A 123,445-nucleotide genomic window follows, 5' to 3' on the forward strand; every position below is an offset into this window, starting at 1 on the left:
CAAAGGGAAGCAAGGCAAGGCGAAATAAACATATTTAAATCCTATATAAGCCTCTACTGGGGGTGGGGGCAGGAAAGGGATTTATCTGAGTGTGAAACTGGGAGGTTAGATGCAAATTCCTTGTCCCCTGGCTGGTGAGAGTTTAAGGAAAGAACTTCAGGCTTTTAACTATCCAACAGGCCTGATGACATTTTTCTAAACTCAGATGATTCGAAAGACCAAGGTTCCTGTACTACCTGCAATATGTTGTCTACTCTACCTCATTTTAAGCAATGATGAAAGATACTGTTGCTACATGTCCATAATATGTGGACAGAGGATGGGATCTTCCTTAGTATCTGTCATGAATCTCCAAGGCCAGATGCTCTCAGCACTTTTGTCAGAGTGCAAATAGCAGCCATGCCCAACATAACCCACCTTATTAACCTGCCAATGCATTTTATTTTTTCTTAAAAGACCATTAAGATATAAACACTTCATCTGTGGATTGAAAAAGATTAAAGCAAAAACTCGAGGGACACAAGAGCTTCCTAGATAAACAAATAAAAACTGAATACAAGACTTTAAATTTTTAATAATACTTTGTGCAATTACACCTTTTTTACAAACTGAGAATGGTTTGCACTGAAACATTAATGTTAGTGCAGGCAGACTCTCCAGATGTGCTGAGCCTGCAATACCAAAAATTCTGATACATATAGGCCCAAAATTTTGGGGATTGCTGATCTAACAGCTCTAAGGAGCTTCAGTTTTGGAGACAACTGAATTGTTGTCTCTGATATTGGTGCATACTTCTCTTTCAAGACCAGAACTTGATGGAATCCATGGAAGAGCTACAAGAACAACCCTTTATAATTTTTATACAAGGAGAATGACATTTCTGCAACCTTCTCATTATCTGGATTCCTGCTTTTCTTCTTCACTGATGCTTTCAGCTTCTTCCAACTTTTCTCCCAGTGCTTCTTTAGGGAGAAATTGTTCAACTTTTACATCTAAGGCTTCACTAGTTGAACTTCGAATGCTCATACTTGTCACAAAAGGACCTTTAAACAAACAAACAAACAAACAAACAGAAAAGATAAGGGATAAGGGAGCAAGAAGGAAGAATTCAACTTATTTTGGTGCTGCTAGTGATTGCCTATTGACAGAGTGTGGATGATCCAACCCTGACAACATGGTGCAAAATTATTAAAAGAACTGTTGAAAATGGCAAGTCCATGTGAGAGTAAGCAGCTTTAAGCCTCTCATATGTCAATGGAAGAAATTTAAGCAGGTATTCAGTTCTCCCATTAAAATCGGTACGATTTAGAAGGCTGAGTTGAACCACGGACCACATTTGGCATAGTATGTACAATATATTACTGCTTTTGATGAAAGAAAAGAGCTACGGTCCGTGTTAAGCACCTCAATTGTGGGCAACCTTCTTCAGATCAAGAGAAGGGTTGGCCCTTGGAGCCCAAGATTAAAAAGGGAGGTGAAGACAGGGAAAACACTTTTAAAATTTAATTTAAACATGGCTGCATGACCAGGATAAGCCATGAGATTTCAAATATTGGCCATTTTTTGTTTTGCTGTTCGGTTTTGTTTTGTTTTCGTAAACCGCCTCGCGTCCACCAAAGTGGGCAGTCTATAAAACTGTTTCGTAAGCAAATAAATAAATAATAAGAGAAAAGCAGCTGGTTTATTTTTTACCAACAGGGGAGAAGTCAGTCTAAATTCCTTTTATAGTTTTACCCCCTGTCTCTAACGTTCCCACTATCTACTAATGAAGGCAATTCTTCCCTAATTTTGGGGCGTTTTCTATTGCATTCGGTAAATAGGTCTGGCATCCTGTAACATTGCTTCTGTTTGCAGCAGTAACCACAGCTTGGGTCAGGAACTTGGTGGCTAGACCTCAAACAGAGATTCCACCCAGCAGTGGTGCTTCTCATCTATCCACTGCAGTTGATCAAAAAGCAGTCAGCAGAATTCCTTGGCCCTATTGCAAATGTCAACACTACCTGTGAAACGGGTGATTTGTTATGCATCTCACACTCGTGCTATCTACCCTTCCTATCTCTTTTTGCACGAAGGGAGAGGGTTAAAAAGCTTCGGTCCATGGTTTGTAAGAATCCACAGTTAATGATTCATCCAAATTCAGCAAGTGGGGTGGACGGGTGGGTGTTCAAGCTATAGTTTATCAGTAAGTCCGGGCAGAAAACCGTAACTACTTTATAAACTATGTTATAAACAAATGGGCATTTGCTGATTTGGGAAAGTTGCAGTTTCTTTTAAACAGGAAGGGCTGCTTTAAAAGTCTTCCTCTTTATGAGAAGAGGAAGCAACATGTGAACCTGAGGCTGCCTATTGGTTAAGCCAGTGTTTCTCAACCTTGGTGGCTTTAAGGTGGGTGGACTTCAACTCCCAGAATTCCCCAGTAAGCCATGCTGGCTGGGGAATTCTGGGAGTTGAAGTCCAGCCATCTTAAAGCCGCCAAGGTTGAGAAACACTGGGTTAGGTGTAGGTTTACGTTTAGACTTAGCCTGCTGGAATCTCAGGAAAGAGAATTGGTGAAAGGGGGAGTAAGCAGCCAGTTTGAGCTCCCTCTTCACTATCAAAAATCAACACAGTGTGGTTTGCTGCCAGAGTTCATCAGCACACAGCTTGGAAACAGTTTCTATCATGTTCATCGCTGAACATCTGAATATCTGAAAGGAACAAATCAAAAATACCCAGCACTCTTGGCATTTAAACGTTACAAAAAGCATAACCATTAAATCTTAATACTTTTTCCAGGTTGGCCATGCTTGGAAAAATTCCAGAGCAGATGATCAAACTATTGATTCTGTATACACTTTGAAAACAATACAGTGATCATTTATTTGTTGATCATATTTTTTATAGCCGCCCATCTCATAAAAAAGTGACTCTGGGTGGCGGGCAACACTCAATTAAAAAGAAAACCATATAAAATAGTCATTATTAAAACTATAATACTGGTTAGCAAAAATCAGCATGGATTTCTCAAGAACAGGACCTAACAAATCTTATTTCATTTTTTGATATGGTAACTTCATTAAAAATCGTGGGAATGTTGCAGATATACTATCGCTTGGTATTGGCAAAGCATTTGACAAAGCACCCCTTGATATTCAGATCAGCAGACAGAGGGAGGAGAGATAATGAATTTGTGGGTAACTGCTGTGAAGAAGTTCAGAAGTCACTTCTTTATATATTTTTCCTTTTTCTACCTGCACTGTCTTTTCTCCTTCTCCTTTTATCTTTTATCTCTTTCTTTCTTAATTTTACTCTATATAATTTCATGTTTATCCTTTACTTATGTGAAAATCTTTAATAAAAATTATTTTAAAAAAAGATATTCAGATGAGCAGATGGATTAAGTATGGGCTGAAGGGCATGTCTGTCCATAGTTGTTTGAAAAAACTTACTCAAAAAGTACTCAACAAAGTTCCTTAATAAACTAGAGTGAGATGTCAATTCAATTCACAGAATTACAGCATCTTAGAGTTGGAAGTATCTTCAGAAGTCACCTTGTCACATTCTGCTCAGGGTAGGATCTGCTAAAGCATTTCAGACAGATTCTGTTTGAACACTTCCAATGAAGGGGAACAGGCTACTTCATGAGGCAATCTATAACAACTCAATAGAAGAAAAAACCCTGCCTAATCCCCAGGAAGATACACACCTATTCTGACACCAAAACAAGCAGCCACTCGTTAACCCAACCCCACACCCCCACACACACCCCCTAACCCCCCCACCACACACCCCGAATCCCCCCCTCAGATCTCTATACCCACAAAAGGGTCCCCTCATCCTGGGCACAGAGAGAACTGCTCCTGTCTGTGCTCCTGCACTCTGAAGATGCCGGTCACAGGTGCTGGCGAAACGTTAGGAAACAAAACTTCCAGAACACGGCCACACAGCCCGGAAGACCCACACCAGCAATCTATTCCACTGTTTGACAGTTCTTACCATCAAGAAATTCTTCCTAATATTTAAGATGAAACTATTTCCCTACAATTTCAACCTTTTTGGTCAGCCCTTGGGCTTCTATTTTTCAACAATTTCATTAATGAACTGGGTGAATAAGTGAAGGGACTGCTTATCAGATTGGCAGAGGGTACAAAACAAGACAGGACAGCTAATGCCATAGAAGACAGAAGCAGGATTCAAAATTATCCTGATAAATTGTGGGGTTGAAAATAATGGAATTAAATAGAATAGAGACCGATATAAATGTCCTCCTTTCAGAAAAAGAAATAAAATTTGGATGGAGAACACCTGGATTGGTAATAGTTTGTGTGAAAAGAACAATGGAATTGTAACTGATCACTGGAACATCTGGAAGGTCAACAAAGCAGGAAGGCACAAATCTCAGAAAACAAGGGAAATGCATTTATAGACTATTGGACTTTATTTGTTTTTTAAGATTATAAATCATCCCCTTGGCCATTTTCTCTGTAAGCTGTATGGCAAGAACCACAGGACTTCCATGGCATTTATTTAACAAACTCGGGGAACAGTTTTTGCAAATTTTATTTACTGATTTATTTATCATTGAAATAAACTGATTTATTTGTTAGATGACATAGGGTCTGGTTACTTGAGATTGGTTATTGCCAGTCTCCCACAGTTTTTGCCCAACCAATTCGATCTGGCAGGGTTGGCATGGCCAAAGTTCCTTTGATTAAACAATGCCATCTATCAGGACCCCCGAAGCGCATGTTCTCTGTAGCAGCCCCTGCCCTCTGGAATGAGGTTCACCCTGCGATCTGGATGGCCACCCCCCGAGTGGTGTTTTGAAAGGCCAGAAGACCTGGAGAGGGTGATTGTAGGACCCTTTTGGTAGTATGGATTACTTTTTCCTCCTGTCCGGTTTGCCATCTTTTCTTTCTTGTTCTGGTTTATTATTATATTGTTTTATTCCTTTTAATATTGCTTACATGTGAACTGCCCAGAGTCATTGAGAATCGGGCAAACTTTATATACAAATTGTAATAATAACTTTATAATATTTAATGATTATTATTTTATCAATATTAATATTAAATTATTACTAATATTAATATCCTGTCATTCCTTCAACAGCTCAAGGTGGTATACACAGCACTCCTTCCTCCCATTTTTCTCTCCAATAACCCTGTGAGGTAGGCTTTGGCTCCTTGCCATGCACAAACCCAACGAAGCAATTGTGTTGCTCTGGCATATGGCTGACATTTTATTGACTACAAAAATGAAAAGCGGGGAGGGGAGGTGTCTAGTGCTTACAGTGGGGCAAAAAAGTATTTAGTCAGCCACCAATTGTGCAAGTTCTCCCACTTAAAAAGATGAGAGAGGCCTGTAATTTTCATCATAGGTATACCTCAACTACGAGAGACAAAATGGGGGAAAAAATCCAGAAAATCACATTGTCTGATTTTTAAAGAATTTATTTGCAAATCATGGAAAATAAGTATTTGGTCAATATCAAAAGTTCATCTCAATACTTTGTTATATATCCTTTGTTGGCAATGACAGAGGTCAAACGTTTTCTGTAAGTCTTCACAAGGTTTTCACACACTGTTGCTGGTATTTTGGCCCATTCCTCCATGCAGATCTCCTCTAGAGCAGGGATGTTTTGGGGCTGTTGCTGGGCAACACAGACTTTCAACTCCCTCCAAAGGTTTTCCATGGGGTTGAGATCTGGAGACTGGCTAGGCCACTCCAGGACCTTGAAATGCTTCTTACGAAGCCACTCCTTCGTTGCCCAGGCGGTGTGCTTGGGATCATTGTCATGCTGAAAGACCCAGCCACGTTTCATCTTCAATGCCCTTGCTGATGGAAGGAGGTGTGCACTCAAAATCTCACGATACATGGCCCCATTCATTCTTTCCTTTACACAGATCAGTCGTCCTGGTCCCTTTGCAGAAAAACAGCCCCAAAGCATGATGTTTCCACCCCCATGCTTCACAGTAGGTATGGTGTTCTTTGGATGCAACTCAGCATTCTCTCTCCTCCAAACACAACGAGTTGAGTTTAGACCAAAACGTTCTACTTTGGTTTCATCTGACCATATGACATTCTCCCAATCCTCTTCTGGATCATCCAAATGCTCTCTAGCAAACTTCAGACAGGCCCGGACATGTACTGGCTTAAGCAGGGGGACACGTCTGGCACTGCAGGATTTGAGTCCCTGGCGGGGTAGTGTGTTACTGATGGTAGCCTTTGTTACTTTGGTCCCAGCTCTCTGCAGGTCATTCACTAGGTCCCCCCGTGTGGTTCTGGGATTTTTGCTCACTGTTCTTGTGATCATTTTGACCCCACAGGGTGAGATCTTGCGTGGAGCCCCAGGTCGAGGGAGATTATCAGTGGTCTTGTATGTCTTCCATTTTCTAATTATTGCTCCCACAGTTGATTTCTTCACACCAAGCTGCTTGCCTATTGCAGATTCAGTCTTCCCAGCCTGGTGCAGGTCTACAATTTTGTTTCTGGTGTCCTTCGACAGCTCTTTGGTCTTGCCCATAGTGGAGTTTGGAGTGTGACTGTTTGAGGTTGTGGACAGGTGTCTTTTATACTGATAACAAGGTCAAACAGGTGCCATTACTACAGGTAACGAGTGGAGGACAGAGGAGCCTCTTAAAGAAGTAGTTACAGTCTGTGAGAGCCAGACATCTTGCTTGTTTGTAGGTGACCAAATACTTATTTTCCACCATGATTTGCAAATAAATTCTTTAAAAATCAGACAATGTGATTTTCTGGATTTTTTGTCCCATTTTGTCTCTCATAGTTGAGGTATACCTATGATGAAAATTACAGGCCTCTCTCATCTTTTTAAGTGGGAGAACTTGCACAATTGGTGGCTGACTAAATACTTTTTTGCCCCACTGTAACTGCATGAATAACATTACCCTAACTGCAGCAAAAAAACCACCCAAAAACCCACTACTACTTTTTTTTCCAGATTCTGCAAACAAAAACTCAACAAACCATTCCAAACCCTGTATAGTACTATCAGTAGCCTCTGCAGGCAAAACAGCTTAAAACAGCTTAACTGAAATACTCAAAAGAGCTGCAACACTCAAAGCAATGTCCTTGAAAAAGGTCAGATTTTGTTCTGAGGCCAGAACAAAATGGCGCATTCTGCACTGACCTTAAAACAAAACTCTCAGAACCCAAACATTTTATTTTGAGCTCAGAACATTCAACATGGTTGCTCAAGGTCAAAACATTTCAAGATAGAAACATCCTGCACTAAAATTTCCCATCCTAGGCTGTTGCAGGTAGAAATTATTTTTTTAATGAGTAATTATTCTGTAGGAGGGAAAAAATGGGGACTTTTCAGTATAATAATTTTGCCACTTTAAAGGAGAATGCTATTCTCAAAACTCCCAAACAACTTCTCAAAGAATGAAAAGGTTTTTAGAAGTTTCCCTCGTGTGAAGCAAAATAAGTAGCAATGGCATTATTAAGCAATTTTTGCCTGACATTCTGCCTGTTACCGTTTTCTATTGGCAGTGTATATCGCTTTTTTTACAGTTTTCTCCTTGACATCAGCAAGATGCTTCCCCCATCTTACAGTATATTCATCCGAGTAATATCAGCATCAACTAAGACATTTTTAAAAAGAGTGGCTCACCATATTTCAAAGGTTTGCGTTTACAAATGTCCTTAATAATTGTGTCCAGATTGGCAAGTATCTGATCATTAGGCATATCCAGCTGAAAAGAGTTAATGCAAAATTAACGAAGCAGAAAACATTAAATGCTGTCAGGTTAATAACAGTTGTAGTGGCTGGGGTAAATATTTAATCAATGCACTGGGCTTTCGTGTAATAAAAGGAAAAACGTTTTCCCATCTATTAAAGGCTCCAAGTGCTATTAATATTATTACTATCATTACTCCAGCAATACCCTGTTGTGAAAAAAGCAAAGGTATCTTCTATTTTTATTCAAACTCAACCACTGTAAATGAATACTGTAGAACCATTATGTAGGTCATCTTTTCTGGGTTGGGGATAAAATATCTGTCCCTCTGTTTTCTGTAAGATTTAATCAACCACAAACAACTAGCAAGCTTAGGGGAAATATACTGTCCTTGAAAAGCAGAATGGAGGAGAGGAAGACAATATGGGGAGATGAAAGCTATGATCTGAAGTAGAAGGTATGTCCATCGATCTCCCTCTGCAGCGGAGAGGAATCTACAGGTTGTCCTAATAGACGAGAATATCTGTAGCTCCGGGTTGAACTGTGAAGTTCTTGATGCTCTCTGAGCTTGGTGGTTTGCTTGCAGATGTTTCATTATCCAACCAGGCAACATCATGATGTTACTTAGTTGGTTAATGAAACGTCTGCAGGCAAACAGCCAAGCTCAGAGAGCACCAAGAACTTCTACAGGTTGTGCCTGGAGATGACTTTAGTTGGACGTTTCTCAGATAATAACCAGTTTCTATGACTCAGTTGAACAAATTGAGGCCGCACACAGAACCCAACTCCTTGTTTACACTTCTCTGGAACCCCCTGCACCCATAATTCCTGCAAATCAGTTTCTGGACATTGGAGGATAAAAAACACATACAAAAATTTGTAGCACAAACCCTAAAATAGACTTAGCATAGTATGAAAAGCAAATTAAAAAACGGGGGGCGGGGGGGAACCCTGGTCTTGTTTTCAGATTTGACTACCAATAGTTATAGGTACTTAGGTGCAATCCCAAAACATCTGGAGCACCACTTGAACACCATTGGCATTGACAAAATCACCATTAGTCAATTGCAAAAGGCAGCTTTACTTGGAACAGCTTATATCCTGCAACAATACCTTTAACCCCATCAAACAACATCTGCCTATCCCAGGTCCTTGGGAAGGACTCGATAGGAGGATAAAAATGCCAAATCCAGTCTAAACATCTGGATGACTGTGTAGCCAACAACAATAATAATGATAATTGAAATGGCTGAAATCTCACTAACTTTGCCTTTCTTGTCTGAAATTTTAGCCAAATTTCATGAGAGAACACTAACAGGATGCAAGATTTCAGCCACTTTACAATGTTTTAAGTTAAAATTGTGGTGTTCCAGAGGTGCCATCTAATTCAAACCTGTGATTTAGAAGATTTTAAAACCAACTTGCAGGATACATTATCCTGCCAACATGGTGATTATTATTTAAGCATTGAAATAAAAACCTAGGATGTATATTATGTGTAGTTCCTTATGAAAGTATTATATACATCTACCTTTCATGGATATTTCAGAAAGAAAACTTCTATTAGCAAAAAAGTAATGCCTTGCTAAACTTTCCATAACAGATTAGACTAACTCTATCCTGCTGAAGGACCCATTTCAAAGTGTTCCTAAAAAGCAAAAACGCAAACTGAAGAAGCAAAGTAGTGCATCTGTGCTTATTTTCAGTCAATCATTAATTTTTAGTAAAGGATTAAACTCTTCCAAACTGAACTCACAGCCAAATCACTGGCCAAAATGCCTTGTAAAACGTACCATTGCAAACGGGGTTTGAATAAGGTTGTCGTCGGTCACTGAATACTCATGGCAGATTTTGAAGAAATTAAGCGTCTCAGCTATATTGTAAGTAATGGTACCTGATTTGAAGAAAAAGCAAATTAGGGTTAAATCCTCTTATATATGCGCCACCCAGCATGGGAGCAGACCAGCTGTTCTCCCATTTCTCTTCCCAATTGGGAAGAATTCCTGGGACTGCCCAGGAACTAAAAGAATGTGAAGAATTCCATGTACACAACAAAGCCTCATGGTCACTGCTTATGAGTTTAATATGTTCCTAACATTGATAACAAAAAACAGGGAAATGACATTAATGCTTATAGTTGGTAAAGTCATCCAGAACTCTGTGAAGCAATCCTTAGAGCAGCCTTTCCTCCTCCCAGTTGTAAAGTTCTCATCCTTATAAAGAAGGCCAGGTTAGAACTTCTTAGAGTTTGCTCAGGCTTTCTCAGTACTATAGCCAGCCCCTGGAATCCTACAAGCATCTCAGTATCTTACCTCGAGACGTCATTATGCAAACTCACTGAAACTCTTGGTTCAATCTGATAATTATCTGCAGTCTCATTCTCTTATTCCCATGTTTATGATAGAAGTCTAGTGTTTTTGAAGAACCTGGGCACTTTACAAGAACCAGTGTGGTGCAGTGGTTAAGGTGCTGGTCTAGGACCTGGGAGATCCATGTTCAAGGTCATCTTCAGCCATGGAAGCTCACTGGGTGACTCATGGCCAATCATTCTCTCACCCAACTTTGGCTAAAGGGCTGCTTTTGTGGGAAAAACTGGAGAAGGGTGCACTATGTACAAGACCTTAAGCTTCTCAGAAATATGGCTGCATAAAAATCCAAAAAATATATCCTAAACCTAAACACCAGCATGCAACCTGGATCACAGAACTCCAGAAATTGCTCTGGGCAGTGAAAGAAGATTTGCACTTCCAAGAGATGTGCGGAGAGAAGCTGTTGAGCTTCCCAGCTTCTCAGACCTGCTCTGCTCTGGGGCCTACCTATCTTCCTTCTTCTTTTGCCAGTTCAAGGTTATAAATGGGTGGATTGGGGAGAAGGAGAAAAAGTTTAGATCTGTAATGGAAACGCAGGCATTTGCTGCAATGTAAATGGAATTTCACAGGTTATATGCATTGTTGAAGTCACTTCTGTAATGAAGGTACAATGTAGAAAATGCCCATTGCAGCTCAATCCTATATATTTTGTCTAATGATTAAGTCCTACCAAATTATAGTGAAGTCATGTTTTTATAGACTTTAGATCCTTAAGAAACATCCTCTTCTTACCATTTCTTGTGGCAGGGTACTTTTGTTTCAGAAAATTCCTTAAAGGATTAATTTTGGTTGACATCTCAGGCACAGTGATATAAAAATCTGCCTCGATTTCCTCATTTAAAATCTGAAAGTCCATTAAAAAAAAAAGGAAGGAGAGAGATCATGATTTACCATTTTGGCTGTTATAATATATATGCAACACAAACCCTTATAAAAAAAAAATCTGATTTTTCCCCCCATGTTTCCTTTGCTACTAAATATAAGAACAATGGGCAGACATAAAACTGAAAGTATGTTAGATGCATTTTCCTTAAATACGACACAATCTCTTTGCAACTCTTTAAATTAAAATAACATAGAGTCAGAATTATCTGAAGTGAAATTAAGCATAATAATCTTTCAGCTCTTTTCTAGATGGACATTTCTTTTTTTGGTATCTCACTAGATCATTGTTTATCCATAGGGAAGGATCCCTGTGGAGATCCATATACTTGTTCTATGAAAAACATAATTTAACAATCAATATTTATGACCAGGGCCATAAATCGTAGACATTTCAAGAATGGTCTAGTTAATGAGATACAAAGAGGGTTTCCAGAAGATGATTACATTGTGGTCTGCAACAATACTGTGAAGTACCTAAACGGCTTTTTCCATTTGTTACTTTCCTGTGGTTTTTTTCACTGATTCTTCCTTTCCTTTCTCTTGTCAGAAGAAATCCACTTAGGGAATACTTAAATAGCCGATATACATTTTTTTGCCAGTCCTTCTAGGAATCCTTCATTCAGAAGTGTCCTAGGCAAATTCCTACAGGCACGGCTGCATTTTATTTTATTTATTTATTTATTTATTTATTAAACTTATCCCCGCCCATCTCCCCCCAATGGGGGACTCTGGGTGGCTTTTTGACTTTTGTTGGCCCTCGGCATTTTTGCCTTCACGGATGCCCCTCCCTCCATAAAAATAATAGGATTAAAATTATATTTCATATTATTTTCAATATTGAACTACTGCAATGCACTGTACATGGGGCTGCTCTTGAAAACCATCTGGAAACTTCAGTGGGTCCAGAATGCAGCAGCATGGTTATCACCTTTAAAGTCATCCATGGCATAGGACTGGGTTACCTGAGGGACCACCTTCTCCCAAGAACATCTGCCCACCCCATATGCTCCACAAGGCATGCTCCAGGTTCCTTCTTTTAAACCTTGTCATCTTATGGGACCTAGGTAGTGTGCCTTTTCTGTGGTTGCCCCGTCCTCCAGAGGGGGACTCTTCCCCCCCCAATATATGACAGGCCCCAACTCTTCTCACCTTTAAGAAAGCCATTAAGATCTGGGTTTTCTGCCAGGCATTAGGGGCCAGCTGAGTGAGAGTCCCCTTTTCATCGTTTGTTCATTGTTTTGTTATGTACTGGTTGCCATTTTATATTTTATACAGTCGATTCTTGTTATTTGTGGTAGTTCTGTTCTATAAAGTTGCTGCAAACACTGAATTAGCAAATACTGACCCATTGCTCCTAGTTAAATACAGGACACTTGCTTACAGTATGAGAGCTGAAACAAGAAGGGAGAGTGTTGCTCTTCCCCTCTTAACCTTCCAAAAAGCCATGAAGACCTGGCTTTTCCCACAAACATTGGAACAGTGTGAGTCTGGAGTCCAGAAAAGTTGTCTGCTGAATATGAGGCGCCTGTCGTTTTTGGGGGGCACCAATTCTTATGTCAGTTTTATTGTCTTATTATTGTTTGTAAGCCGCCCAGGGTTATGATACATAAGATGGGCAGCTATATAAATCTTTTAAATAAATAAATAAAATAAGAAGGAAGAGGTACTCAGAATAGGGTTCAAATTTCTGTTTTGAAAAATTGCAAGTTCAAAGGAAAAATCTTTGTGCTGTCACACTGCTGGGAGTATAAAAGATGTTCAAACACAGTTTGAATTCTCCAGAGGTATAAAACACAACAATTTATCTGCCCTCATAGGGTCTCCAGAATTTCCACAACTGTGAGACAAATAGGGACACCATGAAATACGAAAAAAATTAGAAAATATACTGGAAGTAGATCCCCCCCAAAATGGGCCATTTCCCAGCTTAACCAAGGGATGTTGTATTAAATATTCTTCCTGAGTTAATACAAGGAGGACATGCATTAGCAACAGAGAGTGCTAAAGAGAGAAAAAATGCATTAAGTTTTTGCTGTAACAGCTTCATACAATTCACGCTGTGATTTGATTCAAGGTTGGAAGAGAGTCACACTTCTGCTGCAAAGCTTAAAGCAGAGCTGTCTGTTCAGCGTAAGACCTTCAGAAATCATAGAATTATGTTTTGGACACAGAATTTAATTCTTAAGATTCTCAGCAGCTGCTGCTGTTCCCCCCCCCCCCTGCTCCAAGAATAACTTATCCTTGTGGCTATAGTGATCTATTGTAAAATGTATGCAGAATGTCAGGGGAATTCCTAAGCCAAAGAAAAGTCCAAATAAGATTTCCAGAAGTCAAAACAAAGGATTTTCAGTGACTTGCGTAAGTCTTACTTCCCATTATAACTAGATGATACAAAATAAATCTTGGCTGCAGATAGAAATCCTGTTAATCACTAAAACTGCCTAGTGACCATCAGCTGCAAACCTCAGCTTTTGTTTCAACAGAATGTATATTACTCTGATGCCAAGACCTGACATATCTTTTCTGAACAGAGCACATCCAACGTCCTGCCTATCGCAGAAGGGCTGACCCAGTACAGGTAGTCCTTGAGTTACAATGGCAGTTAGGACCAGGATTGCCATCACTAAGTGAATGCAGTTGTAAAGCACAAAGTCACATGACCGGATCACTTAGTGACGGCAATCCAGGCAGTCCCAGTTGTCATCGTAACTCAAGATGCGCAGGTCACTAAGTGGGAAGCCGAGGGAATCCCAGATAAGGATCGTGGGGGTGTCGCAGGAGGGTGAGGGAGGTCCTGGGAGGATCAGCACAGGCCACGTGCAAGTTGGAGGAGGGGGTGCTCAGTGCAGCACGAGCTCAGAAGGGCTGGGGAATGAGGACATGGGGTGCATGCGATCGCAGGGAGGCCATGAAAAGAGGGTGTTGGGGTGCATGCATGCGTGTGTGTAATTGCAGGGAGGCCGTGGAAAGAGGGTGCATGCATATTTGTGTGTAAGCACAGGGGGGCTGGGGAAAGAGGGTGCAGAATGTGTGTGAGCGAAGGGGGGAAGGAGAACACGGTGTATGCAAGCAAAGGAAGGCCGGGAGGGGGGAAAACTTACCCCAGTGACTTGCAACCTTCCTTGCTGGCTTTCCATTAACTTTGCTTGGGGGAAGCCAGCAGTGAATGGTGCAAATGGCGATCACATGACCGCAGGACGCTGCAACTGGTCATAAGTGCAAGTTGGTTGCCAGGCACCTGAATTTTGTTCACGTGACTGTGGGGGCACTGCAATGGCTGGAACTTCAAGGACTGGTAGTAAGTCTCCACCGTTGTAACTTCGAATGGTCGCTGAATGAATGGTCACAACTTGAGGACTACCTGTACCAAGCTCTGACCCCAGAAAAAATTATAAAGGAGCTAATTTCAACTTAGATTCAAAGTTTACACATATTTTAAATACCGGCTTAATTAACTCGACTCCTCCTACTATCGCAGCTCCATTTTCTGTTGCTAGTATTGCCTCTTCTGGATCCTGAAAGGAAAAAAATCATTTAGTCAGAAGACACTGGGAATACTGAATATTTCTTTGCATTACCACACCCACTCAAAAAAAGAACATAAAAATCTTTCTGGGCAGATGTAAGGGCATCCAGATTGAGGCTTCCAAATATATTGGGCTTCACCACTCACATAATTCCTAGCAAGCATGACCTACAACCAGGCTAGCTGGATAAGATTGGGGATGGTCCAGCATTTGTAAAAGCTAACAAACTGGGGAAACTGGATGTGAAAATCTATTGCCAGAAGTGGATATATGAAACAAGCTGAACACTCTTGTTATGATGTCATCCATTTGAAGCTCTAAAAAGTGATCCTGGAGCTAAATTCCACCTCCAATGGAATATCAGTTAACAGGGACCCTGTAAATTCTTGGGCACATTCTGTATCAAGCATAGAATAAGATACATATTTGGCGAGGGGTGGGTGCACACACACGTGTAGGAAACTATATGCTAACATCAGTCCCCAAATGCATAATAATAAAGTATCTAGCATCAATTCAGCATCAATTTAATTATGCAATGCTAATGTTTAGAAAAAAGGATGAAGAAAAAAATAGTATGATGATTCTATAGGCATAGCTAGTTTTTCATAATTGTGAAAAAGGACCAAGATATCTTCAGCTGCTAATGGATAAACATCTGCAAAACCTATTGCATTTGTTCTTCCTTGCTGCCTTCTCTATCAAACCCACCTACCCATTAGTTATATAGTATTGTTTATTTTTTATTAAATCTCTGTCAAGTCTATGATTTAGCCGTCATCCACAACCACAACTGAAATGAAGGCTAAAGTGTGCATCCTTCTACCTGGCCACATGAATCTACAGGTAGTCCTTGTTTACCGATCTCTTGTTCAACCACCATTCGAATATGCGATGGCACTGAATGAGTGGTACTTACAACTGGTCCTCGAAGTTCCGGCCATCGCAGCGCTCCCATAGTCACTTGATCGCAATTCGTGTGCTTGGCAACCGGCTTGCATTTACGACGGTTGCAGCATCCTGCGGTCACATGATCACCATTTGCAACCTTCCCTGCCAGCTTCCCACAAGCAAAGTCAATGGGGAAGCCAGCAGGGAAGGCTGCAAGTTGCTCTGGTAAATCCCCCTGGTCTTCCTGCACTTGCACCACACCATCCACCCCCCTCTGGTGTTCCTGTGCTCATGCATGGCCTGCACCAGGCCTCCCAACCCCTCCGTGCAGCCCTCACGCACTCCTTACCTGGGATTCCCACTGCTTCTTGCTTAATGATCTGCGTGTCTTGGAGTTACAATGGCAACCGGGACTGCCAGGATTGTCGTCACTAAGCGATGCGGCCACGTGACATCACGCTTTACAACCACATTACTTTGCAACAGCAATTCTGGTCCCAATTGCCATTGTAACCTGAGGACTACCTGTATCCTTAATCATATCCTCTCTAAGGATTTAATTTGCTCTAAGGATTTCTATCACCTGTGTCTAAATATACATTAAGGGACGCCCAGGATCCCTTTTCTGTTTTCACTAAAGTTGTGATGGAATGGTTTGATGAAGGCTGCACTCGGGGAGATAAGCATTTCCTTAGCCCCCAACAGGAGCATGGGAAGGCTAAGAAGATGAGACTGGCACCACGGTGTTTTGGCTGGCTGGCTTGGGAAGTATAGATTCAGTCTGGAGAGATTTCTGTCTGAGAGGCTGAAGCTAATAAATGCAACAGAACTGTATCTGTACTGTCTCGTGGAGTTCTTTGGGCTGAACCTGATAAAAGTGCTCTTCCTGCTGATTACACAATAAAAACAAATAAATTGAGTCTCTGCGCATAAAATTCCTGATACCTTAAGCAAACCTCATTCCGCATGCCTCATGGGAACAGAGTTATGCTGTATGCCAATGTAATATGGAGGTGACTGAAGCATCTTTGACTCCATGCTCAATAACTCACCTCAGTAAATACTAAAATCTTGGGGATGACATCTGTGTAACGGTAAGGCAACAAAAAAGTACTAATAAATGGCCCCAGAGTTTTCTGAAAGGTATAAAAGCAAAAGGAAAAAAAACACATTATCTGATTCAACAACACAAATACTTATTTGATATATGAGAAATTTCAATATATATAAAAATGTAAATATATATTTGTAAAATATATATATATATATATATATTACATTTTTTAAACTGTCTCAAGAATAATTCTTAGACTTACAGAGCTCCATTCAAAATATTAATTTTGGGTCATTTTAAAAGCAGTGCCTGAAGTCACTTTTTACTGATATATTTGCTGTGCTTTGATCAAAGTTGGACAACTTTTAGATGTGTGAATTTCAATTCCCGGAATACTCAGCCATGGCCTGACTAGGGAATTGAAGTCCATACATCTGGAAGTTGCCATGGTTTGGAAGTACAATTTTAAGTTGTTTTACTGCTATGACTTGGCCTTGGTTTTATGCTGTTTATATTTCAATGCACTGTGGGGCGGGAGGGGGGAGACATATTGTTTTAAAGTTTTATTAACAACATAATGCTATCTTGTATTTAATTGTTATAGTTGATTGATCTCTTGGGTAGACATGGTCTGGAAAGGGAAGTTAAATGTATATAAAAAAAGAAAAGGTCAGGATTCTTTGCCTTCTTCTTTTCTCAGTTTGTAATCTAGTATTCTCACTGGCTTCAGTTCAGGTAACAGCTATAATAAGATTTTAAAAGTTATTTTTTTAAAAATTAAAAACATATAAAATACATTACAGAATCCAAATAACTAATCAACTAGGACCATAAGCACAAGAAAACTCAATTTATTACATCACTTCATATTTTGCCATTTCAACTATAAAGTGCTCAAGGCAACTAACAATGTAAAACGTAAATTAAATATGGTTAAAAGCACTGAAATTATTAGGACAACTCAAAAGGCCTGAGTAAAAAAGACAATGGAATTTAGAAAAATTCCTCAGTCATTCTTACTCTAATTCCTCCCTAGATATCTTGATTATTTACTTCTAGGACTTCAACACTTTTTAGTTATATGACTCTAAGCAGTATGTAGAGACATATTAACTGTTCAAAGCACCAACCACACAACACAAACGGAACCCCAATTTTTCCCCACCTAATTTTATTCAATCCATCCAATACTTATAACTGCCGAAACATTTTACAGTTTGTCAAAAACATTCTGAATAACTACCTGCTAGACAGCCTAGTCCCTGGTAATAATCTGTTCTGTTAATCCTTACGCTGAGAATTGTTCACAGACTACACAATTTCATTGTTTGACTTGGTTTCAAAAAAACCTCCCTTCTTACAAAATCTCAAAAACGATTCCAGCTACAAAATAAGGCTGTAAAAAAAGGAAACGCTACATACGAGCCAATACCTTCTTGTCCAATGCCATGTCCAAGGTGATGTCAGCATACAATTCTTGGGTGGGGGATGTAAAATCCAGTGGCTGAAATTTCTTCAAGAGCTCTAAAGCCACTTCTGTGTCATAAACTGGTCTTTGATAACACCAGGTCAAATAAACATCATCCTTCGGCTCACGCGGTAAAGGCAATTTATAACGGTCATCTTTGTTCTTAGCCTCTGATGCCTGGGTTTTTTCTTGGGAGACTCTTTTATATTTCTTTTTTGATCTTTAAGGGAACAGAAGCAGTTTTGTTTTACATAGTTCTGCTGAATACAATTTTTTCAAAAATGGCTACACACCATCTTAGAGATAAGAATTGCCTTAATCCACAACAAAACTAGGAGGAAAACACACAACGTATACTATACTAGAAATTTGATTTATTTGAGAAAACTAGGTGCTACACTTCTATCCAAAGCCACACCAGTGACCCAGTTATCACTAGGGACAAAGGGATTAGGATTTTCGATTAAAGGGACATGCAGAAGAAAAAGAGAGAAGCAAAGACAGGAAATTATACCTAAATTAAAAGCATGTTCCCATTTGCAGGTTGGGTCCAAAACTAGAAAATATTAAATAAAGTTCCAGAGAAATAGCTGTTTTCTCTTACATTTCAACAAGTTCAGCTCTGGGGAGTCCTTGGTGCTCTCTGAGCTTGGTTGTTTGCTTGCAGACATTTCATTACCCAACTAGGTAACATCATCAATATATAATGACATATATTCTCTTCTATTGGAAAGTTCAACTCTATTTCATGACAAACTTTTAGGAACTAGAAAGATCCGTCTATGTTTTAGCTATTTCCTGACAAATATAGATATGCGATTAATATGGGTGGAAAATATTTAAAATTATTAATTTTTAAGCTCTCGTCATTTGTCTCAGTGGATGGATGATGAAATTAGAGGGGAAAAATCTGACTCCCTTAGAGTTTTAACCTATGACTAATACTGCATGGAACCAGCTTTTGAATATAATTACAAACACAGCTACAATGTTTTCAAGGTACAATCGAAGTGCTATATTTATAAATGCCTCCATAAGAAGCAAATGCATTTCATAATTGCCTGCACAGTGCACCAGAAACAATATGTCATAATCATAGAATTTAACAAAATCTTAGATATGTAGTATATTTTATGTAATAGTGTATTTCATGTAAGAACAGATTGCATATCTGAACTCAGATACTAGTGATATGCTTGTCTGGCCCTGTTCAATATTTCTATTTATGCTACTATGTATGTATGTGTATATGCATGTGTGTGAATGTTTGTATACATGAATGTTTGTACTAACGATTCAAATGAATCCCCCTTATTTACTTACTTTGCAGCATAGTTTCTACTGGGAACCAGTAAGTTAGTAAAACAAGGAAGCACTGCAGAATGCTGAAGAGTTCTAGAGAAAATATGGCTAGGACTCTGAGCAAAAACTGTAGAAAGACAAAAACAGAGAATACATTCTTCTAATAATAGTCCAGAATGAACTATATTGCTAGTCATGTTTTAATTGCATAAGTTGGAAAGGCCTTTCTAAGCCCTTAATAACAGAAAAAGGTCTATAGATGATGCAGTTCTGATATTTGCAAGTACCATAGCATGTTTTGGCAGAACCAGAGAGTGAGGTTTCCCACTCTCAAACCTAGAAATGTATTTTGGATAAAAGTCACTCTTTGTGAGATGGGCGGTATCTAAATTCGAAATATAAACAAACAAACAAACAAATACAGGAGGATTTTTTTTAAAAAGTAAAATAAAGAGCTGTTTACCTTCATTTCACCTGCAGCCAAATGAGGCACAGGAGAAGTCAGCTTTCAACTTAGAATTGCTCTGAGAACTGGCTGACTTGAATATTCTCCTGTTTAGCTTAACTGAAAGCTTCTGGATTCTGACATCCATTTTCTCCACACCGTGCACCTTTTTAGGGCCCCATCACAACCCAGCTCTCTTTTCCTTGTTTTTTGGTTAAACAAGCACGTCCCAATTTGCTCCAATCACTTGATTTTTTTGCAAAACCTTTTTGTACTTCTTTAGAGTGGGACAAGATTAATCTAGGCAAGAATTACCTAAGCAATTAATCCTTTACAAAATGGAGAACAAATAAAGCTTGATTATTCACACACACACACATACACAAATAATTTACTTGCAACCCTTGCAGATTTATATTTAGGAAAGGGGCATTTGTCTCGTTCTTACCCTTCTCCAGGTTCCTTTTCTAAGAAGACAGATACAATCCTTTCATTCTCACTGTACAGAACTTAAGAGTCCTCTTTAATCTCCTAGTCAAATTCTAGGACTTGGTCCAATAAAATGGAGTGGGGGGAACCAGGGTAGGGACGGGAGTCCTAGTAGCTTGGCCAAACTGGCATTTTATGCATAAATCCAAGATAGTTTCTTCAGCACATACATGGGCAGGCATATTTTCTACATTGATGCACAAAGCCACCCCTATTTAATTTTTACAGCTCAAATTCTCCTCCAGGCACAGCCAGCTGGTCAAGAGAAGGAAGGCGCATAAACAGCCCTTGCTCCTCTAAGAGCAGCGTTTATTAAACTTTTTGCTCTCAGGACCACTTTCCCCTTTAAAAAATTATGCAAATACATTCAGCTTTTACTGACCTGTGTTATATGTATTAATATTTACCGTCTTAAAAATTTAAATTGAACGTAGAATGTTTAAATATTTGTTTATATGTTTCATAGAATGTTTATTTATTGAATCATGTAAACACAACCATATTAATCCCCTTAGATATCAACATAAATATTTTTCATGAAAAAACCCTATCTTTTAACAAATTTTTAAAAATGAGAAAAATGACATTGTTTTAAACTTTTGCAAGTATCTTTAATATCTGGCAAATAATTAAGAAACGCTACTCTAGAGCAACAGCCCAATTCTGTACCCACCGTCCCACTGGGAGTCGGGGGGCATATACATTTAATAAATTGTTATTAATGTAAGATCCCAAGCCGAGCCATTCTGAGGAGAACTTAAGCGGGGAAGGGGAGGGGGAAAAAAAAGGCTAGTACGGATTTGGTCACCCAGCCTGCTCGCCAGATCTGGGCTCTCACCTCTCTGAAAACAGCATCTCACTGCGGGCGCCGCCATCTTGGCCAGGAAGGAGAGCCCGCAGGCGCTCTGCCAAAGCGGTCCGGCCGGCCACGCGGAGTCGGCAAGAAAGGTTCCGCCTCAGGGGGAGGAGGGAATGGAACAGCGACGTGGACAGCAAGTTGTTTCATTAACCGGGTTGCGCAAGCAAAGGGCCTCCGGCGCTTATTTGCTTGGGAATAAAGTTTTAACTAAAGCATGGCTTATTAGGAACACACCATGCAGTCCCGCCAGAAGGATCGGGTTTCAACTCCCTGTAGTTTATAAACCATGGTTTGTAGCCAACAGCAGTTTACTTATTAAACCATGGTTAGTTGAATCAGCTTAGCCTGATGTGTGAACCCCACCAACTTTTGCAGTGGGTATGGTTTTATAACGGATTCATTCATTAATGTTAAAATGCTTTTCCAACTATAAATTATTGTAAAGAACATTACAACATGAAAATATTGATTACTGTACAGGAATTATGTTTCACATTGTTTTAAAATTACAGGTAGTCCTCGCTTGTCAATGGTAATGGGACCAGGAACTCTGTCACTAAGTGACGCGGTCATAAGGCGTGATGTCAGATGACTGCGCCGATGTACAATGGCAGTTCCAGCCATCTCCGTTGCTGTCATTAAGTGAATCCTGCCATTTGCGACCTCTTGTCAGCTTCCCCATTGACTTTGCTTGTCGGAAGCTGGCAGTGAAGGTCACAAATGGTGATCACGTGACCACGAGACACTGCAATGTCGTAATTGCGAGCTGGTTGCCAAGTGCCTGAATTGTGATCAGGTGACTGCGGGGACGCTGCAATGGCTGCAACTATAAGGACCTGTCATAAGTCCCTCTTGTTCAGTGCCATTGTAACTTCAAATGGTCACTAAACAAGTGGGTGTTAAATGAGGGCTACCTGCATTTATTATTTAGGTTTCTATCCAATCTTTTCATCAGCCAGCTCAAGTGGGCTTACTTGTGGGCACCATCTGGACCTTTTTGACCACACCCTGCAGACACCCCTGGAACAGCATGTGGTTGAAGTGTTGTTCTACACCACTGTTCTTACACTTTTTGCTCTCAGAACCCCTTCCCACTTTTAAAAATTATGGAGCACCCGAAAAGAGCTTTTGTTTGTATCAGTTATATTTACTAATATTCACCATATTAAAAATTAAAATTGACACATTCATAGAGCATTTATTTACTGAATCATATAAAAGTAACAATCAATAGAAGAGAATATATGTAGCTCAGGGCTGAATTGTGGAGTCCTTGGGGTTCTCTGGGCTTGGTTGTTTGCTTACAGACATTTCATTATCCAGCTAGGTAACATATTCAGTGCAAGTGGGTCTAGGGTTTACTGCCTGTGGTTTCCTCCTTGGTAGTTTATTGATTGTTGTTTTCTGCTGATTGTGTGAGTGTTGGGCTGCTGGAGGGGATGCATTCTAGTCTTTTGGCAAAACACCGAGGAAACCACACCCCCACCAAAATGGCAGGGCAAGCTACTATATATAAACAGGCAGCAAACGCCAGACTCGCTGGCACTGATGATGTTACCTAGTTGGGTAATGAAACATCTGCAAGCAAACCACCAAGCACAGAGAACATCAAGAACTCCACAGTTCAACCCTGAGCTACAGATATTCTCTTCTATTGGAACAGATCTTTATGCTTGGATTAAATAAAGGTTACTACTTCACCAATTGTCCAGTATCCTAAGAGCTTTCATCTTTAGTTTGTGGAGGATGGAAGGGGTGGTGAGTCACAGCACCTGAGCTACTAAAGGGGGAATGCCTCGTGGTGTGATGAAACACCTTGGCTACCTACGGAAGCTATCAAACTGGTGTTGAACTCTTTCCACTGCAGATCATTAACCAGTTCAGCTTCCCAGACTCCTTGATGCTGGGGTGGGGGGGGGGCGGACGGGGGGGTCACCAATGTGAGATCTGCACAGGCCGCATAAGTAGAAGAGACCTATCATTTTACCAGGGTAGGTTAATGGAATTCTTTCAATCTATCCCTTTTGTCTAAAAGGAACACATTGCCCAGCAACAAAAGACAATCTTAAAGTAGCAAGTGCAGAAATAAATCATGATCATTTCTTCTGCTAGAGTCATTTATTTGCTCTTTTTTTCTCAGATGGACTGGGCAAAGAGATAATATAGCAAGATATTATGTTATCAGATGTAACATAATGGATTGAAATATAGCAAAAGCACACAATATCCCCAAGGAGGTAGCCAGTTGATTATGATTCTGCTTGCAGTAGAAAACCCATGATTTATTAAGAGTTAGGAGTCATTCTGTCTGGAAGTGGCCTTGTCATGTATCCCGAGATGAAGAAATGAATCATTAAGCTCCTGATTTTGTGAAGGATCCGGACCTCTGCTTTATTCCTTAAATGCCTCATTGACTGGTTTAATCCAGAGGACTTTATCCCAAGTTTGTGATTGTAGGTTCTGTCTCATTTGTTACAGGAATAGAACGTGATGCCTTTTATTAAGTAAAATAAAAAGTTTTAAATAAAAATTTATAGTCCACCTATTGTGCAGTATACTAACAGCTTGCTTTCATTGTTAGTTTCTTTTTTTAAAATTAAGCTGTCCCTGATTTCAGATCACGTTATCTTACACAAGGCTTTATATATTCTAGATTTAACCATTTGTGTTTCTTTTTTGTTAATTGGAATGACTGTATAGGATAAAATGGTACCAAATCATACTTACACTAGCCATCTATGAAGATAGGATGTTGGGTAGCAAAAAGTTGATCCAGCCCCTCTCCCCTGCTCCAACATATGATCTCTGTGCGTTCAGGATCGTGGTATATATAGTTGTTTATGCTTGCATATGCAAGATCTTTACTCTTCTTATTTCAGTTGTTCAGAGCATGGGGCAGGAGATTCAGGCAAAAGTCTTACCAAAATAAATTTGTTCCAATGTTGTGCTTGAGAGCTTTTTAGAAAGGTTTCTATGTTGGGCTGGCCTTCAAAATATTAGCTGTGGGTGAAAGACGTTGGCCTCCATTCCAAGACACCCCTTCCAGGTGATCCTCCAAAGGCTATTCTGAGTAGAGGTTCTTCTCTCTTTGTTATTCAACAGGGAATAGCAATCAGGAATACTGGCATTTCAAGGAACAGAAGGATTGAAATAAAATTAGTAGACAGTTTGGGAAGAAGGGAGCGTATTTCTGTATATTTGAAGATATAGGTTCATTCTTGGAATTAGTATGCTTAAATAACTGACTTGAATTTTTTTTCATTTTTAAATAATTTGTCTGCAATATATATAAACGTTTTTACTGTAACGCAACAGACTCTGTTCATTTAGACACAAGATATATTGTGATATTCAAGGCCTAAGTGTACTATTAAAATTGGATGCAACTGGTATCAGCCTCCTAAGAAATATTAAAAAGCAGAAGTTCTGCACTTCAATATTCTGGACAGTTAATTAACGGCACAATCATTTTACTGCGAGTACCCTATTCAATAAGTTAGGCAGAAATAAATAATGTCACATTATCTCTTCATTGGAAAAAATTCTTGGAGGGTCAATATTGAAAGTTTAGTTTCCCCTTTTAAAGAATTACAAAATCCAATGAAGTTGGGATATATTTGTAATTACGGGGGGGGGGGTGTTACATGTTTACTTGTGTAATTTTTTTTCTTTTATTTTTGCATGTGGTGAACTGTTTATTTTATGAATGTCTGTTTTAAAACGAATAAAAACTATTTTAAAAAAAGAAATAAACAATGGTTTAAAAACAGTTCACTTCTTCAACCAATCAACATAACCACATTAAGGAGACAGAACATGAATTCAAAAAGGATATTAGCACAGTATCTCCTTATACAGATGGTCCTCACTTAATGACCATTCAGCAACCATTCAAACTTACAAGGGAACTGAATGAGGGGGACTTCAAGCCTGTCCTCGTAGTTGCAGCCGTTGCAGCATTCCTGCGGTCACGTGATCACCATTTGTGACCTTCACTGCTGGCTTTCTACAAGCAAAGTCAATGGGGAAGCCGGCAGGAAGACACAAATGGTGACCTCATCACGTCACACTCAATGATATCATGGATTCGCTTAGCAATGGCAACCAGAAGTGCCAGAATTTCTGTTGCTAAGTGGTGCAGTCATGCGACATCGCATTTTACGACGTCGCTTAGCAACAGAAATTCTGTTCTCAATTACCATTAAGTGAGGACTACCTCTACTGAAATATGGAACTATGGAACAGGGCAATTGCACAATTAGAATTCATGACAACTGTTTGACAAGTAATACAATAACCACAATATTAGGACTTATTTTTTATTTACAATGGCTGCTATGCCACTCTGGTGCATGGGACAAAACACAGTATTTTCTGGCATGGATGGAACAGAAGAACTTGGTGACCCAACAGAATTTCTCAACGCATTAGCAAACCAACTTCCCTTCTTTGACATATAATCCCACAGGAGATTTCAGATCTGATGCAACTTACTGCCACAGGCTTCACTTGTTGCCTACGATACCACTGTGCGCTGTAGAAGTTGTGTACAAAACAGTCAGTCTATAAAAACAAGCCAAGACCAAAACATTAATGTAACAAAAGGTCTAAATTCATTTTGGAAGGGGAAAAGGATGACCTAGGCCATATATTACTTGTAGGGGAGAAATTAAAGTGTAGATCCAATCCAGTTTCATGCAAGCAAGACTCCCCTGAAATCTGCCTGCACAACACTGGAGGCCAAAAAGCACAGCCCAGTGTGAGTCATTTCCCGCTTTAATAATTCTCCCAGATCATCTTAATAACCATTCATACTTCACAGGTTATAATTATTTAGGAGAGTTCCAATGATACCAAAGGGCAATTGTCAAACTGTACTTGGTTTTGAATAAATTATTTGTTTCTGCTCCAGATCAGGTTCAAGATGACTTTGGAAGGGGTTTTTCTAGTTTTAAGATGTGTTGACAGCACTTTATTACTATTTGTTACAATTTATGAATATTATTCATATAAAGCTATCAGTGTAGCATGAACTATATTTTATACAGCCAATTAAAAAAAAGGCAAAGCTGTGCCTTAAAGTGCTGAGCGTCTACATTTCAACAGTAGGAGTAAAGCAATGAACTCATGCAGATGCAGTTAAAAAAATTTTTTTTAATCCGTTGAATTGTGTCCAATTCTTGGACAATGCCTGGACAGTCCCTGCGGTTTTCTTGGCAAGGCTTTTCAGAAGTGGTTTGCCACTGCCTCCTTCCCAGGAAAGTGACTGGTCCAAGGTCACCCAGATGGCTTCGTGCCTCAGTGGGACTAGAACTCAGAGTCTCCCAGTTTCTAGCCTGATGCCTTAGTACTCAGCTTCATTTCTACCAGGACTGAAGACCAAGGGACAAAATTAAGAAGCTTACAATTATGGGCGTAAGAGAGAAGACGGGATTGCCAATGCTTTTGCAACTGTTAAATTCCAGAAGCAGCAGCAATTAGGGAAAAATGAGTGGAAATAAAGAGATTATAGGACATTGGCTGAAATACTAAACTTGAGATTTCTAAAACAGGATCAGGCGACCTATGGCGCTTGCTCAAATTCATTCAAGAGCCCAGTGTAACAAATAAGGTCTCTGTTAAGAGCTGGCTACCTGCCCCTTTCCTGCACCGCATTACTTGGAGAGAGAAAAGGGGGGGGGGATCAGAAAACGGGCTTCCCCAGTTATTTCTGGCTCTTGCCGCAGCCACCAGGCACCACTCAACAGCTTATCTCTGGGAACGTGGTTCTCAACATCAATGATTCTCCACTTCTGATCTCATGGAGGGGGACAGAGCTGGACAGGAAACGTGGAAAGCCATAGAAACTGAGGCCTTGATAAAATACTTGTGGATGAAGGAAGAGTAGGGAAACACCTAATAAGGGAAGGGAAAAACATATGTTGAATGAAGCTTGGGTGGGGATCTTCTAGCCCTGCAGTCTACTTCTACTTAGCTGTTTTTCATAGAACGGTTGAGAATAGGACAGAGAGGTAAGCTTCAGAATCAAGGCACAGCTATCATAATTTCTATTTAGTTACAGAATGCAGTGTTGCTAGGACTTCATCTGAATTGGTGCTTAATATGATTAAACTCAGAAACTGTTTCAAAAAGCTTGGAGAATTGGCATTTCATCTGAGAACTGAAGTTTCATGTCATTTGCTGCTGGGTTATCATCCTAGCTTCCCTTGGTTAAGTTCACATATCATGGTAAGCTGGGGTTCGTTGAATAAGCTCCAGTGGCCTGATTTACAAACCACAATTCACACAGCACCCTAAGCCAAAAACAAATAAACCCCATTATGGCCAAGGATGATGTAAGAAAATTATGATTGATGATTAACCCAGAGATAGCTTTTCTCCATGATGATCTGAACCTGACCTGGTTTTTCAGGTTTTCCAATGATGCACCATTACCACTGTAACCAAGTCCACCCATCTTGCTGCTGGTCATCCTCTTCTTCAATTTCCTTCCACCTTTCCCAGAATTAGAGCCTTGTCCAGAGGACTGGGTCTTCACATAATGTGTCTGAAGTAGGATAATTTGAAATAAGTGTTCTTCCTCTAATGGAAAGCAGTCTTTAACACGCTAAGAGAATATATTGTTAGAACCATGGCAGGTAGAGAGCAGATAAATGAGAATACCCCTAAATGTTTTGAAGATTAGCAAATTTTTTAGGTCCCATTACATTAGTAGTCAGGAGAACTGTATTGCCTTTTTCCCCACACCAAATTCAATCCCTGAAATTAAGAACGGGCAAAAGAGATTTGGGGATGGAAGGCTGTTTGAGAGCTCCAGTTCTAGGTCTGAAAAAAAAAAACTTACAGGCATCTTTTCTCCTTGGTTCCAGGTCCAGCAAGCAACAGTTGGTGAAACCTTAAATTCTAGAGAAAATCAAAGTAAGCCTGACAAAAGGAAAGGTGTCCACCGTGGTCTAGATGGTGTTCACTATTAAACCAGGACCTCCGGCTTTTCAGGTCCAGCCTTGATTATGATTATGCCTATCACCGAAGCCAGCTGGATGACCTTGGGCCAGTCACTCTCCCTCAGCCCTAGGAAGCGGGCAATGGCAAACCACTTCTGAAATCTTGCCAAGGAAACTGCAGGGACTAGTCCAGGCAGTCGCCAGAAGTCAAAAACTGACTCGAAAGCACACATGCACACTCATGCCATCAAGCTGTTGTCAACTCCATGATGACCTGTCCCTAACCTGTCCTTCAGCTCTTCCAACGGTTGTCCAGCCCTTTTCGTATGTGTGCGCCTCAAGGTCTCCTGGTTTCTAGCCTGGTATCTTAACCACTACACCAAATGGGCTCTCCTGTCCAGTCTTAGCCCATCTCAAACCCCTGGCATGCCTGCACGGGTCACTGCTCCAAGGCTACTCAATGAGATGCCAATGATGGGGAAGCCACACAAGGTTGGCGGTGCGCTGCGGCCCCTGCCCCGCACTGAAGCGTCGCCTAGAGGGAGGAATTGCCTCCTAACGCTTTGCTCCAACCCCTCCTCCACACCATCCCTGCGCTGCCCTTATTCACTGCCCCAATGCCCCCGACCCCTTCCCACCGCCCCTACGCAAGCCCCCCTTCCTCCTCTGATCAGGCTGCGGGGGGGGCAACCATACCCCAGGGGCCACTCTGGCGTTGCTCTGGCACGCCCCGCCCGAGGAGGCCGCGGGGGCGCACGAGGGGCCCGCCACACGGCCCGGGCGGGGAGCGCGCGCGCGCGCGCATGCCGAAAGGCGCGCCCCCTCCCCCTTCCCCGCGCGCCCGCGCCTCCCTCCTGGCAGGACCCTCCCCGCGGGGGCGGCCGGGCGGCGCGAGGCGCGAGGCGCGGGGCGGGATGCCTGCGCGCGAGGGGGCCTGCGCGAGGCGCGGGAGGCGGGCGGCGGCGGAGCGGGAAGGAGAGGCGCCGCCGCAGGAGGAGGAGGAGACGGCGGCGGCTGGAGCCCTCCTTCACGCCGCGGCGTCGAGGCAGGCCAGGCCCCTCCTCCAGCGCTAATCCCCGCTCTGCCGCCGCCGCTGCTGCTGCTGGCGAGGCCCGAGGAGAGGAGGAGGAGGGAAAGTCGGCCCGGGAGGGTGACCGCCTGCCCGCTTCGCCCCCGCCGCGTCAGGCCCGTGGCTTCCTCGAGCCCGTCCTGCCTCGGCCCGGCCCGGCCGCTGCCTCCTGCATGTCTTTCTTGCCCTCAGCCCCGCCGCCTGAGCAGCCGCCTCAGCCCCGTCGACAGACGCCCCGGGGGCTGGATGCAGGTGAGCGCGAGAAGGGCGCCCGGGCCTGGTCGGCGGCGCGGCGAGGCGCTCGGTGGCGGCGACGGCGGCGGCGGCGGGAGGGCGGCCTGCCCGCTTGCTCGCTCGCTCGGGGCGGCCCGTCTCCGGCCTCGTCGGCGGCGCCGGCCGGGGCGGGCTCAGTCCCGGGAACGGCCGGTGGAAGGGTCCAGGGAGGGCGGCGGGGGAGGAGGGCGCGGGTTTCGCGCGCCGCCGAGGCTTGGGAGGTTGCGTGGGAATGCGTTGGCCAAACACGCGGAGGCTTGCGTGTCAGCGGAGGGCTTGCGCAGGCGGGTGTGTGTGTGTGTGTGTCTGCTGGCGTGCATCTTTGCAACTTCCTGCGTCGTGCCTTTCGTGACTACGTTTGGGGTTGTTCCATAACTTTGCCGTTTCGGTGCTTAACACGCGCGTTGGACGTCTGTGAACAGGCGTGCTTCGTTCGGGAGAGAAAACGAGACACTTTCTTTTTTTTTCACTATTACTCGCCCTTAAAAGTTACTCGGTGCTCGGTGTGCACATGCGCCCCAGAACTTGCCTGAAAAGCTTCCGATCTAAATGAATTTCACTTTCCTCTACAGTATAATGCATTGGAAAAACAAGACGTAACTTATTTTAAATAGATGTGTGCGTGAAACTGTTTGCGCTCCTGGGCAAATGGTCCGGGTTGTGAGCGTTGCGGGAATGTTAAAGGATGTTTCCTTACAAGGGATCTAGGTTGTAGACGTTTGGTTCACATTACATAGCATTTGTCACAGGTGATGTATTTTTAACAAAAGCTGTAGCAGCTTCAGAAAGGAAATAATGCACACCTATAACATTTTGTATAAGCATGGCATGTAATATAGCCGTCACAGTGTGATATTCTGGGTTTTTATTTATACAGTTTATATCCTGCCTTGCAGAATGCTTCTTTAAAATTAAGATTAGTGGCTAATGTTTGGAGTGTTTGTGTTCAAGGGAAAAAACAGCTGTGAATAGTGGGAAATATCCTGTTACCCCAGAGGAAGAATTCTGTGTGGGCACCTGTATTTTTCTGGGAGTGCCTCTGAACTGTAACAGGTTGTATAAAGGGTGATTCTTTGTGCGCACATGTTTATGTTAAGATGTTAATCCAGATGTACAAATCTTGGGTTATGGGGCAGCTGTTTTGTGTATATATGTAAACTATTGCAAATCTGTGAAGTTTCTGTCCAGGGAAAAACCAGTTCTGCATATTTTGAGTCAGTTTTGGCTGTCCTTGTCTTTGATTGACTAGATGTATGTAATGTGTATACGTGTTATCTCCTTGCCTTTATAAGAGCAGCATTTCAACTAGTCTTTTTTAAATTTTATGGATAGTCTCACTCCCATAATTTGTGAATAAACTAACAAACGAATCTTTAATGGAAGATAGGATACTGAATAAGCATTTGATTCCTTGATGGGTTTGTCAAAACCAGGGGCTTTTGTCTTCTTAATTGTATATTGTTACACATGTTTAATGTCAACATGTAAAATGTGTTGTAACCTTTCGTATGTGTTTGCACAAAATTGTTTTCTTTCTATTGTTTATAAGTAGTAATGCTGTCCAATCAAAATTACCAAACAAATCTAAGGTACATTCTGTGATCTTTTCAGAGTCATTCCATTGTGAAGTTAGTGTTCTTCGGGCCTTGTTGGTGAATGGCAATTCAGCTATTTGCATTCCAAGTTTAATGCTGTAGCCTTAAATCAGAGATGGGGTAGAGAATAACCTGCACTGATCCTGCCCTTTCTCAGTCTATCACCTGGACTTTAGTGCTCAGCAGAGGATTTTATAGTTACAATTTCCATATTGACTAAAAGTATCTTATCAAATATATCCGGTGCTGATGTACTATTTTTCAGGGATCTGTTTCCTGTTTTTAGTGTCCTTTAAATAAAAAGAACATTCCATGTTTTATTTATGTTTGTTTCAGATAAAAATTGTACAGTAGTACTTGGTGCCACCGACCAACATATTTGTTCTTGTTAAATGTTGTTCTAAATTCTTAGTGGGGGAAAATCAATTTATTCCTGTTTTTACCAAAGAAATATATAAACTTTATATCATAATTTTGTATTAATATTCCACTTTGTAAAATTATCTAGCAATAAGACACACTTTTCGAAATTGTGTGAAAAGGGTTTTTTAGATAGGCTTTTAATTTTAGTAAGCATTGTATTTGCCTAACAAATATTTGTCTAAAAGGGGCTGTTAAGTCTGTAGTAGACTTAAGATGTCATTTGTGTAGATGCTCTGAATTCCCTCTTTTTATCTGATTTTTCCATTGAGTTATTTGAAACAGCACTGAGTTAGTTTATCTTTCAAGAGAGGAAAAACTGTAAAGTTTGAGCTTAAAGTTGGTTTTGAGTTATTAGTCTATTATTCAACTGTAGATCTGTTGTTTTTAAATTTTCCATAACCCCAGTGAAATTCCCTGTGTAAACAAGTAAGAACTAATAATATAGCAGACACAACTAAATGTACATGTGGCTCAGAAAAAGAAGTAGTCTGTGTTTTCCTTAAATAGCTTTCAGAGGCCAGTCATTTCAATCAGCATTGTGCCTAGCTCTTGACAAATACAAGTGAAACTGATCTGATTTCAACACTTGTTCCAGTTCACCTCCATCTAATCAGCCAGAGGCAAACAAATAAAACTTACTGTAGTGTGCTTGTGTCAATCATATTTACTTTATAAACCATTGCTGTTTGGAGTGGATGCAGGAAAGGTTTTATTGAAAACATCATTTAGAGAAAAGTAACTGGTCCTTTTGTTGTCCAATAGAAACCTAACTGTCAAATAAATGAAGAGCAATTACTTTATGAAGTCATTAACTATTAACTTGTAAAAGCCCTCTCTGGGGGAACCTTCCCCTACGAGATTGACAATGAAATATTATGTGATTTTTTTCAAAAAAGTAGAGCAACGTAATTGCTGAAAGAAGGCTTTAACTATATGGCCAAAATACATAACAATTTACTTTAATATTTCTATATGGGCTGTTTAATTGTGAGAGACTGTTTTGGTTGATTAGTTTCATTAACTGCAAAAACACTAAAATGATCTCTGACAATGATAGTGGGGCCTTTGTACATACAGGATTTGCTGCTCTCTCAAGTGAACCCTTTTTTGACATACTAAGAATATTCATGTCCAACAGATGCTTTTGAACAATTGGTATTTTTTCATAGCTACAGACATTCAGGCTGTACACTAACTGCATCTCTTACGTTAACTTAATTTTTTTCAGTTCTTTGATTTGATTTTGAAATAAGCATAAGCATTTACTAAATAACCATGACTTATTTGCACAAGTTAAGTTTCAAAATTACTTCTAATGTTCAATATACTCTATTTTCATTTATTTATATTTCAAATTTGTCACTGCCCATCTCACTGTGGGGTGACTCTGTTTTAAAGTTAATGGCACATTGTCACAGTACTGACTCACACTGAGGTGTGGATAGGCTCTTTTATATTCTGGAAGTCAGAGAAAAGTCAGAGATAAGGAATCCTGTTTCTTTGCAGTATGTATATGATAGACCTGTTCGGTTGAGAAATAGAGCTGTTCTTTATATACATTGCCATGACGAGAAAAGGTTCATTGGCCCAGAGTTCATTTTAGGTCTGTATTGGCATCTTATTTATAATTTCTAATGGCTTTTATATGTGAATTATATGTCTAAATTTGCATACCTGGGTGATCTTTTATATTAGATGTGACTAGCAGATTTGCTGTGCTTACCTTGTAGCATAAGTACTGATCATTATCTTTCTATAAAAATTAAATAATGACTTTGAATGGTATCCTTGGTTACTGGAGCAAGAAAAGTGGACACTTTGCAGTCAGTTACTCAACAAAAATGGTATGGAATAGATAGTAATAAGTGTGGCATAAAATGGTTGTCCTTAATCTATGAAATTATTTGAGAGGTTTTAGTCTGTCATTACTTGATTCCTTTTCTAACACATCCTTTTCCAAGTCTGTTTATTATAAAAAATACTCCCCAGAGTCACTTTGTTTGTTGCACCAGTGTTGTATAATGTTCAGTTTTTAAAGTGCAACTAAGTGCTTCTTTGCCAAAATTAGTACTTGTATTTTATAGCAATTCTATAATATTCATTATAACGATTAGAGCAGTTCTTTTTTAATTATGTGCAGAATATTAGTTTCTTTAATGGTTTCTTCATTCAATCTATAGATGACAGTATAAAGACCCAATAGCAGCTAATAAATTATTAGAAAAAATTAGGTAGTAAATCTTCCACAACATCCAATTTGATGAAAAGAAGCCTGATCTGGCACAGGCCCCTTAGATAACTTAGTTTAAACTTTATATAACATCCTTTGTCATATTTAAATCTCTTAAAATACTTCTCTAAATTACTTTAAAAGGGACCCAAGAAGTTGTAGTTAGTCAGCTTAATGTCTGTTTTGTGCAAATTGGTAGCAGTGGTAATAAAAATAAGCACATAGAGGAGCAAGCCTTGATGAAGGACAGTCAGCATGGATTCTGCAGTCTTGTTCCACCAACCTTGTAGAGTTTTTTTTAAGGGTGTCAGGCACATGGATGAAGGTGACTATCAGTTTTGGATGTTTGGATTTTCAAAAAAGTCTTTGACAAAATTTCTCATCAGACTTTTGAGTAAACCACCTCCATTCTTCATAGTTTATATGAAGTCATTACCATGGAATGCAATGTTTGATTTTAGTCACTTAAAGATATCCAATTGGTCTGGAAAATTCAATACTTAATTCATCTTTCTTTTTTCAAGAAGCCTGGAAAATCATCCAGGTGCTTTTTGGCAAACATGAGACAATTACCAATGTTCTGGGTGAGCATGGCTTCTATCTTGCTGCTCTCTCATGAATCCCATTTTTACTCAGTGCTTTTCTGATGATGGGGCAATGAACACTGACTTTAGTTAAGGTAAGAGAGGCCTGCAGAGCTCTGGTTGTTCAGGGATTCTTTGTGGCTTACTGAACAATTTTATGCTTCATTCTTAAAGTGATTTTGACAGGGCAGCCACTCATGTTTCAGTGTTGTCACAGATCTTCTCCATTTCAAGACTGTGTCTCGGAATCAGTGAAGACTCAGAGCTTTACAAATGATCTTATAACCTTTTCTAGGCTCACAGGCATGAATTAGTTTCTAACAGAGGTCTTCAAAATTTTCCTTTGGGTAAGGCATGAAGTTCCTCTAAAACAGTGTTTCCCAACCTTGGCAATTTCTGTGTGTATGCTCTAGAATCAAAGAAATTTACTGGAGGAGAGCAGAAGTTTGTGAAATTTAAGGAGTTTGATCGTTAGGCATAACAATGAACATAATTAACTTAAGTGACTGACTTCATACTTCATTAAATTAAGTTCTTCCTTTAATAAAATTGATTGAACTAGAGGGACAGTAACTTTTTCACATTGGCGTGTCTTATAGTTTGTGTTTGTTTATGTTTGAGTTTGGTACTTGTTGCATATATTACATAAACAGAGATTATCTAGCCCAGTCCTCTGCTCAGCTCAAGAGATCACTAGTGGAGTCCTTGGGGTTTGCTGAGCTTGGTTATTTTCTTGCAAACATTTCATTACCTGGCTAGGTAGCATCTTCAGTGCTAGAATGGAGTGAGGTTTGCTCTCTGTTTATATACAGTGGTATGCCCTGCCAGTGTTGGTGGGGGTGTGGGCTACACATATTCTCTTCTATTGAGCTATACATGTTCTCTTCTATTGAGATCACTAGTACTATACAGCACTGTCAACAGATTCAGCCTGTGTTTAAACACCTTCATTGATGGAAACACTACCTCCTAAGGCAAGCTGTTTCATTGTTAAATAGCTTTTATCGTTAGGAAATCTTTCTTCATGTCTAACCAACATAATTTAAAGTCTGTATTTCTTATCCTGTCTTCTGGAACAGTCCTGAGGAGTTTTGCCCCAACTCCATGTGGCAACCTTTCAGATACTTGAAGACAATTATGTCTTCCTGCAGGCTAAGCATACCTAATGCATTGACTTATTCTTCACATTTTTTTTCCTTTGCCCCCTTATTATCTTGGTTGTTTTTCTTTGGACACAGTCCACTTTGTTAATGTTATTGTAAAATATGTTACCTGGAACTTTGTTTACTCAGACTCCCTTTATGTATTTAGTAGGGCCCACAAGTAGCATTGATAAAATTCAGTGGCAAAGATAAACAAAAATTTAGAAAAAGTAAAAGGAGGCAAATACTTTACACAGAACTATATGAATTGCTAACTGTTTACTAGAAAGCAAAGCATAGGAATAAGTGAGCAGTTTTCTCAGAGAGGGAAGAAAACTGGAATTTCTCAAGATTTAGGAACCAGGGATTTTCAACTTCTTCATAAATTATCTTGACTTAGGGTAAGCAGTACACTGGCTTAGTTTGTGAATGAAAACCAAAAGTGAAGATAAAGAAGTCTAGAAAATTTTCTTTCAACTGGATGAATAATTAACCAAACAGCAAATGCAGTTCAGTTTAAGTAAATATAATATCATGGATGGGGGCAGGGAAGAACCCTTAACTTCACATATAACAATTAAGAAGCTACGCTGGCATTGGAGAAGTTCAGGTTCAACCTGCCTTCAGCCATGGAAACTCACTGGGTGACTTTGGGCCAATCATTCTCTGTCAGCCCAATCTATCTCATAGGGTTGCTGTTGGGGGAAAAATAGGAGGAGGGATGCTGTATACACCACCTTGAGCTCCTGAACAAAAGGCATTACATAAATATAATAAATAATTAGATATACACTGATTGGGGTCTCAGATTCCTCTAACCATGAAAAAAATATTTTGGTCATAGAGGATAGCTCATGAAGATGTTGGATCTGAAAAGGGCAAGTTCCATGTTATGGATCATTAGGAAAAGGACTGAAAATAAAACTACCAACAGTGATGCCTTTATACAAATCAATGCCATGTCTGCGTCTGGAATATTGTTTATATAGTTGTGGTAGCAGTATTTGAAAAAGGATAGAATTGCACTGGAAAAGTACAAAAAGTTCAATTAAAATGATCATGGGGCCCAAATACTTCCCTTATGAGAAAAGGCTAGAATATTTAGGAGTGTTTACGTTGAAAAAAAGGAGAAGGAATTATTGAGATTTATAAAATCATGCATGGCACAGAGAAGGTGGACAGGCAGCAGTTTTTCTTACTGTGAAAACACTAGAATCAGAGGTAATCTAATGAAACTGATTGAAAGAGGATTTAGAATAGGCAAAAGAAGGCATCTCTTCACAGAGTATGTAATTAACCTGTAGAATTTGTTATCTCAAGACGTGGTAATGGCAACTACTATGGATGGTTTTAAAAGGAGATTACATAAATTAATGGAGAACATGTCAAGGAATTTAAGTCTAAAGATTCAGTGTTATCGCTGGGTTGTGGAGACTGCTAGCAAATATCCCATACAGGAAACTAGTCAGCAGAGAGGGACATACATCTGTCTACTGCTTGTGGCTCGCCACTGTAAGATACAAATGCTGAACTGGGATGGCCCTTGGCTGGATCTAGCAGAGCTATTCTTATTGTCTTAGCAAGAAATATCTTTAATGGAACAGTCTTACTATAAATATAGATATTGCACCACTTCCTACATCAGATATAGCATAATTGCATTGCAACATCAGGATTATGACAAAGGAAGCACCTGCTTCTACTACAATACTAAAAGTACAAGAGTGGGAGCTAATTAGAAGTACTTCTTGTGATATGTAGGAAATGTTAAATGCGTAAGGTTTTTATTTCTGTGTAACCGTTTGCAAGTCTGTTTTTTAAAGGCTGCAAATTAACATGGGTGCTATTTGGGATTAACATTAAAAAATAAGTAGTTTTGTGATAAATGAATTTGTGATTCTCCCCCATGAGTAAAATTAATAATTTATTTAATTGGGGAAAAATAAATAATGGTTTAATAAACTGTATAGCAAATAACACAATGATAGAAGCTTGCAACTTTATAAAATAAAAACTTTAACTGGAAAAACAGTAAAATCATATTTAAAATTATATTTCTGATGGACAGAATAAACTTATTTGGTTTTACATAATTTCTGAAGTCTGGGTTTTATTTTTAAGAAGAGCGCTCTCATTTGTCATTCCTCATTGACTTTAGATCAGTATTTGCTCTTTATAGAAGCAGGTGTAGAAAATCCAGACTTTGCTGGTTTGTTCAGACAGAGTGGGAGCAGGTTCTGACAGGGATCCAGTTTTGCATGAAGATGGCATACAAAGCTGGGGCTCCCTCACCACCTTATCCAGGCACAATGGGAACAGGTTGGTACAGAGATTGTGCTTTGTGTATGCAAGTCCCACCACCACCAATTTTGCAAGTCAAATTTGCTCATGAACACCACAACCATTTTGAGCACATGTGAGTTAGTGTCAGGCCCAGCCCAAGAACATCAGTGAAACAGTCCAGTTGAGTATAGTTCCTTTATTTGCTTATACCTTATAAACAGAATCTTGCCAAACTAAATGTATCTCCTCCTCGTAGATACAGTGGGGCAAAAAAGTATTTAGTCAGCCACCAATTGTGCAAGTTCTCCCACTTAAAAAGATGAGAGAGGCCTGTAATTTTCATCATAGGTATACCTCAACTATGAGAGACAAAGTGGGACAAAAAATCCCGAAAATCACATTGTCTGATTTTTAAAGAATTTATTTGCAAATCATGGTGGAAAATAAGTATTTGGTCACCTACAAACAAGCAAGATGTCTGGCTCTCACAGACTGTAACTACTTCTTTAAGAGGCTTCTCTGTCCTCCACTTGTTACCTGTAGTAATGGCACCTGTTTAACCTTGTTATCAGTATAAAAGACACCTGTCCACAACCTCAAACAGTCACACTCCAAACTCCACTATGGCCAAGATCAAAGAGCTGTCGAAGGACACCAGAAACAAAATTGTAGACCTGTACCAGGCTGGGAAGACTGAATCTGCAATAGGCAAGCAGCTTGGTGTGAAGAAATCAACTGTGGGAGCAATAATTAAAAAATGGAAGACATACAAGACCACTGATAATCTCCCTCGATCTGGGGCTCCACGCAAGATCTCACCCTGTGGGGTCAAAATGATCACAAGAACGGTGAGCAAAAATCCCAGAACCACACAGGGGGACCTAGTGAATGACCTGCAGAGAGCTGGGACCAAAGTAACAAAGGCTACCATCAGTAACACACTACGCTGCCAGGGACTCAAATCCTGCAGTGCCAGATGTGTCCCCCTGCTTAAGCCAGTACATGTCCGGGCCCGTCTGAAGTTTGCTAGAGAGCATTTGGATGATCCAGAAGAGGATTGGGAGAATGTCATATGATCAGATGAAACCAAAGTAGAATGTTTTGGTCTAAACTCAACTCGTTGTGTTTGGAGGAGAGAGAATGCTGAGTTGCATCCAAAGAACACCATACCTACTGTGAAGCATGAGGGTGGAAACATCATGGTTTGGGGCTGTTTTTCTGCAAAGGGACCAGGATGACTGATCTGTATAAAGGAAAGAATGAATGGGGCCATGTATCGTGAGATTTTGAGTGAACACCTCCTTCCATCAGCAAGGGCACTGAAGATGAAACATGGCTGGGTCTTTCAGCATGACAACGATCCCAAGTACACCGCCCAGGCAACGAAGGAGTGGCTTCGTAAGAAGCATTTCAAGCTTCTGGAGTGGCCTAGCCAGTCTCCAGATCTCAACCCCATGGAAAACCTTTGGAGGGAGTTGAAAGTCCGTGTTGCCCAGCGACAGCCCCAAAACATCACTGCTCTAGAGGAGATCTGCATGGAGGAATGGGCCAAAATACCAGCAACAGTGTGTGAAAACCTTGTGAAGACTTACAGAAAACGTTTGACCTCTGTCATTGCCAACAAAGGATATATAACAAAGTACTGAGATGAACTTTTGATATTGACCAAATACTTATTTTCCACCATGATTTGCAAATAAATTCTTTAAAAATCAGACAATGTGATTTTCGGGATTTTTTTGTCCCACTTTGTCTCTCATAGTTGAGGTATACCTATGATGAAAATTACAGGCCTCTCTCATCTTTTTAAGTGGGAAAACTTGCACAATTGGTGGCTGACTAAATACTTTTTTGCCCCACTATACATTCCATCACAGTTAGATTGTTTTGAGATAATTGCTTTAAGCTAGGTCTAATATGGAATAAATAAATAAAAATCCTCCACAAATTATTTTTCCCTTAGGTAATATTAAATAACTTGATAAAAGTTGACCAGGTTTAAGTTCTATTGATTTATAAATGAGAAACATATATTTAATACTCTCCTTTGAAAACAATACAGCTCACATTTTTCCTATTAATCCCTAATAAATATTATGTCAGCTGTGTTTTTCATATGGCTTGGCTTTAGAAATTCTGAAAAAATAATTTCCACAAGAATTAGTAAATGGCTCATGAACACTAATTAATACTATTTACAAAACTACATTTTGTTCATGTTCTTTAAAAAGGTATTTTTCATCCACTCCTCATAAATAATGACAATAATTTTGTTATTTAAACTGTAGAACTATCTGTGACATATGCTGAAAAACCAATGTACTGGAAGAATAATGGGTTGTTTCCATTAACCAGAGTTGAAACTGACAAGAAAGTAGGTCATGAGATTTCTTCCTGTCCCAGGACACGAAAAAAAGACTTCTTTTCAGCTTTATAGAATTATAGAATGGTATAAGAAACATTCCATTGAGTCCATCTTAGGAGCCAAGAATAAAAAAAGGGAAGAAAAAGAGTGATAAAGACCACTGCTTCCTCTACTGCATGAAAACTTCTCTGGCAGCTGAATGCCAGCCAGATGGCATGCCACAGGAGGCTACAGCTGAGAAGGCCACATTACCAAGTTTGGAGAGCAGCTTGGAAATGGGGGAGAGTCCAGGTGGATCTTCAAAAGGATTGGAGGAGGCAAGTGACAGCCCTGGCCTCAAGTCCATTCCCAACAAGGTAAAGGTGAAGGCCTTCAGAAACTCCCCCTCCTGACACACCCTTCTGTTTATTGGGCACCAGGCTGATCCTCCAGCAGTCCAAAAGAACATTTCCCATCCCACGTTGCAGAGAGGAAATCTAGGAGAGAAAGGCCAATTATGGGGCAATTGCTGCTAGAGTGGGCAGGCAGACTGACTCCACCCCAGAAGATGCACCTGACTCAAACTAGATGTTTGTAGGGCTCTGGGGATCTACTCTATTAGAGGGGCAAAGGGGCAGTTGTTTGTGTCCTACAAACAGAAAAAACAGGGCAGGATAGATTCTCACTTCATAACAGATGGATAGAGGAAAATATATTCATAATGAGCAAAGCTTTGGCTGTATTGAATCATATTGAGTGCTATAAACTGTTGTGGTGACCTGCCATGGCAGTACTGCTTTAGTATATCCCTTTCTTCTTGACTTCCTCTGTTGTGACTGAGAAGGATAGCTGGATTTATTATGAAGAATCTTGGTGGTCACCAGAAGATGGACCCAACAATTCCACCTAATTTAGATTAAAGAAAACATCCAAGCTGTCCAAAGTTTGAGATGGAAAAAACTTCATAGCAGCATGCCAGCTCTTAGACACTGGTCTTCCAATCCCATGTGCAAGTTTGGTAGTTATGCTACAATGCAGAATAAAGAGGAATTGAAACACACTGGGCTAAGGTCAGTGCAGGGAGAAGTTTCCTTTCACAGGACAAGAAGAAGCTTTTAAGTCCTGCCTTCTAAGCTAGAAAAAGTGGAATTAATGTTTTCCTGTTGGATCCATCTTCCAGTGATCAGAAGCTTTTCAACGGGGTTGGTATGGCACAGTTTAGGTAATTAACCTTTACTGTGTAGGAGCTTCAAGACAGTGACAAATATAGGCAAAAACAGTATGGATATTTGAGGTTTTCGTATGCTATTCCATCAGCTTTACAAAATATTAATTCATGATTAGAGCTTTATAAGAGGGCATACTAGATTCATTTTAGGAGTCAGAATTTATTATGCCTCTGGTATGAGCGCTTTAGTTTAGACACACACTTCAGAATGTTTGAAATCTTTAAAAAGATCCTTAGCTTTTCTTTGTCATGTACACTTTTTGAGTTTTCAGCTGATCAAATGAATTTCTCAGTATCTTTTATTTCTTAAGCTACAGGTTATTTATTCTATAATGCAGTAGAAATTATTCCAACTGAAATTGGATGTCAAATGGAGTTTTTCCATCAAAATTATACATTTGTGTCTGATAATTGCTGTCACGTACAATTCTGAAACTGATGTATACAAAATTTGGGATAGAGGGCATTTTCTCAGAGATAACATTATTCACAGGTCACAAAATATCTTCTAGTAGCCTGATTAGAAAAGGTAATAGCTGTTAATGGCAGTACTTTCAAAAAATTGTATTTTTGATTAAACAAAACAGGGTGTGTTATAATGTGAGCTTTCTGTTTTTGTGGCTGTAGATATACAATACAGAGCTCTTTCCTTGTTCAGAAATAGCTTTAAAAGCTTGCTTGAATGTACTACACAGTGCTTTTCTCAACATAGCTGAGATGTTTGGCAGTCTGAGATGATGTTGGAGAAAGAGTTTGCAAAGCAAGTCAAAACCTGTTTATATGAAGGCTACTTGGATCTGATCCAAATTCTCATGTGGATTTATGACAGTGTAGTATGAATTATTATTACGCACTTGTGTGAAAATATCTAACTGCTATCATATGATCCTGCCTCAAGTTTCTTTGCCATCTGCTTTAGAGTATAATAAATTTAAATTTCTTGAATTTTTTTGTCCTATAATCTTTTGAAAGAAGAAGGAAAATCAAAATGGTGTATTTTGCAGATTTTCACTATTACAAATAAACTGAATGAAGACTTGTTTGTCTGCACATCATTTTGTTTCTTGGAATAAGCTGCTCAGATTTCAAAGCACTGCTGGTTCCAAGAAATCTGAGTAAATGAAAAACAAATGGAAGAGCTGCTCAGTTTCACTGCTGTGTAGATTCAGTAGCTTATCCTTGGTTTAAGTAAAAAAAGGCTACAAAATCATAAACTGAAGGCATCTGATGAACAATGTGTTGAGCAATTGTATGTAAGACTGTATTAAAGGCACCAATACTTGGAGCAACCTAAACCTATCCTTATTTAATAAAGCAATCATGATGGGTATGTTGTTGAAACTCTCTGTTCTATAGTATATTAAAAGAGTAATCCAAACTCTGCTTTTGAGGAATAGTTTTTAGCTGAGAAGCTTGTTTGTGACTCATGGAAAGCCTTGCATAACTTGGTGACCTGACATTGAATTTACAGAAGTATTTAATGTCTTTGAAACTGAAGACATCTAGTGATGCAATCTTTTGTTGACACAGCACCTTGGTTTAAAGACCAGCCAACTGCCAACTGTATGACCCCTATTGCTTTACTGCTGTCGATCAGACCTGTGGACTTCCAAATGACTCTGTGATCTTTTTGAGATCCAGTCTGAATTTTAAGTTGTAAAAATCAGCTTGTTGAAGCTCATGCCTTGAGTGAAGTTGCAGCAGTCCTTTCAAAGCACTGAGAATAAAAAAAAAAAGTGGGGGAAATTTGATGTCTGGGAAAAATCCCCGGGATTTATACATTTCATTTCTTCCCACAAGCCAAAATAAATGGGATAGAACTAAGTGGCCACAATTCAGAACTCTGTGTGTACGATTAATGCATACTAGATTAATAATTGGAATAGCTCAATATGGAAGTAGATGACACAGAAAGTCTTTTTGGCAGTTCATTTATTTAGATTTGTTGGGTTCACTTGTGGTCTTTCAAGTGTTGTTGAACTATATTTTCCGCTATCCTTTACCATTGACCATGCTGTTTGGGGTTGCTTGGAGTTCTAGCTCCATAGCAACTAGAAAGGCACAGATTCCCCTTCCTGCACAATAATATATATTACCTTATATAATTATACATATTTCCCATTTCTGCAAAAATATATATGTAACTATGGCAGTTGCTACACTGCATTCCTTATAGGTTCAATGGTTATTTGGACAATTATTTTGAGAGAGAGAGAGAGAGACAGGTATGTTTAATGCGATGGAATGTTGAGTGGGTTTTTCTTGGGTCTTATATGTGTATGTGGATGAATGTTTGGCTAAGTTTGAAGATATAAGAACCAACACTAAATACATTTTTCTAGAATTTTCCCTTTGAGTATGCCTTTCTTTGGTTGATTGCTTTTTGTTATTTTATTTTGGAAATTTCTAGCAAAACCTAGGAAGGATAGGGCAAGACAAAAAAAAAACTAGAATGAAGATAGAGCTGAGTCAGATTGGATGTGTTTTAAGCTTCTAGTGCATGGAGGCAACCTGAGCTGCACATGTGCAACCGCCATGCATATTCTGTCACACTGATGTACATTGTAGTATAAGCATTAACAACTCTGCTGTAGATTACAAACAGTGCTATCACGAATTTCAGAAGCTGGTCTTTTCAGTGAACGCAAACACATGTTGATATTGTGGTTTGCTGGAGATTCCATAAAACATAGACAGGATGCCTGGATTGTAGGCTGAACTTCATATTTTCTCTGTCTTACTGACCCAACAGGTGTGCTAAAGACGTCTCAAGGCCAGCATTCTTAATACACAGCATACATCCTTTAAGATAATTAATGCCAAGCTGTAAAATCAAGTTGGTCTCCAAACTGTGACAAAACTAAGGTTAGCTCCTAATACATTTTGGTGATACAGTTTTCAGGTTGCTCTTTGTTGAAATTTATTCTTTACTGAGAAGTAACCATAATATATTTCATCCCTCCCATTGAGTCTGGTCTAGTGGTTAAGATGTTATGTACCAGAATAGCTCATATCGACAGAAGTTTGTGGCTGTTTACTGGAAGGTAACTTGTAACTCTGACCCAACTGGCTACAAGGGCATGAGCTTTCCCAAGAACTATTTCTGTATTGTTTATTGTATTTGCTATAAATTGTTCAAGGTGGGCTTTCCACAAACATCCAGTGGGAACAGTATCAAAGAAGGGGGAAGAAAGAATAATGGTTTTAACCACTGCAGCATGTATAGCTATGTATGGTGTGGGAACAGAGTGGCTGCCCAGCCGTTCCCACATGTTTTATTAATGCTTTAATTACAAGGCTTTGCACCACCCTCACATCCTAATGTAAAATGAAGTAGGCAAAGCCTACTTGCATTAGAAGTTCAATCCTTTACACAAATATCAAATGCATGACTGCTAGGTATAGTCTAGGACATCTTCATTCGTACATACAGTTTGAAATCTACAAATAAAAGCTACTGCAAGACAGTTTTATTTGGAAGAGATGTCACTGTCCCATAACAATTTTGAAAAGTGCACATAAAGAGCAGAAAATAAAAATTAATACATGCTCTAGCATAAAATCACTCAAAAAAAGAGTGATTTGAAAATTGCAAGAGGGAACCTTAAGAAGAACTTTAAGCTCCTTAAGAAACGAATTCAATAATTACTTTTCTGCAGCTTTTTTGATAGCTGCCCCTACCTTGTGGAACAACCTCCCCCCCAGTGATTCGGCAGGCCCCCACAGTTTTAACCTTCCAGAAGGCGATCAGGATGATTCTGGGGTAGAGTGATGGGAGTCCATGGATAGTTGTTGGGGCATCCCAAGAAATGATTGAGCTGCCAGGTTTTTTTCTGGTTTTTGATTTTTGGTTTTATAGTTTGTAGTTCTATTATTGTTGTGAGTTGCCCAAAGTTGCTCTGAGATGGGCAGCCTGCTCTAAGATGGGCAGCCATACAAATCTAATAAACAAACAAGCATTGGAGTTACCCTTTAAACAGGTCCTATCCATAGTATCCAGGTTTTCCTAATAGGGCATTCAAAAAACCCTGGAAATATTCCATTTTGAGCTTTCAAATTTAAATCAAGACATTAAATACAACTTGGAAACAAGCTGGTAGCCTGAGTGGCCAATATAAAACTAATATAATATGTATTTATTGTCTGACTTATATCTTTGAAGTCTTAGGTCTTCGTGTTGATTTAGGCTACAGCTCCCCTCATCCCCAGGCAGCCAGTTATTAGGGGTGAGGAAAGTTTAGTCTAATAACCAGGACTGTGGAGTCAGCACATAAAACCTTTGGCTCCGACCCCTTTATTCATGGTGACTCCGACTCCGATTCTTTTAGTTATATATTGATACAGGAAATAAATTATAAATATTCTAATTATATATTTCCTATATCGACTGCAAGCATGCAACATACGAGGCATTTCATCACTGCCAACGTGAACCAGCAGGCAACTTTTTAGAACCCTAACCTGTTAAAGCTTGAGTCTAAAGGCTATAGCTTAAGACATTCTGGGTTTTTAAAATTTTATTTATTAAGAAAATTGCAAACATTCAATAACCTTATAGTTTAAACAAGGATAAAAGTTAAAAAATAAAAACAATGAGGTTATACTTTTATCAAAATATATATATTTTGACATTTGCAGAGAACTTGAAATTAAAATATATCCTGAAAAAAATAGGTTAATCAAATTATCTATGGAATAGGAAATTTTAACATATTATTTATATTATAAACAATTTAAGTTTATTAGGAGCCAGAGTTGGTACATTTTTACCGACTCTGACTCCAATAACCTAAGAATTGCTTCCGACTCTGACTCCACACCCCTGCTAATAACATCTGAGGACCTAAGGCTCCAGTGGTTGCACCCTGTACCAGCTGGAAATTTCCAAGCTGTCTTTAAAGGCAAGCTGTCTTTGTAAAAGTGCATTGTAATAACTGGTAGAGAGCAAGGTCTAGAAATAGATTGATTCATGAGGTGGAGCTCTTAAGATGGTAAAACTCAGTCCCAAACGTTTCTGCATCTGAACTTAATAGAAGTTTAATTTCACAGACAACAGTTTCCAGGCTGTGCCAGGTGGAAAGCTTTCCTAGTCTTTCCACCCAAGATCCTTTAACTTGAGAAACATAGATTGACTCCAAAATTTTCTCGTGCAGAGTATATGCTTTTCACATTGAGATGGTGTCTGTTTTCTTTAAACCATCAAATATCTAACTAGAGTAGTAGTAGGAAATCAGTAAATGAGAGGGTAGTGCTGGGGAACTCAATTCCCAGACTTCATATCTGGCTCTGAGTTCTGCGGCTGTGAACTTTAAGCTGTGAACTGCTGGGCTGTTCTTGTTAGCTCCATTGTCATGCATGAATGAGCTGCCTTCAAAACTGATGGTGGCTGTTCTGTACCAGTACATAACTCCAGAAAAGTCTGAACCCTTTGTGAAACTAGTGGTTCTTAAACATTGGCTATTAGAGCAAAGTAAGAAGTTCAATCCAACATTCATGTTTTTCTCCTAAAATAAAAAGTTACTAGCTCATGAATTAAAGCATGCAGTGATATTCGTCCCTGGTGCTAAGGCTGGATAGCACTAGATAATTATGCTATGTTTGTACAGTATATCAGTTGCGGAAATGGTTTTATGTATTCATTTTTAAAACTTTGTGAAGTTCACATTTGGGTGGAGTTGATGTTCCTCTGAAGTTGTATAGAAAAGAGGATTTGAGCAGAAGACTGTAATGATTATGGTTAAATCCAGAATGGTGGCTATTTTAAGAAAACAATCCTTCCGCTCCTTTTGTCCTTGATGCAATTTGTTTCATACTGGAATGCAACTCTTTTGGCAGCTTGTGTTTTCAAGGATGCCCTTGTAAATCTATAGCCTGGAGCGTAACTTTGTCTTCACTGTGTACAAATGCCAGTTGCTAAGGTACTTATTTTGTGCTCATGTATTTTTGTGTGTCAGCCAGATAGGGCCACTGTGCATAAAATGCTTTGAAACCTTTGTGTTAGAATGTAGTTACAAGCATATATTGTGATCTAGGGCAAAGAGCATTAATTCTTAGAAAGATTAAAAAAAAAAAAAAGCATATCAGCAGCATATCCTAATTCTGAATCTAGCCTCATGATATACAACTGTTTGGAGCAGAAGAATTAAAGCAACATTAGTTCAGAGACCCAGCTATTCAGTAGCTATTATTTCTCCTATTTCATTTGCTTAGGAAGATCTATGTCTGCAGTCTAGTTGCATGTGCTTATATCTGGATCTCAACCAAGTATTAGGACTGAGTGTTGAGGAAGTTGGCTGCCCATTTGTTATGTTAGCCGAGGCTGCTACAAGTTGGAGTCTAACAATGCCTGGAGGACTATGGTTTCATTTCCTTGCCACGGACCAGTGTAAAATCAATAAAAAGATTCCTGATTTTGAAATCCCAAATTAATTACACTACAGTGACTAGTTCATAATGTCTTCTATCCTGCAGACACCATAGGTGTAGTTTATTTCTTTTCCAACTTAAATGCAGAAAGAAACATTAGAAGTTTTCACTTGTAAGCTCACATCAGTGTTCTAAACATAAATATTCCATACCAGCTTTTATCATTGTTATGCCAAGGAACAGTGTAATTAATTATGTGCTGTATTCCACAGTTGAAAGCCTTAATTTACCCTAATTTACCCTAAGCATTAATTTAGACCACTTCTGTGTGGCAAAAAAATAAATAGGGGAAAATGGTTAGTATTTCTAGGAAATTAAAGTTTCTATTTAGAGAAAAAAATGTAATGACTCTAATTAAATTGCCACAGAATAGCATTTATATAGAGATGGTAAAATATAAAAGTTGCTGGCTAAGATTTATCACTTTTAGTTCATATTACTTTGAGGTATGAGATAATACTATAGAGCTTTTTAATTTGTTTGTAGCTGGATGGTTAGATATACAGTATACATACTTAGAGAAAGGTTTTGAACAAACTTTTTTGTTTGTTCTGTTTTTACTTCTGAAGTATTTGCTTAGATATGATAATAGTATTTCCATATGAAGAGAAGATGGTCTTAAGAGCAAACCCAGTGGATAGGTAAAGCATGTAAAATTATATCCATGCATTATTTATTAAAATTGTTTCTGTATCTTTTTTCTGTGCACTCAAGCTTCAAAGTGATATACTGTTTTTAAAATGCAGTAACTCTGTAATATCCCATGGAAGAGTACGTATAGTTATATCATAATAAAATTAAGGGAAAATATTTTAAACGAGTCCAAACAAGATGAAAATCCAACAGAAGCTACCAGATAAACCATTCTTTGTGACTTATATCATCATTGTCTCTCTTCCAAAATACTGCTTTGAACTGATCACCAATGTCCCCCTTTTGCTGATAAAATAAACCCACCAACACCCTAAATTTTACTCTTTGCCATCAGGTTAGTTCTGGATATCTTCAGACCTGCCTGCTCCAAAATGAATCTGTCTATCCAGTGAAACATGGAGACTATAGCCTGTTGAGGGTCCTACAACCAAAGCAGTTTCATCTGCTGGTACCCCACAATAGGACTTTCTCAGTGGTGGCCCCTCCCTTTATGGAACAGCTTGCTTTTACATATTCAGACTGCTTCATCTGTGCTGGGTTTTCACAGAGCTATAAAAACCTGGCTAATCAATAAGGCCTTCTGGAAATGTTAGGTTGAGTTGGATGGTTCTTTTATTATAGCATAGTTTTTAATGCATTTTCTTCTTTGTAAGCTGTTCAGAGGTAGTCCAGAATGGAATGGTATAGAAATCTTAGTAATAAAATAAATAAAGTATTGTAAGCCTACAGATTGGGTCTCGTTATGTCTAGCTTAATTTTCACTCTAGCGTTTTGTAACAGACAGAGTCTTTTATTACATATTATATACCAATTATCTTTCATCCTTATGAGTCATTTAATGATGAGAAATTTGTTATTATACCTTACATGCTGTAGTAATGATACGGCTTTTCTTTTCAGACTAACAGGGATGCCAAAGGAAAAATATGATCCTCCAGATCCTCGCAGAATATATACCATCATGTCAGCAGAAGAGGTAGCCAATGGGAAAAAGTCCCATTGGGCAGAGTTGGAAATCTCGGGTAAGGAATCAGCTAATGACTTAACTATCAGGCGAAGCAGCTAATTATGTTAGGCTAAACCTAAATGGCTTAGTTAGGTGCTCGTTAGTCCCCAGAAAATTAATATTCAGAGAATCGTGGAATCAGAAGGAGACTTTCAGCCACTCAGACTAGCCCTCTCAGTAGAGGAGTCCTAATTCAAGCACCCCTGAAAGATAGCTGTCTGACCTCCACTTGAGTACTCCAGTGCAGGGGAGCCCACTACCTCTCTAGGTAAATAGCGTCAGTTTGTTTTTACTGTTTTTTCTCTATCAGCTAGAATCTGTTTTCCTGTAACTTAATCCTACTATTTATTCTCTTGTACTTTGGAATGGTAGAGAATAGAACCTGTTCTGAAGATTACTACCATATCTGCTTCTTCTCAAGTCTTCTGTTTTCTTCTCAAGAGTTAACAGTTCTTTTTGATACTTTTCATAGGACTTAATTTCTAGTCATTTGATCATTATCGATGCCTTTCTCTTCACGTGTTCCATTTTGTCTGTATTTTTCTTAAAATGCATTGCATGGAGTTGGAGCCATCATTCAAGGTGGGGCCTGACCAGTGTAGCATAAAACAGAAATTTCTACTCATCATAATTTAGAAATATAATTTTTGTTGCTGGAACTAAAATTACACTTACCTGTTTGTTTGTTTTTTTGCAGCCATGTCACAGTGCTGGCTCATAATCAGTTGCAATTGAATAGTGTTCCAATTTTTTTTCACAAGAACTATTATCAAGCCAGATATACCTCATTTTATGGATATCTAAGGGAAGAGATGTGTAGTTGGCTCAGCTTAATTTCATGTTATTACTTGCAGCCCATGCTGATTTCCAGGCATTAGTGCATTGTTTTTAAGGTGCTTACAGATTTGATACAGAATCTTCCTAGGTATTTATATCAGATTAACTGATCTTTAGTTTGCTGGATGATCTTTTCCCTCCTTTTTGAAGGTAAGAATAACATTTGCTCTCTAGTCATCTGGTGCTTCACCAGTTCTCCAGGATTTTTCCACAATAATATCTAAAAGTACCGCCAGCTGGTTCCTTCTGTATCATGGGGTGCAGCTGGTCCTGGAGATTTAAACTTATTCCAAGTAAAAAGCTATTCCCTGACCATATTTCTGTCAGCCTCAATCTTCCATCCTGCCTTTCATCTTGCTCTTCATGCTGTGCTGGCAGAAGGCATACTTTCTTGCTCAATACATTTGAACCAAAATAATAGTTCTGCCCTTTCTTTGTTACCTGTTAGCATTTTCCACTTTCAGTAAACAGTGTGTATATTGATTCTTTAATTTATGTTGAATGTATCTAAATAGATCTTGTTCTTAGCACTGTTTGTCAACCTCAATACATTCTTGAGTTTTAGCTTTCCTGTTACCCTCTCTACAATTCTGGAATACCTGAATAAATTTTTCCTTGATGACTTGCCTCTTCCACCACCTATATACTGTATATCCTTTCCAGATCTTCACTGAACTTTTGACATATTGTATTGGCCTCTTCTGTTGTCCTCATTTCTTTTCTCATTGGAATTATTTAGAGTTATGGTTTTAGTATCTTTTTTTTTTTTAAGGTACTCTGATCCACCTAGAGAAGCTTTTCCATTAGCTTCTCTTCTTGTGCAATCCTACATCTCACTGCTCTGAGTTTATTAAAATCTGTTTGTTATAATGTAATATACAGTGCATTCGGAAAGTATTCAGACCCCCTTCACTTTTTTCAATTTTGTTATGTTGCAGCCTGATACTACAATCGTTCAAATTCATTTTTTTTCTCATTAATCTACATTCAGTACCCCATAATGACAAAGTGAAAACAGAATTTTAGAAATGTCTGTAAATTTATTAAAAAGGAAAAACTGAAATATCACATTGGCATAAGTATTCAGACCCTTTACCCAGTACTTTGTTGAAGCGCCTTTGGCAGCAATTACAGCCTCAAGTCTTTTTCAGTATAATGCGACAAGCTTTGCACACCTGGATTGGGGGATTTTCTGCCATTCTTCTTTGAAAATCCTCCCAAGCTCAATCAGGTTGGATGGGGACCGTCGGTGGACAGCCATTCCCAGGTCTCTCCAGAGATGTTCCATAGGGTTCAAGTCAGGGCTCTGGCTGGGCCACTCTAGGACATTCACAGAGTTGTCCCTAAGCCATTCCTGTGTTATCTTGGCTGTGTGCTTAAGATCGTTGTCATGTTGGAAGGTGAACCTTCGGCCCAGTCTGAGGTCCTGAGCGCTGTAGAACAGGTTTTCATTGAGGATATCTCTGTCCTTTGCTCCATTCAGCTTTCCCTCAACCCTGACCAGTCTCCCAGTCCCTGCTGCTGAAAAACACCCCCACAGCATGACCACCATGCTTCACTGTTGGGATGGTATTGGGCAGGTGATGAGCGGTGCCTGGTTTCCTCCAGACATAACGTTTAGAATTAAGGCCAGACAGTTCAATCTTGGTTCCATCAGACCAGAGAATCTTGTTCCTCACAGTCTGAGAGTCCTTCAGGTGGTTTTTTGCAAACTCCAAGAGGGCTTTTGTGTGTTTTGCAATGAGGAGAGGCTTCCGTCTAGCCACTCTGCCATGAAGCCCAGATTGGTGGAGGGCTGCAGTGATGGTTGTCCTTCTGGAACTTTGTCCCATCCCCACACGGGATCTCTGGAGCTCAGTCAGAGTGACCATCGGGTTCTTGGTCACTTCTCTTACTATGGCTCTTCTCCCCCGATTGCTCAGTTTGGCCGGGTGACCAGCTCTTGGAAGAGTCCTGGTTGTGCCAGACTTCTTCCATTTAAGAATTATGGAGTCCATTGTGCTCTTGGGAACCTTCAGTGCAGCAGAATTTTTTTTGTAGCCTTCCCCAAATCTGTGCCTGTCCCTGAGCTCTGCAGGCAGTTCCTTTGACCTCATGGCTTTTGCTCTGATACAGTATGCATTATCAGCTGTGAGGCTTTCTATAGAGAGGTGTGTGCCTTTCCAAATCATGTCCAATCAATTTAATTTACCACAGGTGGACTCCAAGCAAGGTGTAGAAACAGCTCAGCAATGATCAAGAGGCACCTGAGCTAAATTTCTAGTGTTGTTGCGAAGGGTCTGAATACTTATGCCAATGTGATATTTCAGTTTTTCCTTTTTAATAAATTTGCAGACATTTCCAAAATTCTGTTTTCACTTTGTCATTATGGGGTACTGAGTGTAGATGAATGAGGAAAAAAATGAATTTGAACTATTGTAGTATTAGGCTGTAACATAACAAAATTGAAAAAAGTGAAGGGGGTCTGAATACTTTCTGAATGCACTGTATATGTAATATATATTATGTAATATAATTATTTTTCCTCCAAAGATTCCTGCTACTTCTACTTCCTTGACTAAGTCTTCCCTTTTGATTAGTATCAACTCAGGGATAATCAATCCGCTTGCACATCTCTCTATGTTTAGAATTTGTCAGCAAGGGAAGTCAGAAGTTTGTCTTCTAAGCTCCCCCCTCCCAAGTATACTTTTATGTCATACTTCTTTGAAAGATCTGCATTTTGTACATCTTTGATTGGGTTACCAGTGGCTGTTATTTGTTCCTCTATTTCATAGAATTATAGTGTTGGAAGGGATTTTAGAGATCAGTTAGTCCAATCCTTAGATCAGTGCACAGTCCACTAGAGAATCTCTGGCAGATAACTAATCTGTCTCAGTTTGAAGGCTTCCAGCAAAGGAAAAATTATTACTTCATATGGCAGCTTATTCCACTGGTTGACAACTCATATAGCCAGGAAAATCCTCCTGATGTCTAGCCTGAACCTGCTTCCTTATAATTTTAAACCACTAGATTTAGTACTCCTCTCTGGTGCAGTAGAAAATAAGTTTACTCCTTTTTTTGATGTGACAGCTCTTCAGATGTTTGAAAAGTACTGTCATATCTCCCCTTATTCATCACTTCTATAGGTTAAACATATCTCCCCTTATTCATCACTTCTATAGGTTAACTGTTTTCATGGGGTTTCGTTTCCAGACCCCTCACCATCTTGGTAGCTTTTCTCTGAACATCTCTCTGTCTTTAGAAGTTGTCAGCAAGGGAAGTCAGACGTTTGTCTTCTAAGCTCCCCTCCTCCCCAGTACACTTTTATGTCTTCCCCCAGTTTGTCATTGTCCTTTTTGAACTGTAATGCTAAGAACCGGGTCCAGTATTCTATGGCAAAGGAGAGTAGAACAATTAACTCCCTGTGACCTGGACTCTGTGCCCCTATTAATGCTCCCCAAGGAATCGTTTGCCTTTTTAGCAGATCTTTTTTATATTGCCAAGCTGGGTTTCCTTCATCCTATATTTGTGACTTTCATTTTTCCTACCCAGATACATAACTTTACATTTATCCTTGTAAAAGACTTATTTTAATCCAGATGCACAGAGAATAATTTTTTAAATGATGTGTTTTTGTAGAAGAGGCAATACTTAATTTTTTGGTCTTTTTCATCTCAAAGAAATGCAGAGTCTGCTGCTTTAGTTAACTGAAATTGAACTCTGTTTCAAGATAAATCTTAGTCTTTTGTTTAGCTAGTTTCACTCTCTCTTTCACACACACACATGTATAAAAGTCATAGCAAACAGAACTTGCAGGTTATGGTAGGATATTATTTTCACACTGAATAGGATAAGTTCTGTTGGCTTGAGATAATTGATTGATATACAGTGGGGCAAAAAAGTATTTAGTCAGCCACCAATTGTGCAAGTTCTCCCACTTAAAAAGATGAGTGAGGCCTGTAATTTTCATCATAGGTATACCTCAACTATGAGAGACAAAATGGGGGGAAAAATCCCGAAAATCACATTGTCTGATTTTTAAAGAATTTATTTGCAAATCATGGTGGAAAATAAGTATTTGGTCAATATCAAAAGTTCATCTCAGTACTTTGTTATATATCCTTTGTTGGCAATGACAGAGGTCAAACGTTTTCTGTAAGTCTTCACAAGGTTTTCACACACTGTTGCTGGTATTTTGGCCCATTCCTCCATGCAGATCTCCTCTAGAGCAGTGATGTTTTGGGGCTGTCGCTGGGCAACACGGACTTTCAACTCCCTCCAAAGGTTTTCCATGGGGTTGAGATCTGGAGACTGGCTAGGCCACTCCAGGACCTTGAAATGCTTCTTACGAAGCCACTCCTTCGTTGCCCAGGCGGTATGCTTGGGATCGTTGTCATGCTGAAAGACCCAGCCACGTTTCATCTTCAGTGCCCTCGCTGATGGAAGGAAGTGTGCACTCAAAATCTCACGATACATGGCCCCATTCATTCTTTCCTTTACACGGATCAGTCATCCTGGTCCCTTTGCAGAAAAACAGCCCCAAAGCATTCCACCCCCATGCTTCACAGTAGGTATGATGTTCTTTGGATGCAACTCAGCATTCTCTCTCCTCCAAACACAACGAGTTGAGTTTAGACCAAAACGTTCTACTTTGGTTTCATCTGACCATATGACATTCTCCCAATCCTCTTCTGGATCATCCAAATGCTCTCTAGCAAACTTCAGACAGGTCCGGACATGTACTGGCTTAAGCAGGGGGACACATCTGGCATTGCAGGATTTGAGTCCCTGGCGGCGCAGTGTGTTACTGATGGTAGCCTTTGTTACTTTGGTCCCAGCTCTCTGCAGGTCATTCACTAGGTCCCCCCGTGTGGTTCTGGGATTTTTGCTCACCGTTCTTGTGATCATTTTGACCCCACGGGGTGAGATCTTGCATGGAGCCCCAGATCGAGGGAGATTATCAGTGGTCTTATATGTCTTCCATTTTCTAATTATTGCTCCCACAGTTGATTTCTTCACACCAAGCTGCTTGCCTATTGCAGATTCAGTCTTCCCAGCCTGGTACAGGTCTACAATTTTGTTTCTGGTGTCCTTCGACAGCTCTTTGATCTTGCCCATAGTGGAGTTTGGAGTGTGACTGTTTGAGGTTGTGGACAGGTGTCTTTTATACTGATAACAAGGTCAAACAGGTGCCATTACTACAGGTAACGAGTGGAGGACAGAGGAGCCTCTTAAAGAAGTAGTTACAGGTCTGTGAGAGCCAGACATCTTGCTTGTTTGTAGGTGACCAAATACTTATTTTCCACCATGATTTGCAAATAAATTCTTTAAAAATCAGACAATGTGATTTTCTGGATTTTTTTTCTCATTTTGTCTCTCATAGTTGAGGTATACCTATGATGAAAATTACAGGCCTCTCTCATCTTTTTAAGTGAGAGAACTTGCACAATTGGTGGCTGACTAAATACTTTTTTGCCCCACTGTATGATTGGCACATTTTGTTGCATAATTATGTCAGTGTGCTTGTTGAGTTTGTAGAGAAAAGTCAACTCTTAACACTCCATACATGTTTCTGATTTTAGGTAGAGTGCGCAATTTAAGTACATCACTTTGGTCACTAACACACTTGACTGCTCTCCACCTCAATGACAACTATTTGACTCGCATTCCACCTGATATTGCCAAGCTTCATAATCTGGTTTACCTGGATCTCTCATCCAACAAACTCAGAAGTTTACCAGCAGAACTAGGAAACATGGTATCTCTCAGGTGAGGAGTCTTGTACCCTCTTCCCAAATAATCTCAAAAAAGAGTTTTTGCTGCCTTTTGGGGGGGGGGGCTATTGATGTCAAGAGTTTTTGAACTTGAAATTATTAAGTTTCTTTTTACATAATTTCTGGTGGGATAGTAATATTTTTAAACTTATGCTCCTTGGTACAAGCTGGTGAAGAGCATTGGGGAGGGAGGAAATAGAAGGAGTATGATGATCCAGGCTATGGATAAATGTCACTGCATGTGGTAGAGAACTCAACATGGGACTCTCATTTTTGGATAATAGTTTTTCTTCTAATGTGTCATTCTGGCATTTTTACATACTTTGGAATGAGACTATTATCTGCAAAAATACTTGTTCAAAAACAGTTCTTCTTCCAGGCTTCAAAGTCAAGATGATTACGATCTTGGAAAACAAGCTTTCTACTGTTCTAGAGCCAGAGTTATTTTTCAATTTTTTTTTTTTTTAAGTGGACAGGAATTCCTTTAATGTTTTCTCCTACTTTCTCTGATCCTTTATTTCAATATGAAATAACGGTTGGTCAGATGCCCACAGTCTTGACCAAGATTGTGGACATCCTTCAGCTTTTGATTGACCAATTGTGATAGCAAACCATAAATAGAATTTGTTATTTTGTTTGTACACATTAAGGTTCAGCACTTACTGTATACCTTTATCCTCAAAAATGGTTGTTGTGAAGGTGGGTGATTGTACTATACTAACACAGATGCTCTGATATTTTCTTCATCTTTTCCATCTCACCACTTAGAAAAGTATCAAAATGAATGTAAATGTGTAAACTCTTTTTAAACTGCCTTTATTAAATAATTTCTTCTGATTTTAGGGAATTGCTTTTAAACAACAATTTGTTACGAGTTTTGCCTTATGAACTTGGACGGCTCTTCCAGCTACAAACACTAGGTTTGAAAGGTAAGGAGCATGTTTTCATGTGCTTAGGTCACGCTGATTCCCTTTTTGTCTGACTTTTTTTCCCCCTGTGTTAACATCTTGCTGTGGCAGTAAGAGTCAACCTTGTGGACAAAATATATTCTTAGCCTAACTCTTTATTTCAGTCTTTCCCAATGTGATGTCTTCCAGATAGAGTTCTAATTTCCATCATCTCTCATCCTGCCTGGCCAAAGCCAGGGGGATTATGGCAGTTGAAGTCCAACACATCAAGTTGGAGAAGCTTGTTTTAGTCAATCAATTAATAAACTTTATATCAGTCTTGAGGTGTCTTCTTGTTGTTTGTGCCCTTTATCTTGATGTGGTTTACTTCTGAATCCCAGTTAGTTTTTAGGTCACACACTGATGCTGATTATTGCTTCCCTTTCAGTGATTTCACTTAGAGATATTTCCTAGAGAAAACTGTTTAAAAATATATCAGAAATATTCTCTTTATTTTGCTAACTAACATCTGTTGCCAGATTCCCATATGATCAGAGATTTGGGGTTCTGAATGACAGGCAATTATAAGAGTGTGGTTTTTTTAAATTTTAATTCTTAGCATTATCTTATACTATGGTTAATGAAATTTTCAAGCATAAGAATTGTTTTAATTTCATTGTCTTGCAGGATGACAGAAACTTGTAGGTGGCATTGAACTGAGCTATCATGACAATAATTTTTGGATACATATTTATTAATACAAATTTTATATAATGCCTCAAGGCAGTTTATAGTCCAATCAAATAGAATAGATGAAAACAGAACTATTCTGTTTCTGACAACTTCTATTGTGTCATATCATGTAGGGTCCCCAAGTGATTTTTACCAGGCAAGTAGGGCAAAGCTGATGATGTCATCCCCTCTCCCATCCTCAGTAGCTGCCAATGTGGAATATCTCACCAACCTGCTTCCCCATCCCCAGTCTTCCTGTCATCTTCCTTTCCCTCCGTCTGCTTAGCTGTTGATACATTGGCCTGTAGCCTGTTCCAAAGCGCTGGTTCAACAGTAAGGAACAAGTGCTTGTTGTGAACAATTCCACCAGTCCATCTGTCCTCCAATCTTTTCCCTCCTTCCTGAGTTGCAACCAATGTCCTTGCCCTTTTCCCATTTTTCCTCCTCTCTCTTCTGCCTGGAACAACTGCATTTGGCCTGCATCTAGAACAAAACAGCCCCATTTGTTCCATGTACAGAGGAAAACTTAAGAAAAGGATGTTTCCGTTTGAGAACAGATCACCTGAAAACAGCTGTTCTGTGCATAGAATTTTTGCACCAGCACTACAAACCCATATTGTTGTCAAGAACCCAGCACACCTATGTCCATATCAGGAATCAGGCTTAACTTGAGAAACATTTAGATTAGTCTCAGTTGTAAGGTATCAGAGCAGACAAGGAAGGTTAAAATTGTTCTCCTGTCACAAGCAAGATCAGCCAGTAGATTTTCCTTAAAAGAGTGAGTCCTGTTGACAAACTAAATGCCTCTTTGAAGTCCACAAGCAGGGCAAAAGCACAGTGTCATCTGCTTTTGTTTCTTAGTTACATATTTTATTGTACTAATAAACTGTCTGACCTGCTTTTTCAGTTTTAAAAAGAATCCAAAGCAAGAGGAATGTCTGTATGGACATAAGTGCCTTTGAGTAATACTTTGAAGACTCCAGTTGTAGATAAAGATAAGAGAGCATTGAAATCTGTAGTTTTCATTAATCTAGTAAAGATGATTTCTGCCCAAGTTGTTTTAGTTCCAGCCCAATGAATTCCAAAAAAAAAAAAAAAGGGTTCCAAATACTTTGACCAAGCATTAAAAAAATAAATCGTATGAAGGATAAAAAAGCAGAGAGGCTCTGTTTTGGAAGGCAAAGCCAGATAAATAGAGTATGAAATAAGCCTCTTCATTTGATGGGATGATGGCAAAATATTTTCCTACTCTGTCTTCTGATTGTGTACAAAATGGATTTCACAATAACTCCTACTTTCCTGTTGGTTCACTGGTGTTTTTATGGAGTGTTTTCCTTGGGAATGAAAATGTTATCAGCTCTTCTGGTTTGTTCTAGAACTGAAAGGCAGGTTACAAACAAGATAAATAAAGAATTAAGGATAAATATTTGTTACAATGAATGTTAATTCACTCAAATTAAAAGTATTGTGTAGGCCATTTCTTTTAAAAAGCTTGCTTTGATTCCAGGCAACCCTTTATCACAAGATATTCTCAGCCTGTACCAGGACCCAGATGGGACGCGTAAATTGTTGAACTACATGCTTGACAATCTAGCAGGTAGCAAATGTTTTCTTTTATGTTGATACTAGCAATCTGTCCTACTTATGATGTGTAGGCTTTGCTAGGGGGAGAATTTTATATTCCAAGTCCTCCTAAAAGGATGTATGTGTTCTCTGAACACAGTATACTGTATCCTGGATGCCCTTGCTAAGAAGAACTGACTACTTGGTGCCATGTTGGTACCATATTTATATAATGCATGATTATGGCACTAAATGCCAGTACTTCCAGGGACTAACCGTCATTAACATTCAATCTGTATTATTATTTCAGTTCATCCAGAGCAGCTGCCTCCAAGGCCATGGCTTACATTAAAAGAGCGAGACCAAATTCTGCCCTCAGGTAATAATTCAGCCATCTTTAACTGGCAAGGAGTATGTTCTGTGATCCAGCTAACTCAATGCATTGTTAGCTTGCAGCAGAGCTCTTACCATTTTTTAAAAAAATATCCTAGATTGTAGAAGGGACCTTGAACATCTGGAATAAGGATCAAAGAGTGGAAACAAGAACATTTTTAGGCCATGCTCTGTTTTAAGCTTTATATCAAAAGCTAAGCTCAGAAATAGGATCTAGAGGACAATAGCAGCAGTCTGGGAGAGCTCAAGATTGATGGGACTCCAAGAGACCCAAACAATACATCTTGAGTTTGTGCTGCAGCAGCACAAGAATCTAAAGAGAAGAAAAGAAGCTTCATCCATAGCAAGTACAGGTAGTTCTTGTTGAACAACCATTTGTTCAGCCACCATTTGAAGTTACAACGGAGCTGAAAAAATGGTACTTACGCCCGGTCCTTGAAGTTACAGCCTTTGCAGTGCCCCCAGAGTCACATGAACAAAATTTGGGGGCTTGGCAGTCCACCCGCATTTATGACTGCAGGGTGCACTTCAACTTCCCCCACTCGCCTGTCTCCCCCCCATCTCCGCCCTTTTGGTCACTCTGCTTTCTGCCGCCCTGCACCCTGCTGCCCCCAGCTGACCGTTGCCTTTTTCTTCCTCCCACTGCTGATGAAGCATGCCCAGCCTAGCCCTTTGCAAGGCAGCTGCTGGTCATGGGCTGGAGTGCAGGAAACAGAGCAGCAGAGCACAGGACAGCCAGTGCAGAGATGGTGGGGAGATAGACAGGTGGGGGGAGTTGAAGCGGAGGCAAGTGCAGCAGGGCAGGAGAAGCCTCTAATGACAGCGCGGTGTGGCCCTGACCTAACAATGGCAACTGGGACTACTGAAACTGACGTTGATAAGTGAGCACATCACTTAGCAATGGAAATTCCATTCCCAATTAGGGTCGTTAAGTGAGGACTGCCTGTATGGTATAACTTGGAAGGTTATATGCATCAGCTTCAATTTCTCTCTCTGGTTTTGCGTTGCACTGAGCCATAATGTAATTTGCTTGATTTTAGAGTGGTACATTGGGCGGTCCAGACACTTAGGGCTTATTCATTAAACCAAGGTTAACCCAGATGACCTGATGTGCAGCCAGACTGCTGGAAGAGTGCATGATCACTGCGGGTTAAGAAGTCAGAGATTGTCTGTTGGCCCCAGCCCATAATGCATTTAGCATGCAACCTGTGGTTCCTAGTACAGCATTTAATAAATTTCCTAGAAAGCACTGCAATCCAAAACAAAAAACCAAGATTCACTATTTTTAAACTTGTTTACAGGTCAACATAACTGGCTGTCTTTTATAATAGCTTCTGAAATTTATGTTCAGTAATCTTAGAAGTAGTTCTAGAAAATTTCTGAAATCAGGTTGGCAGATTTTTCCAGGCACATGCAGTGGGGGTATGTAAATTGTTTTTTACATATACAGATAGTTTAGCATATGGAAACAGTTAACCATCTAATAAAATAGAGGTGAACAAGCACATTGAGTATTGTTCATTGGCAGTAAGCTACCATTTAGGCATGTGAAATGTGTTTTATTTTAAAGAACTTTATACTCTTGCTTTCTTTGAAAATTGGCAGCTCTTAGTCACTGTGCTGATATCTGTGGTGCTGAATAGGGTGGTCCTTCTGTCAAAAAATGCTTGACACATCATTGTTCATCATTGTTCTCATCATTTGCTTTCTTTTCTCCAGCTTCATTTACTGTCATGTGCTACAATGTATTGTGTGATAAATACGCTACCCGACAGCTCTATGGCTACTGTCCTTCCTGGGCTTTAAACTGGGAATACAGAAAAAAGGGAATCATGGAAGAAATTGTGAACTGGGATGCAGATATCATTAGTCTTCAGGTAATTGTAATTAAATTAGGTCTCTTTTAATACAGCGTCTGACTCACAAACACCTTAAGAACTGTTTACAAATATAATTTTTTAAAATAATTTCTTGGGGAAAATGACTACATTTTTCTGTTTGGTGGAATTACTTCCTGCCTTTCCTCCAGGAGTTGAGATGGTGTACATTACACCCACTCCTTCAGTCTGTTCTCTTCAACGCCTTTGTGAGGTAGGTTGGACTGAGAGAGGAGGGAGGCATCATCACCCAGTGGACTACTGTGATTAAGGGTGGACTTCAACCAGGGTCTCCCCAGTTCTTGTCCAGCACCTTAAGCATTACAGTACATTGACTTGTGGTGATTTTAAGCCATTTACGTAGATGTTTTTTTCTTCTAAGCCCGTGTTTTTCAAACTTGGCAACTTTAAGATGCGTGCCTGGGGAATTCAGGAGTTGAAGTCCACACATTCTTAAAGTTACCAAGTTTGAAAAACACTGTTCTAAGCGGTTCTCTCCAGTTCTATGGATTTCTGCATTTCTGTGAATAAAATAAAAATATAGCAAATAAAAAATTGGGATATCAAAAGATTACCCTGTGGCCAAATACTGCTTCTTCACTCAGCCTCCCCACGTTCACAGAAGTATTTATTCCCTGTGAAAGTGGGAGGGACCATTTTTGATAACTTGGGCAGTGTTTGTTAGTATCTGTTAATGTTCAGAGGAGAAGGGACTTAACAATTAATACAAATCACAGCAGCTTTTTTCTTCGTCTTCTCTTTTAACTCTGATTACTCTGATACGAGACACAGTATGGCTGCAGTTCAAGCAACCTTTTTCCACGGAGATGGTTTGCCTGCATTTTGGGAGAGAGTTCATATTTTTCCCTCTCTTTCCCCTACCGTCCATGATGGATAATTTCCCTCCCTCTAATAATGCTAGAACTCAGACATTAGAAGCAGCCTTATCCTGAGACATTGCCCTACCAATCATACCATTTAGGCTGAATAACAGTATATCTCAGGCTTCAACCAAGCATCTTTCTCAGGGCTCCCTAAAATTAAAGGATTGTATCTGAAATCCTTTGCCTTTTAGGCATGTTACACTGGTCTTACATCAAATGCATTGGCTTCCAGTTTGTTTCCTAGCCCAGAATGGTATTACAATAAGGATTAAAACTAGGGAGACCAAGGTTGAAGTCCCCGCTAAGATATAGAAGCATGCTGGGTGAATTTGTGCCAGTCAGGATCTCTCAGCCAACCTACCTCACAGGATTGTTGTGAGACAGAATGAGAGGAGGGAGTGTTAAGTATACCTGAGTTCATGGAGGACAGGTGATATTTTTTTAAAACAACACCTACACACACATACACATTCTTCTCTTTCAAGCCCTAAACTAGTTTCACCAAACCTAGAATTCTTCAGGTGTCGTGTACTACAGTTCTTAGCATTTCTGAATAATAAGTACGCTGGCTAGGGCTAATTGGATTTTCAGTCCAAAATATCTCAAGGGTAACTAATTAGGAAGGCTGCCCTAAATGTTTTGCTATTGATTGATTGAATATGTGCCATCCTGCCTGAATTTCATAGCATATGTCCCTCCACCAAAGCAGATCGTGTTGTGGAAACTTCTTTATTGCAGCACCAGGCTGGTGAAAATTCCACCTAGGTGATGAAACTGCTTCCTTCTTTCACTTTGGGATAGGTGGCAATGGTTTTTTTGTTCTGTTCCGTTTTTAACAATGTTTATTATGCTGTTGTTTCTGCTCTTGGAAACTTAAATGGTGGTTTTGTTGTTTATTTGGTTTGTTTTGAATTGGTTGCAGTATTCTTTCTGTTTTAGTGTACTGTAGAGGGAACCTTGGTTGGGCCAATATTGGATTATAAATAAAAATGACTATGAATATAGCTGAATAGGATTGCCAGGTTTGGAGGTACCACCATAGTCAATGCTAGGGTTTTTTGTGTGTGTGTGGGGGGGTAAACGTGGGGCAGGGTGAGTGCTTGTGAGCATCTTTGAAGCATCATGCTGGCCCTTGGTTGGGATCCTCAGAACACCTCTTCATGTGTAGAGGACTTAGGGAATGGCCTTGAAGGACAGGAGGAAGAGCCACTACCAAGGCAGCGATCAGATAAGAAACTAGTTTAAGTAAATGTCTCAGACAAGCCCCCTCTAGTTCACAGGAAGATAAAGTGAGGGAATGGGGAAGCACGTTCAGACTTGCAAGATTCTGTTATTCTAGCTGTGGAGATAAAAGTAATCCTGATCTTTCTTAGTCTGGTCTATCTGGTTGGGCTGACATCATGTTCTTCAATGGTTCTTTCCTTTGCTGCTGTGAGTAACATGAGTCCTTCCTGTGGATCTTCTGCACACCAGTGAAGGGCTCTGAGAAACAAGTAGAAGCAAAAGATGCTGCTTTTTTTAGCACAGCTTTCTCTTTTGCACCAGTAACCATGCAATATTTATTTCTAGGAAGTAGAAACTGAGCAATACTTCACCCTTTTTCTGCCAGCATTAAAAGAGCGTGGATATGATGGATTTTTTTCTCCAAAGTCACGTGCCAAAATCATGTCTGAGCAGGAGCGAAAACATGTGGATGGTTGTGCAATATTCTTCAAAACAGAAAAGTAAGAGATTCCTCTGTATTGTGGCTGAAGTGTGCAAACAGCCATATTTGTTCCTAAATCAGCATCTGTTCTAGCCATATGTGCAGTAGTTCTGAAATTAGCATATGTATATAAAGAATAGATAGCATCACTGAAGCAATGAGCATGAAACTGAGCAAACTCAGGGAGGCAGTGAAGGACAGGAAGGCCTGGCGCAATATGGTTCATGGGGTCACGAAGAGTTGGACATGACTTAACGACTAAACAACAACAACAATAAAGAATAGAGAAGGGATGCTTCATAAAATTCCCGGTAGTCATTTTTACTTTCTCATTTCCCACAAATAACAATTCTTATAGATTTGTTTCTTTCTCTCTTTTTTAATTGAGGGTAATTTATGTATGGATGTTGATTTTGGTTTCAGGTTCACACTGGTGCAGAAGCACACAGTAGAGTTCAACCAAGTGGCAATGGCCAACTCAGAAGGGTCAGAAGCTATGCTGAATCGAGTTATGACAAAGGACAACATAGGAGTTGCAGTTGTGTTAGAGGTGCACAAGGAACTATTTGGGGCAGGTTGGTGTTTTGTGTTTTTATCCCCAAAAAGAGGACAGTTGCATGCTGGATTTTATTTGTTATTTTTATAGCTTAACTTTTCTCTAAGAGTTTGAGGTGGCTTCATGGAGGTCTCCATCCCCCCTCCACTGCCATAACAGCAACCCTGTGAAGTAGGTTGGGCTGAGAGAGAATGACTGGCTTAAAGTCACCATGGACTTCTATGTCTTGAGGGTGGACTAGAATCTGGAAATTACATGACAAGCTTTGTAATTTGGGGGGCGAGGGGGGCTGAGGCTTTGAATCAGTCTTGACTTCTGGTGACTGTCTGGATGAGCCCCTGCAGTTTTCTTAGCAAGATTTTCAGAAGTGGTTTGCCCTTGCCACCTTCTTCCTCAGACTGAGAGAGAGGGACTCGTCCATGTTCACCCAGGTGGCTTTGCACCTAAGGCAGAGCTGAAACTCATGGTCTTCTGGTTTCTAGCCTGGTGCCTTAAACACTACACCAAAATGGGTCTTTTTTTGTAATAACAGCACTACTTAGTTTAAGTGAAGCTGGCAAAGCATAAGATTGACTTTACACAGGGCTTTGCTAAAGCAGCTTCCAAGGGAGAAGGTCTGTTCATCGCAACCAGGAGGGAGAAATCATTATCCATGTCTTTTCAGAATTCTTTTGGTGAGTTGAATTAGGCCTGAGGAAGAAGAGGGATAATATCCCTTGTAACATTAATGCAATTAATGCACATTGACAGGAGAATTCAGATGGGGAAGCGCTTTGGGTTTCCTTTCTTGACAATCCAGGTGGGCCCCATGATGATTGTTGATTGGAGCTGTAGGGCAGGCACTGCCAGGGAGAAATTAGAGCAGGAGTGGCAATGATTAGAGCAGGAGTCGGCAACCTTCTGCACAGGGCCCAGAGGCTGTGCCACAGCCACCATTTTCTCCTCCTCCTCCTCCTCTGCCTCACAGCTCACTCTCATTCTCGCCAGCACTGCCCACATCAAGGCAGCTGGTGAAGCCATTGCCAAAATGGCCACCCAAGGAGCTGGTGAGTTCTCACAAGACAGGCCAAATTGATGGCCCCTCTCTCCTTCAGGCCAGGTGGATATATTTCTTTTTGGGACACAGGCCAGATGATTTTGGGTGGTGGACCATATTCAGCCCATGGGCTATAGGTTGCCAGCCCTTGCTTTAGAGGTTCCCTGCTCCTCTATCTCTATAAACATAAGTTTAGAGTTGTTTCCCAAGATAATAGCTAGTTATGCATTTAAAATGTCCTGTATAAAGCTTAATGCCAAACATTTAATTAAAAAAAAATAGAGTTGTGTTCTGAAGGACAGAGTAGGCATCTGGGCTAAATACCTCTACCCTGTTCCATCATATATAGAGTCAGAACAATAGTACATGCAGTGCAGTTAGGGTGTGTGTCTCAAAACGGGCAATATGGGAGAAACATGTTGTGTTACAAGCTCTACCCTATTTGTACATGGCTCATCCCATCCCTGCAGTGACACTGGTTGTGAAGATAACAGTAATTGCAAATCTCAATCCATAAAGATTATGATGCATAAATGGTTACAGGTAGTCCTCAACTTACAACCACAATTGGGACCAGAACGTCTGTCGCTAAGCAGTGCAGTCATTAAGTGAGTTGCACCCAATTTATGAGAGTCTGTGACTCTCCTACAGCAGTGTTTCCAAGCCATTCTAAGCTGAGCTTCTCCAACCACCTTCTACTCTTGATAATCGAGTCCAAGCCTGAGATTAAATTCTGTATTTAAAGTGTGAGAACTTCCATGGCTTTCTCTCCTGATGTTCCCTAATCTAAGACTGAAACTTGTCTTTTTGTCTGCTATATTTATATCCCTCCTTCCTTCAGAACTCACTTAGCAGGCTCCTGTCTAGAGATAATGTGTCCGTTTGATTTTGTCTCTTTCATAGCATTTTTAAATAGCACGCAGGTCTCTTTCTGTCTCTAGAAGTGAGCAGAGATGCCACTGAGCTTGCCCCTTGGCTGGGATCATGTATCACCTGAATTTGCACCTTTATGTGGACAATGCAAATATAGTCACCTCAATTCCAAAGAGAATTGTACCACTATTTGAAGCCACACTATGGGAATTAGGACTAATTGCAGCTGGAGGAAGGGGCTGCCGGTTCATTCAAATCAGCTGTCCCACAACCTGATCCCTTTCTCTCCAAATGCATTGGCTAAGAATTCTGGGATTTCCAGTTCCAACACCTGCAGAGCACCAAGTAGGGAAGGCAGGTCCAGTTGATATCTCTGTGTATCCTACGTGCCTGTAACCAAGTAGTGTTCATGGAGGGGTGTGTGTCTCAAAACAGGCAATATGGGAGAAACATGTTGTGTTACAAGCTCTACCCCATTTGTACATGGCTCATCCCATCCCTGCAGTGACACTGGTTATGAAGATAACAGTAATTGCAAATCTCAATCCATAAAGATTATGATGCATAAATGGTTACAGGTAGTCCTCAATTTACAACCACAATTGGGACCAGAACTTCTGTCGCTAAGCAGTGCAGTCATTAAGTGAGTCGCACCCAATTTACGACTTTTTTGCCATGGTCATTAAGCAAATCACATGGTCATTAAATGAATCTGGTTCCCCCATTGACTTTGCTTGTTGGAAGCTCCCTGGGAAAGTTACAGATGGTGATCATGTGACCCTGGGATGCTGCAACTGTGATAAATATATGCTGGTTGCCAAGCGCCTGAATTTTGATCACATGACCACGGGGACACTGCGACATTCGTAAGTGCGAGGACTGATCGCAAGTCACCTTTCAGCACTGTTGTAACTTTGGTCATTAAATGAATGGTCATAAGTCAAGGACTACCTGTATTCCGTTGATTCCATTTCTCAGGGTGAACCGGTTTAATTATGACTTAACTGTGCATTGATTTTAGGTATGAAACCACTTCATACAATGGACAGCCAGCTGCTTATAATAGCAAATGCCCATATGCATTGGGACCCTGAATATTCGGATGTAAAGCTTGTCCAGACGATGATGTTTGTCTCTGAACTTAAAAGTATCCTTGAGAAAGCCTCTGGTCGGCCTGGAAGCCCAACAGCAGACACAAATTCCATTCCTTTGGTGCTGTGTGCAGATCTCAATTCACTGCCTGATTCAGGTATTTGGAAGCAGTTGCCTTTACTTTGGAGTTGATCCATGTCTTCATTTTTTAAGAATAATTTTAATCATTGTGTAAAACTTAAAAATATTGTAGAAGAACCACTTTCAGTGTTTAAGACAGTATGTTTAATTATGATTGTTTTTTAATCGGGTGAGAGGGAGTTAGAGAATCATGTATTTTATATCTACTCTATTTTCCTCAGAGAGTGTCTTGGAGAAGAACCAAATAAATCAAGCAATAATGGCATTGTACCTTCCTCTGCTTATTTAGAGAGTTTTAAAAAAGGTGTCTCTACATGATTAAAGTTGATTAAATTTGGTGAAAAGGTTTTTTTTAAGTGAATGAGATTGTTTTGGGTAGGAAGAGTGCAGAAGAAATGAAACTTAAAACACTGGTTTTGAGAGTACAGTTAATATCCAGAGAATATGGTTAACAAATTAATAAAAGTTATTGTGATATTTTTATTACGGAAATGCTTAGAGGAGAGGAAGGTGAGTTTATTGAAGAGTGTCTGAATTTTCTTGGAGAGCTGAACATGCTAGAAAATGCATTTTTGCCAAAATAATTGCATAATGGTTGCATGATTGTTAGCCATTCTGAGTTTTTGCCGGAGTAGAAAAATAAGGTTTAAGTTGAATAAATAAAAAAGTAATTGGAAAAAGACAGCCTATAATTGAACCAGATCAGCTGTGGGAAAAGTGTTGAAATATACTGAGTTTTGAGATGCACATCCAAATTCTGTATTTATTTCTTTGGAAGTTTATTCTCCTATAAAATGAACATAGGATTGCAGCTTCACAATTCAATTCTGAACCTGCGTGCTTGAAACAGTGTGTCTTCGCTTCTCAAAGTTAAGCTTCGTCTGACATATTTCTCAGATTCTAGACTAGTATTTTAACATAATGAGAGTCTTTTGTTGGGTTGGAGTAGGCTGACCTGAGTGAACAAGTGCAGGTCCTTGGTTGAACTAGTAATTTCCCCTCTGGTACAACAGTTATTTCTAGCCATAAGCCACAATACATTCTAACCTTAAGCAAATTCTAATTCCAATGCAATAAACCTAGTTAGTGGGTCGTAAATAACAATGGTGGCTCTAACTGTTGAATAATAAATTTTTGTAAATATTCATAACTGTCTAGGAAAAAAATTCACACTCTTGCTGTTGCTCAAGTAGTGTTCTAGAGTTAACTAATGACAAATGGTGCAATTCAGTCTTTCATTTGTTGGGTATTCAAACCAGGTGTTGTGGAATACTTAAGCAATGGAATAGTGGCCGACAACCATAAAGACTTCAAGGAGTTGCGTTATAACGAGTGTCTCATGAACTTCAGTGGCAGTGGAAAGAATGGGGCTTCCGAAGGAAGAATCACCCATGGCTTCCAGCTCAAGAGCGCCTATGAAAACAACTTGATGCCTTATACTAATTACACTTTTGATTTCAAGGTAGGTATGGTTTAGTAAAAGTGGCCCCAAAAGGACTGTAAAACCTGCACCATCCAAGCTGGTTTGTGTTCTCCATTAACTCTGCTTGTTGCAAGCTAGTTGTGAAGAACACAAATGGTCATCCCTATGACTGCAGAATGCTACAACAGTTGTAAATGCAAGGATTGGTTGCAAAGCTTTTTTTTTTTACGCCATTGTAACTTCAAAATGGTTGCTAAACAAGGCAATTGGTAAGTGAGGTCTACCTGTACTAATACATGGTTTGCAAGTAAGGAATTGAACTAGTCTAGGATACGTTGTGGTTCATTTCTCATCTCCATTGTCCTTCCAATTGTTTTTTTCAATTACCTCCATTCCATATTCATCTAAGCATTAGAATCATTAGGTGTTTAATCTTAAATTAATCATGATTATGAGTTAACATGTTACTGAATTACATTGTTGAATGTGTATTAACTACATCATTTATGTGATCCTAGTAAAATATCAAATACACATTTAATCCTTTTTAGAGCTACAGATCAGGTTGTAGCTCAGCTGCAAATGTATCAGTACAGGTGATCCTTGGGTTACAATGGCAGTTGGGACCAGGATTGCTGTGTCAACAAATGGTCAGTAAGCAAGGACTACCAATATGTTTAAAGATATGAAATCAGAGCAGTGGAGAAAACTGGTACGATATGTCTACCCAAATCTGTGTGATAGCTGTAGGAGCATGCTGCTAAGTGCCATCACATCTAAAAGAAGATGTAGATTCTGTCTCAGAACCTTCATTCTGAGGTTTTGTATTTGGTGCTCCGCACTTGAATTCACCTGTTTTAACAGTTGAAATGTCTATTCCTTGTTGCAAGTTCTCATTTCACATTAAACTCGTAATGAGTAGAGCTGTGCTTCTAAATCAGCTGAGGCCCAGTGTTTCAGGGTCCTGATTGCCCTACAGTCCAGTTTAACTGAAGATGACCCATTGCATGTTTATAGGTACCAATGTGACCTTCCTATTTCACACAATTATCATTTTTACTGCTTGTAACAACAAGCCATCCTTCCTTTGGCTCTGGGACTTACAATCAAGCCAGAGGAGGCTTTATACCCATTCCTGATAAACTGATCAAAGTGCAGGCAGATTTTCAATCTGAAACCACCCATTTCACATGCCTGAATTTTTAAGAGCTAAATAAGACCCATTTCTTTTTTTCTTTCTTTAAAGGGGAACATAACCTAATCTATGAACAGGATTCTGTTTCTAGCCTGTATTTATACTTTTTTTTCCCCCTCTCTCTCTAGGGTGTAATTGACTATATTTTTTATTCCAACACTCACATGAATGTGCTTGGTGTCCTGGGGCCTTTGGATCCTCACTGGCTGGTTGAGAACAACATCACGGGGTGCCCCCACCCTCACATCCCTTCCGACCACTTCTCACTGTTGACTCAGCTTGAGCTCCACCCTCCGTTTCTGCCTCCGGTCAACGGCATCCATTTGCCGAACAGGAGGTAGTGGAGCCCTGCTCCCTTCGAGGGCTGGGACCTGTTCATTTGTTTATGGACTTGTACAGTTGTAAATCAAAGTCTGTAGGAGTGAAGTATGGCCAACCTTTTAAAAGCTGCTGCTTCATGCTCCTTTCATTATGTGTGTTGACAGTACAATTTTGCACATTTTTGGTGCATATTGGTACCATTTGGCACTAGGGCTGGAACCAAAGTTGTTGTTTGTTCCCTTTTTCAGGTTTTTTTGTTTTGTTTTGAAGGTACAGATGCAAAGTATATACAGACACACGTGAAGAAAACATGGCAGGCTTTACATGTTGCAACAGAAAGCTGCCTTAATCAATGGACAAATCAGAAGGGAGAGATTTGCTTATATGTATACATCCATAGCGAGAGGTTTTGTATTTTTTCAGTCCTAGCCAGATGAGTCCTTCCACCTGCCCCCAACTCCCTTGCATTTTTTAAAGTCCTCTGCACTAGACTAGACAACATGTATTGGCCCTGTTGGGAATTGTGTATCCTTGGAAATAGCACTTACTGTTTTCAGAGTTTATTCTCAGCACAGATTTGTTCACCTCCCATTTGAAATAACAGACAGAGATGCAAGACATTAATCTTCCTGCTGTTAAAAAAAAAGTTGCTACAAGAGAGACCTTTCCGTGAGCATCTGATTGCATCTGGCACTAAGCCACCAGGGTGTTCTGCCCTGCACCACCTCCATGCCTGAACTATAAAATGTTGCATGCTCTAGTCTCAGATTCAGTGAATCACCTCCATTACTCTAGGGGTAGGGATGAGTCTGAACTTCTGGCTTGCAGCTGTATTCTCTACCAGAAGAGTAAGATAGCATCAGTCTCTTACTTGAAGAAAGCCCAAAATTATGAATTGGATCACTTCAGAGAAACACAGATAGCGGGACAGATGACTGAGGGGGAGCCACAGTAATTGGAGGGCGATTTGGAATGCTGAATCCTGCATTTAAAATCAGTGACAAGAATTCTTCTGCTAAATGTCCACAATATACAAATATATTCCAACTCAAACACACCTCTTCTTTTTACCCCTTGTAAATTATAAGCCCCTTCCTCTGTCCTTTTAAAGTATTCGGTTAAGAAAGGCTGGGAGGAGTAAAGTGTGAGATAGACGTTTAGCTTCAGCCTCCTTCCTGTAGTACAACCAATTTTCTTTGGGTGCAATTGTTGCAACATGAAAGGGAGAAAAATGTTAATCTATCCATTCCCTCGGCATTTTTTTTTCTTTTTTCCTAACCCTAGTCGCCAAATAGCCATCTCATGCTTTTAATTCTTTGTTGTTGGTTTGTTTGTTTTTTCTGTTTTCTATCAAGTTGGGTTTTTTTTTTAAGGGAAACTGCTTGTTTGTTTCCAACTGTTAATTTCTTTCTTTAAGAAATGCTTAGGCATCCTCGCGTGCGCGTGTGCTTCTGGTGGCCATTTTAAAACCTTTGTTCTTCTGGAGGGTGGGAAAATATTTTTTTAATGCCATCTCTTTAAGAGAGATGAGGCCAATATCCACTCAGGACAACTGCTATTGTGGTGGGCTCGAACAGAATATTCCACTGCAGAGAGGGGATTCAAAGCAAGCAAGATGGTGGATGTGGGGTCTTGATCCAAGTCCCGCCCGTGTGTGGGCATTGCATGCACGCACAGAGGTGTGTGCTTGGATAACAATGCTACATCTTCCATCTTGCCTGTTTTGACCCCCCCCCCCTCCTGCAGCTACTGCCTAGCCATTCCAGGGAAAGAGAGGCACTTAACAGTAAGCCCTTAGTGGATAGAGTCACACTTTACTTTTCCAACAGCAGCAACAAAGGCAAAAAGGACATTTGTTTTAGGTTTTTGGTATTTCTGCTTGCTGCTATACAAGATTCCTTGAGCTTATATTTTAAACTTTTCATGCACTTTACTATTTCTAGTCTGAAGATGTGATATTTTTAATAAATGAGAATTATTTCCATTATGTGAATGAAAATTTTTAAAGGACCTATATTTGTCTCATAAATACACTTAAAAAAAGGACAATAAAAAGAGTCAAATAGTTAATTTTAAATCGTAAGGAACTGTCTGTTCCATAAAGCAGCCTTTAAGGCAGGGTTCCTCAACCACAGCAACTTTAAGATGGGTGGACTTCAACTCCCAGAATCCCCTAGCCAGCATGGCTGGCTGGGGAATTCTGGGAGTTGAAGTCCACCCATCTTAAAGTTGCTGAGGTTGAGGAACCCTGCTTTAAGGTATCTCTTTCCCCCCTCTCTTTTCTGTTTGGCTAACTGTGTCTGAAATGGCAAAGGAAAATTTGTATTGGGCTCCGAATTGTTCCCTCGTGCTTGTAGGGGGGTGGAGGTGGAGCGGAATAAGTTACTGAAGAATGCAATCTGCTTTCAAAAGGATTTGTCTTCATCAATTGGAACTTGCTGCATTGTGTAGAAGAAAAAAGGAGATATTCAGGTGAAACCACAGCAGGGCAATATTCCTTTATAGGCCAAATCATCCTGTGGCTTAAACACTAATTTGCTCGGTGGCTGTTCTTGCAAGCCAGTGCAGCTCATAAACTTCGGGCCGCTTCCTCTGTGGTTTGTTTAACATGGTATGTGAACCAGGAATTCTGTTGTTTTTGAGTTTCTTTCTGTGGCTGGTTCCAAGAGAAACAAGCTAGAGTTTCAGATTCACACAGTGCACTAAACAAATCACCAGAACTGCAGGTCTGTTCATTTGCAGCTCAGCCATATGAAAGCTAAGTAGCACTGACGTAAGGAAACTCAGAATGACAGCTGCACTTCAAATCCCTTCCTGTAATCTGGAGCAGGACTTCGATAGATCCATCTGGCCTTTCAGTGTGTTTTTACTGATCGCTCCCCCCACCCCCATTGGCTCCCTTTGGTGGTGGGGAAGGGATCTCGCACACTGTGGTCATGAGCTAGCATTTTCAAGAGCCGCTCTGTTTTACCCTCATTCCATCAAAAGTGTAAAATCCAATTATGAAGCACGGGAAGGTTTTTCTCCTTTTAAAGATCACATTCCCCACCCTACCCTCAACATTGGTGCAGGTATTTTCTCTTACATACCTCAGAAGGGTTCTATAAATGGCCATGTATATAGATACATATATATAAATTGACAAGCCAATTACGATACAGTACTGGAAAGTCAACTAGCATGACAAATTTAGTTTTGTGGACATTAACCCTTTCGGTTTTGCTTTTGTAAGGGCACAACCTTCTGGGAATTGGTTTTTGCCCCAGCCCTTTGCAGTGAATGCAAGGGTCCCAACCCCTGTTTCTTTCAGTGGGGGTGGAACAGGGGAATTCCCAGTTGGGTTGTGCTCAAAGTCATCTACTGTATCATTTTGGAGGCATTTTTTATGTTTCTTTCCTGCTCTGGAGGTATGCACTAACAATTTTCCTCCTTCTCATACGTGCATGTTAACTAGCAGAGTGAGCAATATTTCCCACCATACTTCACTCCCAACTATTTTTGGAGATGTTTGTATAAAATGGAGTTTAAAAAAAATCGCCTGTGATTGTATATGAACTGCAAAGGAGCCGGTTTATTAAATAATACAAAAACACGCAATGTTTTGTAATGTTGTTGGGAGGGCGGGAGGCAAGGGATAAAATAAAAAAAAATTGGGAACAACTGTATACCTCTTAAATTCCTTTTTTGGTTTGGTTTTAGTTTAGGTAATCAATGTGGTCTGGAACAGCACTGCAGTTTTCCTTGTGCCTTTTTAGAAATTGCACAATGCTCTTATTTATGTTTTTTTTAAGCAATCATTACATTAGTCTCAGTCCAAGAAAACACAAGGAGGATACACTCTTTGCCAAGTAGAACCAAATGTAGCATTGTAGACAATTGATGTGAAGTGCATCATAAGCCTGGGGACCAAAGAATGGCTAAGCACAGTTTTAGTTGCTCTTTTGCTTCTTGCATGTGAATAAAGGGGATCATTGAACTGAAGCTGCTGATGTTGTGTCTGAGGGTGCAGGCCATATTTTTCTTTCTAAAATAAGGAGGAAAAAAAGGATTACTTTTATGACTGCGAGGCAACCATAAATGGTGCTGTCTGATGCTGAAATGTGCGATTGGATTTACCTTAATAGCAAAACAATGCTTCTAGAACCCCAGTTGCTAGGATGATCGAGCATAAGCTAATTCAAACATAGAGCATTATTGACCTTTATTTGTAACCCTCTTTTCATTCAGGGGCTCATGTTTAACGCTATCAGGTCAAGGAGTGGTTCTGTGTGTGAGCATTTGGGATGGCTAGGGAAATGACAGATTATAGTTGATGTACCCTTCTCACAGGTGCCATTGCCTTGGTGAAAACCACATTGAGGCTCCCCAACAGTGCCCAGATGTTGCACTGAACGTTCCTTTCATGAAAGTCAAGCCACACTAGACCTAAGAGTCTTTGCAAGGAAACAAAATCTGTATCTGCTAAGTATTGAAGTAATATGTTTTCAGTAGAAAACTAGATTGTTCAAAATTAATACGGGAAAAAAGTCAGCCCATGTACTTCCAGTCTTTAGATGTTGCAAATGGGGCTTGTGATTTCATGGGGACAGCCCCTAAAGCCCTCCCCTACATCATTTCCTTCCGATGTATTGGCTGTACTAGCTGAGGATTATGGGTTTTGAAGGGCCAGCTCATGCAGAGGCATTTGGGCATTTGCACGGCATATGTTGGACAATGAAAACATTGCTGTTTGTAATAATGGGGGCATTCCCAGTCTGAAAGCTTGTTCTCTTTTCTTTCTCTTCTCTCAGTCCCTAATAAAGAACTGAACTCATCTCAGTAATAGATGTATTGTCTGGACATAAGCCATTTCTTCTCTCTTTCAAATCCCCAATGTTTATTAGACCAAATTCTTTACAGCTTAATTGTTACCCCAAACCACCTGGGTGCCTCTTAACATTTCAGAAAGTGATTTAATGGGTTGGATCCAAATTTAGTTAGAATGGACCCATTAAAATCTATGCATCTTAAGATTCATTGATTTCATTGGATGTGCTCTTAAGTGTGACCAAATCTGGATGCAACCCATTGTTTCCATGGTATAGTCAAGTGGATAGTTGCTGTTACTGGAAAAAAATCACTTTACTTTTCATTTAGAGTGGTCTGTGTTGGAGAATGTAAGCTCTTGCAGAGTTGGCAAGGCTTTGTATGTCTCTGTCTTAATTTTTTTACTTCCCTTTCATTCTAGTCAACAGGAACAAGTACATTTAGACCAACGAAATGGCTAGTTTAAATTCGTGCCCAGTTCACAAATACAGAAGAGAACTGGGAGGGTTGCTGGGCCCACTCTGGGGCTTTTTTTCCCCCTGATACTGGAAAACACCACCTGTAGAAGTAGTTAGTTGGTAAAAAAGGAGGTATCCAGTGTCTAATTCCTCCTCCAAGGTCAGCGTTCTCCTTCCAACCGCAGGAGAAAAATAGGGAATTTCAGCTTTTTGTGGATATTCTAGTTTACTTGGCATTTTCTGCTCTGCTGAACAAGAAATGGAGAACACTCTTCTTCAAAAGTTCAGATCTATCTTTAATACATTCTCTCATTGTTATTCCCATGCACAAGCCACAACAGACAGGAAATTGCAACAAACAGCTGAGGTTCTTAACAGAAGCATTTTATTGCCATTTTCCTTACAATGTCAGGGTTAAAATCCTCTCTGAGAAGTCAACTTAATGATTAAGTCAAGTCTGAGGGCAGCACGCTCTGCTGGGCTCCTACCATTCCTGTGTTGGTAAAAAGATCCAGTTGACAGGCACAATCTTTAACATGATCATGATGATTATATTTTTTAATAATACAAACATTTTATAATTATTTTATAATAAAATAGTAATTATATTAATATACACATATTTATAATAATTCCATCAATGTTGAAGACAAGGAATTAGAAGAGATTACAAAATACTGAGATTTGCAGAAAGATTGCAAAAATCTAGAAGTTTACAATGGTATAATTTTTACTGAAGCATTAGATGCAGTATCTTGAGAACTAAGAATTTGGACTTCCTAAATTTGGAACAACTTATGATAGCCCAACTACACACAATAGCACTATTGGGCAACTCATGAATAATTAGACACGACCTTTATGATTCCCAAGCCTTTGGATAGGGCGCGAATCATAAAGGAGAAAACCTGCCAAAATTAGCCATGATACATGATTAGTGGAATAATAAGTATTACAATAATAATAGAAGAGGAAGAGAAACAGCAACTTGGCATGTTGAAAATCAACACATCTCTTACAGCATCATCTTTATTTCCAAGAATGCTGTTGTGTCCCATATTTAAAAAGGTCATAATTAAGAATAATTCCAGAAGGTGGCAAACAGCAGTTGACTGATCTTTCGTGACCTCTCAGCTAGCTGACCTGGGATGTCCTGATGGTCTCCTATCCAAATGCTGCTTCAGATAGATTCCAGACCCAGATACGGTTGGCCACATGCTACTCTTCTGCTTGCCTCTGGAATCCATGTCTCTTTGTAATGCACTCGGGCATTTTGCTGCAAAGTGTCTTGCGGTACATTGTCCCCCACCTGTGGGTCATGGGGCCAGGGCCAACAATGCTATGATGGCATCTGGGTGGCTACTGCAAAGTTTTTCAACTGTCTTAAGGATTTGGGAGGGGGGGGCTTAAGGGCACAGATGGGTTTTTAAGTGTGCAAAACTCATTTTGATCCCTTTAAACCCTCCAAAGTGCAAAATATGGTTTAGAAATATGAGCGGATGGAGGCCTCTGGGCTACTAATGGAGTTCTGGACAGCTTGGATAAATTCTTATCTCTGCTTGCTAATTTGCTCAAAAAGAGTGTTTTTAGGCCGTGCTAGAAGAAAGGGTGGGGAACTGGTTTCTCTCCGAATGCCTACGGCTGCATAGTTATGCCTTTCAATCAAAGCTTATGTCTTTTAATAAATGTTGTTACTCGGAAAAGCTGCTACCAGGCTCCTGAATTTTTTTATGGCCACACTGGCTCCTGTTCTGTAAATTAGGTGATCCTCTCCCCCACCCCAATTATAGAGATCTGTTTTGCAACAGCAACTGAGATTTGTTCTCAAAGCTCCATGTCAAAAAAAGGTTGGGTGCCTTGTTGCAAAAGGAATGCATTTTATCACATAGTCCACACGTACTTGTAGATATCTGCCACAGACTATAGCAGTGCACAGTGGTTTAATGTTAAGTCATAAAGATTAGGCCTGACTTTGTTACCTATCAGCCACATCCTTGCCTTTCATATAAAACTAACCTTTATTTTTATTAACTACCACACTTCTGAACAGCTTGTGAATTTCTCTTTCTTTTCAGCAAAACAACTCATAGAATAGCTGTACAAAGAAAAAAAAAAGATTTGAAGGAATCTAGGATAAGAGCAAGATTATGATTAGGTGAAGTGTCAGGGGTAGAGTTCGCATGTTAAGTAAGCCATAATTATTAGAAAGTTCCTAGAAGCAAAACTGATAGAAGTTGCAGAGTAGCTATATAGTCTAATTACTTAATAGTGGCTTTGCTAGAAGCAAATGTACAATAGCTTGCATTTTATTCCAAAACAATCAAATTAGTCTCTTGTGTCTGCCCTCTGCCACCGGCTTTTTCCAAAAGAGGTGCAGAAATTTTAAGTTGCCGCTTGAATAGATGCAATTAAATCTACGTATAGAAAGATAAACCTGATGCTCACAGGATGGGCTGATTTTGTCAAGACGTCTTAAGGATGTGTTTGCCCCCAGAAAACCCATTTGCAATTATCTGGAATCAAAGGAAACTTCTTGTTATTACACAACCCAAAGTTCTTGATGATTTTAAATGTTAAAAACAGTCATAAGTGCCCTGCAATAAAAGGGTTACCAAACACAAAATCCATACCTAATGGCTTACATGAGCTGAATCCTGCATTATTTTGGGCATGCTTCCCCAAGTACCAAGAAATAATAACAGTGTTTATTGTAGAAACAGTTCAAAACATTTCAGATATTTTACGTTGCTAATCCTTACAGCAACCTATATGAATAGGCCGATATTGTTATTCTCCTATTTTGTAGAGGGCTACGCAAGAAGATAAGGATGACAAAATATTTTTTCTGGGCTCAGGACACTGTTCTGTGAATTGGGCAGTTTCACAAAATAAGACATACGTTTGCATAGGATACTGTATACATCTATCCAAAGTACTATACAGTAAGTTGAAATATAACACATCTTGCTATAATAGGAAAAAATGACCTGTTCTCTTGCTCCACGTGTGCCCCAACCCGCTTTTTGGTATAAAACAAGACTGAGAAACTTCTATTTTTCTATAAAATATAATAGGAAGAGAATAGTAAAGGGCTGTACCTAAGAAGAAGAAAACCAAGAAAGATTTTCTTAATTCTTGTTCAAGAAAATCAAGATGTGCACACTCAGTTTTGGCTTCCGTGTTTTGTGTACTGAATTTAGAGGTAGTTTATTTTTTCATTCTTAGACCCAGTCTCACCCTTTGTACTGTTATTTTGCATTATTATTTGGATGTTGAGATTTTAGTAAAAAAATAAAACCAATTTAAATATCTAGAGCTCCCTGAAATCTGAAATAATTTCTTAAATGTGATGGGCAGGTGTAAGAAGTCGGGCTTATATGCAGGGTGTGGTCAAAGAAGTCAACACGGTGACTGCAACTGTGCAGTCAAAACCCCACATAAAAGGGGCAGGGCTTCAACTGTGCAGTTAAGGGCACCATCTTGACTTTTTGGACCCAATTCTGCAGATGTGCATGTTTTAGCCATAAGGGGGCCTTGGATGATGTATACACCCAGGTTGGACTTCTAGGTCACACATTCTTGATTGCAGAGGATCACCTTCATGTCTAAGAAGACTTGTATCTGTGAAATCTGAACCATTGCATAAATATAGGATAAATACTATATGTTCTCACCATGGGTGATCTAGCTTGATAAAGTGATGGGGCTGGTCAGCTGAGGCAGGAAAAGACACTCTGAGACTAGGCTGAAGCCATAACCTAAAGATGAAGCAGGCACGTAAGCAGAGAGGACAAAAGCCAGGAAACTTATCTATGAGATCCCTTCAGGGAGGTAGATAAGAAGGAAGCAAGTCCTTAAGGAAAAAACAAAGGACCTGAACCAGACAAAGGAATTTGGACCTGAGCACATGGAAACCCTCACCCCAATTCCATCAACTTGTGAATCAACCCAGCAAGGACTTTTGGGGATAAAAGGGGTCCCAAAGCCCACCCACTCTGAGTCGTCTGAGCTGAGTCACCTTTGGATCCAGACTTGGCGGCTTCCCTCCCTCTAGCTAGTGCCTGGCAGCCTAGTTGGGAAGGACATGGGTAAGTCTGGATGAGCATGTGTGTGTGTGTGTGTATGAGAAAGAGCAAATGTACCTTGCAACCAGTAAAGTTTTGCTGTTAGTTTAAATTCACTGGGTCTCCGTGTATTACAAAGAACCTCTTGTGCCTCAGTGTTCGGTTGGAAGTGATTTGTGTGTATCCCTAATTATTTCCCAGCTGTTGACCAGGGCTGTGTGTCTTCTTTGCTCTAGCCGCACCTATCTGGAAAACCCAGGTAGAGAGCAAGGGGGGCTGATAAGATCCACGTGCCTCAACAGGCTGTGAGTCTGTGAGTGAGTGACCATAAGCCGAACCTGGGAGCAGCGTGTGTAACAACACCCACTTTCCCCCTACTATTGGTGTGTTCAAAACGAGTTCATAATAGTTTTACTTGAAGATTATGTGAAATCCTCTTATCTGTTGTGATTCTAATAGTGTTTGTCTCACAATCCACTTGTTTTGCACTGCACTTGCCTAGTTCTCACCATGAAACCACCAATACATGATGTGACAAGGGTTTTGACTTTTGGCCAGTTTGTCACATAGCCTGAAGCTAACCAGGGTTGAGAGGGAGTGACTGGCCCAAGATCTCCAGATGGCCTCCATACCTAAGGGAGGATTAGCATATGGGTCTCCCTGCTCCTACGCCAGCTCCTTCACCATTACCCAACGCTGGCTCTTCGAAACCCTCACTTATCCTCATGAATATGCAAGACTGTACCTCTTTGTCCACTTCTTAAGTAATGCAGTCACCCAAGGAGTATTAGGGTGGATGCAGTATTTCCAGCTGTTCTTCAGAGTTAATCTGAAACAGAAAGGAGGCCATTAATCTTCGAGGTTACATGCTTCATCTGGCTGTTCCAATCCGGGCCTCCGGGTAGAAGTCGCGGGTCCCACTTACATAATCTCCATCCTTCGGCAGTGTATTCTTTGGGGAATGACTTCAATGTGTTTCACTTGTGTTGGAGCAAACGGCAATGCTATGTGCTTTAAGCACTTGCATCTTCCCAAGTGAGCGATATGCCCTTCCATTGCAAGACCTGTTTGCAAACAAATGAACATATTACATAATATACAAATTAAAAGATGCTTGCTCCTTGGGAGGAAAGCTATGGCAAACCTAGATAGCGTATTAAAAAGCAGAGACGTCACCTTGCCGACAAAGATCCGCATAGTCAAAGCTATGGTTTTTCCAGTAGTAATGTATGGCTGTGAGAGCTGGACCATAAAGAAGGCTGAACTGTGGTGCTGGAGAAGACTCTTGAGAGTCCCCTGGACTGCTAGGAGGTCAAACCAGTCAATCTTAAAGGAAATCAACCCTGACTGCTCATTGGAAGGATTGATAATGAAGCTCAAGCTCAGATACTTTGGTCACCTAATGCGAAGAGAGGACTCTTTGGAAAAGACCCTGATGCTGGGAAAGATTGAAGGCAAAAGGAGGCGTACTTTTCCAAAAGGCGTACAGCACTTAATTCAAAATGATAAATACATAAAAACAATTGCAATGGAAAAATAACTATAACAGATGAGGACCTAACTCTTGTATTTGAACAACGTGCAAGGTTTAGTTAGTGTTCACCTAGGTTTTCTGGTGACTTACCATGTTGTGCAAATTCACCCTTTTGGGACACTGTATTGCATACATCCCTCCCAAAAAAGAGTAAATGCAGAAACCAAGGTGAAGTAATTGTTTGAATGCAGCCAATGAGTTGCATGACAGAGCAGAGGTTGATCCCATCTCTCCCCAGTCATACTCTTAAAAAATATTGAGAATTGCATACAGTGGCTAGACGTCCTTAAATGGAAGGAAGACATGTGCTGTTCTGCCCCACATCTTGCCCCTGTTCTTAAGCAATTAAGTGTATCTTTAGGTATTCCGTGTTTTTTAAAAGTTAATTCTGCAGCTTTGCAAAGCCTTGCAATTGTTCCTTAGCATGAACTTTCATGTGTCCACTCTCTACAACCTATATTAAATGCATGGAAGGAGGGAGTGGGGATTAAAGTTGCATTTGCCACAATACACCACAGTTCTCTGTATCTTGAATCAAAGGGCCAAAGAAGCCCTACAGATGCACTTGTTTACTCTTTGAGTCTAGGACGGTCACTAAGGTCTCCGTCGTTTATGATGGCTCCACATGGCTGGAACCCAAAGGCTAGCATATGTCCCTTGCCTCTTGCAGAGACAACCAGAGAAACCCAATTAAATGTGGCTTCACCTGGCACATCTATTATACTGTGTACTTAGCCACACATGTTCACCTGCATACAATCACAAGCTATATAATAGCAACATAGCCAGGGAAAATACGTTAGCTCCCTGCAAAAACTTCAGACCCCTAACAAGGAGGTGTAGGAACCTTATACATGCTGTTGTTGTTCCTACACCTATTGTTTTAATTCATCCCCATTACTTTCTAAGTAAGTATAGGTCATTTCAGATTGGTAAGTCAAGCCTCCTAACTGGGTTTTGATTCTTGGCAACTTCATGGACAATAAACTTTTTCATGTAGCGGTTGCACAATTCTGAATGGTCAAAAGAACATGCATTTAAAACGAAGAGGAGAAGAGGTGACCTTGGATGCTGCATCCTGTGTCGCTCTGGTGTGGATATTAGCAACAAAGGAAAGAATCCAGAAATTTGGTAGACAAAAGAGAACTACTAAAGGCAGTACTAGCAAGGAACATAAACCTGTACAGGCATGGTGAATACAAATCTAACATTTTTTGCTTTAGTTCCTTCTTTGTTGTTGTTGAAAGAACATTACTTCTAAAAGAAAGAAAGAAAGAAAGAAAGAAAGAAAGAAAGAAAGAAAGAAAGAAAGAAAGAAAGAAAGAAAGAAAGAAAGAAAGAAAGAAAGACCCTCTTCTTTGATCTCTCGTTTTCTAGAACTTTTATGAGGGCATTTTAATGGCCAGCCTTGCTGTAGAGCATCTTCATAAATTCTTTTTAGCCAATTATTTTTGTGCCTTGTGTCTTGGAGAGGGGTGGGTGATTTAGAATGTGTGTGAGAAGGCTGAGGTTATTGTCTAAGGATGCCATCCTGTGTCTTAAACTGCATCTTCCTTCTTTCAGCCTTTTAATTTATTTATTTATACATCACATTTATATAGCTGTCCATCTCACAAAGCGACTCTAAGCCTGGTTGCAGGGAGGAACAGAAGTGGTGGTAGCAAATACATTACACCCAGCTGTTCTGTTGGGTGGGGCAGACTCAGTACTGATAGCAAGACTTATTGTACAAATCACAGATGAGTTTCTGAAAGCATGGGGTCTTTAAGAAGGTCTCATCTGGCAAGTCTAGTGTTGACATGAGTGTCAGGAAATGGGTTCTGTAGTCAAGCCCAATGGGCCAAGTTGAAATTAAAGAAAGACTTACCATAGATGTGGTTGATGTTGCTGGCTACTAGGGCCACCGTTAGTATCAAAATCAGGCTCTTCATTATTGCTGGACCATGGGATTCTCAGTGAGGGTGGTTTGAAGATGTGTTTTCTCCTTATAAACCTATCCTTCCCAAAGGGAACTTGCGGATATTATCATGAAAGACAGGGGTGGGAAAAAAATCCCCTTGTGAGTATATGTGTTTGTGTATGTGTATAAAGAAACTTCCTCACACATTTATTCTTCCTCATGTTCTCTGAAGTAGAAGTAACCTATTATACTATTTTAGCTATTGGCCAGGGGAAAAATTTAAAAGGGGGAAGTTTTCTGTGAAGGTCCAGAAACCTTCCTGCCTTGTAACTGGGCTTTCAAGAAGGTCATTCTTCTCAATCAGACTGACTCTGCTTCTGTGAAGGCAGAGGTCTCCTTCAAGTAGTGTTTGAGTCCTGGTGACTTGATGGACAACCTCTGTGTTGTTTGCTTGGCAGCAGTGTAGAAGGGGTGAACCACTGACATTTATTTTGGATTTTTTTTTACTTCCTCATCTAGTCTGCAGTCCTGGAGGTTTCCATCCAAGGACTAATGTACTTTTATCTTCAGAGTAGAGAAGGCTTGGCATATTTGTATCTTTCAATAACATGGGCATCAGCTTAAGACACATATGGGGAATTTCTGGCCTACAGGTCATTCCAGGCTAGTAAAAGTTTCCTGTGCTAACCCTTTATGACCAAGCCTTTTTTCTAAGCCCCAATGGAGCAGGAGCAAGAAATGAAAATGAAAGAAAATAACCCACCCAACAATGAATTGAAGCAGCTGAGCAGGCCAGGGAGTTATTGTAGGGAGAGAGTCCATGGAGCACACAGAAAGGGTTTGCACCTTCTGTGACCTTGGGCATCCTGTGTGCTCTATTGGTGGTTGATTCTGACCACTGGATTAGGGGGAAGCAGGTCTCCCTTGTGAGTAACATTGGATACAATTGCCTTTGGCTTGAATTTTTAACGCCACTTAGTTTCTGGACAATCCACTCTTTTGGCCTTGGCAGTGGAGCTCTTGATTCAAATATCTGAAACAAAAGAAGAGAAAATATGGTCTTCAAAAATAACTCATAATGGTTGGGTTCTGTTATTTCAATTCCCAGACATAGTCTGAAATTTGAGAGTACAGTTATGACCAAGTGGGTGCAAAACAGACACGAGAGGCCTGAACTGGCTGTGTTCACACAACTCAGTTTGTATGGTGTTTCTTTGGTACAATAGTTCAAGTGCTGGACTAGACACCAAGAGACCATGAGTTCCAGTCCTCCCTTAGGCACATTATGTTTGCCACCTTGATTTGCACAAAATAAGGCAGGATATAATCATCATCATCTGCTTTACTTGATTATCAAATTCACCAATTTTCTGGGTTCACCTAACCCATGGAATTATAAACTAATCAAACAGACTGGGGTTGAATACACAATGCCACCAAAAAAACCAACCAGGTAAAAACTAACCAAGCTTTGCTTCTGTGTATACAGCTGCCAAGTCTTTCAATGACTGACTGCTTTTGGGGAAGTGTATATTTTTTTCTACTAGATAAACCATTATCACCATCCTATGTGAGTCATCCTAGGACACCATTCACCCCCGCCCCCTCAATTTTTCCTTGCTTCCTGAAATTGAGACTGGATGACTTCTAGGAGAAGAGAAATGAAGCAAAAGACTTTCTATTCTGAGACCGGAGAAGGCAAGGAGGAATTACAAATGAACACAGTTCCCTCCTTAGCAATCTGCAGCAATTCTCTTGTCTGACTCCTGCAATCATTTGGAAAAGCATGAAAAAGTCTCTCCGGCAAAGTAGGCACTGCAATGCCTTATGAGTGGGAGAAAGCTTTACCCTGTGAAGTTCCAGCTAAACAGGGTTTTTACCCCACTTCCATAAGAAGGGAAGCAGGGAAAAACAGTTTTTTGGCCATCACTCACAGCTAACAACATGGGGAGGGAAGAGCGTTGTTGGGGGGCTGGGGTTTTCTCCCTCCTACTAGGAAGGAGAAGCAGAGGAGAATGCCTATATTGGTGCCAGTTCTCTGATCTCCAGGGTTGTTCCTCTGTGGGATTGGAAAGCTGAGCACAGAACAACTTCCCCATCTTCGTGCCCGTAAAACTGCCCTCCATTAGGTCACATGGTGTCAAAAAGTGCATGCACCAGCCCTTCGGATCAGGCTCTGCTGGGTAGTGGCTAAGAGCTATTTCTCCCACTTTCCATTCCAGGGCAATTCTTGTCAGGCCCAGCCCAAGAACAATGGTGAAACAGTCCAGTTGAGTAAAGTTCTTTTATTTGCTTACTCGTTATAGACAGAATCTTGCCAGACTCAATCTATACAATAGCAACTACTGGATATACCCTGGGAGATTCTAGGGAGTGGTTATCTTGAACGTCTTCCTCTTCCCACACTCCTGCTCTGGACTGTGTTGTCTTTTGTCTCCTTTCCCTTCCTGAATTGCACCCACTCCTTCCTGATAGCCTTGATCTCTGCTGCAATCTACCACATCACCCTTCCCTTCGTAGACAGATTTCATCACAATTCTCCAGTGTGTGGGACAGAACCAAAACAGCTGCTTCCCCCAACGCACAAATACAACCAAGGGTGTCAGCAGGAAGGGTGGCCACAACCCTGCAATCAACCCCCCGCTCCTTTTTTACATCCATCAGGACACAGGGGAAAAGGGGCGGGGCTCTGATTGCTTGGTAATGGGTGCCATCTTGGCTTTTTTGACTCCCCTGCCAGCCTCCCCTGCTCTTGCCATCCCTCCAAGCTCTGTCAGCTGGGGATTTGCTGCCTGATCTGGCAGGTATAGCAGAAAAAGTGAGAGAAGTGACACTTTGGCCAGTAGCCCAGAGATAGCCAAGAGGAGAAGGACAAGATCCCATCTATGAGGTATGACAGACTGTCCAAACCACAAGAATTGTGTTGGCAGAAAGTCAAGAACCCCCACTTTAAAACTAGAATGAGGGCAGGCTGTCTTCCCAATGTGTCAGGGTTGAGTTGATATCCTCTGTTTACATCTTCCTGAAATGCTTTGTCTTCCCTTCCATCTCTGTTCATGTCCCAAGCTGGGAATGTTAATAGAAATCCCCAGACAATCAATGGAGAGTCAAAAGGAGATCTGTTTATTCAATCCAAAGTCATTAGCTTTGGATGGGTGGCCATGCAGAACACCTGTCCACACAAACATGCAAGAAGTAGTTGTAAACTTATAGCCAACAGCAAGTGAAAAGTGATGTGCAAATTTACATATGCAAAAGCAACCAAGTTCTCACAAGTCCAACAAACTTGCCTAAATAAAGAGTTCAAAGTCCAAGGAGCAGGCACAAGAATGATCAGGCAAATCCAGGGGTCCAAAGCGTTAGCAAGGTCATCAGCTGATCTGGATTCCTAGTCAAAAGGCAAGGCACAGAGGGTCTGAGTTAGTGAACGGTTGTTTCCAACACCAGTCTTGAGCTCATAGTTCTTCTTAAATAAGAGCAGCCCTGGTGGGGCTCATTTAGGAGGGTGAGGCTGCTTCCTTGCAAATAACCTCGCTGACTTCCTCTGTTCTCTTCTTTCTGCTCTCCAAGGTCTTGCACTGGGAGGGGGTGGCAATTCCAAGTTCTCATCTTCCATGATCGCTGGCCAGTTCCCCCTCCCACCTGCTCAGGCAGCTGTTCATCTGGTGACCCCAGAGCTGACTGCTTGTCCTGCAAGGCCACTTCAGGAGCTGACTGCTCTTCTTTGTCTTTGGACTCTGAATCTGAGCCCCCCATGACACTATCCCTCCCCTCGTGGGCCATCTCTCCTGGAGTTTGAGGTTTGGGTTTCTGTGGGTATTGCTGGTGAAACAGTCACGTAAGTTGAGGAGCGTGCACATTGCTCTTCCCAGGAGTATTCTTTGGGGCCACATCCCTTCCAGTCAATCAGATACTGGAGGTGTCCCCGGCGAATATAGGAGTCCAGGATATGAGCCACCTCATGTTCAGGTTCCCTGCAAATATTGGCAGGTGGAGGTGGAGGTGCCACAAACTGATACAGGCTGGCGTGTGCTTCTGGGACCAGGAGGGATCAATGAAACACAGAATGTATACGAATATGGGAAGGTAATGTAAGCCATAAGGTCACCGAGTTAATGACAGCTTCTACAGGAAAAGGTCCCAAGAAATGATGATCCAATTTTTGCAAAGAGCATAGTGTGGAAAGATGTTTAGTGGATAGTCATACTAAATCTCCAATGGCTAGAGAAGGACCCACTTGATGATGTCAATCTGCAAATCATTTATAATCCTCTTTAGCTTTTTTTTTTTTTTTAATGTTTTTTTTTATTTTTACAACAAACACAAAACAAACATGAACAAACAAAAACATAAAAAGGCATAAAAAAGCATCTTCCATTTTATACCGTGTGTCAACCAGTTAAACTCGTTGGTGCCCCTTTCATAATCTTAAATTCTCATATCATCTATTCAAAATATACTTGTATACTTATCAATTAACAATTATTAATCATTCATAGCTAATCTATAAAATCATATATTACAAAAAATTTTAACTTTCAATAGGATTAGTAATACATTTCCATCTATCTATTATATGTGTATATATATAATAATTAATATCAAATTTCTATTATAAAATTTCCTAATCTATTAGATTACTATATTTTCTCATCTAATCATTAATAAAAGCAAATCCCGTGTCATATAAAATTACTTATCTTCTTACTCTAGTTTCAAATCTCAGTTTAACTCATCTCTGCACATTCCATAATTTTCAATAACTTCCTCCTGCATAGGTACTTTTTAATTTTTCCAATTCTTAAGAGTTACAGTTCTAACCAATATCAGTTACAGTATCAATTACAGTTCTAACCAGGTTACAGTTCTAACCAGATTCTTCACTACATGTTATACAATTTTTAACTATATATCTCAGATTTATACTTTATTCTAGCGCTTGCATAATTTTGAGTTCACCCTTTTCATTCAATATCCCAAGATATCTAACTGTTCATTCCTTTTTCTATATTATTGGATAAGAGAAAGCAATAATAAATGTCCTTTTGAACATTCTGCTTTTGGAAGCTTCTATCAGTTCCATCATTGTTGTATTCCCCTGATTTTTCTTTAAACATCTCCAGTAGTTTCTTTCAATATTGTTTTACTTCTTCTTTTTGTGCATTCTCTTAGTACAATTTTCCATTATGATCTTGTATAATCTTTTTCTCACCCTCAGTGCCAAGAACAAATCTGTCTCTCTTCATTTATCAGTTGATTAACCCTTTTAATTCTCAGATTATAGGCCTCACAATAATTCTGTTTAATGTTTCTGATTTCTTGTACTATTTCTTCCTTTTCCAATGATCCCGGTTTATATTTAATTAAGTCCATTTTAGCTTTAATATCTTTTTTTCTTTTTCTTTTTTTTTTTTTTTTGAGAATTTCTGCAGCTCTTCTTCCAATTTTTTATAGTCATCCTCAATAGTTTAAAGATCTTTTTCTGCATTGTGTTTCTCGTATAGTCTGTTATCTTGATAAACCTTCATTGAGTCAAAGGATTCTTTATCTTTGTTCTTGCCAAAAATAAGAAAAAAAGAAGCAAAAGGAGAAAAAAAAAAAGGAAAAATAAAAAGAAAAGGAAAAGAAGGGAAAGGCTAAGCCTCTTTAAAAAAAAAAAATCCATCTGGGGGGGGAATAGAGAGCAAAGCAGAGCTTCTAGCAGAAAAAAGAGCTACTGCCACTAATCAAGGCTCTTGTGACTAGCTCAAACTTTCCATCTTAATATTTTCAAAATCGCTTTCAACTCACTTTCTTGTTTATAGTTACGGATGGCACCTGTATAAACATGCACATCCCACTATCTTTTTAGAAAGCACAGAGTCCTTGAGCGTGCGTCACAATGAAAAAAGAAAGCACTAAATCGAGCCTCTAGATGGCAGTGCAACTTTCTTTCATTTACTTTCTCTTAACTCCACTTTCCCCATTTCAAAGTCAAAAAAAATATAAATTTCTTATAACAATAAAGAAATCTTAGTAAAAAAAAAAAAGGCTTAAAATAAAGAGTTATTGAATATTAAAAAGAGAAAGCCAATCCAGTTAAAAATATTTTTTTTAAAAGAAAAACATCTTATCAATTCCACTAAAAAGGGAAAGTTGAAAAGAAAAATTTTCTCCCCCTTCTTTTTTTTTTAATAGGGTTCAATCTCGCCGCTTAATCCACTTTTCTTCACTTTTAAAAATCTCTTTAAGTTACTTAAGGTGTTCTCTAAGAATAGTTGCATAGTAAAAGTCCATCTCACCCAGTTGACACCCCTCTCTTCCATCTTCCTTTGGAGCTGTCCCGGCTTTCGCAGCCATTTTTGGCTGCCTCTCCTCCGCCGGCTTCAAGAGCTTCTCCTGGGATCGATCTGGGACTTGCGGCGTCCCTGAGATCCGCGGGACGCGCCCTTTGCATTCGCCATCTCTACGGGATGGCTTAGGTCCATCGGGACCGTCCGGGGGAGGAGATATCAGCTGCAATCCTGGAAGCCCAGGATCGCCCGCCGTATCGCCGCGACGCCAGCTCCGCCCTCCCTCTTTAGCTTTTTCTAGTTGATCATGAAGAACCTGCTGGATCACTTGTAATTCCTGTACGAACTGATCAGCAACGGGGACTGAGGAATCTGGAGCAGACAATGAAAAGGATGAAATCCGTAGTTGGCCAAAAGAGGGGATATCTGGGTGGAAGTATACTGTGCACTGTTATGTGCAAATTCTGCTAAGGTTAAAAGGTCCGCCCAGTTGTCCTGCTGGAAATTCACATAGCAGCACAAGTATTGTTCCAGGATGTCATTGACCCATTCAGTTCCTCCATCTGACTCTGGGTGGTGCACTGATGACAGATGAATTTGGACCCCCAGATTCGTGAGAAGGGCCTGCCAGAACCTGGTAGTGAACTGTGGGCCCCAATCCAAGACTACACTCTCAGCCAATCCATGGAGTCTAAAAATGTGATGTATAAACAGGTGCTCAGTCTCTTGAGCCGTGGGCACACCAGAGCAGGCAATGAAATGTGCCATCTTGGTTAGCATATCCACTACCACAAGGATTGTTGATGCCCCTTTGGACATGGGTAAATCAGTGATAAAGTCCATGGATATGGCCACCCATGGCTGGTTTTGGTGTAGGGAGCGGTAGCAAGAGACCTGAAGGTTTCTTGGTTGTGTTCTTGGTTTGCCAATAAATGGGACAGGATGCCACATATTGATTCACATTGCTCCAAATGTTCTGCCACCAAAAGTCTTTTGAAATTAAATGTAAAGTCTTAAAAAATCTGAAGTGGCCAGCTGCAAGACTGTCATAGCACAGTTGTAAAATTAAGCCATGCAGTGAGCCCACTGGTACGTAGTAGCATCCCCGGAAGCACAGTAGGTCATCTTTCCAAGTCCAAGGATTGGGTTGATCTCCAGGTATCTGCAAGAGTTCCTGTCTGTGAGCTTGGACATAAGGATTTTGTGTTGTTGCTGCTCCCGAATTTGCTGGAGAAGGTCTATTGTAGTCTGGGCAGCAGCAAACTTTTCTAAAGGAATGACGGATCGTGGTGGTATTTGGTTCTCCAAGCGGCTGTATTCTGGTTTATGGGAAAGAGCATCTGCTCGTTGATTCTGTCCACTAGGAATGTACGTTACTTTGAAATCGAACTGGGAGAAAAACAATGACCACCGATTCTGTTTTCTGGCAGTCTTTAAGTGTTCCAGATTCTGGTGGTCAGTTCATACTTCAATAGGATGTTGGGCCCCTTCCAGATGGTGTTGCCAAACCTCAAAAGCAACCTTAATGGACAGAAGCTCCTTGTCCCAAATAGTATAATTTCTTTCTGTAGGCGCAAGCTTCTGAGAGTAATAAGCACACGGAAACAGGGTACCTCCCTGCTGATCTGCTTGAAGTAATACTGCCCCAATGGCAACATCCGAAGCATCCGTTTCTATTATGAATGGCCACGAGGGGTCTGGATGCAGGAGGATGGGTTCAGAGATGAATGCATCCTTCAGGATTTCAAAAGATCATTATTTGGCTTCACCCCATGTAAACTTGGTTCTTTTTCAGAGTAGGTTTGTCAAGGGTGCGGGTGAGCTCAGCAAGCCAGGATATAAACACACGGTAGTAATTGGCAAACCCCAATAAACATCGTACATTCTTAGCCTGATGTGGGGTTGCCAAGTCTGGAGTGCTTTGACCTTGCCCAGGTCCATGGAAATGACAGTAGGGGAAATGCAATGTCCCAAAAAGTCAATTGTTGTTTGTGCAAACTGACATTTCTCCAGCATGACATAAAGGCAATGTTCTTGGAGATGCTATAACACAGTTCGCACATGCCGTGTGTGCATCTCTGGAGAGGGGGAGAAGATCAGTACATCATCCAGGTAAAGTATGTCATACCTATCAAGGAGGTCCTGGAACACATCATGCATAAAGTGCATGAAGACTCCAGGAACACTGGACAATCCAAACAGCATTACCATGTATTCAAAGTGTCCATGTCAGGTATGAAAAGCAGTTTTCCATTCATCCCCCTTCTGGATCTGCACTAGATTGTATGCACCACGCAGATCCAGTTTGGTGAAGACCTGAGCATTATGCAACCATTCCAGAAGCTCTGAAATTAACGGTAGATGGTATCAATTCTTTATGGTAATCTCATTTAATTTTCTATAATCACAACATAATCTCAGTTCACCTGATTTTTAATTTTTTTTTACAAACAGCACAGGTGCAGCTACAGGAGAAGAGGAGGGTCTTATAAATCCCTTCTTCAGATTTTTGTCACTAAAGTCTCTGAGGGCTGCCAGCTGCGGTTCTGACAAAGAATATATGTGGCCCACTGGAAGTTTGGCATCAAGAATCAAATCAATGGGACAAACATAGGGCCTGTGGGGTGGAAGTTGGTCTGCCTCCTTCTTGCTGAACACATCCGCATAACCCATTCATTGATGAGGGAGATCCTGAAGAGGTAGGGACAGCATCCTGCAGTGAGAGTGTTTATCACATGAGTCTTACAATAACAACTCCTGAATGTAATGACCCCTGAGGACCACACGATATGAGGATCATGGACCTGAAGCCACTCTAGTCGCAAGACAATAGGAAAATGAGGTGCAGGTGCCAGGTAGAATTCCACCCATTCTAGGTGACAGTCCATTTGCATTTGCACTGGGTCTGTTGCTAAGGCCACTGGCCCTGAGCATAGTGGCTGACCATCAATTGTCTCAACTAACAAAGGAGGGACTACTGCATGCTGTGGAATATTCCAGTCTTTGGCGAACTTTTCATCCATAAAGTATGCAGTGGCCCCTGAATCAATCATCGCACAGACTGGTAAAACCAGCCTTCCTGGAATCTGTAAAAAAACCACTCATGACAAGGTGTTTGGCAGGAGTAACATAGGGCATCTGGGATTGGCTAGCTGCCAACTTGGCCCAGCCTAGCTGCCCTTCTAGACTGGGCTGAGTCCATTTCCTGACAGCAGGTTTAACATTCTTGGAGGGACAAGTAGCAGCAAGGTGACCCAGGTCTCCACAGTACAGACACAACCCCTCACACCAACGTCTGTCCTTTTCTGCCTGAGTAAGACGAGGCCGAGCACCCCCCACTTGCACAGGCTCTTTCATAAGAGAATCCCTCGGTTCCTGCGATGTTGTGAGTAAAGGTGCCATTGAGGAGCGTCTCCTTGCCTTTCGTTGCTGAAGGCGCCCATCAATACAGAGACACAGGTGCATGAGAGCCTGCAGGGTCTGTTGGCACTCAGTTCAGGCCAGCTCATCCAATATTTCTGATGACAGACCTTCCTGGAATTGGTCCATCAAGGCCTCATTATTCCATTGCAAATCCTGAGCCAAAAGACGGAAGTCACTAATATACTCGGCTACTGGCCGGCTACCCTGCTTTAGTTCCCCAGTGCGTCTATTCGTGGTTTGAGTTTTAACGGGATCTTCATACATAATTTGCAGTTGTCAGCTAAATTCATCAAAATCATCTAGCAGGGGGCTCTGTTGAATAAGCAAGGGAGTAGCCCACCTAGCTGCAAGACCAGACAGCAAACTTATTATAAATCCCACCTTATGACATTCTGCTGAGAAGTCATCATGATGGAGACTCACGTAAAGTTTGCACTGAGCAAAAAAAGCAGGAAACTGAGCTAGCATCCCATCGAATTTCTCCAGCACAAGGACTGCGCATTTTTGGCATGGGGGCACAGATCATGTAGATCTCCTAAATATTAAATGAGATGCTGGCAAGGCTGTAAACTGAAGGGACCATTTGTTCACCTCTGGCGGGAATATGATTAAAAGTCTCCAGAGTTAGGTTTGCTACATATATTTGATAGCCAGAATTTGAAATTGCAAAGTAAAAAACTCATTAGGTTTTAAGTAACAATGGAACTATCTAGACAGTATCTCGGTGGAAAGACGGCATGGTAAGAGCTAATCTATAGCTTTGTCTGAAAAACCCTTTGATAAAACCCATTGTTTGACAAGGTGAAGCAGTGATTCACTTTTATAAGAAATGATGGGAGTTCATTGATTATATAGGAGATCAGCATCTGGGCAACAGCTTGTATAAAAAATTATGGACATCTTAAAATGGACCAGCACTATGTGCATTTTTAAAATTTAAATTAGGAAAAATGTTCCTAATTTGCTGGTTCTTAGGGGGAAAAGGCAAACAAGAAAGGAAGGAAGGAAGGAAGGAAGGAAGGAAGGAAGGAAGGAAGGAAGGAAGGAAGGAGCACAATAATGTAGATTCAATAATAGTGCATATTTTGTCCTGTGCATTATTCAGATGCACACAGCAAGAAGGGACTTGGCTGCTTCTGGGCATTACCATTTTCTAAAATTACAGAAATACCCCAAAGCAATTAGGTCCTTCTCTTTCTGGCAGCAAGCTGAAAAACTTCCTCTTCGCCATCGTCCACAAAAATGGTTCCTTTCAGACTGATATAAAACACTTTTCAGCAACTTGGAATATCCACAAGAGCCTAGCAGTAGCTTAAGGAAAGCCCCTTCAGGCATCCAGCTATGAGGATGCTATTTGCATCCGCCTTCTTTTAGCAGATATCTATTAAGTTTCTTTTTCTTTGCAGCCTCGATGTAGAAGTATCAAAGAGCAATATGCAAAATAACATAAAAATAACCTTAAAAAAAAAAAAAACACCTAACAGGTCAGCAGATGCGCTGGACAGAACAAGTCACATCACTCAATATGTACCTTAACAGTTTCTGTCTCCCAGAATTCCTCCCAAAGTGGTCTTGTTGCTGTTTTAATTCTTGTTGTTCAGAAAGGCAGGTAGATCTTTTGTTCTTCAACTCTTTGCAGAGGATCAAGCGCGCTACCAAAGAGAAAAACTCTTAACTCTGAAGAGTGCCTCACTGTTTTCCAGTGACAAGAATAATTTGCCTTATATCTATGTTTAAGGAATGTCCTTTCAAAAGGATAGGTTTTAAGTGCAGCGCTAATGACACCATTGCATTATTGTTAAGATTCTGAATCAGCAGAAATTCCAGGGGTCGCTGTGGGGTGGAGGGCAGGGGGCTCCAAAAAATCAACATGTGGCCACACAAGTGTGCAATTGAAGCTCTGCATGACCCATGTTAAAAGGGGGCAGAGTTTCCATCACACAGCCACAGCCACATCTTGACTGTTGAGACCCCCCTGCAGATGCCCCTAAGATACACAGAGGTTGCAGACATGCCCTTTTCTCATCAAGGCTGTTGCAAGCAGCACCTTTTCCAACTAACAAATTTCATTAAAAGGCATAAGCTGCAGCTCACGAAAACTTAAGTATTTTAATAACATTTATTAGTCAGAAAAGATGTTACCAGACTCCTTCTGATTTTTGGCCACTGTAGACTAACATGGTTCTCCTCCTACAGTATCTACAGACTGGATGTTGTGGGGTTCTTGGTCTTCTCCCAACTTGGTTGTTCTCTTGCAAACGTTTCATTACCAGGCTAGGTAACATCATCAATACAAGGGAGAGCGGGGCTTGCTTATACCTAGTAGCTAGCCCTGCCATTCTTGGTGGGGTTGTGGCTTCCTCCTTGATGTTTCCTTGTTGCAGAAATGTCAGCAAGAAAAGAGCCAAACTCAGAGAGCACCACGAACCCAACAGTTCATCCCTGAGCTGCATATATTCTCTTCAGTTGGAAGGAAGAGATGTTTCTCATTTCTGGTGTAGGGTGTTTGGATAAGCCATCCTGTTTCCCCCAAATCAATTTTGTTGAATGACATACACTGTCACGGCTAAGCTGCACAGAGAGAAGAGACCCAAGGTTACAATCCAATTTAACTCTTGAAACTTCAGATGAACTAAGAGTGAGAACCTGTCGCCTTCAGTCCCCATCAGCTCCCTCCACCACAGCCAGTAGTCATGTTGATGAGACTTGTGCTCCAGAATCACCCAGAAAGCCTTTGAAACAAACACAAACGCACACAACAATGAGTTAATGATCTCAGGGCTATGGAAGACCTTTGGCATTAGATATTCCTAGGCTAAATGGAACCAAGGTTAATTGTTCTGTATAATCAGCGGGGCAATATCCCACACCCAATTTATCTTGGCTTTAGAACCCAAGTTCATGAAGGATATCATCAAGGTCTGTTGCGGCCTTCCCCAGTCTGGCCCTTCCTCATGAGTCAAAACTTTGCCTCCTAAAATCTCTGAGGCCATGCCATGTAGGGATTATGGAAGATGGTGTCGAGCACATCAGTGCCTACCCAAGACTTATGCGTTGAGCAAATGAAGCAACATGAGCAGCTGTCTAGCAAATAGAACCTGGCAAGGTGTTGCCCTTATTTACAGAACTCTAGGTCTAGAAACATCCCAACAAGAACATGGTCAGGCCACTTTTTAAAAGCCGACTTGGAAGCATTATTTACATACTCCTGCTGCCAATGAATTGAGATTGTTTTACAATGACTGGCAAATTGGCCTGCAAAGATTGTACTGTACTGACCACTAGAGGACAGAACACTCCTGTTTATGGTGGAATGTTCCACAATTCATTTACCCATCTGAAAAAGATACAGTATGATGTTCATCCTGTTTGCCTTCCCCAGCTAGACTACAACCCTACTATTCCCTAGTAATCTCTCATCTTAGTAGCAATGGAGGCGAATATGTGTAGCTCAGGGTTGAACTGTGGAGTCTTTGGGGTTCTCTGAGCTTGGTTCTTTTCTTGGAAACGTTTCATTACCCGGCTAGGTAACATCTTCAGTGCTAAAATGGGATGAGGTTTGCTCTCTATTTATCTGCTGTGGCCTGCCTTGCCAGTGCTGGTGGGAGTGGGGGTTCTGTTTTGCTCTTCTAAAGGTCAACAGAAGAGCAGTCAACTCTAAAGACCAGAAGAGCAGTCAACATACGCTAATCAATGAACTGTTTTGCAGGCAAAACAGAACCCCCACCCTTACCAGCACTGGAAAGGCAGGCCACAGCAGATAAATAGAGAGCAAACCTCATCCCATTTTAGCACTGAAGATGTTACCTAGCCAGGTAATGAAACGTTTGCAAGAAAAGAACCAAGCTCAGAGAACCCCAAACTCTCATCTTAGTACTAACTAAGCCCACCTCCGTTCAGCTTCTGAGCCAAGATAAGATGGACACTTAAAGAAAAAAGTAGCATTGCAGCTTGGACAATTTCTACTTTCCTAAACATTATCCTAATCATTTTTCTTCCTTTTCCCATCATACCAAAGAAAATCTCTGCCTCTTCTCTAAGTCTTGCAAAATAAATTCCCGTCCTCTGGGTTCAATCCTCTCTGGAAACTTTTAGCTCCTTGGCCCCTGAAGGGAGTTAGGTTATATGGAGGAATAGGACAAAGAGCCAACGGGATCTGCAAGAGAGTTTTTTTTTTTTTTTTTTAAAAGGGGCGGAGTGGTGAATGCAGCATGCAACACCATCCCCATCTCTTTGTAGGTTCATGTACAAAAGGGCAGGGCTTGCACCATGATGCCACATCTACCATCTTGCCTTTTTGACCCCTTCCCTGGATGCCACTGGCTTGAGCCATTAATACAGAAGGAAAGATATCACAGAAACCTGATGGGATGACTCTCAGGAGTGGAATATGGCAATCAAAATAGCCTTGGCACCTCTTCCAGGCCTGCGAGATACTTAAGTCAAATTACGGTCCCCAACCTCAGGAGGACCTTATCCTGGCATGGTTCAATGTGCAGCCTTTAACAATTCTAGACATCCCATTCGAATCTAGGAGATGCCCATGTGCAGAAGGAGCCACTGAAATAGTAAGACACATCTTATTACAGGTAGACCTTGCTTACCGACTGCTTCGCGCAGTGAAGTTTGAACTTTGAAGTTACAGTGGTGCTAAAAAAAATAACTTTGTGCCCAAGGCGAGCATTTACGACCTTCGCTGCATTTCTCTCTCAGTCATGTGTTCACCATTAGAATCAGTTAGTATGCATTATCCTGTGCCTGACCCATTTTTTTCTTTTTTTCTGCCCCTTCCCTTGCAGAGTGGAGAGATTGGAGAGGAAGGGATTACAAGAAAGTAAGCAGACACACAATAGGGAATACACATTGAAAAGAATGCACTAGCGCTGGGTGTCAATGTGTGCCTGCTTACTCGGTTGTAATCTCTTCCTCTCCAATTAATGTAAATGCGAACGTTAATTCCCTTCCTGCTGATTATCCCAGCACCAGGGTCAGCATTCCAAAGGGTGGGAGAGTGGGGAAAAGGAAAACACAGTTGCACTCATGTGATTTTTCACTTAACAACTGTTTCACTTAGCAACTGAGTTGCTGGTCCCAGATGTGGTTGCTAAATGAGGTCTACAGTACATGCGTACTGTCTGTTTCATGCTGACACCCACCTTCAGCTGATAACCCCACACCAAACCAAATTCCTGGGTCATTCAGATCAGCTTTATTTACTGTTATTTTCAGACTCTTGTTCTTTAATGCAGTCAAATTTTGCCATGTAATACAGGGTTCCTCAGCCTTGGCAACTTTAAGACGGGTGGACTTCAACTCCCAGAATTCCCCAGCCAGCCTTCCCTAAGTCCACCCGTCTTAAAGTTGCCAAGGCTGAGGAACCCTGATGTAATATGTAAGATACACCGTAGTTTGACTAAGATGCTTAATTAATTTCATAACTAATATTATTATGTTATTTTATTGTATTTTATGCCTACTTTTTACTCATATCTATAATTTTAGGTGTACTGTATGTCTTTCTATGTAGTGTTTTCTAGCCTAAAGGCTGTAATAAAGATCTGATGTTGTTCATGTATGTAATGCATCTTATGTATTGGTCGTTGACTGTAATAAAGATCATTCATTCATTCATTCATTCATTCATTCATTCATTCATTCATTCACTCACTCACAGTAACTGAAATAAATACTTTGTTTAAAAGAAACAGAAGCAATAGAAAGAGAGGAAAGTTATGCTGCATGTTAAAAATATGTATCCTGCTCAGGAATGCACTTGTGAATGCTGAGGTACACATCTGGATTAAAATAAATGAAGTAACCAATGAACATTATCCAAAAAAATGTGGACATTGCCTTCTGAAAGCAAATAGCAGGTTTTTCAAAGGGGCAGTCATAATGATGGGAGACTTTATTTACCTTGACATCTGTTGAAAGACAAATTCCTGTTTTGTCTTGCGGACAACTTTCTCCTTCAGAAGGTAGAGCAAGGCCGAAGAGGATGGGCTACCCTTGACTTGATAAAGAAGACTTAGTTGACAAAGTGGAAGTAATAGGGATGTTGGCAGAAAGCAATTGTGTATTGCTGGAGTTCTTGAGGTTAAGGAAAACTCGAGCTGAGCATATTCAAGTACAGTATGTGTCTTGGGCTTCAAAAAAGGAGATTTTAACAAACTTAGAACAATGGCTAGCGGATCCCATGACTGAAGAAGATAATGGGAAAAGGAGCTCATGATGGTGGGACTTTCTAGAGAAGGAGATATTGAAAGCACAACTGCATAAATCCAATGAGGAGGAAAAATAGAGGACAATCAGGGAAGCCAACAGGCCATATAGAAAACTGAGTGAAAATCTGGAAACCAGAAAGGACACATACGAGAAATGGAATGAAGGCCAGGAACCAAGGCAAATGCTTTGCTGAACCCAGAAGACCCCCCAACACACGCACAAATTTTTTTTTTTGGTCTACCTGCACTGGCTTCTTTTTAAAATTTTATTCCTACAAAGCCTACATACCAGCTTGCAGGCAATTCTGAGGAGTTTAGAGTTGGTGTATATAGTTATATAGACACTTGATCACTATGTACATAAAGATTGGGTCACTAGAATTATTGTAAATAGACTTTGGAGTCCTTGGGTGGGAAGTTCTCTGAGCTTGGTTGTTTTCTTGCAAATGTTTCGTTACTCAGCTAGGTAACGAAACATTTGCAAGAAAACAACCAAGCTCAGAGAACCCCAAGGACTCCACAGTTCAACCCTGAGCTACAGATATTCTCTTCTATTGGTAAATAGACTTTGCACTAAGCTTGTACAGATAGTCCCTGGGTTAAGAATGTCTGGTTTACGGACGACCCATAGTTAAGAACGGAGCCTATTTTAGCAAAATTCAAGTTCAATACACAATGAGTCAGGTTAAATACACAATGGTTTGAGTGAATTACACAATACTACTTATACAGTATTATTATTATTATTTTTTAATCTGCGCTCAGTCGTTACCGACTCTGCAGTGACTGCTTGGACGAGTCCTTGCAGTTTTCAAGGCAAGGTGTTTTTCGGAAGTGGTTTGCCAGAGCCTCCTTCCTAGAGCAGAGCCCAGCTGGCGAGCGCAGGAGGCGGGGTTTCCGTTGCTTCACGCCCTTTTCGGGCGAGCGCGGTTGCGCTACCCGGCAACTGCTCCCAACTCCTTTTGCAAGGCGCCGCCAGTATTTTTCCTCCCACTGGAGTGAGAGTCCCCATTTATCTACTCACGTGAGTTTTCAAACTGTTGGGTTGACAGGAACTGGGGAGGAAACAGGAGCTCACCCTGCTAACGCGAAGGCTGGACTCGAACCGCTGAAGCGTCGACCATTTCTGGCCGGCAACTTTCAGCGTCATTAAGCCGCTGCGCCACTGCATCCCCCTATACAGTATTATACAATAATACTATTCTGGCTTACATACAAATTCAACTTAAGGACAGACCTTGGGAACGGAACTTGTTCTTAAACTGGGGACTACCTTTATAGTAACAAACTGCACTTTAATTCACTTATTAGCTCTGTACATGTGAGTGTCTGGCTTTGTTCCTATCCATAGTTCTCTGTGACAGTAGGGGGCAGCACATGGTAGGATAGGAAATGTATTCCGTTGGATTGAACATTGCTGTGAATGAAACAGAGAACTAAGTGCAGAGAAGAAAGGAAGTTGATCCTAGAACTCCAAGGTCTATTCAAGAAATTACTAAAGGACTAAGATTCCTGCAGTGAGCTTCCCAACTCCAGGATACTATGAAATCAGAAGATGGCCATTTCAACTTTTTCATTATCTGAAATATACACAGACAAGCCATACAACAAAATGAATATGAAATATGCAAAGTATATGATTATTTCCTTCCAAATAGCGAGCAGTTGGCTTTACTATGTTACATTTAAAACTGAGATAACATTCCAAACATGTTATCCAATTTGTAGAAGTAATTTAGTTACAGTGGCTTTTAGTTTTTCCTCCATGCTTTAATTAACATTTATTGGCTTTGAGAGCCAAACTCATTTGCATTGGAGACCTGATCCTGTCACCAGTGGGCTGTATCTGTTACTCACATCTGCTTGTCTTAGTTAAGAGCATTACGGAAGGAAGGGGTGATCTTAGTTTGGGAATGAGATGAGTCTTCTGGTGGTCAAGCAGCATCATAAGTACTGTTTTGGGTGGACTGGGAATTTTTGTCTGTGTATCTGTGTTGTATCTGTGGCTTGAGATTTTTTGTTTCAAGGCTCTTTCTAAAACTGACAAATCGTAACTCCACACGTAAACAGACCCTTGCAACAGACAGTTGCAACAAATTTATACCTATCTAACACTGATCAATTTCTCTCTTACTCATTTTCATAGGAAAAATTGCAAGGAAGACAAGGAATGGATCCATGAACAGTCAAAACAGCTTGAAAAAACAGAAACAGCTTCAAGTTCATTTTATACTGAAATCTGAAGGGTTAGGAAATGAAAACACTAGTCATCTGGAATTCAGTTATGGTCTTCTATGGTGGCCTCAAGATATTTAGAAGCAAGCAAGTTTCTTTTCCAGACCAGGGCAATCTGAAGTTCTAACATTTTCTGCAGATCTAATTTAGTTCCCTAAGCAAAGGTTGGGCAGCCATTTGTCTGGAATGGCCTCAGTTATGCAACAAGAGCCAAGAATCCTTCCAATCCTTTGGTTGTATGAAATTGGCTGAGCAGAGGGAACTGTGCAAATGTGGGCCGAAGAACACTATAGTTTCATTTTCAGTTCTCTGATAACTAAAAAAAGAAAGATTTTTTTCTCCTGTTAAATGTAGCCCCAAAAGTTCTCCTCTTCAAATTCTGCAGAAACATTAGACTGAAATTAAAATGTTTGCTACGAATTAAATCGAAATAGAAAGAAAATCACTGAAGTTTAAGATTGGGACAAAGTTCAAGAACTTAACAATATAACCGTATTACTGCTGTTGCTCTCCTACATTCCTTGAATATTAATAATAATTCTGAAAAAAAAATTCCAATCAATTACTCCAACAACGTAATCATGTATATTCCATTTCCAGGTTCTCCTGGATATATAACTATTTCTTCTTAGGGCCACAGGATCTAGAACTTAAAGAGCCAAATAAGAAAATAAATGATGGGGTGTAGCTTATTATGGAATAGACCCATGAGGGCAAGAAAACGTTTAGCTTGCATCTCTCAGAGAGCAAAATTTCATGTGTATATCCTATCACTACATTGTTAAATTCATTCACAGAACACATGCTTCTTGCCCATCCTGACAATTTACCTTCAAAATCTTTTTCCTCCAAAGCTCTTATTGCTCTATTGGCATCCAGTAAAAGCTATAAAGACATCGACTGGTGGCATGGCACAAATGACGTGAAGTATGTTATTGACAAATTACATAATTCACATCGTTTGTACACCGATGTCATGATGCAGATGACATCACTTGCAATCCCCACCATTTACATAATGACATCTTCTTCATTTCACTTATCAGCAGAATATATCATGAGAAATGCTGGACTAGAAGAAATAGAAACTGTAATTAAAATGCTGGTAGGAACATCAACAAACTCAGATATGTCACTGCTGAGTTATTCGCCAATTCCATCATATTTGGAATTTATTTATTATTTTTAAGATTGTTTTTATACTGTGTTTTAATTGATTTTATCTCCTTTGTAAACCACCCAGAGTCGCTGTTCAACGAGATGGGCCATGTCAAATTTGATATACTGTATAAATAAATAAATATAAATAAATAAATATACCAGGGATACCATTCTGATGGCTGGAAACAAGGAAGACTTGTTGAAGGGGAATGAAGAAAGTGAAACTGCTGGTCTGTTGCTCAATATTTTTTTAAAAAGCTAAGATTGGGTCAACAGGCAATGTCAACCCAATGCAAATAGGCAGGGAAGAAGATAAAGTACTAACAGAGTTTATTTTTCTAGACTCAACAGTTCCCAAAGTTGGTGACTGCAGCCATGAACTTCTTTCTGCTACTGGAGGGGTGGGTCAGGATAAGATGGCAGATCTAGACAAAATATTGAAGTTCAGAGATGTCACACTGACAATAAAGATATGTGTATTAAAAACCATAGTTTTCCCATTTGAGAAAGCTGGACCATCACAAAGACTGAATGAAGAAATGAAGTTGCCTTTGGATTATGGTGCTGGAGAAAATGGCTGAGAATAATTTCAACCAGGAGAAGAACAAATCATGCAATACTAAGTGAAGAAAAACCAGGCTGTGCACTGGAAGCACTAATAAGGAAGCTAAAGATTACGTATTTTGGACATATTAATGCAACAACAAGAGTCAGTTGGAGAAGACTTGATGCTTGAAAAATTTAAAGACCACTGAAACAGAGGACAACAGATGGCTAGTCCTTCTTGTTTCTATTAGAACTCAAAGAAGCAGTTGTTCCCATTTCACTCTGTCCATTGGATCATAGAGTCTGAGGTAACTGATATAGGTGAAGGCACATTTTGAGGTGGAAGACCCATTAAAGCTGTACTGTAGGTCCAAAAAACAAGTTTAATATTAAAAACAAAGGCCCCTAAATTCACCACAAGACCAAAGTGCCTTTTCCTACTCAGAAGTGACACAGTCCCCCTTCATTTTATATTGTCAATCTACTGGCTGAAGCCTTTGTTCTTCATAAAATGCTAAGGATGGTCCCTGCCCTTCAAAGAGTTATCCACTTCTGTGCCTAAGACAAAATATTGCTCAGGTTATTTACAACTCCATTGGGCTTTTCCACAAATCACCCAACAACAGCTTCTTTGCAAGGCTTTTGTAGTTCTCCTGGGATTAAACTCACATTGATTGCTAGGAAAATGGAATATTTTTTTACTGCAGAGGTGGGCAATCCACAGGCCATATGCAATACCCCAGCACATCTGTTATCCCTACACCACCGCAAGATTGCACAGGTGAAATTAGAAGCCAAAGTGACTCAATTTTGTTTTGTCATTGAATTGTTTTATTGTTCTCTGTGTTTCAGTTTGTGAATCACAAGTCATTGGGAGCTGGGCAGTGAAACTAAATAAATAAATAAAATTCTGCAGGGCGATCTTTGATCCATTTTTGGATTATGGGGAATTTTTAAGGTCTCCTGCTCTCATTCCCATCCTTAATCCTGATATATATCCCTAAAAATTGAGCTACACCCCTTCCAGTGATATGAAAATATCACCGATTGGGTTTCTCCAGCCCTTTCAAACAAGAGACTATGTTCAGCCCTTCTATCAGAACACTGAATATTGACTCAGAGGGATGTGCAAAATGTTGCACGCACGAACTGTTCTGTGCACAAAACAGGCAATTCTAAGTGGTCTGTGCCCCAGCTAAAACATGCATGATTGGCTCAGATGTGGACTCAGAAGATGTGTTCCAGCTAGAGGCATTCTGGGATGGGAAGAGTGGGAAAAGGGGAAGGTCACTGGAGATGGTGACACATAGCATGTAGCAATAGCTAAAAGAATATAAGATAAGGTAAGTGTGGAAAGATCAGGGTGGGTCAGGTGGCCATGAAGATGACAGCAGCTCCCAGTTAAGGAAAGTTAAGAGAAAGGAAGCCACAGAAGTATAGGGTTGCCCCACTCACTCATAACCTTGCCCCACTCACTCATAAGACCTTATGGGTTGGTCTCACAATTAAGAGGTTGCAGATTTCAGTTTGATCAGATTGTGACTCCCCACCTGGAACAGTCCAGTTCTACTTTTGGGCCAAAATGTGTAGGTTCCATGCATGGAATGAAACACATTTTTTATTTCTACTGAATCAAGAACAGCATTCCTCAACAACAATCCAAGAAGACCTCTTGTCAAGTGAAGGACCCAGTTTTATTGATTTGATACGATTGCAATTAAACATATTGATCCAAACCCACAGAACAGAAGAACCCACAATCTCTTCACAGTTTAACACCTTATTTTTTTAAAAATAATCATTGGAAAATGAAATTGAGCAAGCTAAAGAATGTTTGCTGTGGTTTTAATCATTATGCAACACTCCTGCAACACTTAAAATAGTTTCTAAGCCGTTTTATTGGAAAGTACATGAATAGGGCTACCATATATGGGTTGCAAACTCCAGAGGCCACTTCGCAAAGGGACACCAAAACTCTGACTCTGCTGCCATCGTAGTGATACCCAGATTCTTGCAATCCAGATATCAGATGTTCAATTTAACTATCATAGCCACCTGCCCAGAATCCTGGAAATGCACTATTCAAATTGGAAAGAGAGGAAGAAGGAAATAGCTATGTCATTCACGCTCCATCCGCATCGCTTTCAGCGAAGCTCTGAGACTGAAAGAAGCCCACAATGTTTGTGCCAGGAGTCACATGTTTTAAAAAGAGCCCTTTAACACAGAAAAAGCCCTCTGTGGTCAACGGGCCAAACTTCTTCTTTTTTATAAATCTATCTGCAAAGGCCACAGGGAGTTGTGGGGGGCGGGGTGTATCAATGTTATCCAAAGGAGTGTGTGTGCTGAAATGTTTACCATGGTTTTTTTTAAGAAACAAAATAGGCCTATTAAGCTTGACAGAAGATGAATGCAACAGTTTTAGTCCTCCTTTTTATTTATTTACTCACACAGAAATACAAACTTTATCATTGTCATATGCAACCCAGGTTCAGATTCAGCTTGCATGTTCACATCAGTTGTGAATTTCCAGAAGTCCAAACACTCTTAACTGGCTTTCAGTTTAGGAAGAATTAAACACAATCAGCACCACAAAGCAGAAATCATGAAACTTCACATTTGGAATTTATGGGGCATGTGTTCCTTGCCTCTTGAAAGCCCTTTCAAACTTCATTTCAAGAAGAAAATTGTACTGTATTCCTGTAGGGAAGAGATAGAAGAGTATATTTGTTTATTATAAAAAAAATAGGCATCAGGGAACTATGTTATCAATAATCTAGTTATCCCAAACCTGGCGTATTCCAGTTGTGTTGAATTTAAACTCCATCATCCCCAGTCAACATGACTGACTAGTTTGCTACCTAGGAATTCTGGGAGTTGTAGTCCTAACGCTTCTGGAGAGCATTAGCCTACAGGTTGGAAAACTAGCAAACTAGCAAATTCATGGTCTCACATGAAAAGAGGAGATTAAATTTTAAAAAATGGTCAGCAAGTAGCAGCACATATCCAACTTATGCTGAATCAGACTAGTAGGGGGAACCACCTGGGAACTCCAGGGCTATTGGCTAAACTGAGAAGGTGAAAACAAATCCTGAGAGCAACCTTTTCCAGAAAAATAAAAGAAACTGCCTGGATGCCTTTAGCGCCAGAAGCCAAGCTCAACTTGAAAGCATCTTGATTTTACTTACTCGCTTCCCATCATCTTCATTAAATCGCTCAACCATTTGGCTTTGGGATCAACACATACTTTGTGGTTGTTCTTTAGTGTGATTCTGAAAAGCAAGCAAATTTGGTGAGGTCAATTTTCTCAGAAAATATTGAGTCTATCTAGGGGAGTGAATAAGGGAATTAATTAGGGTTACAAAAATTCAGACACCCATTCAATGTCAGCAAAGAGACACAGACATTCCTGATTCAGTTGTGGTGGGAATTTAACTTAAATCTGAAGGGAACAAAACAAGAACACTACAAACTTACTAAAAATACATATTTAAAACTTTGAACAGAATAGGGAAATTTGATTAAGTGGCTACCATGTTGGCTTTTGGCTATTAAACACCCAAACCAGGGTGTCCAAGGGTGTGTGTGTTGAAAAAGTCATGATGCTTGGATTGCATCTGTATGGTTGAAGCTCTGCTCCTTCTCAGAAGCATTGCAACACACCCAAAAACCTCAACTATGATGGAAGCATCTTGACTTTTTGGACCTCCCTCCCCATAAATGTCTCTGAACCCAACTTCAATGCCCTGAACTGCATCCTAGACAACACTTATGGGGGACAATTACTTTTTCTGCTGGAATGAGGCAGAAGCAGCAGAATCCAGCAAAATTTCCAAGGTTTACCATCCTGGAGATCCATTAGCATAGATCTCTATTAATGTTGAGGGAGTCAAGAGAATGAAGAAATACCTAGAAACTCAAATCTGTGGGTGGGCTATAAACATTTCAATTACCAGGCAAAATATTTAGAAAAGCAGTGACAAACCCAGTGAACTTAGTTACCCTTGGCTTATCTCAAAAAATTATGCAGGATCAGACCTGGTAAGGGCGTGGATAGGGCATAATAATTATTATTGTGTGCCTTTGGGTCAGTCTTGATTCCTGGCAACTACATGGGCAAGTCCATGCAGTCTTCCTGGCAACATTTTTTGGAAGAGGTTTGCCCTTGCCTTCTTCCTATGGCTGAGAGAGAGTGGTTGGCCCAAGGTCACCCAGCTGGCTTCGTGCCTAAGGCAGGACTAGAACTCCTGGTCTTCTGCTTTCTAGCCTGGTGTCTTTTTTTTTAGATTTTTTTATCCCGCCTTTCTTATATATACCTAATACTCCTTCCTCCTCCATTTTCCCCACAACAACAACCCTGTGAGGCCAGTTGGGCAGAGAGAGAGAGTGTGACTGGCCCAAGTCACCCAGCTGGCTTTCATGCCTATGGCAGGACTAGAACTCACCATCTCCTGCTTCCCAGCCTGGTGCCTTAATCACTGAACCACTAATACCCTCTAAGAAATACCAGTCCTGCTGAATAGGTAGGGAAGCACTCCCCACCCCCAAAACACACTATTCTGGAGGAATGCAATGGCAAACTATTTTTGTATTATTGCTATGAAAAAGATGAATGTCTCTGTAATGTCACCATGAGTCAAATTTGTCTCAAGGGAGATTTTGCTTGAAAATCTCCTTCGGGTTGTGCTCAACTTCTGGTGAGGCAACTGTTTACTCGTTCCTTCTTTCAGGACGTTTTCTTCTTACTTCCCAATCTGTTCTACTGCCTGGGACTTCTTGCTGGGCTCCCATCTAAGTACTAATCTGATCTGATTCTGGTTAGCCTTTTCAAGGTCAACCAAGGTAGGCTAGGGGCTAGACCTGCTGTGCCTCAAGGACTGCATGGGGCTTATTTTCAAGTAAAGCTTGCAAAATTAGCTTCTCCTCATGGCAAAGCTTTATCTGGTTCAACTGAGCTTAGTTAGCACTCATTTGGCTTGGAAAGAGCCAGTATGATTTACACCAGGGCTGGCTGGGGAATTCTGGGAGTTGGTCCATATATCTTAAAGTTGTCAAGGTTGAGAAACACTGAATTACACAGAAGATAGACAAGGACTGGCTACATGCCAGAAGACAGGGAGAAAATGCCTAGAATAGAAACTTCAGAATCCAAATTTTGCATCAGCCCAATAAACTTACATGATTTCCATTTTTCTGCAGGCCACCCCAGATGGAAAGAGCTCAACACTAGCATATTTTGAGGGACGAATGAAGGTCCTTGTTACTCTGGAACATCTGCAGCTTAAGTTCAGTGGGTCAAAGATAGCTGTGAAATTCCAGAAAAGGTTACACTTTTTCAAAATGAGTTACACAAATGAGTATTTAAAATGCTTTTCAAAAGTTTCATGGCATGTAACAGAGAGGGCTAGAGAAAGGTACTGGATTTTGCTTCCTGTTGCTACTTTAAAGCAACCTCCCCCAATGTAATATCTTCCAGATGAGTTGAACCTACAACTCCATCTTTTTGACTGTCAGAGGAAGCTGGTTTAAACACTGCCAACAAATGCTCAACACATTTATTCCACTTTTTAGAGATTCTCCAACTAAAAGAATGGTTTAACTCCAAGTCTGACTGTGTCTTAGTGCAACTGAGTTGGTCATGTCCTCATGGGTGGTAGAAGCCCAACTAAAAATCCAGAATAGAAATAAGCAAAAGTACATTTCTGTAGCCCCCAACTTCCAGGGAACTTTCCAAGTAAGCCTATCTACAATTTTTAATTTCCTTTGAGGAATAAATTTCTGCTTTTCTAATGTCATTCTTAGGGTGCCTGGCAACATCTTTAGAATTTATTTTGGGAGCGTTTTGGAACTTAGCTTATTGGTGGAAGTAGGGGAGGGGGTCTTCTCCTAGGGTGGCTGTTTTCTGAGATATGTCTTTCCATCACTCACCCCTTGGCTGCCTACCCTTCTAAAGTAGAAAAAGCTGATTGTAAGAAGTTCCCTCACTATGGTTTCCCATAGTGAAATGTGAATGTGAGCAGCCAGGGAGGCTGCAGACTGCTGGAGAGATGATTATGCAATATAATACATTCACACATCCCCTGGCCATCTTGTATCTAATTAAGTATGAACACTGCACCCACCATCCATAAAAATTGCACTGAACTCCTTTCATTCACTTGAATGAGAAGTGGTATACAGAAGTCCAGGAGGATTTTTCTGCATGGCACTACTTAAAAAGTACAGTCAATCCCTGTGTTCTTCAACTTGCAATACTATCTATCTAACATGGCTCAAAATTAAATTCAGTTTCTTGAAAATTGGTGGTATGTGGTGTGGGTAAATCACAAATCCCAACAAAATACCTTTGTTTCCAATGATGTGATGAAGTTTGAGAATCTCTCAAAAAAAGCTAAGCACAGGTAGCTGAATTTTCTTATTTCTAGCACAAGGTTGCTGCCAGAATGTGTCTAGTTACATTAGAACTAGAAAAGAAAATGCTGTATCATCAGACATGACAAAAGGATTGCTGGAATGAACTTCCCTGACTTTTTTTTTTAAAAAGACCCCATTTAGGAAGTTCATGAGTTTTATTTCCCATGTCTTTCTATTAAAATGCGATGGTGTATGAAATTCTGCAATGTTTCCTGCTGCTTATTTACACAGCAACTGGCAGAAAATGAAAGAAAAATATAACCAGCTTTCTGTGGTAGTGGCTTTAAAAACAAACTATTTTAAGAGGGAAATATAATTGTAACAATTCAATCTGATTTAGAGTTTCAGTAGAATAGCAGACAGAACGGAAGGATGATAAAGCTACTGTAGTTCCTCTTTTAAATATAAATATGCCCAATTTTTGTGTTGTTTCCAGTTTTTAAAAAAGCAAGCAAAAATACGTGGATTACAGGCAGGTGTGTACAAAAATGAATGTTTTTTGGGAGGGGAGGTGCAGTTAAAAAACCCTATGTTCATTTGCAATCAAGTGTGGACAAAAATGCAGAAAGGGTGGTAGTCAAAAGTTAAGATAGCAGCCATGATGGAAATGCCACTCTGATAGCCACCACCAAGGTTTTTTTTGATGCCCCTACAAAAATGTGTATGTCAGTCAAATGTGTAGTGAATGAGAAAGCACAGAATTTTTATTGTGGATAAAAAATAAACGGCAAGTGATGTGGGAGTAGGATAACGTGTCCCTGAACATTAAAAAAGGAGATACTGAGCGAACACATTTGTCTATCTTTAGACCCAGACAAATGTCTGCTTGGAGAAGGAGCAGTACCAACATGACTTGAACTTCTAACACCCTGGCCTACGGACGCCCACATTTCTCTGTGAGAGGGCCCACACTTTTTATAGTGGCAGTCCACAGACTCTGAAAGAGACACAGTGATTCTATTCTGCCTCTCACTGAAGTGCAGCTGCCCTTCCCTCTTGTAGAAAAGGAATAATATTTAAATCAGATCCCATTTGAGGTTTGATGGACCTCCAGAAAGCAATGGATAGAGAAGGGAATGAGAAACTCACTCATCTTCAAGTTTTTGCCAGTGAGAAACAAAACCATGACCTCTTGGGCATGTTCTAACTTCTCAAACCTATTCTGCAGAGGTGCTGTCAGGCTAAGATGCTGCTATGAGCTCATGGAGGAAGATGGAATGTGATCAATAAAAGGTAAAGTTTTTAAATTTACAAATAAGTTTATATGTCCCCCATTCTGAGCATTCTGCATAGATTACCAGCATGCATGCATGCATGCATGCATGCGTGCGTGTGTATGTATGTATGTATGTATGTGTATATATATATATATATATATATATATATATATATATATATAACATTCTAAACCTATTTAAAATTCCAAAGCCACTTATATATAAATGCTACTGTCAGGATGAAGGAAAAGAAGAGGAAAAGAAAAACTCAGGATGGTACTACTTACTTGCACCAGTGATGTGGCAGGCAATAACCAAAACAGAAAGCACAAGGAAGACACGGTTACTCATTCTGACTGTAGAAGAAGACTCTCACTGCAGTCTTAAAGTTCACCCGGATGGCTTTTTGGTGCCCAGCCACCTTCAATTTATTTCCTAGGTCCCTCACTCCACGTCACCCAGCAAAGAGCTATTTTGGGCAACATGCAAAGTTGCATCACTCGATTTCCCATACATTTCCCTCTGAATTTACAGTGCTGAGGTTTGCAATTTGACAACCAAAACTATACTTAAATTAGGAATTGAAGAAACAGCACTTAAGCAATAAAGAAACAATATTTAAATTAGAAGGGTATAATAATATCCATCAAAAAGAAAAAGGAATTGCAGCTTAATATTACTTATATCCCTACAACAGGCTCCCAAGAGCAAAAGATGCCGTGCTACATGTGGCTTTCTGAACTGTGCAGTGGAGGAATTTGAGCAAGCAAGTACCTTGAAAATTGGCTGATTTTATGCCACTCAACATCTGCTGTGAATGTGGCCTGTTATCAGCTTGATAGGCAGTTGAAGTGGCAGCTGATCCAAAATGCAGCGTCAAGTAGCGGGTGCCCCATGGTACACCCACGAACACCACTTCTACGTGAGCTGCACTAGCACCCAATGAGCTTCTGGGTGCAATTCAAGGCACTGGTGGTCACCTTTAAAGATCTACATAGCATGGGGCCAGATTACTTGCAGGATCACTTATGCTGACAATGTAATGTTACAGCTATCAACCCAGTTTCTTTTGAATTGGATTTGTCTAGTTTGGTTGTGTTTTATTTCTGTTTGCCACCCAAAGTTCCTTGGGTAAATCTGATAACTTATGAAATACATCAGTAAATAATCCCACTCAAATCCTACTGTCCTACCTACTGTAATTGTGTGGCAGGCAGTGTACTGTATTTCTGGGAAGGATGAGTGAGGAACCCCAGGAATGTATGCAAGAGTAGTATCACCCAAGGCAGGAAGGTCATCCCAGCTGCCCAGCTAAAGCAAGTAGGCACCTGTATGGGGCAGCAGTGATACAGGAAGATGCTGGAGGCGGAAAATGACTTTACTGACAATGGCAAAGGCATCACTTCCTACTGTGCAGGAGAAGTCAATGGAAAACTGCTCCAATATTTCTACCAAGAAAGCCACATGGATAGACAAGATAAACCAACTGATGATATAATGCTGGATGATGGGCCCTCAGGTCAGATGGCCCTCAACCTGCCACTGAGGAAGAGCTGAGGATCTTTTGGAGTACTAATGGTGTTCACGATGTGGTGTTCACGATTAAAGCCTTTGGGATGTCTAGTTGCTGATGTTGCCAAACAGGAAAAGAAAATGTAAAGTGGCAAAAACAGAATTACAGTGGGATCATGGAATGTAAAAAAGCATGAGCCTGGGAAAGCTCAATGTAATGAGCAATGACATGAATCAGCTACACAGTGACATCTTAGCCATCAACAAAATGGAATAGAGTGGCATTGGACACTTTCAGTCAGAAGATCACACTGATTACTACTCAGAAAATTTTAAAAAATGAAGAAGGAAAGGTGTTGTTCTCTAATCAGGAAGGATACAGCAAGGGCAATATTTGGGTCAATGCAATCAATGACTGACTTTGAGGACAACCCTTTAATATGAAAATTTTAATAATAAAATTATCCAAGTTGATGCTTCAGCCACTGATGCAGAAGAAGAGGAGGTTGACCAGTCTGATGGTCAAGTTCAATCTAAAATCGACAGACCATGATAATGACACTACTCTGCTGGCTGAAAACCCAAATGATCTGCAATCTCTAGTCATGAAAGCGAAGCAGAACAGTCAAAAAAGTGGACTAAGATAAATATAAAGAAGACCAAACTAATGACAGTAGGTACAGCAACTAGCCTTAAAAATGATAATAAAGATATTGAAGTGATGAATAGATTCTGCTTTGTAGGAGAGATTATCAATAGTAAAGGAAGCAGCAGTCAAGAAATACACCATCAGCTATCACTTGGTACCGTGGCAATGAAAAGATACCCAGATATTGGGATCTGTCTCTACATCTATGTATAGATGTATAGACACTCCATAGAAGTGAAAGTTGGACTTTGAAGAAGCCAGATAGAAAGAGTATTGACAATCTTTAACTTTGGTATTGGAGAAGACTCCTGAAAATATCATGGATAGCCAAGAAAACAAATCAATATGGCGTTCTCACTCTTGTTGACCCAATAGTTAACCAACTCAGCTTCTCAAAGTCCACAGAGTACTGTGGGATTGGGGGAATCTAGGGGAGCAGTAATCATCTCAGACTGGTCCCCTTCAGATCCACAGATGGTGCCAAGTCTCATATTTTGTCATGTCCGCTTGATGACCTATTCCTGTTTCCGTAAATCTGAACCTTCTCATCTGACTTCAGGTGACCTTTCTGTCCTGGTAATTTATTATTCTAAATTTGTTCTTCAGACACTTGTATAGTCACAGGATTCCATTCTTGCCTGAGTTCACTTTTGTTGCATTCCTGTCTAAACATGGATAACTTTGGGCTGGATACCAATTGTACTATTAATATATAGCATCTGAACAAGACACAGTGGACATGCTCAAGAGTAAGAAAGCTTGTCTATCAGAGCACTACCAATTTTCTTCAGTTCTGAAATAACAGTGCAAAGGCAAATCTCCTCGCAACTTGAAATAGAATTGCGTACAAACAATGGAATTGCTAAAAGGTATAAACTTATACTGAACTTTGAAACAGAAGAGGAACAAGTGAAAGAATGTATGATAAAGTGAGCTAAAATTTTTGATTATAATATAGAGAGGAAACAATGGGAAAAATGTGTGGCTGAAAGGATTGAAATGTACATTATGTTATAACCTTAAAGAGAGAATTTTTATAAAATGATGTACCATTGGTATATATCACCAGAGAAATTGTCTGGAATGTAAAAAGGTATAGGTAGTCCCCAGATTAAGAACGAGTTCCGTTCCCATGGTCTGTCCTTAAGTTGAATTTGTATGTAAGCCAGAACAGTATTATTGTATAATACTGTATAAATAGTATTGTGTAATGAACTCGAACCATTGCATATTTAACTCGAATCACTGTGTATTTAACTTGAATTTTGCTACAATAGGGTCTGTTCTTAACTATGGGTTGTCTGTAAACCGGGCGTTCTTAACCCAGGGACTACCTGCACTTCAATTTTATGTTGGGAATGTGAACAACAAGAAGGGACATTTTATCGCATTTGGTGGATGTGTAAAAAAGCTAGAAATTTTAGATTCAAATGCGTACACTGATTCAGAGGATTTTAAAGATTAATATATGATTGAAACCAGAGATTTTTCTTTTGGGATTGATGGACAAACAGTTGGAAAAAAGTCATGGAACTTTGTTTTTGTATGTGATAACTGCAGCGAGATCATTGTATGCCCAAAGATGGAAAGATTCGGCACTACCCACAATGGAGGAATGGTTGGTGAAGATGATGGAACTTGCTGAGATGGCCAAATTGACTTCTTTGATTAGAGAAAAGACAATGTTTTTTGCTGACTGGAAGCCCCTTATAGTCTTTTTGCGTGAAACATAAAAAAATGAACTTATGACTTATGGTTTTAATGATTAGACAGAGTAGATTATAGAAAGAAGAGAGTTATGTTGTAACCACAGAGTAAGAGGTAAACTTACAACTGTAATTATAACTACTGTAAAGAAGACTGGAAGCTATTTCTTTGTATCTCTTTTCTTTCTTTTCTATTTTTCTTTCATTTTTGTTTCCTCTCTTGCACTTTTAGCTTTCTCTTTGATTTCTTTCTTTCTTTTTCTTTTCTTTTTCTTACTTTATATTAGTTTGTATTCGTTTTTAATCTTTTTCTAAAAGAAATCTTCATTGGGGAGTTGTGAGGAGATTTTCATATATATGAAAATCTCCTCACAGCTCCCCAATGATTTGAGTTGAAATGTTGAAATGGAAAGGCCCTTGTACCAGTTACACCAGTTTAGTGGTAAAATCAGTAAACTGAGCAAGCATTTTTATCTTTGTTTCCCCTTCTCTGGTTTTGTTTGCACAGGAGAGACATTCTTATCTATTTGGCTTCAATAGGAGAGAAGACATTGACTTCCTCTTTGGATAAAGGCTTCATGGGAATGTCCCTATTTTCATAGATTGCTGTCTCTAAAGAATATGGAAGGGGATTTACAGCCACCACTAAAGGAGGAAAAGATCAGCAGAAAAATGTTAACAGTAAAAATGTGGTGAGGGTACAGGAAAGGCAGATGCAATGTCATAAGATGAACTCTTGGCCAGATAATAAACATTTGAATAAAATACATTTTATTCTCTGACATGGATTGATTTAAAAATCATTTAGTGTCTTCAGGGTTGGTTTAAGTTTATCTGAGGCAGGAGTTTATCAATGTTCTGCAGGTTATGATTTCTAAGCCCTTAAATCAACAACCACTTTCAGAAGCTCTGATTATTCATCATTCACTTCTGCATTTCCTGAAAGCACTTCCTGAAGACCCCACTATGGCATTGCCTTCAGTGTTTTCACTTTCTTTCCATTTTCCAGGAAAATTCTTACTATTGCATCTCCGTTCATGTCTTCATCTGTTCTTTCCAGCTTTTCTTGTGTATTCAGAAAAGTGGGGGTGGAATGCTTCAGATCTGATTCAGAAGATGTGCTTCAGAATCTGCGGGAATGTGACTACAACAGGAATGCAGATCAGCAACTCATTAAAGTAGGTATATCATTTTCCTTGGTGGTGCATCTGTTGTGGGAAAGCTGATATAGCTCCTTTAATAAATCAAATATATTAGGGTTTTCTATTTGGTCTGTACAATAGAAAGATGTGTTAACATCAATACCAAATACTTTACTAGATCTCAGATTATTTATTTATTTATTTATTTATTTATTTATTTATTTATTATTAAATTTGTTTGCCACCCATCTCCCCCAATGGGCAGCATACAAATGTCTTATTCAACAAAAAGTTGTATTTTACGTTTATTCGATTGCATTGAATTGAGGGGTGTCTACAGGGTATGGTCAAAATGTCAAGATAGTGGTTACAACACTGTGATCAAAGCTTCTCTTGTCCTTTATGTCTGTCTGTGACACGTCACTGATCACATCTCCGCAGCCACCATCTTGACTTTTTTTAACCATAGCCTGCAGACACTCCTGATTGCATTTATACAGAAAAGGCTTAAGTAAATCTTCATGCTGTTGAAGATACAATGAAATTAATGCTTTGTCTAAGCATATGCTCCTATAAAGTTCCATTTTTGGAAGAACTTATAACATATATTAAGTCAAATTCGAAACAAGGTTCAATGTTCTCAGATGCTCACTGTCTTTTGAACTATATTCTTATTGCATGGAAGCTGACATTTGGGAAAAGAGAGTAGATTCTCTCTACCCTACTTATAACTTAAAAGAATTACTCTTCAACATTTGAAAGAAAGAGAGAAGAGATGGCCTCACCTACATAATACTTGACCTAATCTTGCTTTTTCTGCAGCTGGACATTTCTTTCAAAAAAATCTTCCTCCTCTTAATATACCCACTGCCATCAGGCTAATAAGTTTCCTGGATGTCTTTTTCTTTTTTCTTGGCTGGAGGGTGGGGGTTAGGGTGCCTCTATACTTGAGGGAGGTTTATTTCCAGGAGTGTCCACAGGGTATGGTCAAAAACTCAAGATGGCAGTCACAACAAGCATTTTAAATGGGCGGAGCTTCAACTTATCATCATGGCTGCCATCTTAGCTCTTTTGACTATGTCCTATGGACACCCCGTTTGCTTGAAGAGTTTGTCGAGAACTTGTTTTACCTGACCAATTTCAATTATGGCTTCTTGCTTGTTGGGGATGGCAGATGGCTTTGAAAACATTGGGCTTGGCTGTGTGGAAGAATTTAAGCCATTTGATTATTAGTAAATGTTTTAACATGTAGCAGCAACTCTTTAGCAAGCACTAGAAGCCAGTAGGTACATATGAATAGATTTTATACTGTATCTGTGGTTAGGCTTCAAGAGGAAGTCAGTCAGAATAGCTAGAACTGGCTGAAGCTGTGGTTTGCCATTTAGCAGGTATAGCATAGCAACATAGGTATATTTTAAAACTTTGTCTTTTAATAATTAATTTGTAGCTGATCACATTCATAATCCTGTATTTCCTTGTTGCTTGCTTATAAATATACCGTTTCTTGTGTATTAGGGTTTGGCCCATGGAATGTTGCTGAACATGTCCATGTGTGCTTGACATGGCTTTGCAAACCCATAATAAAGTGTTTGGAGAGTGAAGTATTCTAATGTCCTGCTTCAATAGACAAAATGAACCTCATCTTGAGAAGAGAGAGAAAATGTATACAGGTAGTCCTCGACTTATGACCACAATTGGGATTGAAACTCCCATTGCTAAGTGATATAGTTGTTAAGTGAGTCGCACCTGATTTTACAATTTTTTTGCCATCGTCAAGCGAATCGCTGTAGTCATTAAGCAAATCATGCGGTCATTAAGTGAATCCAGCTTCCCCCACTGACTTTGTTTTTCGGAAGGTCACAAATGGTGATCATGTGACCCTGGGATGCTGCAACTGTTGTAAATATATGCCACTTGCCAAGTGCCTGAATTTTGATCATATGACAGTCATAAGTGCAAGGACCGGTTGTAAGTCACTTTTTTCAGTACCATTGTAACTTTGAACAGTTGTTACATTTTGACAATCAACCGGTCATGTTCCAACTAATTAGGGTAGCTTTGTTCTGGTGGACCTCATATCAGTTCTCTATATGACTCTCAAACAGTCATTAAACAAATGGTCACAAGTCAAGGACTACTTGTAAGTTGCAAATGAGATGGAACAGGAGTTATCCTTTACAGATTTTTCTCCAACAGTTGCTAAACCAACTTCTGTGAATGGTGGGAGGACCTTTGGGTTTGATCATTCTCCCCCACTGTTGGGAAACTAAACTTAGTGGTACTGTGCTTTGGGAAGGGGAAGAATGTTCAAAGTGTTCCTCTTGGAGAATTTCATTTACCTGTTCATTTTTTCATTTTTTCTCAGATCACTTGTTCTCAACCCTTAGATTTCTTCCTTTCCTCCATCACAAATTGTGAGCACAATCCTTTGACAACCTCTATTCCTTCTGCGCACACCTTAAGATCTTTGTTTTGTCATCTATTGGCATTAAGACTTATAGAATGATGCTCATTATTCAACATTTCAGGAGCCAGTAGCAAGTATATCTTTAAAGGGGTAACAGACACAGTGTCTCTGTCTCTATGGATGGCTGTGCATAGTTTTCAGTAGCCACACAGCTCAAATACGAGTCCTGATAGAATTATAAATGACAAATTATTGGTTCTTACAAAGCTGGGCTACTTGATCCTTGGGGAAATGTTCATGGACGCTTCAAATCAAGATGCTGGATGGTACAGGATGGCAAGGAAAGAACATGGCATCATCACCAGTTCTGACAGGTAGGCTTAGGGGGTGGACATGGCAGTTTGATAGGATTAAGCACAAAAGAACGTCACAACAAATACCGTGAACCTGTTCATTTCCTTCTAAGGAGGTAATAGGAGAGTAAATTATGGGCAACCAAAAGAAGATAACAAATTATCACATGATCTGAAGAAATTCTTGACCCATTTCATAAGAAATCGAAAGGGGAAGAATGCTTAATAGCAATAAAGTTTGGAATAAAGTTGTGGTGGAAGTCATCATCACATCCTGCTTCCTGAGGCGTGCACCACTAACTGTTGAGGGCATGTCCTCACAATGTTACCTTCACCTCGTGACTAGTCCACTGCTGAGGCAGCCTAAAGTTGGATTTAACTGTTCTGATGTGAAAGCAGTGTTTTCTGTCTTATGCCTGAAGTGGCATAAATAAATAAGTAAAATAAATTTTCCCATCTAGGGCACCTGGAGGAAGAAACTTGGAATGATGCAATCAGGTTTGGCAATTAGTTCAGCTTCAGTTGGGCCAAAAGTGGGGCCATTTCCTCCTATCCAGTTGCTGCAAGATAGATGAGACCCCACACTTCTGCAGCTTATTTATTTTATCTTTTTCTGGGGTTTGGACATAGAAATATTGCTCTCATGGAAGCCTTAAAGGAGATCAATATTCCTAACGGTAAGCAAAAAATAAACCTGAAAAGTATTTCCCATTAAGACGTTCTGGAGAACTTGGGTGGTAGAACTCTTCCCCTGTTGTGTACAAATGCTTAGCATAATTGAGAAGTACAGTGCAGCAGCCTGAACCTGGGTAAGAATATCAATCTCTTCTTATTGTCACAGCTTGAACTTTTAGAAAACCATTACATGATTTCCAGCCCTTCATGTCAACAACCTCAGGACCACTTGCATCATAGTTCCTCCACCTCAAACTCTCCTGGTCTTGGCCCCCAGAATGTTACGGCATAATGCCCAAGGGTTCATCAGCTGGAGAGAAGGATAGGTCTTTCTTCCAGCTGCCACAAAGAGTAGAGTTGCTCTAGCAAGTCTCCACTTGAAAGTCTGCTCGGTGAACAAATGGTCCATCCTTCCACTCTTGGGAGTAAGGGTTAACTTTAATAGTGGGACTGTTCCAAAATTATTTTAATCAAGAGAGGTCAGCTAATACAGCCTGCTTTGGAAACACTAATTCTGAAATTTCTGTGTGGGACAGAGGGAGGGGTACAGTGACAAAGTGGTCATCCAGATGGAAATAATGCAAAACAATTTTCCTAGAAAAAGCTTGGTGCTCCTCAATATGCGCCTAGAATACATCTAAGAATGGAGGCAGGATTACCCCCTATTTCAGTCAGTCCTTTTGATGATGTCCAACTATTTCTAGAATCATAATAACATCCCTGAAGACCACTTAGATAATCTTGCTCTTGATGCTACTAGGAGTTGGCAAACATGCTGTCCTGTACCATGCAAATATATTCTGACACACTGCTGTTTAAACATAACAACAACAACAAAATTGTGATTGGCTTTTTGAATCTGATCCAGCTTTTGAAGGTTTCTTTATGCCCCCCTCCTTTCTTCTCCCAGTTACTTAATCTAGGAAGATATGTCCTAGCTCATGCTTTCAAGAGTGACCTTCATAGAACCATGAAGTTGGAAAGGACCACAAGAACCAGCTAGCCCAACTTCTGCAATGTTTAGAAAAGCCAGTTAAGGCATCCTGGAGAGCCGTTTGTCCTGCTAAAAACTTCAGAAATGGAGAACTCATAACTTCTGTAGGTATACTGTTTCACTGTTGTACAGAAGTTTTTTCTTACATTTAAATGAAATCTCTGCAGCTGCAACTTATACCCATTATTTCTGGTCCTAGTTTCTGTGACTTTGGAAAATAATTCCTTTAAGTACCTGTTATGTCTCTCCTCAGTCCAGACTGAACATCCCAAGTTCCTTCAGCCTGTCCTCAAGTGCCTATCATTTTTGTTACCCTCCTCCAACCTGTTCTAACTTGTCAAGATCCTTCTGGAAATGAGATGCTCAGAACTGGACTGTGTTCCAGGTGTGATCTCACAGCACAGTAAAGGTGAATAAGGTCTTCTCACATTTTCAATGTATTTGTCTGCTTGTTTGATTTACAGGTAGTCCTTGTTTAACGACCACAACAGGGACTAGAAAATTGGTCATTAAGCAGGGTGGTCATTAAGGGAGTCACCACATGACTAGACCTGATTTAATGACTGTTTTTACGATGGTCGTTAAGCAAATCGCATGGGTGTTAAGTGAATCATGTGGTCATTAAGTTAATCCAGCTTCCCCAATGGATGCTTTTTGCCAGAATTAGTTTAACAACCATGTGATTCACTTAATGACCACATGATTAGCTTAACAACCATTGTAAAAAAGGTTGCAAATTACGACCATGTGACCACGGGGGGGTGATGGTTTGCGATGGTCGTAAGTGTGAGTACAGGTTGTAAAGCCCTTTTTCTGAGGCTGGTGTAACTTCAAACCATTGTTAAACAAACAGTCATTAAGTGAGGACTACCTGTATATAGATGCCTGCCTAGTGCATGAATCAAAGTGGTGTGCCTTGTCAATAAACATAGATCAAATCCATAGAAAAAGGACACAGTAAACAAATAATAAAAACAAAACACAAAACCATAAGAACATAAAGTACTAGAAGAAATTCAGTCAGCAGGATCACTCCCTGACACAGCACTGGGTGTCTGGGTTAGAGACAACTGAATTCAGTGGAGATGCTGTTCCAAAGAATAGAGGTGAGTGACAGAAAGGTATATCTCTGGATCCTGCCAGATGATGTTACATAAGTGACAGGACCCAGAACAGGCCAATCCTATCACATCTTACCAGATGGGTGGAAATAATCAGAGACAGTCAATTTTGCTGATTAATCTGCATTTTGTAATACCAGAGAGCAATTCAGAGAATACTTTTGTATACTCTTAAGCCTCAACAGTTCCTAATCATTCCAGGAGTTGTGAGGCAGCCTAGTCCAAACATTTTCAGGTGTTCTAATCAAGACAGAAGCAATTGTTAACTTTATATTTGCACTTCTTCCTGCTGACATTACTCTAAAATGTTGGAATATCGTACTGCTTACAATAGAGTTGCTACTGATGTTGTTGTTGTTGTTCAGTCGTTAAGTCGTGTCCAACTCTTCGTGACCCCATGAACCATATCGTGCCAGGCCTTCCTGTCCTTCGCTGCCTCCCAGAGGTTGCTCAGTTTCATGCTCATTGCTTCAGTGATGCTATCTAACCATCTCATCCTCTGCCGTCCTCTTCTCCTTTTGCCTTCAATCTTTCCCAGCATCAGGGTCTTTTCCAAAGAGTCCTCTCTTCGCATTAGGTGACCAAAGTATCTGAGCTTGAGCTTCATTATCAATCCTTCCAATGAGTAGTCAGGGTTGATTTCCTTTAAGATTAACTAGTTTGACCTCCTAGCAGTCCAGGGGACTCTTAACAGTCTTCTCCAGCACCACAGTTCAAAGGCATCAGTTCTTCGGCACTCAGCCTTCTTTATGGTCCAGCTCTCGCAGCCATACATTACTACTGGAAAAACCATAGCTTCGATTATGCGGATCTTTGTCAGCAAGGTGACGTCTCTGCTTTTTAATATGCTATCTAGGTTTGCCATAGCTTTCCTCCCAAGGAGCAAGTGTCTTTTAATTTCATGGCTGCAGTCTCCATCTGCGGTGATCTTGGAGCCCAAATAAACCGATGTAGGCACGAAAAATTGAGTGAAGCTCCTTCCAGCTAAAATTCAGTATTTCAGTTGGAAGAAGAGGAGAGTCAGAATGAGATTATTGGTGTTCAGTACATTACAGAATCTCTAGAAAAGAAAGGTTTGCTTGAAAAGTATGTTACTTTATGGATGGATAACTCTACTGCAATGATTGGAAGACTCCAATGTGAAGAACATGCTTGCAAATTTAAAAAAAAAGTTGCAGAAGAGAATTTTAGTACAAATAGCTCAGGACATATTTGGAACAATTATATTAACTGGAAAGCAGAAACAGTAGATTTTGACACTGAGCATATTTGAAATGTACTAATCATTTCATAAGGACGCTGCCAGAACTGAAATGTCCTAAAAGAATAGTGTGTGTTTATCAAATACAGAAAACTTTCTCACAAGACACAACTACCATTATTTCCAACCATTACAAGATTGATCCATATGTTTCTGGCTTTGAAGTTGTTACTTCTGATTGTTGCAGAAAAACATTACAACATAGTTGCTCAAAGAGACTTATTTGTGGCCCATGCATTCTCTCCATAGAGATGCACATTCTCTGCATGTGCTAAGCATAGAATAAAAAACGCAAAAGGGAAACAATTCTGTTGCAGAAGAACTGAACTGCGTGAATGCAGTTCAGGTTATTGTTTTAAAATAAAAATCACAACTTCGTGATCTTAAGATTTAAGGGAAACTGTCACAAAAGAGGAAGAGGCACTTGATGGGAGTGAGTGACCAGAATGGGTTTATATAATATCTGTTTGAAATATTTAGAGAAGTGGATGAGATCCTGAAACATGTTTTCATTTGTTTTATGTATACTGTTTTGAGTGAGATACTGAATTAGAATGCAGAATCTTGTATCAAATTGATTGATTGATTGATTGATTGATTGATTCCACCAAATCGTTGTCATCTCTTAGTGACCACATAGATTTTCTCCATGATGATCTATCCCTAACCTAGTCCTTTGGCTCTTCCAACAGTGTACTCATGGCTACTGTAACTGAGTCCATCCACCTTGCTGCTGGTCCTCCTCTTCTCTTTCCTTCCACCTTTCCCAGCATTAGAGCCTTTTCCAGCGAGCTGGGATAATGTGTCTGAAGCAGGATAATTTGAGCCTGGTCATTTGTGCCTCAAGTGAGAACTCTGGGTTGATTTGTTTGATGATCCATTTGTTTGTGTTCTTGGCTGTCCACGGTATTCTCAGGCGTCTTCTCCAACA

General features: G+C 40.1%; 4 protein-coding genes and 1 long non-coding RNA gene across 5 annotated transcripts; 1 reads left to right on the top strand and 4 right to left on the bottom strand.

Moving 5' to 3' along the window:
• Positions 1-554: 554 nt before the first annotated feature.
• Positions 555-21,073, bottom strand: MRPL1 (mitochondrial ribosomal protein L1). The gene is made up of 9 exons (XM_007437059.3): positions 20,954-21,073; positions 19,203-19,308; positions 17,844-18,099; positions 16,410-16,493; positions 14,383-14,454; positions 10,787-10,898; positions 9,479-9,579; positions 7,619-7,700; positions 555-1,043 (listed from the first exon to the last, which is right to left on the bottom strand). The coding sequence occupies exons 1-9, from the start codon at positions 20,988-20,990 to the stop codon at positions 895-897; spliced, it is 999 nt and encodes a 332-aa protein (XP_007437121.1). The 5' UTR covers positions 20,991-21,073; the 3' UTR covers positions 555-894.
• Positions 21,074-23,100: 2,027 nt separating this feature from the next.
• LOC112541724 (uncharacterized) lies at positions 23,101-28,632 on the bottom strand. The gene is made up of 4 exons (XR_003085687.2): positions 28,204-28,632; positions 25,469-25,537; positions 23,702-24,095; positions 23,101-23,468 (listed from the first exon to the last, which is right to left on the bottom strand). It is a non-coding gene; the product is annotated as an uncharacterized LOC112541724 (long non-coding RNA).
• Positions 28,633-28,893: 261 nt separating this feature from the next.
• Positions 28,894-75,950, top strand: CNOT6L (CCR4-NOT transcription complex subunit 6 like). Its single transcript, XM_088133148.1, has 12 exons — positions 28,894-29,239; positions 49,070-49,191; positions 55,574-55,760; positions 56,609-56,694; positions 58,892-58,981; positions 59,258-59,326; positions 61,060-61,217; positions 63,671-63,825; positions 64,230-64,381; positions 67,293-67,520; positions 68,764-68,966; positions 70,251-75,950. The coding sequence occupies exons 2-12, from the start codon at positions 49,080-49,082 to the stop codon at positions 70,461-70,463; spliced, it is 1,653 nt and encodes a 550-aa protein (XP_087989274.1). The 5' UTR covers positions 28,894-29,239; positions 49,070-49,079; the 3' UTR covers positions 70,464-75,950.
• A 364-nt stretch (positions 75,951-76,314) lies between these two features.
• On the bottom strand, positions 76,315-83,266 carry LOC112541766 (interleukin-8). Its single transcript, XM_025172653.2, has 5 exons — positions 83,173-83,266; positions 80,697-80,835; positions 80,517-80,600; positions 79,382-79,465; positions 76,315-78,220 (listed from the first exon to the last, which is right to left on the bottom strand). Coding segments are annotated over exons 1-5 (372 nt in total). The 5' UTR covers positions 83,237-83,266; the 3' UTR covers positions 76,315-78,219.
• A 22,229-nt stretch (positions 83,267-105,495) lies between these two features.
• Positions 105,496-111,083, bottom strand: CXCL13 (C-X-C motif chemokine ligand 13). Its single transcript, XM_025172655.2, has 4 exons — positions 110,982-111,083; positions 108,242-108,368; positions 106,252-106,335; positions 105,496-105,763 (listed from the first exon to the last, which is right to left on the bottom strand). Exons 1-4 carry the CDS (start codon positions 111,043-111,045, stop codon positions 105,739-105,741), a joined length of 300 nt encoding a protein of 99 aa, XP_025028423.1. The 5' UTR covers positions 111,046-111,083; the 3' UTR covers positions 105,496-105,738.
• Between the last annotated feature and the right edge of the window lie 12,362 nt (positions 111,084-123,445).

Source organism: Python bivittatus, unplaced genomic scaffold (genome assembly GCF_059951505.1).
Source record: "Python bivittatus isolate LINGU-HERP-01145 unplaced genomic scaffold, Pbiv_v1 ctg000070_np1212, whole genome shotgun sequence".
In the NCBI taxonomy this organism is placed as follows: domain Eukaryota; kingdom Metazoa; phylum Chordata; class Lepidosauria; order Squamata; family Pythonidae; genus Python; species Python bivittatus.

Coding starts and splice junctions, on each gene's coding strand:
- MRPL1 (XM_007437059.3), bottom strand. CDS start 20,990: ATGGCGGCGCCCGCAGTGAGATGCTGTTTTCAGAGAG. Junction 19,309..20,953: donor GAGATGCTGTTTTCAGAGAG/GTGAGAGCCCAG, acceptor GTCTTTCTACAG/TTTTTGCTCAGAGTCCTAGC. Junction 7,701..9,478: donor TTCAAACCCCGTTTGCAATG/GTACGTTTTACA, acceptor AACTCTTTTCAG/CTGGATATGCCTAATGATCA.
- LOC112541766 (XM_025172653.2), bottom strand. CDS start 83,236: ATGAAGAGCCTGATTTTGATACTAACGGTGGCCCTAGTAGCCAGCAAC. Junction 80,836..83,172: donor CAACATCAACCACATCTATG/GTAAGTCTTTCT, acceptor GTTTGCAAACAG/GTCTTGCAATGGAAGGGCAT. Junction 79,466..80,516: donor CTTAAGAAGTGGACAAAGAG/GTACAGTCTTGC, acceptor CTTCATCTTTAG/GTTATGGCTTCAGCCTAGTC.
- CXCL13 (XM_025172655.2), bottom strand. CDS start 111,045: ATGAGTAACCGTGTCTTCCTTGTGCTTTCTGTTTTGGTTATTGCCTGC. Junction 106,336..108,241: donor TGCAGAAAAATGGAAATCAT/GTAAGTTTATTG, acceptor CTTGCTTTTCAG/AATCACACTAAAGAACAACC. Junction 105,764..106,251: donor ATGAAGATGATGGGAAGCGA/GTAAGTAAAATC, acceptor TCTTCCCTACAG/GAATACAGTACAATTTTCTT.
- CNOT6L (XM_088133148.1), top strand. CDS start 49,080: ATGCCAAAGGAAAAATATGATCCTCCAGATCCTCGCAGAATATATACC. Junction 49,192..55,573: donor GGCAGAGTTGGAAATCTCGG/GTAAGGAATCAG, acceptor TTCTGATTTTAG/GTAGAGTGCGCAATTTAAGT. Junction 55,761..56,608: donor GGAAACATGGTATCTCTCAG/GTGAGGAGTCTT, acceptor TTCTGATTTTAG/GGAATTGCTTTTAAACAACA.